General features: G+C 40.9%; 2 protein-coding genes across 3 annotated transcripts; both read left to right on the top strand.

Annotated features, from left to right (window-relative positions):
- The first annotated feature begins 5,828 nt into the window (after positions 1 to 5,828).
- Positions 5,829 to 88,992, top strand: ppp1r16b (protein phosphatase 1, regulatory subunit 16B). Of its 2 annotated transcripts, none has more exons than XM_072381813.1 (11): positions 5,829 to 5,964; positions 38,037 to 38,454; positions 60,270 to 60,340; positions 69,562 to 69,707; positions 72,197 to 72,300; positions 77,613 to 77,737; positions 83,471 to 83,596; positions 83,686 to 83,761; positions 84,064 to 84,193; positions 84,350 to 84,497; positions 84,996 to 88,992. In XM_072381813.1, exons 2-11 carry the CDS (start codon positions 38,187 to 38,189, stop codon positions 85,467 to 85,469), a joined length of 1,668 nt encoding a protein of 555 aa, XP_072237914.1. In that variant the 5' UTR covers positions 5,829 to 5,964; positions 38,037 to 38,186; the 3' UTR covers positions 85,470 to 88,992. The 2 variants fall into 2 exon arrangements, with proteins under 2 accessions (XP_072237914.1, XP_072237915.1); XM_072381814.1 differs by having other exon boundaries at positions 84,350 to 84,488.
- Positions 88,993 to 94,176: 5,184 nt separating this feature from the next.
- fam210b (family with sequence similarity 210 member B) lies at positions 94,177 to 107,291 on the top strand. Its single transcript, XM_072381811.1, has 3 exons — positions 94,177 to 94,872; positions 101,684 to 101,874; positions 106,398 to 107,291. Exons 1-3 carry the CDS (start codon positions 94,366 to 94,368, stop codon positions 106,612 to 106,614), a joined length of 915 nt encoding a protein of 304 aa, XP_072237912.1. The 5' UTR covers positions 94,177 to 94,365; the 3' UTR covers positions 106,615 to 107,291.
- The last annotated feature ends 15,244 nt before the right edge of the window (positions 107,292 to 122,535 follow it).

Here is a 122,535-nt window from a genome sequence, read left to right on the forward strand (position 1 = left end):
TTTTGCTGGAGTTTTCTCATCTTAACTCCAGCAAAAGGATAAGGGTCCTGTTGTCTATCAATATTCTCCCGAGAGGCTCTTTGTGGTTGTTGGGTTTAGCCTTGCAGTTGTGGAGCTGTTAGTGACTCAGTTTGAGTTTTTCAGGTGGACATATCGGAAGAGTAGTCTTGTTTTTTTTTTTTTGTCAAGTTGAATAGAATGATATATAGAAATCGTAAGATACAAGGCCAATGTGTGTATGTGTTTTTTTTTTTTACTAATTAGCCCTGTTTCAGAATATCATTATTATTCTAATATGAGTGGGATCACAAATGATTTCATACTGTAAAACATGACTGGAGGGTAAATGAAAACACTTAAACTGACTCACTTCTGAAATAAACTTGCAGAATAAATGAGGAAAACATTGTGGACATTTGAACTTAGTTTCTCAGAACTGCTTTTTCAGGAATCTATGCACTTGCAGACACGTAGAGTACTGAAAACTGTTGGGAATTAGCTGAAGGCAACAATGGACCAAGTCAATTGTTCATTTTTCTGTAGGGTGATCAGTCCGAACATCAGACGTGTATCTGTTTTCAGACACTCCTTTTCTTGCAATGACTCAAGACATGTTTCTTTTTGGTAAAAGTAACAACAATACAACTGAGAAACTCCTCTGTTACAAGTGCTTTCAAAGTCTTGCATAAGTTAATGCCCAAAAGACAAACAACACTGTGTTTTTCAAAAGCTATGCCTTTTTGACTAAGAAATTAAGTCTTGTAATTAGTCCTGTGAAATGAATATTTTCTTTTTTCACCATTGTCCAATTTGTCAGAAAGAGTTCAACAAGGTTCAATATTGGGTCCTGCTTTGCTTACAATTCATATTGAAATTTCTGTTGATAAATCTTTGCTTTTTTCTTTGTTGTTTGTGTATTTTCTGTTCTTTCCCCCCAGGATTTATTCTGTTTAAGTCTACTTTTTACATGAACAAAGATTAAATCAATGTTTTCTTATGATTTAGATAAAAATTGAAAGATTGATTTAATTTGACTTTATTCTATTTTACGTTGTATTATTTCACTCATTTATTGAACACTTTATTGTTTGATTTCTAACTCTATATAGGTGTTTTAGAGATTGTTGATTACATGAATATTGGTTCAGCTTGTACAGCACGTTGGTCTGCTGTGGTTGTTTTAAATGTGGTACAGAAATAAAATCTGGCTTGACTTGACTTGAATGAATTGGAAATCTGGTGAAGGTGCATTGTATAGCAGCCCAGTGCAGAAATACTGATATACCCACAAGTATTTCAAAGTGAGGAGAAAACCTAAATAAGTTACACTCAATCAATACTCTCTACTGTAAAAGTGAGCTTTTATAATGCTGATTCAAGCAGAAAACACATCATCGGCTGTTAATGTGAAGAAAAGCATAAACTTGAAAAACTACATCCACTTCATAACTCAAGTGTTCTCAGTATGGTTCCAAATATGGCTCTGACAACCCTGATTGTTCACTCAGTGCTGTTAACCACAGAGGGCAGCTCATTACAAGCTGCACAGGCCTTCTAAAAAGAGCAATGAATGAATACTTCATCGACATAGAAATAAATGGTCTAAAAAAATGACTGTTATGCAATTGATCACAAAGCAGTGGTTGATAATAAGAGCACGGTCCACCCTTGTTGGTGTGTTAATGCTTTAATGGTTTCCACATGGCAGCTACCTGGCACCGATCCATTCTCTTCAGAACGGAGCAAGATGATGGAGAGAAAGACGTAAAGGACAGAGTGGATCAATGTAGGGCAAAAAGACCAGAAAGACATGCTCCGTGCTGATTTACAGAGTAGTTTTTCATAGTGCCACACACAGAAAGGTTATCTCTACTGAAATGCTCCTTCTGGCAGAGCTCTGCGGCGGTGTGAGTTCTTGTTTCATTAGTCACAACAGTGTCTCTCTTTGTCCGTCTGCATATTGAATCCATAAAAATTGATGATGGAAAGCTTCTGACTTGAGAACTCACTCTCCAACCTCGTGGTTAACGATCGGATTAATCATTTGCCAGCACATGAACTGCAGCGGGATCTCAATGCTCTCTTCAGCAAGGTTTAAAGAATAGATCCATATTTTCTACACACTTATTTTCTTTTGGAGACTGAAAAACACTGATGCAGCTTTTGTGTTCACAGATCATAAAGCTGGAGTCAGGAAATGGTTAGCCAAGCACAGTATAATGACTGAAAACACTGAAAAACAACCAGCCTGGTTCTGCCAATAGGTTCTGTCTGTAAGTAATGTAAAAAGCTCACAAAACACCATATGTTTTGTTTTTTTTTCTTTTCCTATATGTCATGTGTAAAACTTTGCATTTTGTTGCTCTAAATGGGGTTGTGGGCCAAACTTTTAACTGGTAGGCCTTTGGGTGGTGGGAGGATTCAAATAAATCAATGAAAGCCATATTTCAGTTCAAGATTGTCTATGTTTATGCATTTAGCCGACGATTTTATCCAAAGTGACTTATAAATGAAGATATAACGTCTTGATAATGTGTAGACATTCAGGGTCTATGACGAGTATATGCAAACTTCAGACTGGTACTGTATGCCTTTATATTTGAAAGTGATGACAGTGACGTCAGTCTTATCATTTCATTCTGGGCAAATAAAGTGAATAAGAGCATTTGCCCCTTAGTCCTCATCCCATGCTGTTACTTGTGGGATTTGTTTTATGGCAACATTAACAAAACAGCCAATTCTCTCTGCTCCTGGGGAGAAGTGGGACAAGTGCAAATTCATGAAATATGTAAGAAGTCTTAAACCCGAGTGCCATTTCCAGCTGCCATGGGACAAGGCGGATTGGGGTTAAGAGGAGAAAACAGTCATGTTAGTTCATCAACTATTCCCGCTGACCCAGATTCTTTGCTCACGGTGAGCAACCTTCAAACTTATATTCTCCCATTTTTGACTTTCTTTTTTTTCTTTCTAGTTGTTTGCCTGATAATACGACAAGTTATTATATTTACAGAGTTGCCCATTCCTTACTAATTTTACAGATTTGTCAATTTAACTTTACTATCTACCTTTGTGTATCCTCAGCCTAGTGAAACGCATCATTGTATTAGTAGAAAAAGTAATCATCTGGATATTAGTTTTCAGTACAAGATGTATTTGCTGTTGCAGACTAATACATTTATAAATCATCTGTTTATGTAATTTCATGGTTTTATCATATATCATCCATCCATTTTCTATACCCGCTTAATCCGTCGGTGGGGCGCAGGGGGCTGGAGCCCAGGAGTCACTGGGTGAGAGGAGGGGAACCCTGGACAGGTTGCCAGTCCATCACAGGGCCACACAGAGACAAATGAGACAAACAACCACACACACACACTCACTCCTAAGGACAATTTTAGAGACGCCAATTAACCTAACATGCATGTTTTTGGACGGTGGAAGAAGCTGGAGTACCTGGAGAGAACCCACGCATACATGGGGAGAACATGCAAACTCCACACAGAAAGGCCCCAGCTGGGAGTTGAACCTGGAACTTCTCACTGTGAATTATCATTATATCGAAATTCCATAATCCTTTACACATTCCTTTTTTGAATCTTCACCAGTACCCATATTCTATTTTCAACTGCATGCTGGCCTTTAATCCCAGCATGCGGTGCCCTCCTGCACACACTGTAGAAGTACAATTGAATCAGAATTGCTTCTATTCTTCCTTAATAAGATCTTATTTTACTCAGAAGTTAATAACACAAGACTGACTTCATGCAGCAGGAGGGTGGCTGATTGAAGTCAGACCAGAAGAAGAAAGGAGAAAGGGAGTAAAGACTTAAAAGGGAGAGAAAGTTTAAAACAAAGAGACAAAAGAAAACTGAGTGAAAAAGATAACAGAAATAGGAAAGCGAAAGAAAAAAAATGAGCGAGGAATCCTGAGCACTGAATTAATATTTCATTGTTTTAACATCTGCTCCATGGTCTGTTGTTTGCTTCTCACACTTCATGAGCATTGAGGCAAGTGGAAATACTGCTAGCTGACAAATTGATGATAATGTTTTGAAAAATGTGTCCTCATCGTCGGTGGTTTGCATATGATAAAGGTTCCAAAGCCACAACACAAGATCTTTAGTTACTGAATACATTTAGTTTTAATGTGAACAAATATGATTGGTTAGGGCTTAAAGAATGTTTTGAAAATCATTAAAGGAGGACATTTCCAAACTAAATAAAGACAATGATAAAATGCATGAGCGAATATAAAGATAAACAGACAGCTCATACACATACTGCAGACTTTAATGTGCAGAGTGAAATGTGATTAATTGTCAAAATGAGCAGAATTTAAACAGAAGGCATGTAGATAAAATGGAGGAAATTTAGGAGAAAAAAGTAATAGTAAAAGTAATTTCTCCCTGAGAAAAAATAGCAAATATAAACGTGTTTCTTGTGCCAAAAGATGATGTACATTTCCTTATGTGGGACAGCTCAGGCTGAAATGTGGGACACTCATCAGGAGCCTCTGCTGAGAGGCCTAAAAAAGCATTAATTCATACAACAGAAACTCAGACGTGTAACACACATGGCCAAATTTATTTAGAATAAAATTACAGGAGTGTCAAGTATTCAGAGGGTTCACAGCTTCATTATTTCATATGTAACCGGTACCAAATCTCTGAGTTGTGTTTAAGGCTTGAAAGGATGGAGACCACACCATTGCTCTCTCGAAGGTCTTTATTTTCCTCAACCTTTCTTCTCCTTTCCTCTCCTCACGTTCCTTTCCTCACCGAACAGCACAAAAAAGAGGGAAAGTTTAGGTGTCTTTTATAGTGCATGTTGCGCCCCCATAAATGTACAGAAACAGAAAAGAAAAGAAAGGTTCCACCTGAGTAGTCTTATAAATGTAAGGTTAAAAACATAATAATTTTGTGGAATTATAAACAAGCCAAATGAACCCTTGTTACACATAGTATTGTTGAAAGCTATCTTATTGTAATCAAGTCATGTCTAACTCATGAACTTTTAAAGAATTCGCTCTGGGTGTCATAATATGCGTCCAGAATTGGTGTAATGACTCAATGTGTGCGGTCGAACACACAATGTGTGGCTCAAAGACTCAGAACACTTTGGCAGTTAACGATAACGTGCATGCAGAGTCAGTCAGAAATTGCTGTTGGAATGACAAACTTATCTCAACTGTTCAGCTGAAGTGTGGTACATATGAACAGTGTTTGAACAGTCCCTCCCTGCTGATTCAGCCCGCACAAAAGCAATAAGCAAGGCAGGGCTTTTGCTCACACTGGTCAAACGTTAACGGTTCAGTCATGGACTTGGATTGGAAGGGTTGGCTCTCCAGTCGCTATTCAAAAACGTTCACGTTCCATGTCGTAATTCACATGTGGCAAAGAGAGGAAGCTCAGCCCTGCATCACTGTGTCCTTAAACACATCAAGCCAGTGTTGTGGGAGTGATGATTGCACTGTTGCTCAGGAGGAGGAGATCTGCAATGCCAGTTTGATGCATGTAGGCACACATGAAGTGGGGTGGTTTCACCTGTGTTACTACCTCACGAGTTGGCTCAGGGGCGTATCAGTTGTGAATGGACTTTGACTCCTTCTGTACTTTCACAAACAATGAACGATTTCACTGCTCTATGAAATAGGAACGCAAAAATTTGAAAAATCACCAGTGTGGGGGGGCCTCTGATGCCACCCGCCCCCCCTCTTTGTGCAGCCCTGCCATCCTCTGTAGCTGCACGCGCGCCTCAGTCTCCTCCTCCCTCTCGGCCCCGCCCTCAAGGAGTGACTTGGAGTGAGGAGACAGAGGGACTCTGCAGACTCACACAGACACGCGCACGCTGATACACACACCGAGCTTCGTGTCTCCACTAACGGGACAAGTTTAAACCTTTTGGATAAGCCCGTCCTGTTCGCTTTTCTTTTGCCTCCATGTGAACCCCTCGACCCGGACTGTGGTGAGTGCAGAAATTTTAGACATGTTGCCAGTTTTCGGGGGTTGAGCTCTGGACCGGTTGTAACTAGGAGAAGAAACAGGATCTTTTTTTCCCCCTCAGTAGAGGAAAAGCGGCAGCGGGCAGCCTGGAGAAGAGGCATGTCCGGCTTGTTGGAGCAGTTTAGGCTAGCTTACTTTATCGCCTTTTTGAGGGTCAGCAAACGGTTCACCAACCTGTGATTAAACCAGAGAGAAACGTCGTTTCCGCTGCTGGCGCCTGTAAATACAGCGACACGGGTCGAGCTGAGCAGAGCGGCTTTCACATCTCCTTGATGTTGCCATTACGCCAATATAATGTAACACATGGCTTCACCTACAACCACTACGGCGTTTCTCTGATACTTTGAAATGTGCACTACTGGCACAATTTTACGTTGTTTTCAATGCGCAGAGCTGGAGGGGAGTTATTGGTTTCTTTTTAAGTTGGCGACCGTTCTTCAAAGCTGACTATTTGGGTTTTGTCAACCTGCATCTTTAAGGGAGGAGCGGTGTCTCGTAAACTTCTGAATGGAAATGGCAGCGTTCAGTTTCTGCCTCAATACAGTAACTCTTTACAGGGGGTAACGTGGGATTGTTTCAAGTTTGTCTCATTTTTGCATCCGTATTGTTGGTTCCTCTCTGGAAACGCTTGTTTTTTTTATTCAATATTTAGTCTACAAAAAGTTGGAGAAATATGAAAAACAATGCCCCGGAGTTACCAAATACTGAACCCAACAAAAGAATTGGAAGTTTCAAGCGACACATGTTCACGCATCTTATGACGAAAGGTTTAAATGTGTAAATCAACTACATGTCTGTTGTACCATTAAAACATTTATTCATTTTTAAGGGGAAGGTGCGTTCAAAACTTTGACTAGTACTTTATGTGACATGCAGTTGTGTCATGACACGCTAAAACCCAGCTCTAGATGTTTAAATATGTGCCAAACAAGTTAAGTTTCCTTAGAAAACAAGACTCTAACTTATCGTTCTGAGACATGAGTGGTTTCCTTCTAGATCAATCAAGACAGAGCCAGAGATGTCAATATATCAGGTGTAGTTCAGGGCTCAGTCTGATGCCCCCTGCTGTGGGATTCCCCTGCAGAGGATGAGGATCTCTGTTGGTCCACTTTATACAACAGACACTTATTGGGATCTTTTGAAGTAACTAGGCCTTGCATGTCAGAGTTCTTCTTGAAAGAACCCACTCCTAAGTTGGTGCTCATTGTTCCCAGCCTTTGGAACAGCAGATCGCGCCGGATTGGACGTTGCAGCGAGTGCTTTGTTTTCATTTTGTCTTGTTCTGCTTGTCCCAGTTGTTTGTGACCTGTGGCATGCTGTGCATGAGGAAAACAAGCACAGCTGCAGGGAAGAGAGTGCGAAAAGGTCCATCTCTACGGGCATCTGCACACACGAGAATGTCCAGTTATTGCAGATGTTACAAAAAGCATCAAATAGAGCTTAAAAGTAGAGCAGATAAGTTTCCACTGTATGGTTAAGTTTCTGTATGGATTGTGAGCTCCCTGTAGGACTTCAGTGCAGCGGCGGTGTGATTTTCTTAGTTGTGACGCCTAGTGTTTAATATGACAACTGCATCAAGTCCCATGTGCTTCAAGTGTCAATGTGAAAATTGTTATTTTGCTGTGTCGACGTCACAATTCACTCACGGTATGACCAATGTGGTGAGCATAATCGCATTTTTAAACATCTAAAGCAAGGAAAAGAGACCAAAGTTGGCCAAGGATCGTCTATGTTGAGCTGAGGATTGTTGGATCAGAGTCTTTTGCATGGACAAGTCAAACTTTGATATTTTTGGTTGAAATTGTTGTGTTTATATTCATCAGATAGAGGAAAGTGATAATTTTGCGGTGCTTTGATTAAAGTCAAGTTGTTGATCTTTACAAATTCTAAGGCTTACTCAGCCAACACGGATAGCACACCTCTAGGCTGTGGAAAAAGTTCTTGAAGACAGGGAAGGGTGGTGTGCTATCAGTCTGGTCGTGTCTCCTGACCTCGACCCCCTCAAACCTTTGGCACGAGCCTGACAGAAGGGTTCAAACCGTGCACTTGAGATGTGCACAGCTGCTCTGGGAATGCTTACATTGTGTGCAGAGCTGTGACAAAAGCCATGTTGCTGAATCAGAGATCCCCGACCATGTCGGTGAATTAATTTTTTTACTGGCCATTATCTGACAAAAACAGGTGTAACTGAAACGATGTGGGCTGAAAGGAGAGAATTATGAGAAGGTAACACTCGATTTACGCATTTACTTTGAACTCTTACAAAACAGACTACACTGTAAATTAAAATGTTTATGCCACAGATTGAACATAAGGGAGGATTCTGTTATGATTTTAGGATGTTATGATTTAGACAGAAATAATGACTCGTACACGGAAATATGCTGCTATCCCAATGCAATGTCCCACGTTCACACTCCAGTATGCTCAGACATCCGTGGCTGTGTTGATCTCACTTCGTGGCACGTGTCGAATCCCTGCCTGGCTGTGATGGCCCTTTAAATGTTTGATGTGTGGCGTCGTCCGGGGGGCTCCTCTCCTGCTGTTCCTCTCAGCATCTGCACAGACCGTTGGCTCATGTCTTAGAGACACCACCGTCTGACTTTATGCTAGCTTGTCTGCTATGCACACAGTCAGGAGTGTGTGCACCAGTGATGGCGTGCGCTGGTGCATGCAAACATACGCATACCTGAAAATAACCTGCAGGTTTGCATCACAAACACAAGACCGTTATGATGTATGATTACATAAAGGCCCTTTCTGCTATCATTATGCACCTTGTGTTGGATGTTTGGGTTTGTACGGCGGCTTGTTTTTGAGTTGACTTGTGATGTAATATATGGAGCTCTTAATGCAAAGAAGACAAAGCCATCCTTCAGTCTAAACCCCGAGACTGTCAACACACCTTCAGCAATATGAGACGGTGTAGAATGCTGAAAATATTCACTGTAGTCCCCATCAAATATTTAAAGAACAGGGGTCGGACTGTCTGAAACCCTTCATGTTGTTTTCATCCATCAGCTGTTGCTCTCAGGTAACGACAGCTGTTGTCTCTTTAAATGCTCACAGAGCAGGATGGAAAATCAAAGTGGTAGGAAGTGGAAAGTTTATCATCATCGTCTGCTGAGTGGGGAAATATGTTGCCGATTATCTGCTTGAGAAATGATCAGATGTCTGAATTAATTTCTTTTTTTCTTTGTCTAATGTGATGATGCATTCACTGTGTTTTATGATCGGTCAGACAGAACAAGCAATTTGATTGCAACGGTCGATGAGTAGACAAATCAGTAGATTAAATTGATGAAAATGCTCTCAATATTTGCTTAACCACTTAAACGAAGCAGCCACATCATTAAAACAACTGACAAGTGAGGCGCTCATCTCGTCCTCAGTGTGCTGCTGGTAACATCTTTGTGGCTTTGACACCAACCTAAATAATTTGCACACCTGTTTCGCACCTCTGTATGCACGGCACATCTCCAACAGAGCAAAATTCCTTTGAAGAACGCAACAAAAGGTCTGAAGAGTCTTCACCAGGCCTCCAAACTGTCCAAATACCCACCGGTCCCGTTACCAGACTCTCCAGAACTCCCTCGGATGTTTTTGTTCATATTTTATTTTTCAGTCAGTGCTTTTTTTTCAGCGTATAGAAACATTTTCACCTTGAAGACAGTTTTATGGAGTCTTTTGTAGTTTGAGGGCTGGTGGCTACATTCACAACTGAATGCCTGCTTGTGTAAGAAAACTGATACTGTGCTGATGGTGGATTTCTCCCCCTCAAGTGATTTTTAAGCTCTGAGGCAATATTTCCAACATGCTGTTAAGATGCTTATTTGGTGACATTAACTGTAACAAATGTTGTGTTATTATTTCAGACATTGCAAAAAGTAACACTGAAAGACTTCTCTCACAGGAACTCTTTCTCACTGCGACTGGCAGATGCTTTGGTATTTGGAGGGATAAACCGTTAGGCTTCATACAGTGTTTTGGAATAGCAAAATTAGATTCCTCCGAGTGTCAGAGTGAGCCGTTTCTGATCTCCGAGGAGCCCCACTGCTCTCCTTCACCACTCCCTGTTCACTGATGAGCTACCTCCATAATATATTCTCCATGGTTTTGCACCCTAACTGATGTGTAATTACTCCAACACAGTGATTTGGCTTTTGCTCATAAAATATTGAAAGAGCAGTCGCCTTGCAGCCACACTGAAAAACGCCAGCCTTACTTTATGCATGCATAAACATTTACGCTTTAAACATGACTTGGGAGTCGAACTGGTCATTAAAACAAGTCGGCACAAACACGCTGCCATGAAGTAAATGTCCTTCTGCCCATCTGCTCCTTCCTATGAATTGTAAAAGTCTATTTGTTGACCTCCTGCTGATTAAGATGTCTTCTGTGAGCTGTGCCTGAAACCAATATGTTTGCTTACTATTGAAAAGAGATTATACCAGATCAGTGGTACCAGGCACTGCTTGCTAATCTGTGGTCTTAGTACTGAGACAGACAAATCTCAGGACAGCAATCAAGCTTACTAAGTGGCCCTCGAAGTCCACATTATGGCTGTTCCTGAAACATACTGAGTTGGTTCTTACCTTAATGTTGATTTGTGGCTTTGAGGTGGAGTTCCTTTGATTCGTGGCTGACTCAAAGTCAGAGATTGAATATTTCTCTTAAACATGGTTTTACACACATTTTTTTATAACAATTATTCAGAATAAATCCATTTCTTATCGAATTCTTGTGTATATTTTAGAGCTAAAATAATTTGATGACCATCTTGAGTATTTAGTTCATAAAATTTTATATGATAATGAAAAATGTTGATTTAATTTAATTTTCAAATATCTTGTTTTGTCTAACAGTCCAAAATACAAAGATGCATAGTTTAATCTCACAAGAAAGGTAATTATTGAAAAAAAGAAGAGAAAAAGTGCGACCAGAACATTTTTACTAGGTTTAAAAAAATAATAATAAAAACACATAAAACCCTTTGTTTGATGTTGATTGATGGTAGTAGCTCATCAGTTTGTTCTGTAAAAACAGTGTAATGTGTAATAATGATGCCACTCTACACAGATTATAGTATTCTTCAGATTGCCTCTCAAGCGGTGGGTAAATTATTAAGCGATCTGTGGCCATTTGGTTGATCCCTCCTGCTTGTGGACACTATAATAGCTGAACTCCCAGTGTGGCCGCTCACTGAGAGGATTAAATCACAAATATCAGCTTTTTGGCAAAGAAGCGCTTTAGCTTCTTTAGCACCATGCAATTCCAGCCAATCTGTCCTGCATGTTCAGATTTGTCTGTAAGGCTCTTAATAAGCACATGGCCACTGTCTAGTTTAAAGGTTTCACAGTTAAACCAGGTCATTATAGGAAATTACACCAAATAATTTGCACTGTTTCATGGCGATATCGTGTGACCAGTCGCTAAAGACGCCATCTAAAAAGTAAATAACAACAGAAGGTGGGGTTAGGGTTGGCTCATCTTGAAATTGAATGCAAATAGTTGGGATGTAGGCAACAAAAGGCTGGAAAAGTAAGTGGTACTAATGAGAAGCAGGGGGAGGAGCATGTTACAACTAATCAGGTTTATTGGCATCAGGTCAGTAGCATGACAGAGTATGGGGAGAAAAAAAAGCACCGTAGAAAGGCAGAGTCTCTCAGAATTAATGATGGGCAGAGATTTGGCAATCTGAAAAAAACTGCTTCCACAAAATGTGGCGCAATAATGTTCCAACACGAATAATGTTCCACAACATGAAAGTGTGATGGCTCTGAGTATTCCATCGTCTGCAATACATGATAAAAACAGGCATGATTCTGTCGTGGAAACCACTGCATGGGCTCAGGGACGCTTCCAGAAGTAAATGTTTGTGAACACAGTTTATGATGCTGTACACAAATGCAGCTTAAAGCTCAATCATAAAAAGGAGATGTCGCATGTGAACATGATCCAGAAATGCCGCCGTCTTCTAAAAAGCTAATTTGAAATAACCGAGGCAAAGTGGGGAAACTGCTGTGTGGTTGGATGAATCAGAATCTTAAATAATTTTCAGAAATCACGGATGCGGCGTCTTCCAGACTAAAGAGGAGAGGGACCGCCTGACTCTTTGATGGTTTGTGGTGGTGAAAAGTATATTAAGGCTTTAATATGCTCCTTTTCCAGATGTCTCTTTCATAGAAGGCCTGGCATATTTCAGCAAGACAATGTTAAACCATGCACTGCATCTGTTACAACATCATGGCTTTGTAGAAGAAGAGTGAGCTTGACTGGCCTGCCTGCAGTCCAGAGCGTTCACCAACTGAAAATATTGTTGATTATTGTTGTACTAAAGTTGTAGTAAAACGTCTCTCTTTGTTTGTTGTTCATGCCATTCTGTCTGTTTGCATTTAACACAGCGACCCACCCTCAGTGGAACTCGGGTTTCAGTTAAGTGCCATCAGTGTGATAAATTTGTTTCGAAAACAGACATTTTAAGGGTTGATATCGGCAAACTGTTTCTTAGAGGACTAATGCGTCTGCTTTTTGAAATGATGTTAAAATTCATCTCAACAAGACGTCTCATCCACCTCTGCAGGCAGTGACGGATCCCTCACAAGCTGGAAATGCTCACTACATGCTCTTATTTTGTAAGGAGGAGTACATAAACTTAGCTTAGACTTTCTTTTTTATTATTGTTCTTACCAGGCTAATTCTGGGGCCCTTTGTAACACTTATGTAATTTAAGACGAGTGAAAACACGATACAATCACAACTTGTGTTAACATGGTATTTGAGCTGTAGAATAGACAGTGATGTTCCTTCTCTTCACCGCAGATACTCTTACATGGGAGCCATTACTCTTCCTGCAGCAATGTCACCCATGCAGCGAGTCTCTAAAGAGGCTATAAATGTGCCTCTAGTGACAGTCAAAGCTACACCAAGCTCTCTGACTGTTCGTCTGGAAAGAGGAGAGTCTGACAGTCGTTTTAATGGGTATTTTTCTCTGACTTCCAGCTCTACATCTCTGTTCAGGTCACATAGAGATGTATTCAGTTAATGTTCGCTGACCTTCAGTCTTGTACGCTGTAAAGCCACAAGGCCTCTTCCACTTCTGTTTCATTATTTTAAGTAATTAATTATATTTAAGTCAAGTATTTTAGTCATTCTTTTAAAGATACAACCTCAACAGCTTTACAATCAAACTGTCTTTCTTAGTTTAAATAAAGGGAACATTGCGACTTGAGTGGGCTTCGGCAGACTGATGTTTGTGCAGTCATCATTAAAGCAGAGTGAGACGTATCTCTATAGGATTTCATGCATAGTGAGTGCTCTTGAGTGCATCTTTGTGTGACCTGGGGATGAATTTGTAGCTGGTTGTTTGTTTCTATGTCAGGCATCTGTTGCAGAAACGGAGCCACCAGTCGGAGTCAGTGAAGCAAGTCAGTGAACAGGAAGTGAGCTCATAGAGGTTGTGGCTTGCACCCTTTGTTCAGGAAGGCGTTTGACTGTGAGGGGTGATTGTAAAGGTTTTTTTCCTCACATTGTGTAAAGCACAGTGTGCCTCTCAGGTCCAGTTTGACTGTAGCACACGGGTTCCTGTGTGCACGTGAACTTTGTGGATCTCTAGTATATTATCGATTTTCCTCTGTTGTTCATGTAAAGCATTGCTTTCCAGTTGGTGCTCGTATAGTAAATAGTAATTTGATCGTGTACATGAAGCCCCAGAAAGTACTCTATGCAGAGTCTAGAGTCAGCATAGAGTCATGGTCTTATTCTGCTCTCCTGATGAGAAAAATGCTCCTTGTACGTGATGAACACAGCTGTTGAACTTCAAAGGCAAAATTCAGCCAACACTGAAAGTGATGTTGAATCTGTGTGAGTGTGAGAGCTTTGTTGTTTGAGATGGGCTCTTTAATGTCTGGTTTTGCCTCTGAGTCCGTGCTCTGCACTGATTGGTCGAGAACTGACCACATGCTCTGGTGCCTGGCTGTGCCAAGCCTGCAGTTGCAGGGGATGTGTGTGTGTGTGTGTGTCCACACTAGCATTTTTGTGGCTTGAGAAGCTTGTTCTCTATCGACCTAACTGTACGTACAAGCATTGAGGCTTCTGCAAATGTTGTGTTTTGCCCCATTTCTGAGCATGACCTACTGCTCTAAACCACTAGTGTATCGCTTACTTGTGTTTTATTTTCTTTCATAACTGTTGCTCCTTCGCTCTTACATCTTAAGTGCAGCATCCTTTTAAAGTGTTTACAGTTGTATCTCTTTAAATATTGATGGGTGAACATATTCATCTTGATGCTTCCTTTTTACTAAATCTCAAGGGAGACCAAGTGTTTTAAAGCGATTTGATGTCTAGACATGAACGTGTTGAGACTCACACGTGGGCTTCCTGGTTTACAACAGTCGCAGCAGTCGTTTATACAGGCAGCAGTCTGGGCAGATGTGCCACAGGTACAGTGATGTGGTCATTTCTCCACAGCTGTTGTTCACATTCTGTATTTTTTTTTTTTTTAGTCCAGGTACTTTTTTTTTATTCTGTCCTGTTGGGAGTTTAAAAAAAAAAAAAAAAAAAAAAAACTTTAATTATGTCAGCAGCTTGAAATGAAAGATGTCACCGTTGAACTTCTGTTGTGGCTCCTTTGAAAGGGTCGCAACACTGCAAAACATTTCTTCTCCAGTAACTAAAACTTTCAGTGTTTGCGAATGTGAATGGGTCCAAGTGGAGATTCGTGTTGAAAAATCCCAAACATTTTCCATCATCGACACGACAAATTCAGAGCACCGTGCATGCTTTCCAGAGGTATGTGTTCTCTGAAGGCTCCCTCTCTTGTGGCGTGGATTGATTTTCAAGCAGGAGGAGTAGAGAACCAGCAACAAATTTGGACAGAAAAAGGGAGGATGTGTTATTAGATGACTATCCCTGATGTCGTCCGTAAAATAAAAAAAGCTGCCATTTGTGGGAGATTGGACTGCTGCTTTGAACAAACAAAACACTGCAGTGCACTGCTCCTTCGCTCCTGGAATTCACGTGGATTTAACTTTGACTTTGGGCCACCCAGCAAAACAATAACTGCGGTCGGACTTGGACAGTCAACGATACTCATTTACTTTTATTGATATTCAAAAAAAAAAAAATCGAATTGGGTACAAATTTGCAGCCACACAACCCCGTCCTCATATCTCAGTCGGCACAACTTCACAGGGTTGCTGCAGATTGACAGTCACACTCTTTACCAGCAGCTGTTGATTTTAAAGCACAGAGATGCTGTTTCAGCGTAAAAGTAAGTAGGAAATCATATATCTTCTGAAACACCAGGAAGGAGTGATATTCTGTGATTGTGCGTGAGGGGAGAAGGGTTGATTCCCCGTCTTATTGTCGGCTGGAGACAATTCTGTTCTGTGAGCAGCATTTTCAAAACAAATGAGCATTCACACCTGTGACAGGACAGTCCTGAATTAATGAGGATAAGATGTGGGATGAGCAGCTGAAGATCTCCTCCCTCTGACATAAAAGCATCATGCAGTTTGTGAGGTAAAAAAGAAACGGTGTGTGTTGCTAACGCTGCGGCCAACAGTTGTGGGGATGACTGACTCACGTTCACGGGTCAACTACATGAACAGATGCACCAATGAACTGCTGTAGGCCTGTCTATAAAGAGAGGAATCAAGGGCTCTCTCTCAGATTCACGACATCCTTCCAGATTGGAAAGGAAAAGCTGCCATTTGCCACATACAAATCACATTTAATTCTGTGTAATGCAAAAACCAAAGCTGAACTTGAGTGAATATCTGACCCTCAAAAACGACACAATATGTGTGGAGCTCACTCAAAGTGACTGTGATGTATTAACCGGTTAACTGAAGTCAAAACGGAACACTTATTCCGTTTTAACGTCATTACTGATGAATATTTGGTAATGAACAGTTTAGCCTACAGAGATGCCAAACTGCTGTTTTATTTTAAAGGAAGGGGTTGATGTTTATGGGGTTTATTTACTTATTTGGCCTCTTTGACATATTTATATATATCAGTAATGCAGACAAGATGGAAAAATATGTATATAAGTATTTGTAAGTGGTTCTTCATTTTTATTCTTGGATTTGTCATTTTCCCCTAAATGGTATTAAATTTGTTATTGAGTATGAAGTATATCCTTCCTAAGAAACACTTGTAGTTAAAGTTCAGTGTGTGGCTTGTTGCACTTAGTGGTTTGCTACTCTGAGGTCATTTCTGCCTCTTTGTTATCTCATTATCAGTCTCCGCCATGACTGTGTGCAGGAATTACCGTTACTATTTGTTAACAACATTCAAACTCAGCTGCTTGTGTCGGATTCAACCAGCAGGGGAGAGAGACAGTGCACAGCCCCAGCTGTGGCTGAAATGAAGACCGCAGGATGATGATGATGGGATGTGTCCCAAGTTGATTTTTCAGTAGTTTTATTAAAACCTGTTGGTTTTAGTCCTCATCACACTTCTACTTGTCTACTGTTCTATCAAAAATAAAGAGATAAAGAAACAAAGAATGCCAAGATGACAACTTACTGAAATATCTATCGCATGTCTTTATGTCTATAAACAGTCCAAGTCATGGATAAACACTAATAAACAATTTTCTAATCACCAACTGACAACCGTAAGCATGGCTTGCAGAGGGATTGATATATAATTTCTACTCTTATTGTGACGTCACTGTGGGAAAAAAAACACATCAAACCAACTTTAATGTACAGTTTAAACGGCTATATCATTTTAATCTATTTATAACATTTTTAACTTGAACGATATAATAATGATAGTAAATGTGAGACTTGTTTGCATGTCAGTGTTGATTTTTGGCTGGTATTTCTCATTTCTAAGTCACTCGGCTCAGATCACATTGTGCGTCTCTAACTCAAACCTCATTGTTAGCTCTTATAACTCGTATTCATAGCTCCTTTGGAAAAACAGATAAAAAACATTGGGTAGTTCTGGTCAGATGCGGTTGTTGTTGTGGACTCCTTCATGGTAACGCCACTCCCTGATGACATTTGGCTCCCTCAACACGACACCACACATCCCAAATATATAGTCACATCCTCAGGATGAGCAGGTGCAAGTGTGATCAACAGACATCCCAACCTGGAACCTGTAGGACCTGAAGGATTACCTGCCAACACTGTGGTCGCCAGAGCCGCTTTGGTGGTGCAGAAGGGACCAACTCAGTATTTTTCAGCAAGTGATCCAGAAAGCAGAAGGAGTAATTCATCAACCCGGTCATGTTCTTTCTAAGGATTTTTCAGTTATGCCCTCAGGGCGGCTATATTATGTCCCAACATGGAGAATTTATTGATATGCAAACTTCATTCCTCCTGCTGTCAGATATTATACATTCAGCTTGTTTAGCAGCCTGCCTCAAACATCCCATTGGCCTGCGTACTGCTATTGATAACTTGTTCTTATTGATGTTCTTTGTCATTTTGTGCTATCTATTCTTCCCTCTATATGAATAGTATCTGCATCTGAATTCTAACGCTGAGGCTGATTGGTGTGAGCTGTCTGCATAACATTTTGTGGGACCCCTCATTTCTCTGAATCTTTACAGTGGAGTTATAAGGTGCGTTGTCAGCATAATCCTCTGAAGCGCGATAAACAAATCAATGAGAGATACGACGGGCTGAAATAAAACAGGATTATCCTTTAACAAAAACCCCAAGTGACACAAACGCTTACTCGGCTTGCGCTCAGTTAGGAGAATCAAACTGCCCAGCAGCAGGAACAGATTGTGGAAATCAACATTACTCTCATCAGTTTTGTTTGCCCCTGCTTTTCTGAGACAAATGCAGAGAAATCTCTGCTTTTCAGAGAAGTGACATAAAACAATGTGCAGCTCCTGCTCGTGCTCTGCTGTTGCCTGCAGTTACTGGGATGGCGCACCCATCTTTGCTTAGTGGCGGATTAGAAGTGACACTTACTGCATGCTGGCAGTGTTTAAGCCTTGTTTACTGTGACTGGGTCTTAGCCGGGGACTCCAACTATCATTAGGCAGCGAAATGACTCAATGCTGGGAAAGATCTCTAAACAGACCGAGTAAGAAGAGATGAAAGAGGGATAAAGAGCTGTAGGAACAATTCAGAGGGAAAGGAGAGCCATGAAAAGAGAGGATTTCTCCTGAATTTCCCTGGAGCGACTGGAACTAACTGCAGCGGGAAACTTCTGGGCCGGGGTGTGCTATGGTCAAACCCTTTTATAAATAAACAGACAGATAGGTCTAACATAAACACAGATTGCTCATGATGGTGTGGAGCAGATTGACAAATAACCCCACCCAGGACCGGGACAGGAGAGCAGGCGCTACACATGGGCCTGTGCTGCTGAGCCACTGCAGGTGAAGTTTTCCCGGCTTGATATCGTCTTCCCATAAACAACCATTCTAAACAGATGTCACATTAAGTGGAGGAAAAGGATCTGTCATGACTTCTCAGAAAAAGTTCAAATCTCAACTTGAGGGTCTCTGGATCTGTTTTTGAAAGCTGTAAACCTGTTGGTTTTCATGCCCCCTCAGACATGCGTGCTGTTCTGCTGATGTAACGGAAAGCAAGAGGCTCATGTGGGCAGATGAAATGAAAGCTCTCCTTTTTTTTTTTTTTTTAAACAAAGACTAAAAGAAGCCATTGCAAATAAAGGTGATAAATGAATGGAACCTACGGACTAACAGAAATCAGAGGGGAAAGGGAAATGAACAATTTTCTGAACATAAGGCACGAGTTTTTGCTGCAGCTTGAACTGCTGCTGAGAGGGTTGTGTTAGACTCCTTAAGAGTGAGTCTCATAGACTTTAAAACAGAAATGCAGACAGCTGGCTCTAGATCAGAAGACGGAAGCCTCTTACAGGGAAAAATGATCGGTTAAAAGTGCTCTCGACAGCTTGTTTGTGGTTAAAAACGGATCCCTGTTGTGTTTTTAGCCGCTTCTGTGTCTCTGTTGAACAGGTAAAGCAGTGTTTGTACAAGGAACGACAATTTGTCTGTTCCAAGCTGCAAATAATGTACAGTATGTTCCAGATGCACTTAGGAGATCTGGTGACACCAAACATTGAAGAGACTTTTTTGTTTAGTGCACTGTGATATTTACAGTCATTTATGAGTTATAGCATTGTCACTTTCTTTTAGGTACCTTTTAGACTCGGTCAAATCTCCATCTTGAAGCGTGTTACATTTTGAAAATAATTTAAATGTAATCTTGTGTTGCAGTCTTTCCATAATCTGAAGCTTGTCTCCTTTTGTCGCTGTTATAACTAGAATATTTTTGAAGTAGGCCGCCTGTGCTTTGATGAGCAGCTTTTCCATTCGCATAAGCTTGTACTAAACCATTAAAGAAATAACCCGGGCTTTGATTGCTGCAGCTTTGCGTGGCTGCCTGCAGATCACATCGGGATTTTTGCACAGCGTGTTGAGGCACGCTGTTAACTTTGGTCGTACTTGTGGCACATTGTCTTGCAGCTCTTTGTAGTGCTTGCTTCCATCCTTGACCACCGTATTTGCATCTCAGATAAACCAAAGATAAATCGGTTTACTGTGAGAACGTGAAAAATGTCACACTCTGGATCTGCTAGTAATGCACAACAGCAAGTGTTTCTTACCGGATGAGCTGCCAGGGTTCCCCCAAATATACATTATGTAGTTTATTGTCTTTTTTTAAAATTCATCCCACTAGAAACATTCCGTCTCACCATAAAGAGGCAGATGGGCCGTGAAACAAAGACATAAGATAATACGACTTGTTGTTTTGGTGCCAGTTCACTGCACTTCTGGATCCCCGTCTGAATGAAGTGGTGGCGTTTGCACTTATTGTCACGATAAATCTGTTAAACCCTCTGAGGAGAGTGATGTTGGAATGTCTTTTCTTGTATGGCGTCTCCTGTTGCCAGGGTGAGATCTGAGTAGGATTATTTTTCTGTGAAACTCCATAAACATTAAAGAAGGATGCTGCCAACGAAAAGTAAGATGGTCCTCCAACACGTTTTTTGGTTTAGTTGTATGTAAGATCTTATAAAACAATGGATGTGTATTTACCTGGACTGTAAAAGTTAAAGACTGTAGAAGCTGTTGCCTGTAAAGGTAACTGTAAGAATGACTTTTTCTTTTACTCAAATAACTGCCGGTAGGTTAAATAATTTTGTACTGGAGTTGTGTGGAAAACGTCCCCGACTCGCAGTATAACTTTGGTATTCTAGAAGTTGCAACATGTTTGACAAACTCACTGATATTTAAAATAGAAAGGAAAAAAACTCTGATTTCCATTCCTTTTCTGATGGAGCTGAAAGGCTCGGTGACCTTCCTCTGTATCTTTTTTTCTTCTGGGCGGTTTGATTTGAGATTAAGTTGCGCTCAGCTTGTCTGAATATGGGACCGAAGGCCGTGTAATGGCAGGACCCGGCTGTGTCAGGAAGGACGAGGTACAACTGCGATTTAGGTTAACAAAAATCAAACCGTGCATGGCCCTCGGACCCTCAGTGCTGCAGAGATTAAAATATTGGTTTCTCACATGTTGGTCAGTAGGCCATGTGAGATCGGCCCTGCCAAGATTGCTGGCTGAGTATTTGCAGGCATGTGGTAAACAGCTTATGTGAGCTAATGTATTTTGAGTTATTATGCTTTAGTTGAGCTCATTGCTTCATTTTTTAACCTAGTTTAATGATCAAATAGCTGAAGAGCACAAAAACTAAAACCCACATAAACGTTTGACACTTCATTTGGCTCAGTTTTAAATGCAGCTGGTCAGTGGAGGGATGCTTTAGCACCGCAACACCTTGCTTTTCTTGATCTGCAGTGTGCTGTCTACTTCTGCCCTGGTTCATTACGACAAGGGAGACAATGACCCAGAATCAAGTTGACCTGAGTGCTTTAAATCAAGGCTCCACCAGAGGAAATAAATTCTCGCCCCACCAGGGTGCCCAGCGCCAACTAGGACAAGTAATCCAGACAGAATAAAAATGTCCTTTTAGAGGACGCTGAGGGACATACGGATGAAGGAGTTAAGACGGGATAGGTTAAGAATGGAAGAAAGGAAGAGATGTGGTTCGAAAGAGTAGTTTTAAGTTATCAAACGGGGCAACGATCCCGTAGAAAATGCAATAAAGGAAGCTGTTTTCATAAAGATTCTTCTTCGCTTCTCTTTAAGATTCTGCGTTGGAACCAAAAGCTTCAAAACAAAAGGGCAGATTACAGTTCAGCTTTCCGCTGACTTATCCACAAGCGAGAAGGAACCAGCAGACTCAAATTGCTTTCAGTTTTAGGCCATATTTTATGTGATTTTATTGAAGTCATTGGAATACAGATAGATTTTACTACATTTGGATGAGGGGTGTAACTATTCTGAGACCTGTTGCCATTGAGAATATTCATCCTCTGTGTTGTGATTTCACCGCCTCTCTGTTCCCTGCCTCCTGCCAACCTTAGGAAAGGAGTTTTGTAAAGTGTAAGGATGATTGTAAAATAAGATGGGGGTCGCCTCACCACATTAAACTGTTTAGTGTCTGTTTAGCCATTTTGGTGAAGTGATGCTGTTGAGTGTAAACATAGCTTGAGAAATAGCTTCTGTAACATGCACATGTAATGATCTGCTACCCAGCCATGTGTTGAAAGCTGTGATGATTAAATATCATCCTGATTACGAGCGAGCTGGAGAACATCAAAGTAATGTCTTTAGTTTTTTCTTTCATGCAGGATTATACCCGCAGTCTGAAATGTGCAGAAGAAGAGTCCGATTTACTTCTAGTTTTCTGTGCCGACACGAGGTTTTATCAATATTGTCATTTAACAGCTGATGAGAAAGTGAAGGGATAAAAAGCTACGCATATTTATGGTAAAATATGTTTATATTCGCCGCCAAATGGCCATTTATACCATTACTAACAGTGGAAACTATCCAAATGCTGCCCAGACTTGCTAATAAAATTTGCTGTGAATGCGTGTTTGACGTCAGGGGCCTGGATTTACACAGATTGATTTTATCAGTGGAGCGTAGAGTTGCTACGTCGGAACCAAGGCTTTCTTTTGGGCTTCTTCAAAGTTTAAGATTGTCTGTGAGTGGGCCTCTGTGTCTGGGCACTCATTTTTGAAACCTCACTGGGACCTTTTCTGGTACAGCCACCTTTCTGTCAGAACCACTAGTTATCATGGGAACCAAAACCCAGCCCTAGTGTGATAAAATGCAAAATCTTATGTCTTATTCCAGCCTGTCAAGAGTCTGTGACTCACTGAAGCCTGCTCAGTTTTCTGTTGATCTGTTTGCATACAGCGGTGCCTGCTACTCTTATTTTTCTTCCCTCTCCTTGACTCTCTCCTGCCACTGCATCACACGGTTTTCTTCTACTTTCTGTTTTCACTTGGGAGAACATGTTTGTTGCTGCTGAGGGAGACTAAACAGACGTCTACAACATGTAACAACATGAATCACAGAGATGTGTGGATGTTGTTTACTGTTACATCAACTTCTTTTACAGAGAACTAACTAACTAACTAACTAACTAACTAACTAACTAACTAACTAACTAACTAACTAACTAACTAACTAACTAACTAACTAACTAACTAACTAACTAACTAACTAACTAACTAACTAACTAACTAACTAACTAACTAACTAACTAACTAACTACCTCCCGTTATGTGGAATCAGCATAATAATCATGTACTGTTCTCGTTCGCAGCACATGAGAAGCTGTTTGCCAATCATTTCTGATAAAATGTGCAGTTATCGTGGCAGAATGTTCTGTGGTAATGGCTTTCCGCTCGTCTCTTCTTAGAACCATCCTGCCTGTTTTTGTCAGTAATTCCGTGGCTTTGGTTTTGGTCTTGTTGTAGAGTTTCAGGATCACTTTGTCAGTGCGACATCTTGGAGGTGGGGCGTTGAATTTTGGCTCCAAAATGTGAAACGTAGCGAAAAAAACCCAGTTTTTTGGTGAACGAAAACGGACGCAGATCTTTGGTAATAAAAACTGCCGCAGATTTTGCACTTTTGCTGCTTTCACATTGCTTGCTTGATGGTTCATTGGTTGATGGCAACCGCAGACAGGTTTTTTCTTCTTCCTGTAGGTAGAAAGATACAATATGGTTTTTAATGTTTATTGCTCACAAATTCTTTTAGTTAAACCTCATAGAATCCACAGTGCCTCATACATTAGCTTTATTTATAGAGAGTTCCTATTGGGTTTCTTGGTCAGCCATCTTGTGCACGTTAGGTTGTCTGGGCACTATACTTCCACTTTTCCTCTTTTTGCATCTCCTTATCAGCAAACATTTTGGTCTTCCATCTTCCACGTCTCTGTGCATCGTTCCCATAAAGGAATAGCATTAAATTGACAGAAGAGAACTGCATAGAGAACCTTTCAGCAGTAATTAAAGTTAAGTGCAGGGTGAAGGTACAGTGTCTACCGTTGTGTTTAAGGTGTGATATTTTGTGCATGTGTGCTCCCGGCTCTCCAAACACAGACCTGCTTTGTGTCGGTTTGATTTCAGTGACTTCAGTTTGACACGACCCGGGGTCGTGTTGCAGCTAATGAACGCAGATGTCAGAGAGGTCACATGTCAAAGCTGAGTGTAACAGTGAGAACCAAACGCTTCCTGTTTTAATGGCCATGTACCGTGTCGTTAGCTGTTTGTGGACCGTTTCTTGAACGCTGGCTGAGGCCTCAGAATAATTGAGTGTGTGATAATGAGGTCCTTGTGTGTAAAGCTGAAGTTTCGGAAGAACGTTGTCACATAAGTTCAAGAGAGTATCACGGTCTTATCATTAAAGAATAATGACTGGTTTTCTATTGTTTTCCATTATTGTTATTTAATAAGATCTACTTAATGAGTTAAATGGATGACAACAACAGGGCTAAGAAAATGCTCGAACCATGTGCAGCTTCAAACGCTTCATCCTATTTTATTGATTAATGGTTCTTGTATAGAGCTTTTTAACCAGAAGATTTCTGGTTTAGATCTCAGGTGGGACATTGCTGTGGAAAGTTTGTGTGTTCTCTTTGTGCATGTGTAGGTTTCAGGGTCCTCCTTTACCCCCACAGTCCAAAAACATACATGTTTGCCTTGTGATTGACTGTCTACCTTTCCAGGGTGTACCCTGCCTCATGCCTGATGGCAGCTGGGATGGGTTCCAGCCCTATTGTGACCCTGAACTGGGCGAACGGGATGGATCCATCCGGTTGGAGGATGACTGAATGGCGCCGCCCTAGAGGCAGGCAGCCTGCTGTGGTTGCTCTGGACACACTGTGTCTTTCTTTGGATCTTCTTGAGATTTTCAACTGAGCTTCTACTGAAACACAGATTTCTTAAACATGCTTCTGTGCTGGTTTGGATGCTGCGCTGCTGGGAGACTTCTGCCGGTAACTGGCATGTTTTTCATGTGGTTTGATACATAACCATGGCAACAGTAAAGTTGTTAACCTGTTGGAGCAGCTAACTGAGCTTTCCAAAGCCCAAATAATGCCTGGAATAAGACCTCAAATCAAGATTAGTTGAAGACGAGACGTCTAGGATGCAGAGCAGGAACATTATGGTGAAAAAGGTGAAAGAGGGTTAGCATCACAGGAAGTGTGAGATCACAGGCTTATAAGATGGAGAAGCATGGACCCCAGATGAGGACACAGCAGGGATATCCGGAAGGCATTTTTATTTTTTTCATCAAGATATGGCTGCAGGAACAACTCTTCCACTTCTCTACTCAGCTTTAACACTATTTGGGTAGATAAAGACTAAGGCTAACAGAGCTGCAACAGCGAAGGAGGAAGGTTATAGTGCTGAACAACAGACAATATAATCCTGGACATGTGAATGAGAAGGAGAATCTGCACTCCACGTGTTGAACTTTTGGCTGTGAGTTCCAGTCCATGTTGTTTACTGAGAGGGTTCACCTGTGTTACCTATGCTGCATGTGCACTCATCGGCTAAGTTGTTGCCAAGCTACAAAAACACTCCAACCCACTGATGGCGACCTCTGAAGATTTCTACTACACCTTCCTGTTTGCTAAACATCAACTTTCTACATGGTTGTCATCTGACTTATACCTGCTAAATACCTGCTAAAAACGGCTATTGAGAAAACCCAGTTTCACTTGAGAAATAATTACTTAATCTGTCTAATAAACATCTACGGCTCAATGCAATCATCCACAATGAAAGACAATGACGAATCAAAACAATCAGTTTGTCTGTAAGGCGCCACAGCTCGATGTTTGGCCGACTTCATCGGTTGACTGAATTACTCAGAATTGGTTTAAATGTTCAGTATGTACTGTATTGATATTTACTGACAGAAGATTGAGGGGAAAAAAAAGAGGCTGTGAAAGATGATGGAGTATGAAATCGTAATAGTGCTATTCAGACACAGTGTTTGATATAAGTTTATAAAATGTAAATATGCTCTAAGGGAAAAGTCTTTAAAGTAGGGACACTCAAGGCTCTTCATGTCGGGGTCTTACAGCCCTGCAGCCAGTCATGAAGAACGCTGTCTATGAGGACCTCATCTACAAGTCTGCATAAGGATCTGGATTGAACATTTCCTGGTCTATCTCTACTGTTCTGTGTATAATCTCTGGCTTGTCCAGGGAAATGATGGATTATTGTTGAGGTTTTCGGTATGTTTGGATTTATCTTTAAATGAATCTCCAACAAACAGAGCCCTCTCGTTTCCTCCTCACGCTTATCTTCATGTCTGAGACATTACTGAAATAAGATAACTAAGAATAAAATGACAAAAACACAATGATGCTCTTATTTAAAGCCCACAGCTGAAACATGATCATCTGCTGGTGAACATGCAGATCATGTAGATTGTTTTCTCCCACAGGTCCCTCACTACGTGAGCTAAACACTCATTTTTCTTTGAACTGTAAGATGCAATCACAGTTACTGCTAACCGACGAAGAATGCTAACAGTAGCTGCACAGTCTCAGTGTTGTAAGCCCTGCTGTTAAAACCAGAGAAGACATTGCTCTCTCTTTATGGTTCAACTAAATATTGAAATGACAACAAGTCATTTAATTTTATTCCAAGAGGCTACCCTTCTCATTTTTAACATGTGATTGCATAGAGCTTAAATGTCCTCATGAAATGGTCCCATCGCTCTGTTCTAAAAGTGGTGTAAAAAGTTTTTATAGATTGAGGGAGAGCTGGAAACAGCTGCACACTTTTCAATCCGCTATTACGCTATCAAGGCCTCGGAGATATTCTGTAACAGATTCCCTGTTTTTTCCCTGTAATTATTGGTGGAATTGTCTCCCTTGCTTCAAGCTCCTGAAGCAAAGTCTGTTCATTGATTTGGGAGTGATAGAGGGTTACTGCAGGAAGTGAAAAGCCTGCGTCTGAGCAGTCAGGGATGCTGTGCGACAGATGTAAGTCCTACTGTCTTGCTGAATGTTTTTTTTTTTCTTTTTTCATTGACTTTTTAATCAGCTTGGCTCGCCTGTGGTATTAGTAGGTGATTAAATCACTTAACGCGACCTGCAGACATTAGTGCTGACATGGGACGGGGGTTTAGGGGGTTCAGGGGGTCGTGGGGGGTGATGTGAGGGGGTCAGAGTGGAGGGCCACAGCTCCTTGTCCAATCCAAGCACAGACCCAGTGCACACGCACTTTGTAATGACACGGACGAGCTTGTATAACGCTCATGAATACGCGCACATGTAGATGAAGCGCAGACAGACTCATGCTCTGTCAGACACACTGGGCCATTGTGTGCAACATTGGGGGCTTCTGTTTCTCCATGTGGAGCGTCCTGACACAGCACACGCCTCCTCACTGCGAAATGTCAGCCGACGTTACTGCTACTGACATTATCTGCGATGTGCTGCTGGTCTGTATGTGTGTGAGCTTTGTCTTGTTTAGTGTGATTGATTTGTTGATTTTCAAACTGAGCATCTTTGAGTATTGGATTGTTGCTTTGACAAAACAAGACATTTTAACTCCTAATCCTCCTCTAAAAGCAACATATGTTTGCTAATTTTAGAGAAGGATCCGAATTGATTGATCAATAAAATCATTGTCTGACTGAGGAAAAAACATGAGTTTGTGCAGGGACCTGTCAATAATTTCCTCATCATATTTTTTTAATTGGAAAAACAGTTTTTCTTGACCCACAACTGGTTACAAAAGCTAACTCTGTCTTAGTTATCTAAATTGAGTAAATCTATCGATCTGTTAATCACTTGTAGTGGATCGTTTTGGCAGGAAGTCATTTCATGCTGTAGTTGATTTATTCTGTCCTTACTGAGTTTATTCATAGAAAGTTACAAAGCACAGACGAGTTTAAGTGAGAATTTATTGGTAGTAAACGCAGTGAAAACAGTCTATTTTAAAAATGGCTTCAGCTGGAGCAAAGTGGACTCCAGCAGTTGGCAGCATGATGGCTGAAAGCCATTTCACCATGTTTGGTTTGAACTCTGAACGCTGCTTCCTCACCAGTCCCTGCAGTTCTCAGAGAGCTACCAGGCCTGTTTTTGGCACATGTATCTAGAATATATTCTTTCAGGTTTGGATCATTTCGATGCACAATAGCAAAAGGTCTTAAATCCAACTGGAAACCAATGCAACGATCTGTGGGAGTGTGTGGTTTTTGTCAGCATGTGATCCAGTGATCATCCTGGGAAAAAAAACACGGACACCAACCAGACCACCTAAAACTTTGTGAGCCACATTTTGAAAAGGAAACAGTGTTCTGTATTTTCTGCCTCATCTAAGGCAAAATAAGCAACAAGTGAGCCTCAACACAGATGTTAAGCATATGCAGCGGTGTAAGCACATGACCTCAATGTTCCTTCTATTTTCTTGCCCTTTGATATCTTGATATTGCCAGCTGGCCTTTGTGGACACAGTCCAATGCGCAACATAGAAGTTGTTATTTTTAGCTGAATTTATAAACCCTGTTTGCAGCTACATTATTGCACATTGTCACATTTTTTGATGGCCGACATTACAAATAACATTTACAAGCACTGAAAGTTGGGAACAGCGGCATTTATAAACCAGACTGATGATAGTCTGGTTTATAAATGGTGATGTTTGCAGGGAAAATGTGACAAAAACTGTATTCGTTGGACTCCCAGCACTGAGAAATTCAGAGCACGGCACAGAGAATTTCAAACCGTGTTTTGGAAACAATGTTTAAAATGACATAATGACATAATGAGTGGCTTTCCTGGCTGTGAAAAATCAAACCGGTTCTTATAAAGGTCTAAAACTGTCTGAACTGACTCCATCACCAGCTCTGCACCAGAAGCTGGTCAAAAAAAAAGGTGCATGTAGGATTTAGACCTTTACAGTACGATAACTGCGTCTAACACGTCATATTTCCTGGTATGCAGTGTGAGGCAGTTATTGTTGTTTTCTTAGTTTCCATTAAAGAGTGAAAAAAGGTTGTTTGAAGAAATCTTTTAGTGTGAAACATGTTGATTGACAGAGGAGAAGAACGTTTCTATCTGTGCTTTCAGCGCCTCATTTTAATGTAACAACTCATGATAAGTGAAGTCTTAAAGGGCATTTTTAACAGCCCAAACCTCAACAACAGTCCAAAAATACACATTTTTTTTCCCTGCTTGTACCAGGCAGAGACTGCTAATGTCATCAGCTCGGCTCCTTGTGCAGCAGGACACTCATGGACATAAAACGGCCACGTGCACCCTGTGATGCTCAGACTTCTTTTTGGTGAGCTGCTGATTGACGGGGGTCACAGCCATGGTGTCCGGAGTCTTCTTATTTTGGCTGCAGCTTGCTTTGGCTGTTCGAGAGCAGCTGTTGAACTTTCCTCTTTACTGCAATCAGGAGTTAAAACGGGTAAAGGAATCATTATAAAAAGTGTCTGTATAACTCAATAAAGAGGCATTTATAATAACATTGGACATTCATGATGAGTGACTGAATGTAAAAGTCATGGTCTTCATTTGAGGTATTATGACTTGAGTGTTTTGAATATGGAGACACATGCTTTGTATGACTAAACATGGTGTGTTTCCACTCAGAAAAGTTGACCTCTGCCCTGTTGTCAGCCTTGGATTGTACTCTGAAACTGACTCTGGTTTATAGTCCACTCGCATCGTTTTGCCATGTCTTTTGTCTCTTAAAAAAAAAAAAAAAAGAGCCAAACGAAGTCCTCGTCTTCTTAAAAAGCCTCACTTAGGTGTTAGGAGGCTGGTGAGTTTTCCACCGGAGTCTTTGACTTCTGCTTCAACATCAAAAAGATTGAAATGCAATTTTAGAGAAATGAACAGATAAGACCACTTATTCTGTAGTGCCTCCATTCTTGGGGGATTAACTTTGTGTTTAATTGTTCAACTCTTCATGAACTCTTCTCACAATGACTACACTGGGTATATTTGAGTGGGGGAGGGATTTTCTTACAATTATAGGAAGCACTGCCTTTTAATTACAGATAAAATATTCACTTGGCCCCAGCCTGGGTCATCTGTGGAGTGAAAGTTTATGTTCTCATAGTTGCTGTTTTCTGAGGATTGCTGTAGTAACGCTGTAGATATTTTATCATCTTCTGACATTTTTTTTAATGTGGACTAGATTCATTCAGTTAATGCTACAGAAAACCGTGCAGCCGCTCACTCGAGCGCGAGTCGTTTCAATCGCCGGCACAAAAAACGGCGTTGGTCGTGTCGCTGTGTCGTCTGAGGTGTGCGCAGCAGATAATTACAGCTTTCTTGTTTTGGCAACATATTTTAGATGAGTGGTTAGTTTCCATTCTCATTCCATTGTTTAACCAGTTGAAGCCTTTTTTTCAGAGGGCAGAGTAAGTCAGAAACGTTCAGTGGGCTTTATGTAATACAGCTCTGATGAGTGTTGAAGTAAACACCTTGAAAAAAAGATTAATTCAAGCTGGAATCAGCCATCTCATGACCTGGACCCCCTAAAAGAAGAGAGAGATCAGCGGGACCATCCTGGTTATGCAAAGGAAACAAAATAAATAAAAAGTAACATGAAGGCGCTGTTTCCTGCTTTAATCCAGTGCAGCGATGGTGGTCTCTATGACTACAAAGGAAAAAGTAATTACCAAATGTAAATACGCTGAAGGACATTGCAGCAAAGAATGTCTTTGGATATTAACATGTGCCCCTCTGCTCTCTTGGCTCCGCTCCATTGGCCTAAACAAGCTCCGCCCACAGCTCTCATCAGCTGCGACAGAGTGCTCTTTAAATGCTAAAAACACCACAGAGGACCATCGTTTGTAAGTGTTACAGAAGGTGCTGCAGTGGTACATTTGAATGTATTGTACAGTTAATTGAGTTCAAAGATCAGGGGGAGCCTTCCTCTTACGTTCTACTCCACCACTTTACCAGCAAATGGAGTTTTTTTCTTTTCATTTGTTGTGGTTTTTCATTAATAACATTTTCCGAACTGTTCTACGACTTAAGCTGTGTGTACACTTAAAGCCAGAAATACATTCCTTTCAGTAGATTTAAGCCTTGCTCTTTCATAAATCAACACCGGCAAGTTTTAAGAGTGTACACAGATCAGATTTCCACTCCCACCTTTCGTCATGATTGGTTGCGGGCACTCCACCACTTATTCATTTGCATATAAATACATCATTTACTCCACAACTTGAGAGATAAAACAACAGCAAAGAAGCACAATTCGACTTGATATGCAGTGAAAGTAGAGAAAAGGAGTTGATGGTTTATTTGGTGGCATCAGTTCTGAAACCACGAACAAAACTTTTAAAAAAAAGTAACAGCAGAGATCAGCTCTGTAAGTTTAAAGAAAAAAGAAAATGGCTGGATTATAAACGAGAGCCAGGCATGCATCAGAGGACAGAAAAGCAGGATCAAAGCAACGGCAGACCCAGTTTCTCGCTTAAGCTTAACAATAAACAGCCTAAAGCGGTGCATTGGCCAACTATCATTTTCTGCCGGCAGAGAGAAAGGACTCATTCTCATTTTAAAGTCTTATTACCCAACGTTTTCAACAACGCCAGATCAGCAATTCTTGTGCCTGATTGTTTGCATGTCTGCCAAAATATACGGCACTCACTCAAGTGAATAAGAATAAGTTATAGAAACTAATGATAAAAAAGAAAATCAGAACTCCTAATCTGATGTGTTCAACTGTTTTGTTTTATGTTAATTTCTGTTGCCTTTCCCCCTTTTTTTCCCCACCTCACCATCGGGCTTTATTTGCTCCAGCTGGGTACACATGGCCTTGATAATGCATGAGATTCGTTCTTTTTGCATCTGGCCCCTTGGATGGCCTCTTATGGCTGATGGTATCGTTCAGCCCACATATCATCCGGGCTCCGCTGATGACTCTCTTCAGCTCCTTTGTTGTTGGCAAGTGAATCTCAAGTAGAAATCTTTGTCAAAGTCAAATCGAATAGCTGCGTGTTTATCTGTCTTTGCTGCCGAAAAACACGATTGATGGATGATCCGGCGCTGAGGCACTCAGTGCGGACAAAATTCCAGCAGGACATTTGATATCGATAAGCGGTTTAGCTGTGGTGAGCTTTTTGCTCTACAGGGGTTTGATACACTGCCATTCTCTATAGGTCTCTAATACATTGCCCTCTCTGTCAAATCACCTTCGTAATGATGATGGAAAGTCCAGAATGACCTCAATCCAGCTGGTTTGTGAGGATATTTGATTAACAGCCACAGCGCTGCTGCATGCACACTAAATGGTGACGCTGTGAGTTTAAGGCCTTTGCCGGAATGATTTGTTTCCAAACTAGGATAATAGTTTGTCCGTTTCCCAAACGAAACATGCTTTTATGTCCAGCTGTTAAGCTTATGCTTGTCTTCATAAAAGTGGAAACTCCTGAACATGAGAGTTATAAATGTCAGGGAGATGAAAATGGATCAGCATGACGTAAACGTTCAGTGACGGGGCCTCTGTAAGCTGTCCTGTTTTCTCCAGTTTTGTCTTCCGATCAGCCCAGTGAGATACTGTAAACAGCTCCAAGTATGCAAGAACAGTTTACCTTGGAAAATGTGGCCTATTTGTCTGTGGCATATTACGTGTTTAAGGCCGTGTCTTTGCCTCGCATAAGACGCTTTTCTAAATGTTTTGGTGCTGCAGCACTCATTACGGGTTGACACTAGAAGGTAAAACTGAGGGGCCTCTTGGGAAAGACGTGATGTCTGTTGTCTTTCTCTGAGGTCCGCACCACTTATATATTATTCAGAAGTGTTTGGCTGTGTTTGCATTCTTGTGATCTTGTCAAAACAGAGCCGAGGTTTGTGTAGGCAGCCGCCACTTTCTGAAACCTGAATAAACTCAAAGGCAAAACCCGAATTAAAAAAAAATCCCCTCGTTATTGTTTGTCTGTTTTTGGAGATTGCTTTGGGCCTGAGTGGTTTTCTTACAGCAACAGTTTGACCTGCTTTTTAAAAAAAAAAAAAAAAAAAATCTGCATAAAATGTAGCTTTTGCCCTTTATGTAAGAATGTTGAACTCAGTGCAGAGTGCAGTGCAACAGTCATATCTGCAGCCAGGGAGCTGATTGAGGTCAATCTGTGATTTGCCGCCTTGGCCCTGGGTGTCCCCGCTGTGGTACTGCTGCAGGGCTTACAGTCACCTACCACTCCCGGTGTTTTACATAGCATCGAAAAGCTTGTCTTTGCCTCTTGCCAGGACATCAGATCAAGTACAAGTATTTGCATTTTCTTCTTGTTAGAACTGGCTTTGTTCTTGGACATTATGCACTCATATTCTGTATTTCATCTATGTTCCTATTTTGTACTTGTCCACTCTGCTCATAGTATGCAGTGTATGTCCTTGAATGGTGCAAGATTTTAAGACTTTAAGCATAACTAGACTAAATAACTGGGTCAGATGAAGCTTCTGTGTCTTGTCGGATAGACTGGTACATTAGATACACGCCTAAAACAACACTCACACACACACACACACACATGCTGTTTATCACATCCAAAGAACATGGTGTGGATGGTGGTTGGCCTGTTCCTGTCACTAACAACTGGCCAATTTTACTCGGTCAAGTACAACCTCTGTAAGATAAATGTGAAGAAGATAAATATGAAATATGTCCAGATATCGGGGCTCGGGCTGATGGATTTCCTGTGAGAGCTCTGTCACTCTGAGTCCAGCGCTGCCATACTTTACCTGTGACCTAGTGATAAATGCTTTGTTTGATTTAAGATTTCTCCAGCTTGTTCTTGGGCTTCCAACGAAAGAACCGGGCTAACATTCTTTTTCAGCCCCACTTAAGAGCTAATGGGCAAAACCGTCTCCTCTGATCCTTTGGATGATTTGTTCTTTATTATCTTCCGCAGTGTGAAAGGCTGTGCTGATGTAATTTTACTCTTCACCTGTTTTTAATCTCACGGAGATGAATTGTGTGCATCGGCCTCCCTTTTAGAGAGGCGTTGGTCGAATCATCAGGTGGAGATTTGTTTGTACTTCCTGTTTTAATGCCCATGGAATAAATGGTGATAAAGTTTTGGATGTGATGAAACTGCTGTGTCCTTCAGGCGCTGATTTCCTATAAAGAGATGGATGTTGCTCAGCAACATGTTGCTTCTCAACCTTTTAACTTGTGCGCTCTCATGCTCAGTCTGTGGGAAGGTTTTAGTGAAAAATCTGCAGTTTTCTTCGAAAAATTAATTGTGGTTTGAGCAACATTGTCCACGCTTGTGTTTTACGTGCGTGGGCAATAATCAGGTAGTGAATCGGGATAGTTAAATGAAGAGGGGGTGCAGAGACACTAAAGAGGGCTTTGTGCATGATTACACTCTCAGTCTAGAACTGGGAAATATTGAAGTTAAAATAATGTAAGCAACATTTTTTTGGCAAATATTTGAACCTTTTGGATGAAAAATTACATTATTACATGAAAGCAATTACAGATTAGCAAAATAGTCACTGAAAGAAACAGAAACGTGCATCTTTACTGGCTAAGAGCCTGCAGGGTGACTGCTGGTGCAGTGCTTTACAAGTTCTACAACTTGAGAATATAAGACTTCTTTCCAGAGACTTTAAAGTTATTAAGTACACAGCAATAAAAGTTCAGAGCGCCTTTCAGGAATTTGACAGCTTGACGGTGAGATTTTAGTTGAAAACTTCTGTGTTTACATTTCTTTGCAGCAGAAATCAGCTCCCCGATGGTTAGCTTGACATGTTATCCTCATTGTTAGTGGAAACTTATCTTATCTTGTCTGTTCATGGTTTTTAAACCTTTATGGGGGTCCAGTCTTTGCACTGCATCATGGACAGTCCCTGATTGATTCAGATTGTGCCTGTTTAAAACCTTTGTTGCTTTTTTTTTTTGTCTCTGGCTTTACTGTCACTAGTGTGTGTGTGTGTGTGTGTGTGTGTGTGTGTGTGTGCGTGTGCGTGTGTGTCTCTGTGAATTAAGTGCATGTGAGTAATGCCATTACCCCTGTTCTGATTCCACTGATTTGATCAGCAGTAGCTCCTGGGTTTCATATGCCCAGCACTAATGCCGTTGACCATCAAAGGCAGCCAAAGAAAACACTGGACGTTCCTTGTTTGTCACACATCCTGTCTGAAGTTAATTCACTTTGGCTGCTGCACTCACGTTTCACTGACGGAGGCGCACGCAGCGACTGGGCTGGCTCCTTTGTGGTGCTTCAGTGGAAACTTTAACCATGTAAGATGAAAACAAACTAATCGGATCGTGATCGAGACTTTTAGAGATGCAGCCGTCTGAGGTTACATCAGTGCATTTGTCTGCATTTTCCTGGTTCTGCTCCCCCTTTAAGGCTCTTGTTTATTTGCTCATTTCCTTGGGTTGTTTATTAATTTGCCTTCATGAATGTGAGAGTTCACCTCAGAGTGTGTCATCTTAATCACACAATGTCCCTTTGATTGGTGGAAACCACATTTTCTCGAGCAGCTGATTTTGCTGGACACATTATAGTGAAAATCAAAAAGTTTTGCCATATAGTTTGAATTAAAATGTATGTTTCTATTCTGAGGAGCATTTATTATCTCATTAGTTCCGTCTGTAAAAGCAGAGAAGGGTGGCTGAGCTTTTTGGCAGCAGTTCAGCTGGAGGCAGCTCTAATTTCACTGACAAATGAGACAGTTAAAACTTTACTACTAAGAAAATGTTAGTTATGTCCAGTTGTTAAGCATATTACAAGGAAAATAATTGAGTTTGCAATCCATTTACATTCAAAATAAGACACAACAAGTGAACTCGGGCACAGGTGCTGTCTGTGACATTGTTTTTTACTCTTGTTTTTTTTTTTTAAAACCTTGTTTATGTACTCTGCGCATTATCCAAATAGCCTTTTTCTTTCGCTCACTATGTTGCATTTCCTGTTTTAGCCCTAATGGTGCATCAAGATGAGCTCAAATGTGTGTTGAATGGATGTGTCTCTGTGAGGAGGAGCAGCGTGGCAGGAACACGTGAAGTGAAGTAACTGTATTCATGAGTGTCGTCACTGTCACACCCTTCTGGGACGGCTGTGGCTCAGAGGGAAGATTTGACATTTGCTGGTTCTGGTGGTTCAATCTACGGATCCCACTTACCACATCTTTAAGTTTCCTCGGGCAAGAAACGAACCCTCTGTTGCCTCCGACGCTTAAATTGGTGTGTTATTGAGACAAAAGCGCTGTGTAGCCAAAACACTGTATGAACTAAGAATGAAAGTGTGAATGTGGCACATAGTGTAAAAGTGCTTTGAGTGGTCAAAAAGCTGCATTATGTCCCCTGATTAACAAGGTTGCAACACTGCGATCACAAAATCCAACTGAGACAACTGAGAAAATGAAACGCAGGCTGGAGCCTATCCCAGCTGTCATTGGACGAGAGGCGGGCTGCATCCTGGACAGGCTGCCAGTCCATCACAGAAAGACCAACTCCTCACTCCAAGGGACAATTTAGAGTTTACTTTCCAAAACACCTGTGGGGGAGTTTACAGATGTTTGGTTGTGCCAAATGAAATGAAGTAATATAACAAAACAAAGGCCTAACTCAAAGGCTGATCTGAAAATCAAACAGAGGACAACTTACTTATGTAAAAAAAAAGAAAAAGAGTTTTCAAAACTTCACTCTGTGCCACCAAGCGTTACCCTAATGTGTCTAGATTAAGTGTTAAGGTTACCCCAAACTTACCTCTCCACAACCTCCCACCTTTCTTTGCTACAATCCCAGGAGCAGAGAAGGAGAGGACGGCAGCTCGCCAGGTGTGCTCTTCTTATACTCCCATTGATTGATTGACTATAAGGATGGGGTTTGCGTGTTCTTTGATCTTTTAGTTATGGAAACATGAAGTTTGTGAAGTGATTTGTCCATTGGGGACGAGCATAGCGATCAGCCTGCTAACAATGAATACAAGAGAAAGAGAAAATGTGTTCTCATAACCTTATACATCAAACAGAAATGAAAGCACTAGATAGTTGTAAAATGTTATGCCTACCTTCTTCTTCTTCTTCTTCTTTTTTTTTTTTTTTGTTTCCACCGGAAAAATAATTCCTGTCACAGCAAAAACTGACTGGTGCAAACCCACAAATGAAACCGACACAGATGTCGGCACGTCTGCATCCGCCGCCCGTCTACCTTGAAAGACTTTTGGTGGGGGAAAAAAAAAATAAAAATAGAAATTTTCTATGACAGCTTAAGTTTGAAATTCCATCAGAATAATTTCAGTTCCTGCTGCTAATCTTCTTGTGATTGACCCCTGAGTCGTGATCCAGTCTTTGCAAATCATATGCTGCATTAAAGACATTCAAAGCAGTGAGTGCGTTGTCTCCATCTCAGCTAGTCATTTGCAAACAGGGTTTTGTTGTGAAGGATGTATCACATCTGTGCACTGGAAACTTCAGCATCAAAAGGCTTCACTGCGTCGTGCGCTGGAGGCGCCTTTTGTGTTGCTTTTTTTGGCTGAAAGTCGAGAATAAAACAGATTGACATGCTGGGCTGGTAAACCGATGACTGAAAGTGTGCTGTAGGAAGTGAATATATGTCAGGTTTCCTTTCTGTTTTTCCAGCATTTAGGTGAGAGGTGCAAATGAGCTGTACAGTAGCATGAGGCTGATGGCAGACAGGCGAAGGAAGCACACTTTCGGTGATCTTTATTTTATCCGATGATGTTGCGGGACAGCATGGTTTCATTCGTGAGCAGCTGCAGACATTAGGAAATGAGTTTCCTCTTTTTGTGAAATAGTAAGTCCATTCAGCTCCTCTCAAACATGCAACCTTTGTTTTTAAAGTTACGTTGAGTCATTTGATTTAGTGTCTGTGGATGAGTCATGGCTGGACCTCCAATTGTATTAAAAGTGCAATTCAAAGGAAGTGATTTAAGCTCAGGTTTGTCTGTGCTATATTTGTGATATTACGTTATATGTACTGTTTCAGCTGTATTTCAGATGTTTGTGGTCCTTTGCACACAATAATCTGCACATTTAGTCAGCATCCCTTAAGCTACTTTCAGTTGAAAATGTTCCTGTTTACAGCCAGAGAAGACACTTAAACGTTGCATTGACTTGAAAAATCCCCTCTTCAACTCACTTTATCAGTTTCTCATTATGCAGCAACATTAAGGAAGCGGTTAACCTTGATGGAGGATGGTAGACAACGATCTATAGCAGCTCACAAAGTAAATAGGAAATTGAGAGCACAATCCATGATCAGTCATGCAGTTAGAACAGAAAGAGCTACTTTTTCCGTGGAGGCTCTTTTGTCCCCGTTCCTGAAATTTCAGCATCATTCAGAAAATGGAAGAGAACTGAGCTCTTCTGAGATAAGATGTTGTTTTTATTTTTGTCTCAGCCTAATGTTTTTTTATTTGAAATCGCAACAGACTCACGAGTCAGACAGCTAAAACCGACTTGCTCAGCTCTTGAACTTGGCTCTGTCTGAGCAGACCAGCAAAATGCAACTCTGCACTTTCCTGATGTGCATCAAACCAATGCTCAGTTTAAAATGTCAGCGCTTCCCGGGAGTGTACAGCCCCTACAGCCTTTACTAGAACTTTTAAATTCTCTCATGTATTTACTGACATATTTGTCAAAAGTTCCATCTGGTAAAAGTTTGTGGCTGATTTTTGTAAGAACAGAGCGTCTCATCTCCTCTTACAGGCGGATTTCGGCTGCTGAAAGGATGATGATGAGGATAACGGGAGGAGGCCACGGCGGAAGGTGCAGCCCTCGCTAGAATCACACATTCCCCACTAATTCACCCCGCTGCCATCTCCCACAACTGCTGTTCACCCCCACCCCCGTGGCACCATGGCCAACCACCTGGAGCTGATCCAAGAGCTGCAGCAGCTGGACAAGGTGCCCAGTCTGGAGAGGCTGCGGGCGGCACAGAAGCGCCGAACCCAGCAGCTGAAGAGATGGGCCGTGTACGAGAAGGAGATGCAGACCAGGAAGCGAAAGGCAGACAGGAGGGGACGAAATGCCAACAACCTCCAGCAATCAGAGAAAAAGAGGCACGTGTCATTTGCTGCCAGCGTGGCGCTGCTGGAGGCATCGTCCAGGAACGATCCCGATGAAGGTACGAGAACACAAGCACACGACACTCAAGACAAACAAAACAGCAACAACACAAAAACCACAGTTTGGGAATTATTCTTAAAGCAGCACATTGAGAATGTGTTCTAACGTTTTGGTCATAAGCTCAGTTATAGCTGACACTAAGCTGTGAAGCCAGATATGAATAATTACACTCATTTCAGTCTCACCTCACTTCTTCTGCCAGATATCAAAACGCGAAGGTCAGGGAAATGATTAGCCTGGCCGGCCCACTTAAACCGCCCATGGAAGCCACTCCATTCGAACTGCATTTGTTCTGCTACTAGACCGTTTTATCATTGGGAAATAATGAAGTTGTCACACTGAGATGAAACTCTGCCAGTCTTTTAATTAAAATTTCTACGCATGGTGCCTCCCCGCCTCCTGTTTTCAGATAATAATTGTTTTCCTCCGGTGCAGGCGGTCCCATGACGCCGTGGCAGAATGTCTGTGATGCGGGGATGATAACATGCCGCTATCTCTCAGATTTAGCTTCTAATTTAACGTCATTTTAACCTAAAATTGGATTGAACTCTTTTTTTTATCACAACAAAAACAGCCCATGGCAGTGCTATTATGCACCTTTACCCAGATGGGACAACCACCACAAGGCCGCTGTATTTTCAGGAGGAATTCATTAACCACATATGTTCACATTGAAGGTTGGTTTAGAAAGGAAACCTTTATCGTCAAATGACTACACAAACCAACAGACGTGGTTCTGTGCAGCATCATCACAGAGGTGTGTGCTGAGCTGGGGCCAGAGAGCACTTGCTCATCCCGGCTTGTTTGGCAGACACAAGCTTACAAGCAGAAACGACAAGGCAGTGAACTGTATCCGCTGCCAAAAAAGATGGATGAAAATGGCTCATTATTCTGTGGGATCAGTGGATCTTGTGGATCTTGGCCAGTAAAAAGGCAGTCCACGGTCATGTGGGTCTCAAAGGCTGCAAAGTCTTGTCTCAAAATGCAAAATTCTAGTCCCGTGTTCCAAGACTTTATCTTCTGTAATTACACAGAGATCATGATTATAGGCATTTAAGGGCCCTTATGCACCAAACTGACAACTCTTTCCCAGATGGGTGTAAAATTTGCAGTTGAACACACTGTAAATGACCATCTAGACCTGCACAAGGGGACACAACTCTCCTGTTCAGAAAGGGACAGTGGTCTGTTCACAGTGCCAAACAAGGAAAACCTGGAGTCTGCAACGATGATTAAAGAACTTCTTTGCAGGACGGTGTTGGCCGTGCCCGCACCGTAGGTTTGGGAAGAGGCTGAGATGAAAAATAAGTAGGATCTGCCCTGATTGGGTGAAATCGTGGATTCTTCAGCTATACTGAGCAGACGGTCAAAATCATTTCTCCCACCAACAGTTCAGACACAAACTCAACATGCTGAGGAGACGGTGGTTGCCGTGGGTTTGTTTACAAGGGAGTAGCAAGCGGTGAGAAGCCGGGAGGAGAGTCGAGGCGGGCGCTGTGTAGCGGAAACTAGTACGATAGTGTAGTAATCCACGGTAGTACCGTCGTGTAGAATTTCTAGTACAGTAGGAACCGTAATGATTTGGCACCGCGGGTATCGTGCAACTCTAATACCGGTACTATTATGGGTTCTCCTTATCGATGCAGGTATGTAGAGCGTCCGCTGCATGGCATCTCGAGGTGTGAATCACATGTTGTTTAGAGAGATTTCTCTGCTGGTGTTTCCACATTTCTTTTGAATGATGTTAGAACTGATGCCTTTCTTTGTGAAATGTCACCACGTTTTGGACTTCTTCTTCTTCTCTTGTGTGATGTTGTTGATCTGCAGTCAACAGTTCTGATGATTTAGAAAAGTTCTCTTTTCCTTACTGGGATGGGAGTTGAAAATGACTCTCATATTGTCAGAAACACACCAACTTAAAAACCGGCTCACATCTTCTACAAGTCTATATCAAAACAAAATGAACCTTTGAATGAACAAGTATTTGCAAACGATACATTTATTATTAGAGAATTTAAGAAGTTATTTCTATCGCTGACGGCAGTTTACCCCCAGTTGATGTGAAAGCACCAAAAAGTGTTGGTGAGCAAAAACACGTTTGTAAAATGTTGTTGAGTCCTGGCGAGAGTGCCCAAAGGCAGCTTTTGTGTTCTGCTGCACAGTTTTGAGAAGAAAGATATAAGCCGTCCTTGGGAAAAATATTTCTTCCTTTGCACATTTAAATGTGCAGCCCAGTGTCTCGTTGACAACACCGGACACATTAGGAGCACATTTCTTTTCTTTGTATGGAGCACATCTGATGTGCAGGAGCTTTGTCACTCTCCCATAGTGCCGCCAGTGTCTGAGTGAAGAAGCGTGTGCTATCTCTGCTGTTTAATGAGGGTGACCATGAAAGAGGAAGGGAGATAAAAAGAAAAAAGGAGACAGGATGTAGTGTTGCCCACACTGCTCCAGCGGCAGCTGGCTTGCTCGGGAGCCTGATAATCTGCTCTCATTCCCCCAGGTCCCCAAATGCTCCATCAGGCATCGTGGCTCCACATGCTGTGCTGCTCCAGCACACTGCACATGAACTCTTGGCTTTTTTTTTTTTGTTTTTTTTTGGAAACGTTACATGACAGTATCGTGAATTCTCTCATTCAGGCTTTTCAGCTCGGTGAAAAAGAGAAAAAATTAAATTCAGTGGACCGTGAGTTTGAGTGTTTTTGACAAACAGAACATAAAGAAATCGGAGCTGGTTGTTTGACAGAAGTTGCGTCTCTGATAGGCCTAAAAGCGTCACTTTGAAAGCGCAATGAAGCAGTTTAGAGGCTGAAAAAAAAAAAAAAAGGATCCACCCGGCACCTCTTCTCATGAAGACAAGGGGAGGATGACAGAACTAACAGCAACAACAACAACAGAGAGAGTTGACTGTACCAGGGCCATAAGATGTGAAGCTGGACTGACTCCCATTTAATCTCTGATTTGTGGGAGTTGCTTCCTGTGATTCTTTGATTGCTCTCGGTTTGTTTGGATTGGTGATGTGTGTGAGAGCTTGCAGACAGAAATGTGGAATTACTGTTATGGATGCTTTATAGATGGAGCATTGGTTGTTTATTGTTCACTTTGTGAGCTGCACTGTGTTTAAACCCGTATAGAGTTGTACTGAAAGTGGGATCTGTGTACATTTAATGCTTTCACACATACGCATACATACATATGTGTATATATACATGCGTGTGTGTGTTAATTCCTCTCTGAACTACATTGTTCCTGTCACAACTTCCTTTCTGAGAAGACTTACACATAAGTCCATGTTTGTGTGTGATGGGAAGAGAGAAATTAGAAACATGGACATCACTTAAACATTCGTATTTCCATGTTTATGTACATTTCCAAAACAGGCGAGAAGCTGTGTAAATTGTAAAAATGAACAGACCAATACCTTCAAACCTTCAGAGAGACACTGCCTTTCTAAGATGCTCTTTTCACACCATCCATATTACTGACCTGTTGCAGATTAACCTAATTAATTTCAACGTGTTCCGCCTGCTGTTTGTCTGATTTTGATGAGTAGAATATTGGTTCATGCGATTTGCAAATCATTGCACTCAGGTTTTATACATACATCACAACCTTTTTTTTTCACTGGGGTTAAAAAACTTTCTTTCTGTTTGTTCCTGCAGCTGCAGAAAAATACACCTGTATGTTAGCACACTAGCCAGAAAAGCACCGAGGCTCGGGTATAGATAGGAGATATGAATGCAGTGAATAATACAGGAGAGAAGCCTGTGTGGGAAGAGATATGTCCATCGTCTGAGGCTTTCTTTTCCCTCCAGGTGCCACTACCCTGAACCCTCTGCCCCCTCACAGTGATGAGGGTTGATAGCTGTGAAATTGCTGTGAACACCTTGGTGTGTATCTGTTTGGCTATCTGACCATCAAGTCTGATGGGATTTCTCCTCTGCACGGAGCCACTGTCCTGCAGAGGAGCAGCCAGAGGGGACAGGAGGGTTTTTACTGTCACATAGAGCTCATTAAACCTTAAAAAAAACCATAAAACTGAGACGCACAATTTCAAAAAGCAAAAAAGAGCAAACTTCAGTAAACAGACTTGCTTGGTATTAATGGCTGCGATGACATCATCAGGGGAAATGGATGCAGTTCTTTTTTCCTTGTGGTGAATAGCTGACTTTTGGTGGGAGCTAAAAGTAACACGAGCACTTTGAAAGTGTCCATTAGCAAGTTGAAATTGGACTCTTAAAAGTTTCTGTGTGAATCACCAGGGCCGATTTATGGTAAAAACATCAATTGTACACGTGCGTGCTGCCTAACCACGTCTGAGCACAAAAATGTTTGCAGTCGCTCCCTAATGCCGCACTTAAAGGTAGAGTGAGAAGCACACAGTCAAAGAGCGGGATGCAGTAAGAAAGAGGTCTAAATTTAGAATTAGAGAGCTTGAGTGTTCGAACGCAGCTTACCTTTCCAAACTTCATGCCATAATAATTTTTCTGTAAAAGCTGCTGAAATTGTTGGATACAGCTCATCTCTGGAGCTAGCTGTAAGATCGATCAATCGATTGGAAATAAGAATTGATAATAAAATTGATTTAAAAAAAATCGTACTAACTATGAAAAATGACTTTGTCTCAGCATTATTTATATAGAACTTACCTACTTTTTAAAGTGTATCTGAAAAACAACCAATCTCAGCAAAGAAGGAGTCACATTTCCAAAGATAGATGCTGAACAGTATCCTGGAAAAGGGGAATGATGCTTCTCTGATTGGACACAGTCGTTGTTCTCAGTTGTTTTTCTTATGTTTCCTGTATAAATGAATGGCAGCAGTGGCAGAACAGTGGATTTTGCCTCTCGTTGAACCCAGTCTTTCTTTAGCAGCTCCGTCTGCTTTCCACCCTTGATCTCTATTTATTCACCCAGTCACATGGCAACACCCAGTGCACTAATTACCATTTATCCCCCACTGAAAATCATAACTTATAACCTGCAGTTTGAGAAGCCACCCCTAAAATCCACATTCCATTTTTAGACATGTGCCCTTTCTTTTTGGCTTTTCCTTTTCACCATATCATCACCATAAAAACAGGGAGCCTGCAGTGAGTCTAGATTCCCGTTTTGAAAAATACTCACCGTGGTGTACAACACCTCTCAGAGGAAGAATTCGCATATGGTTTTATCTATTTTTCTTTCTAGTTATTTGTCTGCAAATTAGGTCTCAGAGGAGCTTTTGTCTTCTTCTGCCGGCATAAGAATGGTAAGGCTTTCTCCTCAGAGGCCTTAGATAAGCTTAGCTGCTCCCAGGCATATGGCAGCAAGACAGTGGCATTAAAAAAACTCGTAAGAGTGAAAGGAAGAAATTAAATACTTTCAGAAATAATAAGACTTAGCAGGGAGACACTGACCTTTCACTCATGTCCACTTTGTCTCTCTCTCATACTACTCAGTTCATTCTCACAGCAGCCCTGTGATTCACATATAAACATGGCATTTGTGGTTAACCTTTACTTCTCATTTCAAATACCAGTCGGAAGATAAATGAACTCCACTCATTGAGTTGATAAGAAATTAAATCGAAAAGCTGAGACATTTGAAATGACCTTGAAGGTTCTTTACAGTCAGTGACCTTTTCTCTATGAGAGACAAGTCTTTTCTGAAGGTTTCAGTAGATGATGTCCATGCTGTTGGGCAAATGCAGGCCAGAGCTATCGACTAACTTGTAGACCGCGCTTCGAGGAGCTGAGCCAGAAATCTAGGGAAGCTGTGTAGGGGCCTCCGGCCGTGGAGTGTTGGCCTGAAATCTGCCCAAAATATACTCCATCATGGTGAATGTCCCCCAGCCTGCTCTTAAAGAGTCCCAGAGAGTAGGACTGTGCGCAGCTTCTGTGCAGCGCACAACAGAAATCTGTATTTACATCCCAGTGGAAGGTTTGCATATAGACTCCAATGACCATCCGGACAGTCAAACGTGTGTAGTTAAAAGCACCGGAATTGGACGTCAGAGTTGTTTGAATGCAGATGTTTTTAAGTAGATGGATGCAAACGTGTGACGTGATAATCTAACCACATCGCCTAAATGAATTCAACTCAGATGTCATAACAGACATCCTGTAGCCCTGTAACTGAAAACATCTGTACGCAAAGCTTCACTGCTAACACGAAAACATAGGGAAAGGAAATCCTTCTGCGAAGCTTTGGTTAAAATGTGTTGCGTTAAACATGTTTAATTCGCTGGTTTAAGGCAACTCTCGTAACGTTCTTAAGCGGCTTTAGAAATCATCAGCCAGATAATGAAGTGAAGCATAAAAAAATAATCTCCAAACCAGCCAGAACTGCTCAGCTCTGATGGAGAATCTGACTTTATTCATCAGATAGTATCATTAGCATGTTTTTTTTTCTTTCCATCATGATGAAAGCGTAATGTGCGGAGGACAGGAAAGGGCATTACTCACACATCACCCAATGAAAAAAATAAAAACTGCGCTGTGCCGAGATGATGGAGGCCGCACTGTGACATCAGTGTTGATAACGTTTGAGCGAGACAAAAGAGAACCGCTGAACTTCAGACGCGTTTCACTCTCAGACGTAAAAGGACGGACCTCTGAACCAGATTCATCAGTTGGTTAAAAAGCTGCCGGAAGCTTGTTAGCAGTCCCCTGCTTTCAAACGCTGCAGGTTCTAGGTCTGATACGAAGGGCAGGGACTTAACAAGTGATGCGGAGCCGCATTTCAGGCACGCAGAATCCTCTGAAAACTGCTGTTTCATTTGTTTTGGAATGGAGCTGCAACCCTTGTTCTCATAAGCACACATCTGTACACACCAATACATCATCAAAATTCTTGCAGTATGCTAAGCTTGTTAAGAGAACTAACTACCGATCCGTGCGATGAGGCTGTTTACCCACATGTCCGGATAAGCTGATGTGACCTCTTGACGGCTGCATCGTAAACTAGCAAGTGTGTGTTGTGGGCTGTGTGTTGTAACACGGTTACAGACTGAGAGCGGGAGCAGCATGTGTGTGTAATTCTGTCGTGTTTTAGAAGCTTGACTCTACATACTTCCTTGTACAGAATAAAATGGATAATTCTGTGTAGTTTCTTCTGCTGAACTCACTGAAGGAGTCGTTGACTGCAGCGTGTTAAAGGTGAACACCGTCTGGTTTTGCTGGACGGGCAGAAAAAGCCATGAGATGGTCTGTCATATTGTACATGTAAGGTGTTTTTTTTCCCCTCCATATATATTTTATGGACGGAAAATTAAATCCACGGACCAAACAGATGGCCGGTTGCTTGATGTTGTAATTTATATGGATGAGTGGGATTATTTTTACTATCTGTTCTTTTTTTTTTCCTGGTCACAATTTTAAGCTGCTTCACTTAAAGCCACATCAAGACTCCTTCACAGCTGTCTCCTTCCTCTTCATTGCAATCCCGTTAATGATTTATTTTTTGCGACATTCCGAACGCCTGATTACTTAAGTAGGGTTTTGCTCTTAACTTACTGGAGCAGGGCTGCAACAATGACACACAACCCCGAGTGGGTGGCATGTATCTATCGAATGCTCCTGTGATTAGGAGGGCTAATCTTACTCTCCTGGCATAAGTGGAGATGAGAAGCTGTCGGCTCTCTCATTATGTCCTCTTGTAGATTGCAAGATTCTTTTCTTTGTTTTGCTCCGTCTTCTTTCTCCTGTCAGACTTGGAGTCTCAGTCAGATTTGAGGTCAACAAAACTCTTTCTCTTCACTTTGTTGATCTCTCTCGCAGCTGTTCTTTCTCTAAATTGAGATTCCTCTTTAGGCTGATCAGACTCGCCTCCTCCAGGCGTTGCTCCTCTGATTGGCACATGCCGCCCCCCCGCTGGGCTCGTCTGTGGAGAGATAGACTCATCCTGGTCACGTGACATCATTTGGGCTGAGAGCTTTTTTTTCTGCAGGGACAAAAAATATCAGAGATATTAAAGTATAAGCGAGGAGATTGACTGAACTAATATATATCACTGTGTGGAGAGTAAATGATTGGCGGCAGAGGCTGGCGGAATCAATATGAAGAGCAGGATGTGCCGGAGCGAGGAATTATCAGAATGGTGTCATATTTGAACACGTGACTGTGTAACTGTCTCAGAGCAACAAAGAGTCATTTGTTTAACTTGAGCACATCACCAACTGTGTTTCCTTCATTCTGCCCTTTACTTTCACTCAGGCTTACCCATGAGCCTCTTTTCAAACCAAGTCAAGTCATTTTTGCATTTTAATTGTTGTTCTTTGCTGGTTCAGGTTCTTATTTAGTGACCTGTTCTGTACTAGTTGTGCTGACTGGCTCTTTGAGATCTCCCTCTCCTCCTCTCTTTCACATTAATTCGTACTCCTGGGAGAGCCGCGACTCTTAAGTTAACTCCTATTTCCATGGTAACTGAGGCAGACAGCGAGAGATCCAGGCAGCCATGGGCCAGTGCTACTCAGCTGGAGAGGCAGATATTGTGCATCATCGCTACCGCTGGTGCACGGGATAGTATGTTGGCAACTGTTGGATGTGGTTGTGGTAGATGAGTAGTTTAAGAAAAGCTGTCCAAGATGGTGCGTGATTCAAAGTTTAGTCGAGTGGCGGTCAGAGTCATCGGTGTCCCTGAATATTGAAGATAAAAATGCATAAAAAGGGGCTTTATTGTTTCCAGGTTGTTGTTTTTTTTCCACAATAATGTAGATAAAAGGCTGAGAGCATCATAAATGCTGTTAGAGACACAATCCCAAGACAAGTAGCTCGAGTCAGAGCTGGAGCAGTATGGAATAGCTTCAGGTTGTACCAGAAAGAAACCTAGAAGAGAAGGCTAATGTTTGCAGAAACGTTCACCTGACCTGAACTTTCCAATAAATCTGAACAGACCTGTAGGATTTTCAGCCAAATTCTTAAACTCTTCAGGTTCAAATCATTTTAACATCTGCATTTTGTTTTTATTTGCTTTTTACATGGTGTCCCAAGTGTGTGTTACAGGATAGAATCAGTTTGTCTGATCTGGAAGACATAGAATTAAACTATTTTAATCTATAGAGAAATCCTTATGGAAAACTGACATCAAGAAGCGTAAGAAGAAACAAATGTTTGCATGAGAATCAAGAACATTGGAAGTGAGCTGCAGATAAATCTATCAGCAGGACTGCATCCTATCAGTCAGTATGATTGAAGCCCACCCGGCTGCATGCTGGTCTGCCGAAGGCATGTCAGTGTGAGTCGGGGTTGATCCCCCGCTGCCAATCCCCTGAGTGCTTGTTCAGCTCCCCGCTGCTCCCCCACTCTTTCTAAAGAGCCTCATAACATCTCTCATAATCTCTCCACCTGCCACGGCGAATGACCAGTCCTTCACCTTAAATCCCACCAAAGGATTCAGGATTTACCCAACAAGGATTAGATCTCAACAACCAAAAAGAGGCAGCCACAACATTTAAACTGATTGTGTTAACCCCCCCCCCCCCGAAGAGCAGCGGGTAGTCTTTGAATTATTTTGAAACTCCAGTATTTCTTGTAGACTGTGAGGATGTTATTGAGTGAAGTCTGAAACAATATAACATTCACAGAGGGATTTGAAAGAGCTCACGAGTCAGAGAGCAGATTGGATACAAAAATAGCAGTAATGACAAAACCATACTGCCTGCCGTCGTTATCGGGTATTCCTGAAGCCACAAATCTAAATGGGGGCAGTGAAGTGGAGCTGAGCTGCGATGAGCAAATGGCAACCACTGCAGCTGGTTTCAGCCTGAGGAGCTGTCAATCAAAGCAAACAGCAAAGGCCAAAACATACCTCTGTTTAATTCTGAAATACGCTCAATGGAACTATAATTTCCATTCATGTATAATTTAGATTTAGTTTATTTGAACATTATGTGAACTAAAGTATAATTCTGAGTTTCTTGAGGACACCGCTGAGATAAACAGAAATGAAGTTGGAGGTGGTTCAGGGTCACCTGGAGTATACTTAACTATAAGCTTTTATTAAAAACAAAAGGTTTAAGTCTAATCTTAAAGGCAGAGAGGGTGTCTGCTTCAGGAACCACAAGAGAGGATAACCGAGGGTTCTGTGTCCCATTCTAATTATTAGAAGTCTGAGAATAAAGTGCTCTGTTGGGAGATTACTGAACTATGAGATCTTTAAGACAAGATGGAGTTTGTTCAATACGAGCTTTATATATGAGAAGAATTTTCAAACTGTATTCAGGATTTGGGAATTTGAGAGGCACTGAAGGGAAGTCAAAATTAGTCCGATCTTGAAGCAACAAATTCACGGACTAGTTTTATGCCCGTGTTTCTGCATTTGGCAGACACTTTTATCCAAGCGACTTACAGTCATATCCCAGGTAGGCAGGTAGCGTAAGGGGTCTCTCCTAAGGACCCCTGCTGGAGGTAGCACCTCTGATGCACTGAGAAGTGTGTTTGTCTTAACTGATGACATTCAGCCAAAAGCATTAGCCACTAATGGAAAAGCGGAATGTCATGTTGTTTGTGTTTCATTGAACTGTCAAAGACGGGCATGTTTGGTTGTTAAAAAAATCTTGATGAGCAAGCAGGCGAGATGTTGCATTTTTACTTTGTTGTTGCTATGCACTTTGTTTCTCTCCATCTGGGTTTCCCTTTCTTTGATTATCAAAAGTGAAGCTGCAGTAGCCAAACAACATAGAAAATTGTCATTATGTGCCGGCCATCAGCTGGCCTGATTTTCAAAGGTCAACATCTGCCATAGAAGTCCAAATCATAACCCTTGACCCAGAGAACACATATTGGAGCCTTTTGCACAGTTTGGTTTGCATAACCGTTGGCTCCCCTGTAGTGCCATCTGTCTACATCTGTTAAGGCTGCGTAACATACAATTAAAGTCCCTTAACGGCTCATCATGTGGAGGATAATTATAACACAAACTAATTATATCAATGATCTTCTCTGCTAACGTCCTACTAAAACCAATGTCATTTAGCTCCGACTCCTGTACATGCAGAGCGGCCTACTTTCTGCACAGTAATGCAGAAAAAGGCTACATCGCCTCGTTAGCATTTGGCATGTAACTATGCTTTTTTGGGTGGGGAAACTGCTACATTAACGCAGTTCAGGGCTATTTGGCTGTTCTGTGAATAAATTGTCTAATTTCTAGGAACTGATGTGCACTGATTACCGTGTGCACTGCATCAGCCATTTTCTGTTTGCTGTAAATTAGAAAATAATTTAAATTGACTTGCTGCAAAAACAATTATGGCAGAAACGACCACTGGCAATGCCTCTATCAATTATCTCAGTGTTAAGAGCTGAATCATAATTATCCAAGGCGGCCTCCAGATTCTACCGTGTATATCTGAAATATTCTCTCATGTCGCACCTTTTTAATCTGGTCTCGGCTCACCATTCACACAGACACTCATACAGTGCTAATCCCTTATTTTGGTTACTTTATAAATATAAAATATAATATTTATATAAATATAATATATTTATAAAATATAAAATGTTACTATTGTTAACTAAATCAGCAAGAAATGTGTCTTTTCTAATGCTAGACATTACTTTAGAATACCTACTGCATTAGTATGTTCATCTGACAGTTATCGACTTTGTGTGTCTGTCATTTGATTAAAGGGTTAACATAAGATCTGAAAACAAACTATAAAGCTATATAAACACAGTCCTAAAAAGTCTCACTTTAGTTTTAGTAGTTTTTTTCACACTCGCTGTCACAAAATGAATTTTCGTTCTTTTTTCAGCTGTCCTCCAGCATCATCTCGCACTGAGGTAGCATTGGTCGGCTGCGTAATCGATGGCTTTAAAGTCTAAGCTCTGTGGTGGTCAGTCCCACTTTGTGTGAAAAGGATGTTTTTATGGTCCACGAACCACTCTTTGACAGTTTGAACCTGATGAATTAAACGAATGAAGATAAATTAATGATGGAAAAATCTGGTCATTCAGCATATTCAGCGAGTCGGCTTATATTATTTTTGTGCTCCTAACTATGCTGAAAGTAGATCTGACCAACTGAAGCAACCCCAAATCACTTTCTTCAATCATTTTTTCTCCCTTTTTTTTGGTAAGGCATTGTAAGTTGATTTATATGACATCTTCCATGACCAATAACTCAGATCCTCAAGTGAAAAAAAGAAAAGATCAAATGATACAATGACTGTGCTTGTGGCTGCTTTTTTAAGATGACCTCAGACTTTTAGGTTTAGCTTCCAAAGACGAGAAGATACAACCTCTGAACTACTGTCTTCTGGAGCGAGGGGCCCTCAGATTCCTGCTGGTGATGAAGATAAAACACGATGGAATAAACCTTTGGATAATCAACTGTAACTCAGTTAGGGACAGAGTGGGATGAAGATCAGCAACAGATCTGAGTGATTTACGTGGGAGGAAAAGGAATGACCCAAACAATTTACATTCTGGACAAGACTCAAAGCCTTGTTCGAACAGACGTCAAGATGTTAAAAAGGATATGAGCAAAGAGTACAGAGCAGAGGAAACTGCAGGCTTTGGTGTGATTGGATGTGTGTTCATCTTTAAGCTGTGTAGGTGACATCTCTCGCAATAAATTGGGATGATAGATTTAAAAAAAAACAAAAACCTTTTTTAAAGTCGTGCTACATAAACGCTTCTCAATCAGTGTCAGTCGATCCATTATTGTAGCACAACAAAAAGTTTCCTCTTCCATAAAGGAGCGAGACATTTGTGACAGAGAATCAATTTTCCACTTGGACTCTCCTGGACCTGAACACACACACACACACACACACACACACACACACAACCCCCCCTCTCATATCAGTCTTTATCCGATCCTCAATTCACCAGCGACTCTCTCTTATCAGAGATCAATGATTGTGATATATATATATCATATATATATGTGATATATATATATGACCCTCCAGGGTATCCTTATGAGTCAGCATGCTGACCAGACCAGATTGAGCTTTTCCTGTTAGTTGGCTGCACCTTTGCTTGTTTGTAATATGCTGATGTCAGATCTTCCTCGTCTGTTCATACAAACTGAGTCAATAATATGCTGAGAATACCAACATGTGGGACATATAATCACACAACCAAAGAGACCTGGCCCCAGCGTAAAGAGCGACGGTGCATTACAAACACGCTCTCTACAGTTGAAATAATCCGAATCAGTAATTCAAATGATCAGGTGTCTGTGGTTGTAAGACGGCTTGCACACCATGTTCAGACGTGTGTTGTCATCTCAAACGTCTACTCAGTCAAATAAGAAAAAAGAAGATTCCAGATTTTTGAATGAAAACAATCTTTCTTCTGATTTATCATCATGGTGTAGCTGACTCAAGGTCACCTCATGTCTGGTGGATCCGTCACTGCTGTGGGAACTGGAAGGCTGAAAGCAGCGCAGTCAACATCTATATCGCTGTAAAAGTGCTTTGTGTTTACCATGTTCAGACTCTTACTTTAGCCTTTCAGCGTGCTAATTGCCCTTTAACATTGTGTACACAGAAGTGCGTCATTAGTTTAATGGGTGTGTAGTCATAAACTAAAGCACTGAACAAACGTCACCATACAATTTAACCTGAGGGCGACCTGAAAGGTCTGAACGTAATGGCTGTCCATCTAACTGTTTAGTGGCGGCACTATAGATAAAGTCAGTGGATTAACAACTCATTGGGGACAGATACATTCTCATAGCTAGCCATGTAAGAGGAAGAGCCATCTCGGTGTAATAAAGATTTGTCAGTCTGTATCAAGGTGGTGGACTGACTGAGTGACCAACACCAACACACATCTTCTTAAAAGCTGTCTTCTTCTCTGCTCTGCACATTTAATGACTCTGACTGTTAAAGTCAGCGAGGACTGGAAACACTTTAAAATCAAGCATTTCTATTATATCTATTTTCCTCATTTTTGAGTCCATTAGTATCTTCTAGAAGTCACCGTTACACTTGGAAAGTCTCCTCAAAAGGCCACTTTTAGGGACTTTTTATTTAGGCTTTTTTTTGTTCCCCACAGTGAAGAGGATTTATGGTTTTAATAAGAGAAGACTTTAGAGGACTTGTGTTAGTATTCATGACCCTTGTTCCACTTTGGAGCCCACATTGCTGTTTGTTAATTACGTTTTATCAATAATCAGCTTTCAGGAAAGTTATGACCTATATAACTCCTGTGGGTTTTGTGTCCATCTCCAGCACATAGCTGCTCCCGCTCCCGCTCCCGCTCACACACACACACACACACACACACACACACACACACACACACACACACACACACACACACACACACACACACACACACACACACACACACACACACACACACACACACACACAGAGAATTGTCAAGGCGCTGTAAGATAACAGGAAGGAAGGGTGGGTTTCTCTTCCTGGGCTGTTATTTGTTGATGTATCTTTTATCTTTTTGGAAGCATCTCGTCCAGCTCCATCCTCCTCCCTCAGCGGGAATTTGCGGGACCTGCCCAGGAAGGCATGCATAACATTTCTGCCGAGTCGCGCTACAGGATTGTGGTTCGGTAGATAATAACCATGGCGATCCTTGCATGTAATAGATTGCATTTTAAAGATTTTCTTGTGTTTGTGTGCTTGCTCAGTCCCATCGGGTGTTGGAACAGACAGATAGGAATCACATTCACGGTTTGTGTTGCCAACTCTGTTTTACTTTTCCCAATTTTTTCTCTGGATTGCTCAGTACGAAGGATACAAGTATGAAATCTGTACGTTTTATTGGCCGTGGTCCCGGTGCAGTTTGTATTGCAGTATATACTGTCTAAAATTCCCTTTTTACTTCATCAAAAGATGCCGATATACAAGTAAAGGTTTATGACTTTTTAGATGCTGTTGGTCATCATCTGAGTCCTGATAATCAAAGGTGGAAACATATATTTTTTTATCTAGAGGAACCTTTTCAGAGCATTGATTCATCACATATTCTTGAATTTTCACACTTGCGCTTTAAAATGTGGGCAGTATATTATTGTAGGCCAGTCGGTATGTGGTATACCACTTAATATTATGATGATGATACATTTCTTTATTGAAATAAGGGAAAAATTGCCAGTCAAGCATGAAAATGAAGTCTTTTTTTCCCCACCACTGCCGTCTACTTTAAATAGCAGCTAATATTTGGTTGGTGTTTAGCATTCACCCCATGCTGTCCATCCTATTTGGTTTCATGCTGCTCACCACAGTGCAGCCATTGGAAATTATTTTCCAGTGTTTTTAAGTAGTCTCCACTAATCACGAGTTATCAGACTAAATTAGAAACCAAACATTTTCCAAACCTCTCTGGATTCTTTGGCTGCTAACTGTACCAAACCATCAAAATCTTGTGAAATTTGTAATGGAATTAGCTGCCTGTGTTAGCTGTGTAGTTCTGGTCTAACTCATTTCTGCTCACGTATGCGCTTCACGCCGCCAAACGTGCCGCTCACACGTGCTTTCCCTGTTAACGGTGCTTGTTGTTGTTCAGTGTTGATTGTTACATCTCTTTTAAAGCTCGCCAAGACTGCCAATTGTAATTATAGCTGTGAAGTCCCAATTATGAAGTGTTGCCATTATTTTATTAGTCCTCTGTGTAATCTAATGTGTCCAGAAAGTTTAATGGAATTATGCTAATTAGTTTATACAGCGGTTATAACAAGTTTGTTTGTAATGTGAATGTGTCAGTGAGGGACTGTGCAGTGTATGTTTTCTAAAGCGTTTCCATGGCGATGTTAATGACGGATCCTGGGTTTGACGGAGGAGTTCAGTCAGCCCAGCACACACATCTTGTTTTTGTGCAGTGTTCTGCATGTTGGCCTTCGTGTCACACATGCTATGTTGTGACACATAACACACACCTAAACATTATGTCAAACCAAGCACCCCTCATTTCCCCCCGTGGGATCAGCAGCCCCCCTCAGTGGCACAAACCACTCATAAGCAGCTCAGGGATCACGTCCTCCAGACTCCTCAGATGCTTCAGAATTGACGCTGGTCTATGCAAGTTTCTTCATGTTTTTGTTCTCTGTATCAGAACCTGATGTCAATGCATAAAAATATACAAAATTAGGATTTCATTCACACTTTGTGAGCCGATAAATTAGGCAGGGAGACCAACCATTTTTTTTTAACTTCATACATGCAATGATAGAGATGAATGTAAGCATTTCTGAATTTTAAGCTAGCAAAGAGCTGCATAAAAAGTGTGATTAGCATTTTTTTCTTTGGCTGTTTGCTCTCATCTTTAGTATCAGATACATAACGCACCCCATCCGGGATGCATTTAATCTTAACCACTGCGACAGTGATCCCTCTCTCACAGAGAAAGCAGTACGGCTCTGATGCCGAATTGCTTTCTCTGTGACAGAACCCATTGGTTCATATGGGCATACGAACCAATCACCCATATATATTCTAAAAATGAATTCCCCCCGAGGAGCCGGCCGGCAGAAGTAACTGCCGCCGACAAACACCAACAGACAACTGTCACCCTCTGATTGCTTTTCCAGAATTAAAGGGTGGGGAAGCAGAGGTGTTTATATATCACTGAGTGTTGGCTGGATGCTCACGCTGAGGAAAATCTGCACAGAAACGCAGGTGAATGGGACACGAAGTGCAAACTGATAACCTGCCTGTAATCACTTATTCACAATTACTCACACTTGCATGCAAACCTGTCTGAGCTGCTGTGTATGAATCAATGTGTAATGGAGATGAATAGCAGGGAAAGTGAGCAGTAACAGGCAGCTGTTTATCTTGGGCTGGTGTGCCTTTATTTATTTTCTCAAACCCACCACACATGTTTTCAGTTTGATTTCTGGGGAAATTACAGCATTTTAAACCTGGTTAAGTGATGGATTTTTCTTCTTCATAGCTTTTCAGACTAGAACTGAAGACTTTTTGGTCCTTTTCATAGTTGATTAATTGAATCACGGAACTTGTAAGGTGGTGTCATTTCATCCAGATCTGAAACCTTTCTGGCATGACCTTTCACTCATTCGTTAAAGTGTGTTGAAATCATCACTTCATCACCTGGTGCTGGTTCCTGACTGTTCTGGACACATTGTGCAGCTCTTTGTCATCGTTGTTAAAGTCATTTTTCAAATGTTAACAAAGCTCCCAGCTTCTTTAGAACTGTAAATGTTTCATTTTCTATTCTCAGTGTTGACTGACAGGGACCGCAATGTGTGGCCTCACTTAGCTAAATTTCATGAAAACGTAAATCAACACAATTTTGTTGTGTAAAAAGGTGTCAAAGTGATTTGCCAACTAAAAATGCAGCTTTTTTTAAAACTCAACCTGTTATAGTTAACATTAACTCAAATTAGAACAAATATTTGCTGTCAGCGCCTCTAATGTGTACTGCGTGTTTCCAAGTAATCCCACTAACAGCATCGGTCCATTAGCAGCCACAGCTGAGTCATTGTATACCAGGAGTCAGACTCCTGGGTCCAAACCAATCTCCAACACCGGATGAGGGAAAACAATACAGGAACAAACAGCAGAATGCCACAGGGCTGAGCTCAAGTGTCCTTCGCTACAGCAGAGACAAGCTGGTCCAAGATTGAACACAAATTTTGTGTCGGGCTTGTTCAACACTTATGATGTGGTGCATTATTGCATATTTCTCAGAATTGATCAGATTTAGATATGAAATCATTACTGAACATATTTCCATCGCTGCAGGTTAGTGACCCACCAACACTTTGTTCAAATGTTACCACATTTCCTTTAGAATTATTTTGCTGCTTTGAATCAGTTGTGAGTCTGTAAACTCATAGAGGATGGAGTTGATTTGTGGGATGACTGGTAGGTTATCAATGTGTGTATTCATACTGAGGTATTTGGAGCCTGTGACACTGTGTGTGTGTTGTTCTCAGGCTGGAGGTTGCTGCAGCTGTGGTGCTGGCTGACATGCGGGCAGCTGTGATAAATCATACTACAGATGAAAAAGTGGATTCTTCTTTGCAGCACAGCCTCACGGCGCTTGATGTACCCTCATTGATTTATTTAATGAAAATATGCAAAATACAAACGGATGTCATGTGCAGTATGAGTCAGAAAATTGGATCTAAAATAATTAGCCTACTCAAAGTGGCTTCGTTAAAGCAGAAGACTTGGTTTGTACCGTTCCAAGTTTCTGTCTCACTCTGCTATCTTTGCAGTAAAATGTTTTCAGCGTGTTTGCTCGACTGTGGCAGAACTCTGTGTGAGAGGAGAGAAAAAGATAAATGTCAAGTTTAACGGTTGAACAAAGAATTGTTTCATGCCCTCGTGGAACGTTCCTGTGACGGGTTTGAATTCATCACATCCAAGCCGGGACTCGTGGAAGCAGTAAATAATAAATGCACTCATAGGGTCTTTTACCTCAGAGATTTACAAATGCTTTAATAATGCCGATGATGGAACTGCCGTCTGCGGTTGGGATTCTTGCCCAAGGGCAGATCAAGATGTGGCCAGGAGCAGAGGCGGATTGAACCAGCCAATACTTGCCAATTATTGGGAACCTGAGCTACCGCCAGGGTAAATTATATTATAAAAAAAGAAAAATGGAAGATAATCTGCTACAATGAATAAAGTTGCAACAGGAGGTTGGGTAGATAAGAGGCTCTTTATGTTCACCTCATTTATTAAGATGAAATAATCTCTGTGATTGGATCTAATATGGATCCCAAATGCATTTCTAACTGGATTGTTGCTTCATTTCTGGGATTTTCCTTTTACAAATAAAAGTTTGTCTGGCTTTAGCTTTTGTCCTTATCTAATCGTTTTCCATGTTCAGGCTTTGACTGCCTAAAAGCATCGATTCGCCGTTTAATTTGTCACTTTGCGAGCTCGATGATTAAGTTGTTTAGCAGCCTAACTGTGTCGTGAATTAAGAAGTGATTATGCAACAATAATTCAGATCAAACTTTCAGCAGTGGCTCTGAATATAACCACAAAGCACATCAAGAGCTCTGTATAGATTATGTATCTGATACATGCTTTTTCATTTTGATTTCAAGAAAATGAATATTTAAGGGTTTCTTATTAACTGATTGTGCATGAAGCATTCTCCTATATAAGGTCCATCCAAAAGGAAGCTTTAAACTGTTTTAAACTGTACATTTAAATGCTTTGAATAAGTGCTTTAAATGCACTTATAGGGGCAGCTTAACACAACTCCTCTAAACCTAATGACAGTAAAATCATTGAGGTGATGTTAGTATTGTCCCCTACGTCCCCTGAGAGTTGTTGTGTACAAAGCAGGCTGTTCACTGTTCATGCACAGCGCAGCACTGCAGAGACGGTGTCTGATATCTGTCTGACATGGTCACACGTACAACCCTGAGTGTGTCTCTCTGTGCTGCAGTGGACTTTTCTCCTTACATCTGACATGAGACTTTTTCTTCATGAGCTCTTTAAAGATATATTTCACGCCACATGCTCTCCTGTGAGAATTACACTTGCTCTTCAGTGGACTTGTGTGAGATTTCTGCCAAAAAATATCTGGTGCAGCTCTTCCCCGAGAGCCTGCGCCACCATCTGCTGCTGACATTATCATACAAATTGGACTTGACTTTTTTGAGATGGTCAAAAGGTGCAACGAGTGCCGGTAAACGGGCATATACTGTACTTTAGATGGATGCAGAACTATCTAATCTGCAGTCATGAGAAAGCACAAAGACAGAAGCTGAGAGAATGTTAGCACATTCACCTGGGTTGTCTTCAGTTATTTTACAATCAGGAGGAGCAGGTTTTTTCTCTCAGGCAACACACAGGCTGCCTTGTTCTTATTAGCTGATAAGAAGACTTCAGGAGCTGTCTTATCTCTGCTTGTTTTTATTTCCACTGATGAAAATTCCCATGAAAACCGTTGAGTTTTAACCTAAACCCAGTGATCATGCCATAAGGCACAAAGTGCTGGCTGAGAATACAGACAATCTAAAGATTTACATGAGCAAATAAAGCAAATAAGCAATACACTTATCTGACTGAATCCCTCTCATTTCTGGTGATTTTTAGTGACATATAACTATAGCAGCAAACTTCATATTTTTTTATGTAATTTCAAAGCAAAATTACATTGTAAATATGTGAGATCTTTTGCTTTGTTTCATATACATTATTTAACTTGATTCTCTGAAATCTATGTTAAAAATGCACTTAAATTTCACTTAACCATGATCTTAAGATGGTTTCAGTTACTGTAATCACAACTAATCAATATAAAACCCTTCTTTGAAAGATCCAAGAATAATAAAATGCATTTTTAAAAGAATCAAATGAACTTAAGCTGCCCGTTTTTTAACAGGTGACAACGACATGAATCCTCCCACAGAAAAATGTCTGCGACGCTCTTAAAGCACAGTTTTCCTTGCTTTGCAACAACACGAGAACGACCACGGCTAGTTATTTCTGATTTGACACACTTTTCAAAGAGGGCAGCAGCACTTCGTATTTAGTTCTTAAAGATGTTTCCCTGCTCATCCCTGAGGCCTTTTCAGCTCTGATTAGTGGGGATTTCCTGGGACTCCTGAGCCGATATTCCCACCCTGAGAGTCACTGAGGTCAGTTGTGGCACCGATCCACTCAAACATCCCTCGGGCCACCGTGTGAAAGGTTTTAGTCACATGAATCAAGGGCACGCTTGGTTAGACCACCCGGGGAAAGACGTTGACGGGTTGCTCTGAAAGGCCTGTCGACATCTCTGTTTAAAGATGGCTTAGCGTAAGATGCTTCTTTCAAACCTCACATTATTGGTGTTCCTGGGTGTTTAGACGCAGGTCGACTGACGACCCTAACGATCTACGGGATGGCCGAGAGACTCAATGAGACCCCCCCCCCCTTAAATTATTGTTAGTCCAACCAAAACCAGACTGACACTGAGATGAAGCGTAATTATCTTTTTTCTTCATCGGAGGAACTAATCAGACAAGGTTTTTCTGCTTAATCCTATTCAATTTACTAAAATTTTTCCACTGTATGTAAAAAAAAAACCCGATAGTCTCTTTATCATGTATTTTGCTAATGCATCTGTGATAGTGTGCACATTTCTCACTAATGTGTTAAAGACATAGAGACAGATGTGATAATTATCGTTACAGATCTCTCATCTCTCTGTCAGCGTTCTGTGTCATAACATGATTTATCCACTCACTCCATTCAGTTTATTTGTTTTGGTCTCTCGGCTCTGCCAGAAACGCAGGATGAGAGTGACACGAACAGGAGCCTGACGTGTCAACTCCACTTCCTGCTCATGCCCACAGGTTTAGCAGTCGGGCAGCTGTCCTGTATGCAGACCGATAGAACTGATTCGGGGAATAAGGGTCCAGGTGGGAGGGTTTATCTTTTCAGTCTGACAGACAAACAAACTGTAATCCTCAGCATCATTACATCATCCTCCATCCCCAGCCCTCTCTACCCCCCCTCATCAATCCCTCATCTGTTCATCCATATTTCCAAGGTCAGTTAGGTAACATCCTGGCAGGGCTGATAATTTGAGAGATTGGAGTCCCTCAGAGACGGGCCTCGATAATGTGCTGTGATTAATGGATTGCAAATTGATTAGTGACATTGTCAGGTAACTAAAGGTTAAGTTGAGGCACATCAGCAAGTCGTGTGAGTAATTACAAGACGAGAGATTTATGGGGTCTTATTATTTCATCCCACATTTATTGTTTTGTTTGGGGCAGCCACAACTTCTCTCTCTTTATATATAGCAAGTGAGGACAGTTAACACTTATCTTTCTATTGCTGGCAACAAAATGGACTTGTTAGTGCGAGTGAAGTGAGACAAACCCGCCAAAGCAGAATTCCGTTTTTATTTATGCTTCTTTGTCCCCTTTTTCCCATCAGTGCGTTACCTGCTGAGGAACAATGTGAGTCCAGACCTCTGCAACGAAGACGGTCTCACCGCTCTGCATCAGGTAAGGTTATTAGTCTCAGAGTCTCTCTTTTGACTTTCAGTAGCTTCAGTCAAAGATGTGTCAATTACAGCCTCTATTTCCCTTTAAAACTGGTACTGTGATGGAAAATTGATGTCCGCATCCCGTCTTAAATGGTCACAAGAAGAATGTATAATCACACGGTTTGCAGTTTGAGCTTCTTTTTTTGGTCATGCTCTGATGTTTCCTTGAGGAATACAGTGAACCATAAAATTGCTTTAAATGACCAGAGGGAAACTGAAAAGGGCCTCGAGTTAAAGCACTGTTCACGTTTTTTTTCTGCTAATCAAACTTTTTAGGGTTTCTTAGTAATAGAAAGAAGACAATGGACAGTAAAGAAGAAGTTTTTTTTTATTTAATTGAACTGTACTGAAGACATTAATTTGTTTTCAGCTGTTTCAAATGGGAAAACATCACTTTATTCGCCTTTTAAGTCTAACTTTACCATCACTATCTCTGCCTTTGTTGAAACACAGTTGCAAAAAGCTAGTGTCAAGGTTTCTGACATTGAAAAATGGCTTTGAATTAGTTCAGCATTGGATCAAGTTAGTCCGTGTTGATGCAGGACCTCAAAACATATTTCCACTTTCTAACTCTATAACCAGAGCTCTTTTCACCCGAAAACTGCTTTAAGGGTGTAAACGGTGCATCGATACGCATCTAATTTGGTCACAAACTAGATTTGTCTTTCCTTGTTCACATTTTCCTTTCATGAATCATGGTTTTTAATGGTGAAGAAATGAGTTCAGTATTGGGGGAAATTAGTCTATTTTTATATAGGAAATTGATGGAGGATATCAGACCAATCTCACTTGCTAATTAGAAAAATTACAATTAGAAAAAGTGACATTATAATCAGAGCTGGGTATAGCCACTCATTTTTCAGTCATCATAGAGTTTGCCCACCTCTTAACCTCTCCTTATGTCCATCACATTCACTAATGTGCTGCAAGTAAATATTTATTTTCCTTGAAAGACACGCAGATGTCCCGTCTGTCTCTTCCTCTCGTCGGCTAGTGATAGTTACTTTAGTTGAATGGATTGGTCAGGTTAGTGTTGAGCGAGAGGAGATTTCTGGATCAATTAGATATGACTGAGAATTCACTGTGTTACTCTCTATGTCATTGGGTGTTTATTCTTTGACTGGCTGCTTAAAAAGAAGAATATTGAGACTATACCCGGCTCACCAGGCACCATTACACCAAAGCTTCCATCTCTTTTCACCTGAAACTGCTTTGGATCATTGCACGTTTCATTTGGTCACAAATCAACAAATATTTGAAAAGAAAGTCTGTCCTTTGCTCACATTTAGTTTTTTTGCGACCTCTACCTAGGAAAGAAGTTCCTGTCTGTGACACGACTGTCTGTCCCAGCTATCACTCAGACCCTGAGCTCAATAAGATGGCGGTCAGCCCTTCTTTCTCCTCTCTTAACATTTGGGTCTCTTCCTCTCTGCCCTCTCACCTTCCATCTTTCCACTCTGCCACAGTTTACACAGCCATCTCCATTTCCCTCTTGGCTTTTCAAAGCCTAATACTCAGGCTCCTGCTGGGCGGCAGCAGTATGATCAGGGGAAGAGAAAATTGAAGTCCATCAGTCACCACCCGTGCGGCTGGGGTTTTAAACACTTTGCCGACAGATCAAAATGACCTTTCAGCTTTGAATGTGTGTGTACTAGATTATTTTCTGTTTGGATGGTCAGCCGGCACGGCGTGTTGAAGAGGGGAACCTTTTCACATTCACTGTTGTTTCAGGCGTACATCTGTGACTTCAGAGGACTCGTATTCACTAAAACCTTGTTTTCGGTTCCCCATAAAGAGAACATGTCTCTACAGTTTACCTACCCATGTAAACAATTGGAGGGTCCCCACAATATGAGTAAACACCTGACCACACAAACGCCTGTCACAGCAGAAGGTGATATAAATGAAGAAAGACGGTGGTGGTGTTTCTCGAAATGAGATGTCATATCTGTCCAGGCCTGGTATCACCTCTCTGATATAGGACACTAATCAACAGATGGCTTGCAGAGTCCCTGTATGATCTACAACACACACATGAAAAAAAAATTTTTTTTTTTGAGTCACTGCTATGTATGATTGCTTGGGTTGTGATGATATGATGGCTGTCGAAGCAATAGGTCTAATAATGAATTCTTTCGAAGCCCACCTGAAATGCCCTGATTAGTGGGGCACTCTATTTACACACCAAGCTGGAAAGGGTCTTCACTCATTCACGCATCCATCTTTCCGGTCCCTGTCACAGAAAAACATCCCCAACAGCACAATGTTGCTGCCAACGTATTTGACTGCAGGGATGGTATTAATAAAATGACGCTTAAGGCCTGGAATATAGTCAGAGGAGTGTCCTCTGCTCGCTGTACCATGAAGTATGAAGACGGTTCTTCATTACAAAGGAACTCTGGGTCTCAGTCTTAAGGTACTTTTGGACCAGACAGTTCTAAGGGCTCTCAGAGGGTTTTGGGGACCAGGGAGCTTCCTGAATAAAAAGCCTACTGTACATTTAAGGGCTCTTTCTCTTGTTTCAGACTGAAACACTGGAGTGACGAAACAGCCAGTTGGTTGGTGATAGAAGAGTATATAGACTTCACTGTCTTCTGTTCATCTGCGTTATGTTTACTTTTTTAGATGCTAACGTTGTGAGCGCTTCCTTATATGAGCCACTTTTTAACCGCCACCGTACATTTACATAATCTGGACCGTGCAGCTGCTTTACACGTGGTTGTTTTCATGCTAGATAGCTCCAACTCTAAACTATGAGCTAAAAAAAACGCTCCGTGGAAGCAGCTCTAAGATCTGCTGTCAAAAACAAGAGGGGCCCCGCTTCCTGTAGTTATGAGAACTGTGAAGATGTTGCTGTGGGCTGAATGGTACCTATAGACCATTTTTGGGTACCGTCCTCACAAAGGCCCTTTGTCCCGGATCACCAGCTGGCCTGGCGCTCGTATGACATCAACCTTTGTGTGGTTGCATACTTTCTTCATGTTCAAATGGTGGCTTTTGCTTGGCTTTTTAGCGGAAATGTTTGTGTAAGAACATTTGAAAACAAAAAAACCCCCAGAAACCTGATTTTGTGCTGTCATTGTGTAGGATTCTATGAGTAGAAGTTAGGGTGAAAAAAAAACAATCGAAGAGTATGGTGGAAACATATGTGGACGAAGACAAATGTTCATAGCAGTGCAACATCAGATCCAGTCGACACCGGCTATAAATTCAAGTAGGAGCCCATTTTTTATTTTTTTTAATATATCGAATGTTTTGGTTTTACACTTTCCTCGAGCGGTTTCATATTTTGGCGTGGTGATATCTTGGTTTGGCTGAGCGGGCACTATGACCCTGAGCATCTACTAAAACATCTACTTCAGTGATTTTAACTGAACTGAGATTTTTATTCTGAGGTGACGGATATTCACTCTTTTGGGATCATGTGCAGGATTTGATCGCGTCGAGCTGTGAAGATGTGAGTCTGCATTGCTGTGTAGTTACAGTGTTCATTAGTCATTCATATTATGTTGACGCCCAGTCAGACAGAAAAAGAGAAGAAACAACATGCAACAGGGGTTTAAATGTGCTCCACGTTCAGTACATTTAGCTTTTTAGCCTTTAGGTCCAAGTCTTGACGGATGACTTCAGATGCAGCTCCCACCTCTCTTGATGATTTGCATTAGTTTGTTCAGCTCTGCTAAAATTTAGAGCCCATTTAAGCTCTCATCTCCAGCAGTCTCAGCTGCACTTTTATCCACTCGGCCCTGCTCTTTCTCACTTAACCCCTCAGTATTTCATTTTTAGAGCCATTTTTGTCGCCAATAGCCCTCTTGGCAGTGGCCTAGATCAAATTTCAGTCATTCAAAATTGGAAATGTCAGCCTTATTTCCTCATCACTCTGCTCCTCAGCCCAATCCACAGTCCTCTCAGCCCACTGACGGCTCCCGGCAAGACTGTTGCTGTTGTTCTGCAGCCACACAAGGATAATCTTGGCCTTTGTTTGAGCTACACTCCCATCCTTGTGTAAATACTTTTCATGAATGGCACATTATTTTCTTGCTTCATTGTTTTTAGTTTATTGACTATTTGCCTTGTGGGGGCAAATATGTTTTATTTCTCCTCCTGCAGAAAAGCTAAGAGATAAGCCGAGCATTTAGCCTGCAGGTGGGCTGAAGTATGTGGGTTTATTCAGGAGACGATTAGTCCAGTTTTGATGACATCTGTCATGTAACTGCTTCAAGCTGAAGCCTTAAAAGGTAACTTTATCTTTTAAGAGTTGTGTTTTTGTTGGCTGTACAAGGCTTTTTAGGCTGAATTATAACTTGAAGCTTTTCAATCACTACATATTGAGACTGAAACTAAAAACTACCAGTTTGTTACCATACACGCACACACAGATGTTAGATTATGGAAACGTGTGACTCATGCTTCTATGTCTTCTGCTCTGAATCCGTTTTCTTGTCTACCATTAACACCGGAAGTTGTTGACATTTATGAAACACCACTTCTGCTTCTGGCTGCTTTGTACAGACGCCATAAAGACAGTTGGTGCCTTCCTGCTCAGTCTGTTTATCGTTGGCAGGAAACGTCCTCCTTTAAACCGTGTCACACTATGCAGACACTATACACGCAAATGTTTAGCCAAGATTTATGTTTCTGAGTAGAAGATGCACTGATCTCCAAAAGCCACGAAGTTTAGGATTAAACATCCTTGTCAAAATATTTGGTAAAATATTTGGCATTATTTTTGTGTGAGCTCTAGAAAAAAAACCATTGTTTGTTCACAGGCGTTGCTGGGAAAGGCCAGTTGATTCAGATTGTAAAGCTTTTTTTTAAAACTTGCTTAAACAATCTGCAGACATGGGCTCCTCTGAGACTGAGACACAAAAGAAAACTGTATCCATAGTTAATGATGTAATTAAGAAAGGGCACGCGGAGGTCAAGTTCAAATCTGGAAAACCAATAATGGTTCCCAAAAGAATGACTCATAAGATTACTAAAAAGAAGGCAGACCTTCAGGAAGAATTCAGGAAGATTTTGCCACGCAGTAATACCTGCACAAATATGACCACCACTGAAAAGTCTTCTAAGCAAAAGCTTTTCTGCATTCTCACTGTAAATCTCTGTGACCGATGTTAGAGTAAACACCATCTTGAATAGATCACAGAATCCATAATAGACTACCTTGAGAGAGATGAGCTGAATGCGTTAGCGTAGGCTGTACAGTCACAAACTTTGAGCTCAATAAAAATCTGTGCATCTGGGCTTCAAAGACGAAGTGCATATAGGAAAGTCTCTGAATCTCAGAACTGAATGCTTTTTGCAGTGAGAATGAGCCACAAACAAGGACCGGAGTGCGTTGCTCTCTTTCTGTGTCACTTCACACTCAGTCTAATTCAGTCAGAGGAAACCTATGGCTTTTAGTGACTCAGTAAAACAGCACCTTTAGGTTTGGTTAACAACAGCAGAAAAGCAGAGCAAGGTGAAGCTACCGAAAAACAAATAAAGAAGACCCTCAATGCACTGATGTGCACTGAAGTTTTTCCTGCCTCCTTTAACGTGGTTTAGTTCCTTACTCGGCCTACAAAGCTCTGACGGTCACGTTACTGCACCTCCAGGGGAGAATCGGCTGTCAGTTAGCAGCAACAACTAACTTATTTCAGTGGCGTTTCAGTAAGGTGTAAGAAACAAGGCTTTGAGTTTTCAGCTGTGTGCCCCTTATACCGGTGCATTAAAGCTGTCTGCAGATCAGATGCAGCATGTGAGCAGCAGCTTTATTTTCAGTAGTTTCTAATGCACATGAACAACGTTTCAGAATGACAGCCGTGCACGTTTACACGTTGGTTCTGGTGTCTCTTTATATTTAAAAAATATTTTTTAGATATTTTTTAGACCAAAACCTGGTTATTTCCAAAAACCCTTCATTTACATCTCGGCTAAAGAGCCACTCTCAGGATGTGTTCTTCAGCCAGTCGTGTTTTCGGACAGATGATTAGATTAGATATATTAAACTGAGCTGCACAGTGGTGTGGTGACGCCTCACAGCGAGAGGGTTGCAGGTTCAACTCCCAGCTGGGTCCTTTCTGTGTGGAGTTTGCATGTTCTCCAGTGTATGCGTGGGTTCTCTCCGGGTACTCCGGCTTCGGTTAATTGGTGTCTCTAAAATTGTCCCTAAGTGTGAGCGTGTGGTTGTTTGTCCAAGAAAAGTATACTATACACTACAGAATTAAAGTAAAAAGGAGCAAAAACACACAAAAACAGACAGAAATATCTATAACCTACACAATAAACAAGAAAACAATCAACCTGCAAACAGGCAATGTGCAAAAAACATACCGAGGATAAAGGAAGTGGCACGATATACAAAGCATTGTAATGTAAAGTGACCATAATATAAGTAAAATTGCAATGTAAAGTGACCATGTTATAAATACTATGGTAAGGTACGTAAGTGGAAATATAAGTATTGAAATATTAGAAAAATAAATACAGAATAGATAAAGATAAAAATACAGCCATGCTTTCCTCTTATCTGTCTGCGATTTTCGTTTTCTCTCTGATGTTGTGTATGAATTCATGGAGTCCTTCACCACACGCCGCCTTATCTGAGTGGCCTTGTAAGTCAAAGCTACAAAACTGCAAGGAATGCAAACGACTGCGACTCTGCTGATGTCAGTGCAGTTTGATGGTCTTTTTAACCATTGTCTTGTCAGATTGGAATTTTTGGATGGCAGAGTCAGAGATGGAGAAAAGGTGATGAAGGACAGAGGTGGAGATTGTGTTTTAAAGCCAGAAGAATGGAGTCCTCAGAGTAGAGGCTGACGCTGTGAGGCAACAGATCATATCAAAACTGCACTTTGTGTGAGTTGGACACATTAGACACTGATGCTGAAAGCAAACTGTCCCAAACGCACGCATTGACGGTGCATTTTGTGTTGTGTTGAAAACCGTGATAACAGATGTAAAATCACTGGAGAGCAGGGACTCACGATAATAGATCTTACAGGATGCTGAGAAATACAGTTACTGTCTGCCTCTGCCTTGCTTATCTAGTTGGTTTCTATTCATCTTTGTGCCACTGTTTGCATTATTGTCTGCCCTCATCTCACACAAAGATTGAATTTGAACTCTTCTTCCATACAATACCATGAAAAAGGAAAATAAAACACCCTCCTCACTCTGAAGGGAGTCCAGGCTTGTATGAGAATGTTCCAACGTGTAAGGAAAGAGCCACCTGTTTTTAGGATTACTCACCTGGATTACGTCAGCTTCTGTTTGCGGGTTACAGTTCCGTCATAAGCCGGGTTTAATTGCAGTTTTTGGATGTGACAGGGAAACAAAGCATAAGGAATGAAAAAGAAAGGGGAAAAAAAAATCTGATAATCTCATTTCACCTTGCAAAGATGAAAATGACGTGACCTCTGGTCTGAGGTGAGAAACTCCTATCCGACTGGTATTGTTCCAGATATGATATAGATATTCCAAATATTCCCAGAGATAAAAGTCATTCCCGAAGAAGAGTATTCTCCATTTTCCTCCATGTTCCTAACCTGTGGTGAGGACAACTACTTCTTGGACTGAATTGCAACCAAAAGCACTGTAGCCTATACAGCCACCTCTGGCGACGCTACGCAGCCTGGTTTATTCACTTAAAACTGGTCAAATGTCTGATACTTTTGTTTTTTTGTAGCCTTTTAAAAGATCACTTCATATTTGCTTCCAACAACATATTAAATAAGGAACAACTTCGTTGTTAAACCAGAGCTTTTCTGCTTGGAGCCTTCCTCCGGGTCATCTGGGACTTGGAGCAGAAAATCCTCACATTTCTTATGTGCTATATGCTTTTGGAAACAAATAAGTAGAGGTATGTTATATAAACAATGCTATAATCACATAAAAGTCGAATACTTTGATAAGTCAGGGTGGTAATCGGAGGTGCAATCAAGTTCCGCCCGCCTCCTCTTCTTCCTGGAAGCAGAATAAGCAGTTTACAAACAGGGTGCATTTATATTTCCTGTTATCTGTGTTTTGTTTCTATTTACTGACAATATTTTTTTTCATTTCCCACTCATTGTTTCACTTTCTGGCTTCATAATAGGCTCATCAGAGTGTTCTCAGAAGAGGAAGAGACGTTCAGCTCTGAGATTGTATAAATCCCCTGAGAGGAGAGAGAGAGAAGATGCTCTCTGGTAGAAACACGGTGGCATTTCTGGATTTTATTGTTCTTTGGATTGGTTTAGACTAGAGTAATGTGGGGCTTTAAAGAAAGATGTCATGAACCAGATTTAAACATACAGCCTTAACAGCTGGGATGATAACAGAGGCTCTTCTGAGAAAACAAAGCTTTGCTCTGAATCCTTCAGTGTTCTGATTACATCTGAACAGTGACAGTAATCCCATCCTTCCTCTCTGCACTTTGCGGTCTCTTGCTCTGTTGTTTTTCCTCTCCATCTCAGTTTTTGTTTAGTTGCATGGCAGTGCCATTATCACTCTGACTGGCTCTGATGAAGAAAGTGCTGCAGCAGCCAGATCCGAGGATGGTGTTCATGGAAAATTCTCTTCTCTATCTCTCCACCCTATAATCACACCCATTTTAACGAGGAAAATACTTTCTCCTCTCTCAGCCTTTGTCCCTCTCTCTGTGGATGGGTGTGAGTTATGGGTGCATTTCCAGCTTTGTCTCAGATCCAGGAAGCGGCCCACACAATGGCTGATGTGTCAGAAAGACTGGGTCCAAATTGGCTTAATGCGTTCTCAGCTTTGCAGCCTACAATATGCTGTTAAAAGACTTCTGAAGAGATACATTGCGACTACTCTGTGGATTTCTTGTTAGTCTGTGCTGTCGGGGACAAATTAGTTTCTTTCCATTCCTTTGGTGCACTGATTAAGGTGATGAAGCTACAGAATCAGTGTAGCACAGCTGAGTACTCACAGAATGAATTATACGAAGAGCTCTTTTCCAGCCAGCATGTCTTCTCTCCAAACAGAAGAGAAACCATTTCAGTTTGGCACATTAAGTGATGACTGAATTAAAAATGGTGGCTTATAACAGATGTTTCTTCATTCATCTTACTGTCGCCTTCTTCCTACACACCCTCTCAGTTTTCACCCTTCTGCTGTTCTTTCCATTATTAGAATTATTCATCCAAGACGAAGCGGGTCTAATCTTATCCTCCTTTCCCTTCTGTCTCCACACAGTGTTGCATAGACAACTATGAAGAGATGGTGAAGATCCTGCTGGACCGAGGAGCCAGCGTTAACGCTCAGGACAATGAACTATGGACGCCGCTGCACGCTGCAGCTACCTGCGGACACGCAGGACTCGTCAAGATTCTGATTGCGCAGTAAGTCACACACACATGCTACGCCTGGCGTCCCTGCAGTGTGGTCCTTATTCTGATAAAAAAAAACAAAAAAAAAAAACAGCTTCCACCAATTTCCAAATATGTTGTCATGACAACGGAGAACTACCTCACATCGTCCTTGAACTTTACTGTTCACATTGAAATCGGTTCATCTGAGAAAAATGTCTTTGATAATCACAGAAATGTTAAACTGGGTGATGGCAAACTTAGAGATTACGCTGAGATCTCAGATTTTTAATCATTTTAGATTTGCGTCGTTCTTTAATGTTTTTTAATGTTAATTGTTTCTTCTTCTCGTAATTATTAAAAACAAGCTTTGCTTTTATTGTAAGGATAAAATAAATGAAAGCTGTTTTTTTTTCCCTCAAGGATTAATAAATGTAATAAAAAAACTAAAAAAATGTGCTTGTTTAAAACAAACAAACCCTGAAGACTTCCAGCAGGCTTTCTACAAACTTCATGTCCAACTTCAAGGGATGTATTTTCCCCCCATTGTTCAGATTTAATGTGGATGATAAACAGATTTCTCACGGTGACACATTGCACCTTTAAAACGGACTACATAACAGAAATCAAAGTGTCTCCTCTTTGGAAAAAGGGTCTGTTTTTATAACACTTTTGTTAACATAGATTGATTATGCCAGATTGGATTTTTTTTGCCATTTGTTAACAGAATTATGACTAAACTTCACATTTTGTCAGATGAAAAGTTTTTCTTGATTAACTGATGAGACTTGGAATCAACACATTCAAACAAAAGTTATATGCATTTGTAAAGAGTTCCTACCTTGAGAAGGTGCCTCAGGTCTTAATGGGTTTCAAGTGAATTTCTAAAACTGAAATTCACATTCACAAAAACACAGGAGAGTTTCGGTTTGGTCTGAACCATCTCCACAGTTACCGTTCACACGTGCACTTCACAGTGGGAACCTCTGTGCTGGAGATGTGCTCCTGCAACGGAAAACGTTAGGGAGGTGCATCTGGGTAGAGCACAGAGGAGGCCGAACAACGCACAGGTCAGCACAAAAAGAGTAAGAAGCAGCAACTATTACAAGCACACACACTCACTCTCAATAAAAAGTCTGGAAGATTAATTTCTACATTTCCAGCTGGCTGGAAAACTATGAAATAAACCTGGAGCAAATGTTGCGGACGTATGCGTTCTTACATCCCGCTTCCTCCAGAACATCTGTGGAAAATTTCCGGGATGATGTCAGAAAATGACTGTGGGGTTGAAATGATGGTAATAACACTAATAGCCAAAAACAGGCTAAAAGTGCAGCAAAAAACGAGCGATGGCGCTGCCTCTCCATTTAGATATGAGTGCACGGATGAAAATGAACCAGCAACAAAGATGAGGCGCACCGGGGTCTGTTTGATTTATCTCAACAGGTGATTGATTGCTTCATGTTTATTGATCAGAGCAACATGAACTTTGAATTATCACAAATGAGAACTCACAAAGCTTAAACTAAATTAGTTTATCAACACATTCTGCATCAACTTAAAGTTAAAAGTGTGATCCTGGTCAGCCGAACTTGTGTGATTGATGATGGCCAAAAGCAGGTGGAGGGGTGGGTGGGGTTAAGCACCTTAATCTGAAAATGAAAGGCATATTGCTGTCGGGATGACAAATATTCAAATGCAACAGTCTGACATAGACAGCAATTTGAAGGAACTTAAAATTGTTTTGTAATTGAGTTCTGGGCAACAGAAATGAGGATTTTCTGTTCCAAAAACAACAGCAGATGAAACCTGGAGTTGCAAAAATGGACGATAATATACCTAGCAGTTAAGGAAATTGCTGTTCCTCGTTAATAACAAGAGTAGGGAAAAAAAAACATACAACATTGGATGACAAATAAAACACAAAAACAATGACTGGAAAATGGCTGGAAGGCACAGTGGGAATGCTTCTGTCCTCCACTTATTCAGTGATGTGTCAGAAGTAAATCTGAAATAAATTTGTTTATCTTCCATCTTTATGATGCAAATATTTTTCTAACAATTCTGTAACACTGACCCAGGCTCCAGCTATGACACAACAGCAAATATGTACGATAATTATGAGTCACGCATTGTAACATTTTCAATCAGGATTTAATTACACGGGTTTTATTCCGTTTTAATTGCATCCTAATGAAGATATAATCTTAAAGCACATATACACACTAAACGGTGATGAAGACAAATGGACATAAGTATGCGTCTGCACACGTTGTTTCTAGCTTTTAACACAGATAACTGAATCATAGCTTGTGCTAACACAAACTACATGGCTGCCATCGGTTGATTTGCAGGACTTGTGAAACCAAAGGGGTTTTTTTTTCAGTCATTTTGACATTTGGAGTACATTTATCACATATGAAGCCATGCATAATGCATTGTATTAATATGTATTATTAAATGTATTAACCTTTGAAAATGAATATTACATATTTGTTTAATTATTCATCTGCTTGTCGCAGCGGTGCAGATCTGCTGGCAGTCAACTCTGACGGGAACATGCCCTACGACCTGTGTGAGGACGACCCAACACTGGACATCATTGAGACGGCCATGGCCAACAGAGGTAGAGTATTAACGTTTAAAGAGATGACTGCAGACACTGGGCTCAGTGGATAGAGAATATTTTTGTGCTTTCCTGAGTAAGTTTGGGACACTTTTGGTTTCACAATGTCTGCGGATGGTTAAACCGAATAAGTGAGATAATATTACTTCTCCGTGCACAGTGATATTGTTTTTTAAGAGTTGTGATGAACTAAACAAATCCAAAAAACAACTGCATGTGACTCGCTGTCGATGAAGCTGATTGACAGTGTGATGACGGTTGCAGATTTGTCATCTAAACACTTACCTTTCCTCTCTTACTGAAGTAAACAAAAGCAGCCTTTAATTTCAGGCCAACAGCTTTCCATTTTGCTTGCTGAAATGAAAATGTACCCGTTTAGAATTCCTCATCCCTAAATAGTCGAATAAGCTATTGTTTTTCCTATAGATTGGATTAAAACACAGTCATTCGGTAGCTTCATTTAGAAAACCTGAATCCTGTCAAACAAGAACCACTGATGTATCCTGTGGTGTCTGGCACCAGGGCAACTCTTCTGTTACTGTGTGTGTTGCAGGATGTCGTTTCAGGAGATTGTCATGCTGCGTCCCATAGATGCTCAAATCTCTTGGGAGTTTAGAGGCCAGATCACCGTCATGGGCTCTTTCTGCGTTTATTTTAGGCTTTGCTGAGCAGTTTATTCGAGTGGTGAGGCGTGTTGTCCTGCCGTTGGGGAGTTTTCTTCCATCAGAGAGTGCCATAGTGGTAAACTTGTCCGTGCAGTCTGCACCAGTGTTTATAGGGGTGGGACTGGTCAAAAATCCACATTAGAACTCGAAACCGAAGCTTTCCAACAAACAGTGGTTTTGTAAAAAGATGATAAAACCAAGTAAAGTAATGTCACATGTCAGTGATTTGATCTTTGTTGCAGGTGGGTGTCGAGCTGCTGTTGTTAGTTCAAGTATAATGTACATGTCCAAAGAAGTACAAGTATGTACCAGTACAAGGAAAACGGTAATTGTTAGAGAATATAGAGCTGTTAATGTTGAGGCAGGGGAGAGCTTAACTTGTAATTCCACTTAATAATGTAATAAGTCAACAACATGCTTCTTTGCACAAATTTGCTGTTCTTCATCAGACAGTTTGCTTATTAAAAGTACATTATTATTTACAGTGTACTTTTTAATCGGTTAATGATTAATTACCCATCACAACCTCTCAGTCATTACATTGTTTTACAACAGTTCCATTACAAGCTCCAGTGTGACTGAGCAGGAAACATTCGGCATCCCATTTAAGTTTGCAGCTCGGAGCTGTTGGCACTCGTCCTGCACAGCCCGCCACAGGAGCAGGTTGCTGAAGAAGACTGCAGCAGCGTTGTGACCTCAGACAGCACTTACGTCCCTCTCTGACACTCTGGGGAGCTCTGAGATATTCACAGTTCATTCCTTCCACCTACAGGACGCAGGTTAGAATACTGTGTATTCGTGCTGCACCACAGTGAGCATCCTCAGTCGACTCAGTTTTGCACGTCAGCGACAAAGGAGGGGAAGTCCGTGCTGTGTTTGAAATCTGAGAGCAGGGGTGACAGTTGTATTTAGCTTGAAATACAAACTGCTGAACATGAGGGTTTGTTGAGGATTTATGTAAATGATAACTTCTGCAGTCTGGCATGTGTACACACAGCTAGCTACAAAAGCTACAAAATCTGTCTGCCTGGGATTTTCAGTCTTTTAGAGCAGCAGTGGTGTTCCTTGGTTCCTAAAATTGATTGCTTGGTTAAAATAGCAAAGTTTTTGAGAGAATAACTGAGTTTTAGGTTCTGGATATTTGTTGGATTTACTCCTGACCAGGAGCAGTTACCAAGTGAAGAGAGACTTAAGGAAGTTACTGCCTTCTCATGCATGTGTTTTATTAGTGTAATGCTCTAGTTTCTGTAAACAGGGAGTAACGTAGCTTCGTATTCACAGTACAAACAGGGTGTGAGAGAATTTCTACCATTTTTAATCCCGTGTTGCACATTTAAGGCCTATCTGGCACTGAGTTATTCAGACTGTTCCGTCTCTACCGCTGCTGTAGAGGGACCATAAACACAGACATAAATCCAGATTAGCTATCAAAGCGTACTTATTTATTTTTTTACTTTTAAGTGTGTAAATCTGTAGATTGCTGTGAATTGAGCCTGCGTGCATGCTTATGTAGGTACCCTTCAGTATCCCAATAAATCCCAAGTGCCTTGGTGGGTTGCTTTATGATAAACAGCTGATGACTGACTGTGTGGAGTCAGGGTGGTGCTGGAGCATCATTAGTGTTGAGTCGCATTTCCCTGGATAAGAAAAGGTCAAATAAGCCCTGATATGATAACCACTCTACTGTAAACAAGTGCAGAGTTGTTTCCTGGATGTGAGCCAGTATTTGAAATGCATACAGAGCGGGGGCCTGGAGAGGGAAAACACACACTTGAAAATGAGGTTCTCGGCTTACAATAGGATCACTGGAGCTGCAGAATGCAGATAGCGGTACAGTAGGTGAGAAGAATGATTATTAAGCTGATCAAAGGGAGCACAGCGCTGCTAATTGCTCTGGTAATGTTCTCAGCACTGTAGTGGGGGATAAGACTTCTCTCTCCAGAGATGCTGCAGGGACGGCAACACAAGCAGACTGCCTCTAACACACCGAGACACACACACACAGAGCACTTAATATGCAGCATCAACTGATCTGACTCTCCCTTGATCCTCCCCTGTAGAGCCCAGTTCATCTGCCATAAGCTGCAGTGATAAAGAGACCTGTCTACCTGGAAGTGAAGCCAAACCTCTAACTGCACAGCTGGCACAGATAATGCAGTTTTTCCTGCACAGTCAAATTTTACCGGCATTGATGAGTGACGACAAACTCCAGTTAGCCCCCCCTCCCTCACATTCACGACAATGTTTTGAATTGCCCAATCTGAATTGTTATTTGAAAGGACAAAGATTCATGCAACAAACTATACAAACTACTTTAAGATGTCACTACCAAAGCAGAAGCAGCCATAATAGATCTTTACTTTGTGATGAAAAAACAAAAAAAGCTTAAATAGTATTTTCTTGCCTTTTCTTATGGAACACATGCTTCTTGAATTGCTTTCTGCTGTGCATGACTTTCATCATAAGAGATCATTATAATCACCAGGACTGCAGACTGTTGATGGACATGAACATCATGTTGGTGATGTCTGAAGGAATTTCTCATTTCGAGGTGCAACTTGATGCTAAATTTCACTAATCATTTAAAACATACGTTTAGCATGTTGTTAGTTGTCCATCTGTTCGTTGCAGCGATGCACGTGGGATTTTTCTCAATTCTTCAGTTAGCTGAAGGTATAGAAGACTTGGACTGCTGTTCAGACATGGTTTCGTTGGGCTCACTTTGAACTCTTGGAAGCAACATTATCTCATTTGTCTGTGTGCAGACCTTTGCGACCAATCAGTTTAAAACTGGTGTAAGCTTGCAGAGTGAAGCACAACATACGCTTAATTACAGAGTTCCACCCTTTAATGGTTAAAGTTAAAGTTTTCGACTGTTGGAAAAGCAAAACTCGGACATTTAGAGCCTAAAAGGCTTCAAATAATCACCAGATCAAACAGCAATGAAAATACTAAAAATTTCTCTTATAGCTGGTGAAAACAAAAGCAAGTGTGATCAGAGATGATTTGAGAGGAGGAAGTGCTAAACGACAATAATTCTCACCATCTTAAACCTTAAAAACTGACGTCCACGATGCTCAGGTGTTTCGTGCACTTCATGAAGTTGAACTTTTAGCCACAACTTTGCAGTCACCACTAGTGTCGGTGAACTAGTGTTTAAAATATCAGCGTAGCAGCAACAGTTGAAGCGTAGCTCAGACCCAAAAGAAAAACCAAAACATTATCCATATCAGACATGGAGTTTGATAAGACAGTCCTAGTTTATTAAGAATGATACACTAGTGTTGTTCCACAGACTGTGTTCGCTTCATCAGTCCCAGGAATAAGAAAGGCTCCTGTGTGCTGACTCGTGACATTTGTTTGACAAGGACCGTTTTAGTCTATTTCATGATTTAGAATTTTAGAATCTTATTTTCAAGCTGTGGCCATCAGTGCAGAGTCGCAGAAACAAGCAGGTAACGTTTGTGGCGTCAGTACCAGGAAGACCGTCGCCTTCTGTCAGGCGCAGCAGTAAAACACACACAAAAGGGGGGAAGAAAAAAACAGTAGGAAGACGGTTGATAAAAGGTCATGATTCTTCTACTCTTTAACACCCTCTGGCCCTGATTGGAAATTCATTTCACCCTTCAGTGCAATCACTAACAAGAGTGTGATCCTGAAACAGAGGTTTGACTTAAAATGTTGGGCTGGATGCTGGGGGACTGGATGCAGGATAGATTTATTTGTTTGTGCCTTGAGAAAGGTTGCAGGGTTGAAATAGTGTCAGTAAAATATGCACAGTCAGGTGATACCTGTCCGCTTCCACTGTTTATTTCAGGTAAGAGTGGCCGTTTCAGGGGATTATATTCCATGCATGTGTTAAGTTAGGAGTGCCCGTGGATGCTGAATCTCTGGGCAAATTTAGCCTTAAAAGAAATAAATGACATGTTCCATTTTTGTGATGAGACGCAATCTTTGTTTACTTTAACAGCAGCTGATGTACTTTGAAGACCTGAAGGCATGCAAACACACAAGCATTTCCAACGTCACATTGTGAAAATAGAAGGGGCTTAGTTGTGACTGACAGGCCATTTTCACTGTTGTTGAATGGAGTTTCTGTTCAGTGTAATGTGGCGGCCACTGTATTGAATCTTACCTGGCAGCAGGATGATGGATTAAAGGAGGAATTTAGAGCTTGTGTGACACTCGGAGCTCAAACTGGGCCAAGCTGAAATGAAAGTAAAATCACTTCAACACCCAGACAAAAAAACATCCCTGTTATACAATCAACACCAGATAGAAAGGATGTACTATATTCTGTTCGAGTTACAAAGTTCGGATTTCCAAAAAAGATGTGTGTGACCTGTGTGAAGGTAAATAGACGTCCAATAATCAGAACATTCTGAATTTTAGATTTCGAGTTTTCCCTCCTTGTAGCCTGTTTCGTTCAGTTCAGCCACATTTTTTTCAGCAACATCATAAACCGCTGCTAATAGAAAACTTCCAGAGTAATTTAAAAAATGTGTCGCTGTCAGTCAGAGGCATTGTGCTGTGTCCCCAGCTTCATCAAACCCAAATATCAGAGCTCTCCAGTTATACACCAAGGCTGTTGGGAAAGAAGGACTTTCTCCTGGTTGATTAATATGGTTCTGCTCTCATGTTGAACAGGCATCACCCAGGAGATGATCAACGAGACACGAGCGTCCACAGAGAGGAGGATGCTGGGAGACATTCAGGAGCTGCTGAGACAAGGAGAGGAAGTCAACCAGCAGGACTCTCAGGGTGCCACGCTGGTAAGAAGCTGCTCATATTCAAAACTCACAGGCTAAATGTCTTCCACTTCAAGCTTCTTCTTCATTTCAGTTTTTTTTTTTTTTTTTTAAAGAAAAGAAATGGAGCCAATATTAAGACCCAAGTTCTGTTTAATGAAAATGTGAATACATAAAAAGATGAAATGATACATATTCATATACACTCCACTATTACATTGTGCATCACTCTTGCCAAATGAGGAGCTGATCAGTGTTACACATAAGCACAGAGCACTTAATGTGCCGTTAAAGTTTGTACAAGAAGAGCTATGTCTTAGCTTTTAGTGGTTTCTTTTAGAGTCGTTAGGGCTCGACCGTGATAAGAATATACACTGCCTGACCGAAAAACAAGTCGCCACCTGGATTTAACTAAGCAAATAGGTAAGAGCCTCCTACTGGACAATTACTTTATCTTTCAGCTGGCAACAACTTATTTAACCCCAACTGATGCAATGAGTAGCTTCTCATTTCTTAAACAATCAGTGGGTTTACATGATGAGATTAACCCGATTATAGCTATAGTTGGGTTATGCTCCTTATCTGAGCAAGGGTAACTATCCTTTGTTACATGGCGGTGAATGAATCGAATCTCTGGCACAAAGCATGCAATACCACAGTAGATAAGTGGCGCTGTACCCATTTCAACTATCACTAATAGAGCCACTTCCGGTTGACATCTTCACCACCAACAACAGCAAAACTAAGGCATTCGAGAAAGATGGCGAACGAAGAGCAAGATGAAGCTACGTCCCTCTACATTTGTGATGAGCTGGTTATGGCACAAACGCCATGCACAACGGCGCATTCTCCATCGCGATGTTTGTTTGTTTGTTTCTGACGGTGGCGACAACAACAGTAATATCGTCTCCTTCGACTTTCGGGTGACGATCACGGGAAAAAATCTCGAGCATGCACAGAACGGGGTCTTAATTCGATCGCAAGGAACACGATCCGATTTCTTGTCGGATTAAGCTTGTTACATGAGCTGAATAACTCAGTTTTATTGTAATTCAGCCATTAATCCAATCCGATGACACTCATGTAACCGCACTGAATGATGTCGTCAGACACATCCTGTGGTCGTGGAAAAGATGTTAGAGAAGGGTCCAATCATTGGCATGCATCAAGCAGAGAAAACATCAAAGGAGATTGCAGAAACTACAAACATTGGGTTAAGAACTGTCCAACACATTATTAAAAACTGGAAGGATAGTGGGGAACCATCATCTTCGAGGGAGAAATGCGGTCGGAAAAAAATCCAGTGAAAGTAAGAGCATTTCAACATGCACAATGCGAAGGGAACTCAGGGGATTGGGACTGAACAGCTGTGTGGCCCTAAGAAAATCACTAATCAGTGAGGCTAATCGGAAAAAAAGGCTTCAATTTGCTAGGGAGCATAAAGATTGGACTCTGGAGCAATGGAAGAAAGTCATGTGGTCTGATGAGGCCAGATTTACTCTGTTCCAGAGTGATGGGCACATCGGGGTAAGAAGAGAGGGAGATGAAATTCAGAGTGCCTACTTTACAAGCCTGTGGGGGCAGTGCTGTGATCTGGGGTTGCTGCAGTTGGTCAGGTCTAGGTTCAGCAACATTTTGTGCCCAAAGAATGAGGTCAGCTGACTACCTGAATATACTGAAAGACCAGATTATTCCGTCAATGGATTTTTTCTTCCCTGATATATATATATATATATATATATATTTAGGGCAGTTTTCCAATAAAGCTTCTGCTGTTGCTCTTTAATTTAATTCAGATTTGTAAAAGGGTGAAGTTTAGTTTGTGCCATTTGGATCATCGACACACACACGCACACACACACGCACACACACACGCACACACAGACAGACACACAGACAGTCATATACCGCCATACGGACTTACACCAAGAAGCTAAACATATGTAAATATTCATTATGGATTCACCCTTTTAAAGATTATGTTTTCAGCAGCAGTTTGTCATGTGGCTATAAAACCTTGTGAGCTAATCAAGCATTAGAGACTCATTGCAATCTTCTTAAAAGTTCAAATGACCTATATGATTAAAACTGCTGTGGTGATATACAACTCATCTGGCCATGAAAGCAGAATATACCAGCAGTCATATTTTCTGCAAACACTAGATTTCAGCTGGCCTGTAGCGGTAATGGGAGATGGTAATAACAACATTTCAAATCTTTTACACAGTTAGTCAACATTACAGAATCACCTTTCCATTGACCAACAGAGTTTATTGAATTTTGTCACTTTCAGTGTTGATTTAAGTAATTAAATTTGGGTATTAATCATGGGGTGCACTAAATAAACTGGTCCCTATACTTGTTTTGTTGTTTAGCAGTTCAGTGATGTGATGCATTTGGAAGTCAAGCAGGGCATGCAAACACACACACACACACACACACACACACACACACACACACACATCATTTTCTGAGAAGGCTGTATAATGTCAGAGACCTTAATGAAGTTTTTATTATATATCAGGGATTTAGTTACACTGGGGAAACGGTGACGGATCACTGATGGAAACAGCTCCAGGATGGTTGCGTCCCAAAATAACCCTGTTAAGCTTTAAAGTCTTACTACAGATCGTCGGATTGAGCTGCTTGTCCCTTTGCTTTATGCGTTCTGTTAATCTTCATTCGAGCATGATGAAGCAAACTGGAGCATGCCTTATTAAAATCATTGGCATAGAAGAGAGGAAAAGACCTGGAACTGGTAGGAAGTTATGTAAGATTTAGCTTTTGTTTGCTTTTAGTACGATACATTTTGTGTCCTTGTTTTGATGAGCAGGAGTAAGGGTTTTCATGTCTTGTGGCTTCAGGTAGTTTGAATTAGGTAGAATCAAATGCAAACAGAAGGAATAGAGGAAGTATGAAAGTGCAGACTGCAAAAAGAGATCTATATAAGCATGTAAGGAAGCGAATAATGACCAAATAAAGTAACCGATAATAAAGTTCCAAACCTGAGACTGTTATCTCTGTTATTAACTCCCGTTTTTTAATTCTGTTTTGAAACATTTTACATGATAAATGATGAAATGCTTTATAGCGCCTGGCAGAATAAACAGGAAATGCTGCCTGAAACAATGAAACACCTTTCGAAAGAGAACTGAGATGATTATGTATTCAGCTGTTGAAGTTGAGCTATTTAACCATAATCTGAGAAACTGAGGGAAAATGGAGAGAGCATCTGTCCCAGCATGCATGCACAGACAGAGTAAACCAGGACAGGTCACTGGTGGTGCTGGTGGAGGAAATTGGGGTGCTCAACAACATGCTGTGATTATGAAACTCTTGGCATTTGTTACACTGGGACTGTTGCTCCTCCACTTTGGTTCAGACTCAAAAGTACATCCACTCCCTGACCTAAGGTAACAAATTTATCTTCAAATGCTGCCGAGCATGATTTTTAGATGAGAAAGCAAACATTTCTGGAATAAAACACCTTTTCAACTACAAAAAGATCATTACAGGGTCTGACTTTACAATCATAGTTCTGTTGGATAACATAGTCTTACCTGTTTGATGTCTTTTTACATCGGATTAAATCTATCAAATTTGAATGTAATGAATGATGGGATCCCAGCAGAATTTAAGCTTTATTGTACATTAAAGAAAATCCAGGCCAGGTAAATATAATTAATAAAATGAATGCGCTGCATTCAGTGTTAACTTATTGACGTCCTCCATTCCCCTCCATTATCCATACATGGTCTTAAGTCAGAGTGAACGTATTCAGAGTTGATCAAACTAAATCTGATCAGCTGTTCTGGGCCTGAAAGGTTGGGGTTAGACTAAGAGTTAAACCACATTTCTGCAGAGGATCTTAGTCTCCTCTCTTGGCTGGTGCAGAGATCAGCCCCCTATAACCTGGCTGACCTTAACATTCCTCACATGCTTCTCTTAGCATTTTCCATTATATGGTCTTGATCAACTCAACGTGTGTCCCCCCCCCCCCTCCATAGTAGGTACCACCCGGTACCAGGTGCTCCCTCAGCTTAGGTTCCAAGTGAGCTGAGCTGACACAAAACACTAAATTGTCAACAGCCAGACACTGAGAAAGAATCCTAACCTATGGGTGTACCAGCGCCTCTGCAGCTGGGCTGAAATCTTGCACACGCGACACGTTTCCTCGTTCTCTGAGGAAAGAATACGTTTGGATCTGTGAGCATGGATTGCAAAACTAAATCATTAAAAATGAGACATGGATTTCCCATCTGTGCACACCGTTAGAATATACCCAACTCTCTGAATTAAGAATCCAGGAGCACAATTAATAAAGAAAGACTACAGATTTACATGTTTTTGGTTTTTTTTCCTGTGAGCTGTGTGGCTCACACTCTGAAAACATGTCAAACACTTTTGTACACAGAGCCTCTGGCAAACTCAAACAGGGCTGTGACCACTCTATATACAAACACACACACACACAGAGGTTTAGTGCCTTTGTCACTGCAGCCTCACACGGCACTGCGATGATATACACCTGATCCTGCCCAAGTCGTGATGCCGCAGTGAAAAATGAAGCAGAGTTGAGTCGAGCAGTAATGTTATTAAAAAAAAAAAAAAACGGCAGAAGACACAGTGACTGTCATAGCTCAGGTAAATATTAAGTAAATACAGTGTTAGGGATGTGTGTCCCTCTCTTATAAAGGGCTTTGGTTCTTATCCAGATAATTGTGGTATGATATGATTAAAAGATTCTACATTTTTAACCAGAACGACTCTGATTTGATGCATTGTGATAAAGTTAGTAATATTTCTTTAATGTACATATTCAATTTCGATTTCTAAATGGGAATCAAGTCATTTTTAGAATATTCTTATAATTGTAATGGGTGTGTTAATGGTTCGGAGAGGTTTTCTCTGCAGTAAAATCACATTCAGTTTTAATGCTAGAATCAGGCTATCGACTGGTTGCAAGCACTTTTTATTCAATTTAGGGTCCAGGTACTGACATAGTCGTGTCTTTAATATTACATTTTTTTATTATTCCTATAGGTTCTTTACTTTGAAATCTAGTGAGGTCTACCTGCTGTGTGTGAACTCATTTGTATCACATTAAATAGAACAAATGGAGCACTGAGAGTTGTACCTCTTTGATTTTTACACTGATCACAAATGTTCATGTGAAAATATTCTGGATTCTGTGTAGAAAATAAACAGATAAATAAATAGACTTTCTCACATCTTTGGAAACTTCAGGATCCATTTGAACTTTAAAAGAAATAGCTGTGCCAATGAACAATTTGTGGCTGTGTGATATGAATTTTTACTGAGAGGCCTGTAGGCATATCACCAAGTAGCTGGGACTAGAATTAATATCCTGGTATTACAGATATGATAAAAGAGTGTGCACTAATCCACCCTTCACAGCTCTAGAAATGTTCCCTGATAGAGCGGGCCGTATCAAGGCAGCAGGATCCGTTCTCAGCTGTGTCTGCTGCTCGAGCAGAGCTCAGCACATCATCAATCTGAACGGACAGCAGAGCCTTTTTGCATTATGAATTTAACATGACAAATTTAAAGGTTCTACGTGACACAAACGCATCCAACTTACAAATAACTGAATATCCAAGTCATGGGATTTTTGTAGGCTTAGTGCACATTCAGTGCATCAAGACAAAAGCCAAGAGAATTGCTTCTTCAAATGAACAGAAAATCCTGTTTACTGGAAAATTAAACTGAATCAGCATTCCTCCTTTTTCTGTACAGCTTCACATCGCAGCAGCAAATGGCTACGTGCAGGCTGCAGAGCTGCTGCTGGAGGGGGGGGCTCGCATGGACCTGAGAGACTCCGATGGATGGCAGCCACTCCATGCAGCAGCATGCTGGGGTCAGGTAAGGTAAACACAACAGGAAACATGACACAGATAAGCGCACACGTGGTTTTCTCTAACCATCGGCGTAATTTGCTGCCGTTGTTTCAGATGCAGGTGGCGGAGCTGCTGGTGTCACACGGAGCCAATCTCAATGCCAAGACCTTCCTAGACGAGACTCCCATCGGTATAGTTATAGCTCGGCGTTATCTTATCAAAATAGTTGGTGGGGTGGGGGTTAAGAAAGCAAATCATCTCAATAGAGTCTCCTTTCCTGCTCATTTATTCTATGTTTTATTTTTTATTTCCCAGCATGACCTGGTTCGGAGTTTTCAAAGTGTAAAACTGAACCAGTTTTTGCTCCATTTAACTTAATCATTGATGCTGATAAAAATCTAAAAGCTGATCTTAGAGTGAGGGGAAGCACTGTTGGCAGTTTTGATGAGAAGAAGCTGACATACAATGTCCTCCATTTATGTTTGTTTTAAGATCTGTGCGAGGATGAAGAGTTCAGAGCCATCCTCCTGGACCTGAAACACAAACACGACACGATCATGAAATCACAGCTCAAACACAAGACCTCACTGTGCAGGCGGACGTCCAGTGCAGGCAGCCGTGGGTAAGTGCTGACACCTGCTGGTCGCATCCCGGCTACTACATAAGTGCTACTATGTAACTAAATATACTCAGCTTGAATAATAGCATATATGTGACTGATCACTACAGTGCAGCTTTTTCCTGTTTAATCTCACTGGAAACTTACTTGTGTTCACAGAAAAGTGGTGCGGAGAGCCAGTCTGTCGGACAGACACAACTTGTGTCGTAAAGAGTACGAGACTGAAGCCATCGTATGGAGGGGAGGAAGAGAGGGGCAAGAGGAGAAAGAGAAGGAGTCTGATTATGAGAATATTCAGGTGGTTAATGTAAGAGTTGTGATTCTCATCCGTCACTTTTGTCGCCTTTTTGTAGGAGTAGAAGTTGTCAAATGACTTGATAAAATGGGTTTAAAGTGCATGAAAGCTAATCTGTCCCACTCACCTTCAATGTCAGGTTGGGTGTTGTTGTGTCAGAGTTTAAGAATCAACACTTTCTCCAACATGTGGTGCACAGGAGGAAACCAACAGTGGAAAAAAGCTGCAGTAAAGTCTTAGCCCAAATGTGCTTACTGCAGCAAACTGAGGCACATTATCTGCTGGTTATTTAAAAACTCTGAAAAGTGTTAGAAGTTTGACCTGTAATTACCTTCTGTTCAAGCAGGTGGTTCAAGATGTTCCCTCTTTAATTTTCTTTCTTAAATCCACTTTTACTACTACTACCACTTTATAGCCAGATCCAAAATATCTGCACAAAGTTCGTTCTTTGATCCCCCTGCAAGGCTTTTCTTACAAATAGATAAAGTAATCTGTGTTGGTGTCCTGCAGGTCAAGCCAGTCGTAGCTGTGGAGCTGCCAGACAAGTCCAAGCTGCCCACCATCCTCAAAGATGGCAGCAGCAAACAAAATGGTCTCATCATCACGACCACATCCATGCCACCTCAGCCGCCTTCCAATGGCAGCACGCCATCAGTAAATAAGGGTGGGGTCGTCACCACTCAGCCTGCCCAGGAGGAGGCTTTGCCAAGGGAGCGCCCTCAGACTTTGTCAGAGCTGAAGAAACAGAGGGCTGCTGCCAAGCTGTTGAATCACCCCTTGTTCAACGGTCACCTTGGTAACGGCTCCACAGACTCCTTCACTGATGCCAAAACCAACTCAGAGGATCCTCGGATGCCGCTGGTCTCCTCCAATGGCAACGCAGTTTACTACACTCCTGCCAGCGGCGATCCACCCCTCCTGAAGCTGAAGCAGCCTGTAGAGGAGGAGCAGCCAAAGGCGCGGGCCTGCTGCTGTGTGTCATAGCGTGGGGTCATGTGACTGTCTACGGAACAGGACAGAATGTGCTGTATAAGGAAGCAGAGGAAGGAAGGAAATGGGGAGTATTCCTGTATTTAACATCCCATTCCTCCCCCACTTTAAACTTCGTCCGGAGAAGTTGGGAGGCCTGAACACTTCTCCTTGTACCTCCGTGTCGCATGGCTCATGCTTCATTTGGAGACCCTTTCCCACACACGAGCACAGTTAAAGTGGAGCAGAGATGAGGGAAGAAGCTGCGAGATGTGCGTTTGGTTTCTGCCAACATCACTTGGATCGAGTTTCTTTCCTTACAAGGTCAAAGGACAAGCCATTCCTGTGACCCGGCTGTCCCCGTGCACCTTTGTAAGATTCAAAGACGCAAATTATTCAAAGGTTTTTACCTTCTTAGGGGTCAAAAGACTTCCGGCAAGGAAAGAGAGAACATTACATGGTATTGCATGTTTTGCCCTCAAACTGAGATGGAAAAAAAAAAAAATCCCACAAACATATTGTTTATCGGGTCATTAAACAACATTTCCACCAGGACAAACGAAAGACTTTCTGACATTCTCAAATGAGCAGGAAGTCTCGTTACAATATTTAAATGCAGCGTGTTGTCTCCCAACACAGGAGGAAGAAACTAGATGTAACCAGAAGACAACTCTGTTGGAGTCTTTTTGTTTGAGAGCTCCCTGCAAATCTAAAGGGAAGGGATGCCAGCAAACAGTGTTAAACTATTGAAGAAGTATACTTCTACTGTGGATAGGAGAGATGCCAGGAAAGAGTAAAGTACTGCACTTGTGTTTCAGATACAATATTCACTATATTCTGTCAGCTACACATCACCTCACCGTCCTCTCATATCATACCTAAACTGACAGGTCATGCTTTGTCTTTTGTATAATCCACTTTGTGCTCACTCGTATAAGTAATTTAAGCAAACATGGTTAAAGAAAAAAAGAAGAAGAAATTGCTGTACATTTTGTTATTTATCAAATTAATATGTAAAAAAAACCCATTCTGGTTGCTAAAGTTGAGTGTATTTATTATTTGGATGCTGTGTAGAGAGTGAATGCAGTATGAGATGAGATGGAGGAGGAAAAAAAAAATATCAAATGATGAAGTGAAGTAAGGGTTATTGTTGTTGAATACAAGCCATCCTCCTGGGGTGGGTTCATTTGTGTGTCACTACAAATAACAGTGTTATTTGTTTTTGTTTTTCCTGGTGGCCATTGTGTGGCTCTAGCTTCTCCCAGTCACTGTATCTGTCTTATTAATGGAAACTGTAAATGTTATGTAATGAATTACTGTAAGTGTGCTAAAAGTTTTCAGAAGATGCTAACTTAATGCCTATTGCCTGTTTTAAAAACTTTAATCCTGCAATGAATGGAGGATGTAGCAAGCCCGTAGTGTCCAACCATATCAGATGCATCATGGCTCTGGCATAGAATACACACCCGTCAGTCCAAAAACAGTAAACTCAAAGGGATAGTTGAACAATTATGGAACACTTGTCGAGTTACCTTTAGAAAATGAATAGCTTGCACGCTAAGCATGTAGCCGGAGTCAGCAGCTGCTTAGCTTAGCACAGCCCAACTCAAGGCTACCAACAGGGAGAAATGGCTGGCATGGCTCGGTCCAAAGCGAACAAAAACAGATCAAAAAGCATAGATGAAAATACTAACATTAATAATGTTTCTGTTCCTTCAACGCTAATGCTGCAGAAAGCCAGAATTTTTAAATGCAGCCCTCCTCCTTCTCCCTGTCCTAAGCCCCTCCCACCAGACAAACATATCTGTATGTACATTCTTCATACTAGCTAAGAAAAGAGCCTGAAACTTGCCTCTACAAGAAGAAAGTCCTCTGTTTAACACTTTCATCCACCGCTAGCAGGCCAAAAAGTTTTTTTTTGAGTGCCACAAATAATGCCAGATATGAATAATTTTTCCATTCAGGATGCCAATCCAAAATGCTCTTTAAAGTAATGCCCGTACCTTTGCTGTCAGAATACTTTTTAATTACTGCGGCGTATGGAATCCAGGTTAGCCAACTGTGAGCATGGCGACAACTTTAAAAAAAGAAAAGCCAAAGTGCACAGAACGGACAATCAAAGATTTTTTACATGAGCGTCAGTCCTTGGTCATTTCTTCCTGCTGCGCCACTCTTCCTTCTCCTTGTGTATTTTTACTTATCCACAGAGACATTAATACTGGTTCAAAAAACAGCAGAAATCCAAGTTGGATCCAGAGTCTTTAAAAGACACTTGTCTGGCCTGTGATAATGCCACGGCTAGTTCCAGTACTGACAACTTCTCAACTCGTCTTGAATATACTAAGCAAAGAAAAGTCTGCAGACAGGAATAAACTGCCGTTTGCCTTGTGCTTCATCTAAGCACTGCAAATATAACACACACATCTATTCGGATTTCTTAGATCACTCACTTGAATTACAATGCAAAGGAGACATTCTTTTTTTCCCAGTGATGTCAAAGAAATAAGCCTTAGATTGCACATGTGATCTTTCTTTCCCTTTCTTTCCAGTTGCTATGCTAAGCTAAGACAACCAGCTGCTGACTGTAGCTGAATAATGAACAAACCCAAACCGCACACCCAAGAAAACAGGTGAATTTCCAAAATTGTTGGACTATTCCTTTAATCCAACAGCTCCCTCTGATCTTGTGAGTGCCAAAGAGTCTTCCAGGAGATAAAACGAAGGATTGGAAAGTTCAGGGGAAGGCTGTCTTTAGCCTTTGAAGAGATTGGAATGCTTCTGATAGCCCGTCCGATTACCCATAATGCCACTGTGTCACACTTTATCCCATAACATCAACTGTACAGTGTTAAATATTTGTACAGAATAGTTTGTAAATATGTTTGTATTAGTATTCCCTTATTTGGTCTTACAATTTCCATTTACATGTGTGTTGTTACTGTCGAGGAACATATAGGAAAATACATTTAATCGTACTGATTAATCGTACTGAAGTCCAAGATATGTTGAGTATTTCAAGGCATCCTCCCTGCTGGTCTGAGACCAGTGACAGTTTTTCAGCAAAAGACTTTTTTTGTTTTGTTTTTTTTAACCTAAATTTCACAAAGTGAAAATTGATTCATGGAGATTGGCTCTTTAGCTACATTTAATAAATCTCAGGTGAGGATTTTACCCTCTCCTGTTTTTATTCACTTGCATATATTTAGGGCCATTTTCTGGAAGCATTAGTCAGCAGAAATCTACAGCCGTTTGATCCGCTGCAAACTTAACGTCAGAGTTTCAGCTTCTTATTAAACAAAATTCTTCCAGACCCAACCGGTGGTGCTGAAACACACCCTGGTTAATATGAGTCAGAAAGGGACAGTCGCCTGTTAAAACGACATACTGAACACAGATCAGTGCTTACGTTTGAATGCAAGCCTCATTGTCTAAAGGGATACAATTATAAAGAAGAAAAACTACTGATTTTGTAATTACTGGAATATATTGATGGTCGCATTAACATATTTTGAATAAATTGTATATTTTGAGAATTTAACATGTGTCTGAATTGGTAGCTGTTGCTGGTCAGTTACGGTGGATTTCCCTAAAGTTTGAACTGAGATTAAGTGCTACTGCTAAGAAGTACCTCCACGTTTCATTCATTATTTACTTTGAATATGATGTTTTCATGCCGACAGTTAATTTCACCCCTCAACATCTGTTTTCTTTGCCCTACAGCTCCCTTCTGTTGTGTGACAGGCACAGATTGTGCTGCCATCATTCATCACGCAGCTGTCAGGGGTCTTAGCCCGGCTTCGGCAGTTCTCTTCAGTGATTTTCTTCTTTTTGTTATTTCATTTTTGAGTATCTTCTCTTTCAGCCGGGGTAAATGTTTCTATGGGACACACAGCACACAGGAGTGCTGCCTCCGCAGCCCAACTCATGAATACGGGTAAAGGGAAGATTGGAAAACAAGCACTGGTATACTTAATGTGTCTCACTTTATTTCGAGTCTTTGTGTTATTGCTGTTGGTTTTACGGGAGTTCACAGATGTTCATCTGAAAAACTTTTCACAATCTGCTGGATATTACAAGCTCCTTAAGCACCACCGATCCAGTACATTAGGTCAGAGAAAAACAAAGTGCTATAAACACAAAACTATTTGTCAAATATCTACATTAGCTTAAAGTCCTTGATTTGCCTTGAGCAAACATGCAGAGAAATCACCCTTTCATCTGAAGTTCCCTCTGTGTCGTGGGTGCCCCAGGGGCATATTGACAGAAGAGAATGGTGCTGCAAACACATGATCTGCACTGTGTAAACCTCCTATGTGCTCCCTAACTCTGCTATTGTGCCTCAGCTTTACTGAGCACAGACCAGCTGGCTCCGGTCCCAGTCCTTCAGACCTCTTCATTGAAGGGCAAAGTGGATCGGATCCAGAAAGAGCATCCAGACACATACGGCCCTCTTCTTATACAAATGGAGAGATGGAACTGAGAGGCAGTTGCAGTGGGGTGCTCGAGGAAGGGAAATGAATCAACGGCAGGAGGTGATGAAATACTGACAACATCAGCAATGACGATTAAAGAAAAAATGGGCATAAGAATAAAGGACCTGCACCGGGAGGAGGCCACAGATACAGACGGGGTTACTAGAGGACGAATGGATGGAGGGATGGCTCGGTGGGTCAGAGCACCTGCTTTCCTTAGGATCTGTTGTACCTAAAGCATCTCTGTCTTAATTAATGTGAATTTAGGTTGACTTGACCTGACATCTGCTTGTGTTCTGACTGCAGTGTCTCTTTTATCAGCAGATGAACAAACATCTGAGGTCGATTAACTGACACTTTGTCTGTTGGGCTGGAATTATGGCAGATGTTATTCAAACATTAATTGTATTTTTTCCACTTTAAGCCTCGAGGCTAAGCTCTGCGTACAACATTGTCAGCCGGTCAAATGCAACTGAAATATCTCCAAACATCTTTGTGAATGGAAAACGATGTTCCTCTCATGGATGGCATCTAGTCATGGAGGAGATTTCCTGCACACCACCGAAAATAGAGAAGTAACCTCAGCGAGCCACCAGCTGTCAGTCAGCACACACACACACACACACACACACACACACACACACACACGCACACACACAAGCAGCCCTTCATGGTTCAACAACTTGAACTTTGACCCCTTTGCACCGAATGCACTATATGTGTGCTTTTCCCTTTAAAGCCTGATGAAGCATGGGTGTTTAAAGTAAAGAAGGAAATGCTCTCACCCCCCACCACTGAGGTTTGTTTGAATTAACATGAATGTCTGGTTTCCAAAGTGTCAACAGAGCAGCAACACTTCCTTCTTTTAACCATAAACAATCATCTGCCACAACATTAAAACCACTGGCAGGTAGAATTAAAAACGTCTTGTTACAATGCCTATGTTCTGCTGTGACAACCCCCTTTCTGGCATTCACATGGATGTTACTTTGACACTTATAACCTGGGGGAATAGTTTTGCAGACCCCTCCTCATGTGGCCTCGGCGTTCCCAAGCAGGACAGCAGTGGGCCTCACGAAAACTGCCTAATAAGGGCTGAACGAACAAGACAAAGAGTCTGAGGTGTTCACTCGGCCTCTAAACTCCCAGACACCAGTCTGATGGGATCTGTTTGAGGACAGGTCAATCCATAAGTACCTCATCCTGCAACCTACAGGGCTAAAAAATATATTGCTAAGGTCCTGGTGCTGGTACCAGACAATCAAGAATGCCCTCAAGAGTTTCATTGTCCACACCCTGAGTTTTACAGAAATCACAAGATTCACAAAGAAAGAAAGTGGAAGTTGCAGCAACTTTCCCAGCAGGAGCATGGCTGATTTGTTACTCTATGAAGCAATAAACAGTAACTGACTGTTTAGATGGGACAAAAGGGAAACAACCGGAGCATGACCTGGATCTAATGCAGTTAAACATTTACAACTACAGTCTCTGCTACACTCCGTAACAACTGCAGTCAGATATAACATTAACACCCCAGTTTCCTACATTAGTAGCTGGACCTTTCAGATAAAGAAAAGGAACAACATTTCATAATCAAATCTGTAAGGCTCAGGTAAGTGATGCAACAAGGTGAGAGTAGAGGATGTGCTCATGTTTTCTGCTTCTTTTAAGAGCTGTAGTTGTGCTATTTTGGACAACCTGCAGGTGACTGATGAGGTACTATTAAACTGGAGGCTTGAGAGTTTGTGAATCACTGAATGACAGCAGGGATCTAATCTGGGTGGTATAGGTGCTTTGAAAGAGAATCTGCTGAGCCCTGTGGGTTCATTTTAGACAGAGTGAAAACCTTGGTCTGGATTACATAATCTCCCTTTGTTTGGTCTCCAAACACTACTCAACATTAAACAATTACTAGACACTATTAAACGGTTCAAATGTTTTATCATTTTGAGGCTTTAGATTTTGAGGAAGGTCCACTTTAAAGTGATCAAGCAACTGCAGTTCAGCTTCAGCCCTACTTGAATCCTGGATAAAGTTTCCCTGTTCACACCTGGTTCCAACATGCATCCTGGATGATCCGATCACCCCCCAAAAAATGTTTCTTCTGTGTCTTTCCACAGATCAGACAACAAATCCACGATAGCCTAAACATGACAAGTTTTTCAACAACAAGGGGTTACTCAGGACTTTCCGGTTGTGATCCATTCAGCGAGGACTTACGATAGCACCGAGGGTGAACAGGGCTCAAATGTGAGCTTAAACAGTTGCAGCAGTGGCACAAAGTGGCCATGACATCTGGGAAACTTTTACAGGCTTATTTATTCTAATTTGAAACCTACGTGTTCGAAAGTCATCCACCCTGAATAGCACAAAACGCCTTTACATCCACCGAGACTTGAGCGGGAATTCCCTTCTCTGCTTTCTTGCATGTGGTGCTTCACTGTGTTCGGTGTCTGGAAATATTTTCTGGTATTTCTGTGGGCGAGGCGGAAACGGTACATCACTTGTCCTCAGATAGATCAGAATCATATTCTGACATTTACATTCACTGCATACTTATTGCTTCAGATTATTGCTTCACTTACACTTCATTTATGTTTCACTCTTTCAAAATGTGGAGGGTTAGTAGCAGTTAAAATCAGCCCACATGTTGATTTTGTGACTTTGCTGACACACAGAGGCTGTGCTGACTGTGGGCTTCCCGCTAACATCTCACCCTTTTTTTTTTTCTTTTTTTTTATCTCTACTCCTAATCGCTTTCTTTTTCTGCCTCCAAAGCAGTGAGTTTTTTTTTCCCTTCAAAATGTGAAAATGTCACAAGAGAGCAGATCACAATCGTCACATGACTAAAGAAGGCAAATGCTGACATGCACCAGCATTCTCTGATATAAATATTTCAGGAAGTGTGTGTCACTGAAACACATAAAAGCAGCTGTTGGCCTGATGTTCTGTGTGCTGTGACACCACTTCCTTCGGCGGCGGCTTTGTTGATTTTTCTGGCCGTTTCTGCATAGGCATGCAAATTTACATGAAAAACAAAGGTGGTGGAGACTAAAAGTGCAAAGTAGAGAATTATCTGTGGTTTTCTCCTAAAGTCTTCCTCAAAATGTGTAACCAACATGTTCACAGTTACATTTCTGGTCATCTCATCAGTCTGTTGGTCTGCAGCCTTATCTCCCTCCAACATGACATCTAAAAACGCAGTGATAGGAGTCATTGTTGGCAGTTGTTAGGGATGGGCGATCTGACAACACATACTGTGTGGGGATAGCACTTGTGCAGTCATGTAATATCCTAAAACCAATAAGCCATAATGTGTACTTAAGTATAACAAAACCAACAGAAATGATTACAATACACCTGTTTTTGCCTCCCAGTGCTGGCGCCCGGTGCCTTTTTAGAAGTGAATCTTATCTATTGTTAACTTTTAAGGTTCCTCATGGCCTCTTCTCTTATTTATCTGACCTTTTAGTACCAAATTAGCGTGTATAAAGTCAGAAATCCTCATAGGATCTTTATTTGTTATCAAGGCAGGCAATTCACTCCACAGTTTCGGGGTTTTGACTTCAAATGCTGTGAGAAACATCAGGTCAGTAGTCAGATGCCTCTAAGATCTCTTCTAAACACATTTGTTTTATTGGAGAGCCTTTCCTAATTTTATTTGACGCTTGAATGTATTTTACTGGTTGACTGGAACATTTCCACTCTACTTCAGGGCATTTTATTACATGGCATTGTTTTGTTCCGTTGCTTGTTCTCTGTTGCTTGTTTCAATCACTTTTGTAACATAGATTTAGAACAGTGCCATATAGATTATTAGTATTATTTTTCTTTTATGTTTTTGGATTTAATTGCTGTGCCCCTTATATTCTGGCCATCCTGTAAACCATGACATTAACAATAAACTAAATCAGAGACACATTTTCAGCTAAATGAACAAAACGTGGATATTAGGATTTTTGTCATATTAGAATGTATGGCAGTGATGCTTTGCACTGGTCCAATAAAGACGCCACTTGGGTGATAATCTTTGAAAACAACAGCAGATCTAACTTTCATCACGCTTATCACACGAGAGAGTCAACCTGTAGCTGTGAGCACTTTAAACTCAGCTGCGTGGCTTTAAGACACACGTCCTGGGCTCAGTTTTATATTTCCAATAGAAGTTCAGTGATATAACTCAATAACATGAATCAGCACGGTTATACCTTTAAGTACCCCCTCCCTCCACTCCAGCCTTTTACTATCTGCGATTGCGCGTCAGCTCTCATTGGCTGTTGGTGATAATCGGTCAACAAGAGAGCCGGGGGACACGGGAGGGCAAAGGACAGCATGTTTCCAACCACTTACATCCATAATTCGTAACTCGACACGATTCACTGGCTTTATTTGCGTTTTTTTCTGCAGACACTAAGCTCGCTTGAGGAGCCGTATCGACGATGCTTTTGTGCCGCTCGGGGAAGCTGTCAGCAGCGGCTCTGGATCAGGCTTTCAAGTCTCGGGGCTCGTTTCTGGTGCGAGTCAAAGCAAAGGGACTGAGGGACGTCACCCTGACAGCAGGAGCGGGCCACACGTTTCAGCGGCACCGGTTCTTCTGTGCGTCCGTCGGTGGAGTCGGTCTAAACCGAGCGCACCTGGGAAAACAAAAGCCAGACTCCGTGCAGAGCTGGGACGCGTCGTCTGGTTTTGTAACTTCACAGTGGGGACACTTGGACCGGGTGGCCACTGTAGCTGTGAATCTGACCAAAAGCGCGCAACGTCAAGGCGGTGATTTTGATAACATCAGGCGCCATAACAGCAGAGACGCGCCGGATGTTGTTTTGTTTACAGGTAACTGGGGGGTTTCTAGTGAACGCTGCTTCACCACCACCATCATGCAGACCAGAGCTTCATCCACAAAAGCTACCACGAAGAAGAGTGAGGCGCAGGCGGACAGCGACAAAGCGGTAAAAATTATCTGTTAACTCAAGTGTTTGTATAACCTCTGTGACCTCCCAATGTGAGCGCACGGATCCGAGTCTGTGCCCGCAAAGCGGCCGCCTGGTGACGGGATTCAAACTTTACCATAAATATGCAGAGAGCAGCTCTCCTGTGACATGACTCTTTTCGGCGTGTTACACAACTGTGCGTGACGCTCGCAGCTACGTGCTCTGTCAGCTGGTGCTGCGAACACAGCAGTCCGCGTGCAATCAGTCTGTCTTCTTTACCGTTTAAACACGCTGACTCACGCACATCAGTGCCAACACTGGGATGGAAACTGCAGTTGCCTCATAGGAAGTCATAGTAGTAGTGAGTCATTGTGGCATAATTCACCAACAGCTGAATAAGAAGCGAGTTAAGTTTGCACGTTGGCACGTGGCTTTCAGTGGCGTATCAACACAAGCGATACAAGGCACAACAAACATTTCTGTACAGAATGTTCCTCAGCTGTGTGAGAGCTCCGAGGTGGTACATATTCATCATCTTTAAAGATTACTAATGAGGAATAAAGAATGTTTAACGTCTCGGCTGAAATCTGATCAGTGAAGCGGTTATTGATCAATGAGAACATTGATGGTTCTCAAAGCTGACACAGATGTAATTATGAACTGATGGACAGACTGAAAGAGGTTTAACAAGAAGTTAGCAAGTCTATTCTTTTTTTTTTGCTTTGGACTAAACAACTAATTGAACAATGAGTCAAGGGATGAAACTTTGTGGGAAATAAGTTCCTTCCAGTCCCAGCATCTGAGGCAGATTTGAGAATTATTGGTTATTGAAATTACAAACCAAATGCAAAGATTTACAGTAACCTTTTTAAAGAATGACCTCCGTTTGATTGGAATTGATCCAGGTACATTAAAAAATGTCAGTTTGATTTAGTTTGCCTTAGATTTCTTTACTGACTTTGACAGCACTGCATCTGCTATTTGTGGTGATACAGCACTTAGCGTTTTCAAACCATGCCAACAGCAACAGAGTCTAGGTTTTAGACTGATGAGACCAGCTGATGTTGCCTGAGAAGCAGAACGAATCTGCAGCACAGAAATGCCACATATACTAAAGGAATGGCTCTGAGCAGTGGTGGAAATTGTCCCCACTGCTCCACCACGAGTAAAAGACTTGCATTCAAAAACATCTCTTACTCACAGAATAGGTACGACTTCAGCTTTCAGTTTATCAAGAAATAAATATCAAAATCACAGAATCTGGTTACATGTGGGTTTCACAGATGGGAAAGATAGGGGGAAAAAAAAAAGGATCATTTGAAAAGTAGTGCGTAACTAATGCTGTCACACTAATGTAATACAAAGTAAAATATTTGCCCTTAAAATGTTGTTGAGTGGAAGTGCAAGGTTGCACAATATGGAAATACTTTCTTTCCTCCAGTTACTGAGTCTCAAATTTGAATCAAGTACAGGACTTGAGCAAATGTTGCATTGCACCACCTGATCTGCGATATGGCCAAGAAAATGAGTATTTTCTTTAAGCTGTGAAGACGGGCCTCTCTTAAAGGACTTATTAGTTGTTTAGTTCATGAAGAGTTAATCTTCAGCTCACAACTTGTCAGACTTTGAAATCATTACTAATCTCATTATTGTTAATAAATCTTATTATTATAGAATCCCCACTCTTTGCCCCTGAGCAGCTGATGAGATAAACTTCCATACTGCGGATTTTAGCAGTCGGGCAGACTGGACTCAGGTGGAGGTAGTAAAAGTCATGCAGAACCAAAACAATCTTTTATTTCACTAACTTACCTGGAGCCTAAATGACCCACAATGCAACTCTGCTACCAACATGTTTGGTCAGTTGCTAGTGTACCTTGAAGCTGCAAGCCTTAAGCAGAAATGTGGATATTTCCATACCTCTGGAGCCCAACGTAAGTGGTAATTTATCAATATTTAATGAACTCCCTTCGGAGCCACAAAGTTCACGTATTTGTCAGCAGTTTCCTCCAGAGTGCTGCTGCAGGTCCGTCTCACTGAGTCGTTGTTCCACGACACTCAGCAGTCAATGTCTTGACTTGGAGGGAGTGACCACTTCACCATTTCCCTCCTACTCTGTGTATGTCTGTGTGCATGTGAGTGTGTCTTTGTCTCCATGTGCGTGCCACTGTGACTTTGCATGTGTTTTCATGCCTCTGAAAAGCTGTTATCAGACACAGCAGTCTCACTGTTCCCCTCCTATACACCCTCCCTGGCACAGCTCCCTATAGCTGCTCATTCACATGACCCTCCCATGGTGCTGCCGCCTTTACTTTTAGCTTGGCCTGTCCTGCCCCTGAAAAGCAAAAGCCTGCTCTCTCACCCACTTTGGACTCTTCCATTGTCCATTGATGGCAGCCCAGTGAATCCGTCTCCGAGGCTGTGGATTCATCCCGGAAGCTTGGGCCAAAACGTTGCAAGACAAATTGTAGCCAAGAGAAAAGATCAGCTTGTTTCTTTTTTAGTGTATTTCTCCTCTTGATTAATGGTCAAACTCAGTCCCCCGTTGTGGGGACTGTCAGTGCAGCCAATAAGGCATAGAAGACTTGAATTAAGTTTATTGTACCCAAAACAAATGTTGCTTATGGCAGCTTTCCAGAATCTTTCACCACACCAAGTTTTAAGCAAAACTCTTTTACAGTGGTAAAAAAAAAAAAAAACATATCTGGCTTTTATGTGCAAGAGTCCTGCCTCTCTGCAGAGGGTGGAATTTACTGATCGCCATCAAACTTGCAAAATTATCACAGAAAGTCATGCTCATCAGAAATCCTGGTCCAATTCAACCTGCAAATGTCAGTGTAATGGCATCCTTTCATGTTGGTGTGTCTTCCAGGCTTGTCCCTCAGGAGGTGGTGGTAATTACTGTACACCAAGTCTGTGGATATTGGTGGAGGGTTAACGTGCCTCTAAGGATTTAGTATGAAACTTCCATGATTAAAGAACTGTTTAAACTTAATCGTTTGTTGTAAACATGGTATCAATAGATGCCGTCACCTTTAAAAGGTGTATAATAAGGTCGTCACTGGGGGTTTGGAAACTCAACGAATTTTGGATACTACTTGGGTTTCACTATCAATAGATCAAGGAACAACATGGAAACTACTCTTCAGACATATCAGTGCCATCTAAATCACATAAAACTGGTCACACCATCATGTGACCAAGGTTTACAATCAGAGACATCTCTAAGAGAATAAAAACGGCTAAATCCACACCTGCACTTGTGTGTAAAAACTACAACACAACATTCTTACAATCAAATAACTATTATGGAGAAATGAGTGCTCTTGATCTAAATTTGTTTGCAAATCTGCATCAGATAATTTGTTGCAGAATGTTTACGGACAATATCTACTGTTAATATATTTAACTATTATTCAAAGCTGTTAGCACAGACTATCTGCATATTCAGAGGAAGGCACTCAGATGTGGTTGACATGTTGGGGCCACAGGAAGTAAGCTTCTGTGCACTTTGAGAGCGGTTTCAGTCAGTGGGCACAAGGTCAATATTTTTGCCTAAAAATAGGCCAGAGGTATTTCCTGTTTTCTCAGCAGAAGATCATGTTTCCTCGTGGCAGAGGAGACATTTGAATAAGGTGGTACTTTTAACCCTGTAAGACCCAGATTTAGAAAAAAATTAGCAAAACATTTTTGACCTCTCAGATATGGTTTTAGGAGGTCTCTGATGTAGAAATGAAAGAGTTTTCAGATTTAAAAAAAAAATATATTTTTTTTTAAGGAAATGTTGTAAATTTGCACCGTTGGGCACAGTTGGGAGCAGAACTTGTGTGTTTTTACTCACTTTGTCTGAACAGATATACAGAACATTTACGTGTTCATTAGCAGGGTCGATTGCTTTCTTAGCCCCATAACAGAATATATTACGAGTAACAATCACACAACAATCATAGTTTTATGACTAAGCATTTATTTATAAAAATAGTGGAAAAAAATGTATTTACAAAACTTTTTCCTCCATCACGTTCAATGTGGTTTTAATGAAGTCCGTGTTCACTAGCAGTGACAGTCCCTGAAACACTCATTTTCATCTGTTAAGCACAGGTGAACATTGCACTTGCTACACAGTGTGTTTGTCTATCCATTATTGCAGTGTCTGCAGTGTCTTCTCTTCGTCTTTTCTGGGAAACGTGCAATCATGTCTTTGTGTACATCCAGTGGGGGGTGGTCTGTTGAAGATTGTCTCTTCTGAGGACCCAAAGGGCTCCCTGAGGTCACCATCTGTGTGAATGTGTTCATCTTCCCTGAACGCATCAAAGTCCCAGAGCATGCCAGAGATCCCAGTTCTCACCTACTGTTTGAACCCCCATGGGTGTAGCTTGCCACGCATATATTGCTTGATTGTACTGAATCTCCCCTTGAAAGGAATCATCATTTGATCCACCTGGAGGCATTTCTCCGTGAATTCAGCCATGCTCTGAGTTTGTTCTTCTTTTCCATCTCTGACACAGTGAAGTTGTTTACAAAGTCTAATGAAGTCAACAGAGATTGGAATCTGTTACGGGACATCACATCAGCACTTACAGGTCCACATTCAAGACCATTTGCACCTGTCCCTGAACAATGCAACAATGCTAAACTAAGTAAAAATTTAACAGAAAAGCCCATTTATTTTTCAATTTGTGATCATGTGAGAAGTGCAGTGTCCTTATGTAATGTGTAAGCAGCTCAGGCTGTTTTGACTACCACTCTGGCCCAAGGCTGGAGAATTACAACACAGACGTAACAAGCTCTAAATAAAATTTGATGAATGTTTTCCAGAATAACTAAATATGTACACGTTCTACACATTGTAATAAAGACAGAAAAATATTTAAGGAATTTTACTTACTTTAATTCTGACAAATCCAATAATGCAAAAAAAGGAGATGAGCTCAACAGGAAATTTGCAGGTAGAGTGAGTGCTGGATCTGCTTCACAGATGATTGTCTTCTGTAAGCTTCATCCATCTCCACAAAAGAACTCTGGATTTCATTCATAGTGACCACTGGCTTGTTGGTTACCGGTCAGTCAAAGGCCCTTTATTTTAGATTAGATTTTTCTTTGTCAGTTCATGCTTTCCTCCTTTGGATCTGCACGCTCTTATAGGAATGTTTTGTGTCATTTTGTGTTTTCTAATGTGCAAAACAAGCCAATTGCCCAACACTTCATTCAAAAGACGAGTGGGAGCAAAGAATATTAAAACCTTTACAATAATGAGCAATAAAGTTGTTGCACTGAAGATGGGAGAAGACTACGGTCGTAAAAAAATTGTTAGTTTTTCAAAGTACCAAGATAATCTATGGCTGCTGTTTGTTTAACTGCACAAAGCTCTTAAACCTTTGACTTCTTATACAAGAAAAGCCATTAGCTCGGACACAGTCTCATATCAGTATAGAGATCATCGAAGTCACAGTCCACCTGAAATTTGACTGAAAATTTGCAATATATAGACTAATTCTCTAATTTGTGTTAAATCCAATATAAGTCGAATATAAAAGATTTGTCTGCAAATACAAAGACATTTATAGCATATTCTGAGTCACCAGCTGAATACACAGTTCCCATGGTAACATGGCACACAGCCTGCGGTTTGTATTATTGTAACTGCAAAGTTGCTTTGAGAACCATTGAGAGTTTTAAATTCAGCTCTGAGTTCAGGCCAGAAGAGTTGATCTTCAGCTCATGTTACCAACCATTTATTAGACTGATTGCTTAAAAGATGTCACTGTTTCATTAAAGTTGGCTATTTAAAATTAATCATTTTATCAATGTCTAAATTTGTTGACAAGCTTTAAAAATTATTGATTTTCTGTTAGTCCTTAGACTGATGCAAAGTAAAAATCACCATGTCAAACGCTTTCAGTTTGGTGATGATGTCAGGCGTCAGCATAGATTCAAAACTTCTGCTGGTAACACTTAAAAGGCGTTTTGTCTGGTGCATCATCTGGAAAAGGCACTCGTTGGTCCTGAGCAAGTTGCGTGTTCAACCTGTGTTACCGTGGTGATTTAGCCAGGTTAAAAGAGAGCCACCTTCGTGACGTTGAGCTCACACTGATTGAAGTTAAACAGAGAAAAGTTCAGGTACAAGTGTCATAAGCAGCCTGAATACTTCATGTACAGTAAATGGTTTGCAGCTCAAACGTAGACCATGAATATTCATGCTTGTTTAACGCTTCAGAACCCGTTGGACCTGTTATGTTGCTTTAAACACGACTACACCTGTAACATGGAACCCTCCAGGCTTTCGTCAGTCGAAGGATTTTGTTTACGTGCAGTGAAGCGACAGGCAAATCTTCTGTTGCAGTGTTTTTGATCCGGTCGTGCGGAGTTGGTTCACTAATCTGCCTCACACAGAGGTGGTGCCTGTTCATCTTACAGAGTGAAGTGACCGGAGGTCACAAACTGAGTAATCTGTGTGCTTGTGCACTTATGAGAGGCTCTTTGTGTGTGAGTAGAAGACAGTGACTGACATCTTTTATGAGCATGTGAATGGGTGAGTGATAATGGGAATTACTTAAAACACACATCAGCAGCAGTCTGTTTAATCAGCTGACTCGGCTGGCTCATGAATAGGAGGAAAGTCATAAAAGTTGGGTACACAATCACAGCACACTATTTTTTTTTCCCTGTGTAGCGAATCTACGCGAATCTACGTCCAACTTGTACAATCAGTACAAAAAAGGAAAATTAAACTTTGCATCATGTTTTAGTTGGATTCCTGTTGCATCAGTGACCCATGCAGAATTCCTTCTCCCATTTCACTTGTCTTATTTTGTTCTTCCTTGTCTAGGATGTTCAGGAGGCCACTACAACCTCGACCACTGAGAAAGGCCCGGGGGACTTGCCAGAGCCAGAAGGAGGAAAACCCAACAAGACCCAGCAGCTAAAGAAAGTTTTTAAAGAGTATGGAGCAGTGGGAGTTTCCTTTCACGTCGGGATCTCTCTTATGTCTCTGGGAATGTTCTACCTCCTTATATCCAGGTAATGTACACTTCCTCAAAGTATCTGATATGACCATACTTTATTTGTTTATTAGAGCACAGATTGTGGATTGATAAAGTTGGCTTAAAAAATGAAATATTAACCCTTCTCTTTTAAATTCAGCTTTTTTTGCGACTGTAAGTATCTCACACTGAAGAAAATCTGCTGTTGGAAACTTTCTGTAACATATAAACGTACTGTATGTCTTACAGCCAGACAAATCTCAGCAGTGTTGTGCCATTCCTGAGGAATGGTTATCATCATCTCTGCTACTGGCTTGTTTGCATTTCTTTTAAAGTAGTGGTTACTGACCTTTTTTTTTTTTCCCTTCCATGAAGTTAACCAATTTGTATCTATAAAAAGCTGCTTCACCCTCTCAGCTGCCAAGCCCCCACGTGCAAAACTTTCCACTCCTTTCCAGAGCAACTAATCACATTTTATCTTTCATAAAAAAAAAAAAAACGGCCAACCCAAGCTTGTGACGGCCTGCTGCCAGCTTTAGTTTATGTCGTTACGAAAAGTGCTGAAGTCTCCAGCAGGTACATAGTGCTCCAGTTGCCTTTTCTTTGAAAATCTAAAGCCTTTTTGTATTTGTTCTCATGGAATTTTTTCTTTGACAGTGAATCTGCTCAATGTTGTGAGAGCACAGCTTCACAGCTAAGGTATTCCACATATTCAATGCTAGAAATATTGAGCTGCAACATGCAATATCCTTTGATATCTAGCCTACGCATTAGTATCTGTAAAACTAGACCATATTTTCATCCTAGATTACTGAAAATAAGCACATAAATCAGTGCACAGTAGGTGCCATCAAACTGTTTAACTGCAGAGGAAATTGCTATGCCTCCATGCTTGCCATTTTTTCAACTCTTTACTCCAATTTGTACTCAAAATACATTTTTGTGCCTTTGTCACTGCACAGTCCAACACTTGGTCTTGAAAAACAGTAACAAGCAGATTGTGAAAGGGGAGGCGAAGGCGATGTGAAACTCATGGCTTATATCTGCAGGGCATCTGACGTCATCTCGTTCCATTTTGTTTTGTTCTGTTCGGCTGTCCAAACTAGGGCTGCATCTTACAGTCATCTTCATTAACCAATTTGACATCAGTATTTGTTTCTCAGTACATTTAGTCTATAATGTCTTCAAATTGCTCGTTTTGTAAATTGTTATTTAACCACAAAATGTCCTTGAAAAGAAAATGTAACATAGCTGCAGATCATTAACGTCATAATTGCAGCTTTAGTCTAAATTTTCTCTTTTAAATCTACCAGTTCTTATTTTTTTGCAAAAAGGATTGACCCTTAAACATAATGGTACACATTGATCACATATAGTTGAATGCAATATTCTCTGAAATACTGGAAATCAGGAGAAGTAAAAACAGATGAATCAGGCTGAAAGGAGGAGGAAATGGCAAAACGCAAAGACCACTCCAGAAGTTCTCTCACTGATTGTTATGAAGCCATATAAGAGCACCTGAGTGTAGAAACATTTCCTTTAAACCTGACGGCATGCATTAGAAATTACAGAACCGTGAAGAGTTTGCCATGCGTGTTGAGGAATCCAAAATGTTTTGCGCAACAAATGCTACCTGTTTTGTGAGAAAGAGCGAAGTCCAGGACGCAAAATACTTCCTCTTAGTCACATTAGCTCCAGACTCCTGAATAAATCAAACAAATTTTCTCAAGTTTTGTTGGCAGTTTTGTTGCAAGATGGGCAGAATTCAAAGTCCCCGATATCTCCTGCAACTTGCGACCAACTGTTGATAATGATAGACTGAAAAGCCAAAGCAGCACAGCACTCCCCTGCTTTTGGCAAGAGTTTAAGCCCAAACCGTTTCAGGCCCATATCGGTCTGTGTGGCCATACACCAAAAAGACTTGGCAGACATTTGACAGCTTGGAGATTTCCGTATATAGCTGATCATGACCCTTGAACTGAAAACTGATCGTGTTGCCAGCAGTCACTAAGCATTATCACTGTGTGGCCGCAGAGCCGAGACATGTGGCCTGCTAATTCAGCACCGTGTGCCCGGCAAACAGTTGTCAGGGTGTAGATGGATCCTTGCATTTAGCCGACTTAAGTTTGCAGAGTGCTATCAGGCTGCTAATGTGCGAGAAAGACTGTACTGAGTGAAAGGCCTCAAGTACTTATGTTAGCACATTCCTTACATTCCTTTCCTCTGAATGGCTCAGATGTTAGTGCCAACACTGAACAAAACAAATGCCCATCTCACAGTCAGCAAAACATGTAGCCTCAGAGTTTCAGTGAGTGAGTTTCAGTTTCAGGCTGATGTCAGGCTGACATCATTAGCTCAGACTGGAATGTGAAAAATAAACTCATAATTCTTTGTTTAGCACAGCTCCCCCTGGTGGAGACAAATGTGAACTACAACTCAAATCATATCAAATCAAATTTTATTTATATGGCACATTTCATTCTTTAAAAGCAACACAAAGTGCCTCACAGAGGCTAAAACCAACAATGATATACAACATACCAACCAACCCACCCACCCCCATAAATACCCAGAGAGACACAGACAAACAGACACACACATGCACGCACACATAAACACACAAGCTCAGACCCACTGCACTTATCAGACAGAGACATGGCCGGGCACCCAGACATAAGGCATGGAAAAAACCACCTTGGGGGGCCGACCACACAGAGAGAGCTCCTGGCCCACGAACACAGTGACCCGGGCAGACAAGAGGCCCCACACCAAGGTGCAGAGTCCTCCAGCCACCCGGGCCAGAGCAGTCCACAGAACAGCACCCCCGTCAGAGGGCCAAAAAGCAGCTCCCAGTGTGGTAGGACCCCATGAGGAAACACTGGAGCTAAAAACTGAAAGACTAAAACAGTAAAATAGATAAAAAGCTTTTCAGCTCATATCGTTAAAATGTCTAACTAAAACATGGAGTTAAAACATATAATTAAAATAATATAGAACAAAAATTAAATATGATAAAAAGTTTGATTAAAAGGAATAAAGAAAATCAATAAAATCAAATAAAAGCTTGATTAAAAAGGTGAGTCTTGTGCCTCTTTTTAAAAACATCAACAGTCTCTGGGGCTCTGAGGTTCTCCAGCAGGCTGTTCCACAGTCAGGGGCCATAAAAACTAAAAGCCGCCTCCCCGTGTGTTTTAGATCGAACACATAGTATGGTTAAAAGGCCAGTGCCTGAAGACCTCAGGGTCCACCTGGGCAGCAGTTCATGGGGTGATGTTCTTATGATTGATTTTTGTGCATCTACAAACTTTCACAGTGTTTGTAAAATACTTCTTTGCGTGTGTTTGAAATAGGATTTATCATGTTTTTAAAAAAAATGATTAATTTTCTAAACTTGCTCACATTTTGATTTACTTGTTTTATTTGAAGACCAGAGGGATGCACTGCAAAGCAAGTTCAACACAGCCAGGCTTTGTTTTGGTTCACTCGCTCTACAAAACCTAAATCAAAACCTGAATTATACATTTTCTGTCTTACTTAACAATCTGATCTTTCTTAGACGTAAATTATGCATTTTCGGTTATGTTACAATGTCAGACATCAACTTTCAGCTTGCTGACATTTAATCCCTGTTTCAGTCCGATTTTGCCGTTTGTGGTATCATCAACATAGGAAACACTGAAAGCCCGTCTCTTCTTTTAGATGATTTAACCTGAAACTCCAGGCATAAACTGATAAGGAGCAGGTTATGAGTTGAGCCCGAGGTATCGTGGTGATCTAGCAAGGTGAAGAGAGCCATCTTCTTGACAATGAAAACTCTTTTAGCTCAACACAGCTCACTGAGCGCTTAATCTTGCAGTATACTCCTCATCGGCCTGTACTATGTTGCCGGTTCCAGGTTATATTCTGATTGTATGACTCTACTAACCCCAACAATCAAGATCTCACTGACAGGAACAAGCTCAGCAGTGTCACAAAGCTGGTAATCAGCTTGGTCATTAGAACCGGTTTTTCAGACTCGGAAGCGCCGACCAATCCCGATCGTGAATCTGAAGCTGCATATTTGTTAAAAAAAAAAAAAAAAAGATTAAGTTAAACTAATTCAATTTTTATTATTTAGAGCAGGCTTAGAGCAACTCAGCTGAAATCATTAAAAAAAAAAACCTTCAAGGTGAATTTGTAAGTTAATAAGCTGATCAATATCACCGTTACATCATTTAAATGGATTTAATTTCAAATTTTCTTTGAATTAAATAAAGAACAAACAGAAAAATCATTCAAACCAAATTAATTCAGACTTTAAAATGTTAAATGAAAGGATTTTAGATGTCATTACATTTGAATCAGTATTTAAGAATATTTGTAAGATGGATGTGGGTATAGACGTTGATCAACATATGTCCAAGTATGTGCATATTCTGTAAAAGAGAACAATATGAAAATAAAGAAAAGACCGTTTCCAGTCTTTGGGAGCAAAAGTGTGAAGATGAGACGATTTAAGTGATGAGCTAATATGGAAATGATGTCCACCTCTAATTGGCTTTGTGTCTCTTTGCTCCCCAGTGGGATCGACATGGCGGCCATGCTGTGCAAACTGGGCTTCAGCGAGGCGGTGGTTCAGTCTAAAATGGCAGCAGGAACCAGCACGTTCGTCCTGGCCTACGCCATCCACAAGCTCTTCGCTCCCGTTCGCATCAGCATCACTCTGGTGTCAGTGCCTCTCATCGTGCGCTACTTCAGAAAGACTGGACTCTTTAAACCGCCCACGCCTGCGCCCTGAGGACTCGTCTCCACTCTCCCGCCGACTCAAAGCAACAGAAACACTGAATGGTCATAATTAAAATGCCTGTATAGATCCTTTCTCATTTGCATTCTGCTCAGTTCATGTCGTCTGTTTTCTTTGTATTTGTGAATTCAGATTGAATGTTTCCGACATCAGTTTCAGAACATTTAAACTGTGTTACTGTGGGATTAAAGTCCGAGGTCCTTGGCTCAACAAACACAAATGTGTTTAAGGTCACGTCTTAAAAGGCAGAATAAGGGTAAATATTTATTTACAGTCTCAGTCCTGAGATTTTCATTGGCAGGTTCGTTTCCTAATACTGTGAGGGTCCCAGGAGGATAAGCATAAAAAAGCTGATCTTTCCAGCACCTTTCCCTGAAAGCTGACTCGGCCATGTTCTGGTGTTATGCGAGTCAGCAGAATACTACACTTTTCTCCCCCATCTCTCACCTCTCCACTGTTCTCCACACCTCTTCTCTTAATTTTCAACTTTGCAACTGCGTGTTGGTTTCTGGGTGAAGTTGAGTTTCACAGTTTCACTGCGAACTTTGGATCAAGAACCTTTGATTTTATTTCTTGAATTTTCTAAATTGGAACTGCTTGATATTTTATTGTTGGTGTAAAATACCCACACCCTTATATAATAACTAAATTAATTTTTTTTGCCCACATTTTTTTTTTTTAACTCAGACCTGTGTTTAAATTGATAAATACATCAGATGAATGTGAATAAGATGAGTTCAGAAATAAACCCTACAGTCTTCTTTATAGGTCATTGTTTTACAACCTATTTTAGTTCACTTTAGCAGCTCTCACTGATGTCTTGAGCCTTAACAGGCTGATAAATCACTGTTGCCTAGCTGCCTTGCATTGAACAACAGGTGTAGATTTGTTATGGTCTCCAACTACTCCTGAGGAGACGCTAAAGAAAACAAACTCGAAATGAATGTTAATGTTGCTCCTCGTATGCTGGAATGAAACATCAGTTTCATGGTTTTGGTGCTCTCCAGACACAAAGGTGTAAGTACAAGTAAGACAGTTATAGCCATGACTTTTTATAAACTCGAAGCACTCTGGACCTTTGGTTCAAATAACACTCAAGAAACTAAAAGCTTCTACAACACCAATGCACACAAATAGCAATGAGGCCACAGCAGACGTGATGAAGCATGCTGCAATAATGCAAAAATATCACTGTTGCACCTTCCTGCAGATTTGTCAGCCAAACAGGTTTAAAGCCAGAAACTGGCAGTTTACCTTAAAGTGAGCAGAACTATTTAATGGAGTTTTCGTGACTGAGCGCATTTTGGACAGGATTGGTTTCACTTTGCAAAACAAACAAACTAATAACTAAATAAAAAATATATGTAAAATCTAAAGTATAAATTAACTGCATGCCTGTTGTTGCATGGCTGGATATTCTCAGTGCTGCAGAAGATCTTCCACAACTAGTTTAATTTCATTCGAAGTTGACACTTTTTACAGTTTTCCATGCAAAACACAAGTTGCTTTAATCCTTTTACATTTTGTAAATGAAAAAAAGGAAATAACTTTTTTTTGTTTTATTTTATTTTTTAAGTGTTTTCAACTTTCCAAACAACAAAATCAATTGGTAATCCTCCATATGGAAGACTTGAAATGATAATGGTTTCCTGTTATTTATGAAAGAGGCTGCAGTTCCCGTTCTTGAACACACTGGGGAGCTCCTGGACAACAAATACTGTTCTTTTTGTCCTTCAGTTCTCCGATACAGGGCAATCACATACAGCTCTCCTCTCTCAGAGGATTACATGTCTTTGTACTCCTAATACCTTTAACTTTAATATAGCAGCATCACTCATGCATTTCACAGATATATAACAGTGAAATGTGTAGCCGTGATGTTGTGTAAAGGGGTTGATAAAATGATTGAGCCATTTTTTGATGATCCTATCAGAATAATACTCAAATACAGCACCGTCCTGTATGTTTGTTCGAGCCATTACACACCGACAACCTTTACTCTTCATAAAGAAAATACTCCTATTTGTATGTTATCGCCACAGATTTGGTGCCATCTTCTCTGTCCTCCCTCTCTGCTTCCTTGAGGGTTTGATGGGTGAACCAGCTCAGGAAGCAAGTATCAGCTGGTGTGGTGTCCTTGAAGAGCTGCAGTTTATTGAATGGTTGCTGCCTTGCACAAGACCTAATATCTACCGTTAGTGTGTGTGTGTGTGTGTTTGGTGTGTGTGCATGCGTGCACACATATCTTGGCTCAGTAAATAATTCAGCTCTGAGGGTTGCATATAAGAGTACATGGTGGTCTGTGTCAGATATCAGCTCTGCTTTTTCAGGAATAGGAGCTTTGGCAGCACTCTGACACAAACTTCTACGGGCTGCTCTCAGACATTTACACACACACATGCACACACAAGGAGGAAGAAGGAGAAGCTGAAGCCTCATTAGCCATGATGAGGACAGGGAGCTGCCACTGCCTCTCCATCCCCTGCATGTCCCCCATGGCTAGGAACAAATTGGTGACAGCGCTCCCAGCCACACTGTTGGGCTACCTGCAATGTACTGAGCTCTGTCAGGCTCCTCTCCCACCTCACTGCTGTGCATTTGAGTGTTAAGCGTGTGTGTTTGCCAGGAAAGCAGCACACACATGGGAGGAATGGGTGCTGAAAGATCAGCTCCTTGGCTACACTCCATCACCCTTTGCTCGGCCCAAAAACCACATCCTGATGCGAGTGAACACTTCATCTGTGCTTGGCCTTTTCAAGGGTTCAAATCCCTGCCTCAGCTCCTGACTTGTGCACCTTTTATTAAAGTCAGAAACAACGCGAGTGTCACCACTGTCACGGCAGCACACAGAGTGAATCCATTAAAGTTGTAAACTCATACTCAGGCTGCATTTCTGACAAGCGTTGGAGACATGTCTGTGTATTGCAGCTGCAAAGTGCTGATGCATGCAGTGATATATAAACATATGGCAAAGTGCCTATCTTTTACCTCTCTCATACACACACACACACACTTTTTAAACACACGCACACTTACTTCTTGACAAGCTGCCTTTCCCCCCCCCTTGCACCTTTTATTTAATTTCTTCATTCTTAATTCATATCTTACCATCCCCTCTCCATCATTTTCTGCACCAGCTCATTATCTCTCCTTATTACCTTTCCTCTACTGCCTCCCCATCTTCTGACCTGTTCAGTAAACTTGTTAGCCCTTCAGAGTGTCTGTGTCTAGACGCAGAGGCACATATTCAGTCAGCCTCACAGGTTCAAAGACATCCTCTGAATTTCTTTACAGAGGCATAAAGTTTCAAGAGGCACGCTGCACACACACTGCACACACATTATTTCCTCTCTTGCCTGCTCAGTAGTTTCTCATCCTTAAAACCTTTTCCCCCTCATATTTTGTGGCCACTCCTCTTTTTCTCCCCCACATATGCTCCCTTTCTTTGCTTCGCTACCTTTTTTTTTTTTTTTTTCTTCCGTCTTCCCGTCTCTGAGTTAAGTTTAGCAGATGCACCTGATGGCAGCACAATCCTGGAGCACCTGTCAGCTGTCTGCCTTCATCACGGCTTCTCCTCGCTGCCATAGAGGCCACAGGGAAGTAAACCTGGAGACAGTCGCTACTATCAACAGCTGCATCTTATTATTTTAAACAACAGCACCAGTCAGTTTCCACAAGACGTGTGTGTGTGCATATATATTTAAAAATTATACATTCTTTTGAGTCTGTGTGTCATGCCTACTCTCTTTGCTCTGATGGATTTGAACGCTCAGCTGTTAAATGTTAGCAATTATAATCGAGCAGAGAGAGAAGCAGAGAGTTTATCTAGCCTATGACAGAGAAGAGGAGGGGGTGATGGCGGCAGCACGCGTAAGTTGTCAAAGTGTTTTTGTCAGATGTGAATTATGTTGTAGACTTCAACTGAAACTCACTGTCACTTGTCAAACAGGCAGCTGGGTCAGTCAGTCTGAGCTTTGGTAATGCCTCACTTCAGAACAGCAGATGAAGAATACCGGGCCATGTGATGATGCTCTGATTCTCCTTCCTTTCTCAGGCCTTGAACTTTTTTTTCTCCCTTCAGTCAAACTGTGGCCTCCGATTTCTGAATTTGCATTGGACTGTCAATAAAACCTTTTTTTTAAAAAAAGTGTATACTGTCAACATACTGGGGATGAAAATATTGATTTGGCTTTAAGGGCTACTTGGATTTGTTTCTCAACAAATATTCTAGTGAATTGTACTAAAAAAAGTACAGTCAGTGTTAGATGCTTGATTGAATGCAGATTTGAAGTATGTTTTCATCCAGAATAAGCACAGTTCTGATATCCCTCAAACATTTAACACAACATGTAAATAGAAGGCTAATAAAAGAAAATGTTACTAATCACAAAATGATGAAGTTTACCAATAGAAGAGATTGTTATTCAGATAAAGTATTCATATGACCCTGTGCTATATCGTTTATACAACTACAAACATTGTACAGTGACACATGCTGTTGTTCAGATTCAACAGTTTAATTGTTGATTTTAGCATTTCAACAAGCACAGTTTTCTACAGCAGTGGAAAGTCTAAGCTGCAGCACATCTCTTTCCCCCTTAAATAACTGATTATCAATCATGACTACAAACGTATACAGAAAACCTTCCTAAAAAAAAAAAAAAAAAAAAATTTGTTTGCATTTTATTTAGAATTGGAACAGCGACGGACTGGCAACCCATCCAGGATGTACCTCGCCTCGTGCCCAGTGGCAGCTGGGATAGGTTCCAGCCCCCACCCAACCCCCATCCCCAGCCTTGAATTGCATTAAGCAGATAGAGAACATGAATTGATGGACGGACAAATAGTATAGGTTTTCCTTCAAGCCTTCAACCCAGCTGGTAGATGATGTGAGCACTTGATTAAAAAAAATCTAAATCACTGATGTGGATGTCAAAGCAACAGTTGTTTTTGTGATGTGTTGCATCTCAAAAGTGTAAAATTGTAGATACAACTCTGCAAGTTCTAATGAAAGTATGTCTAACTAAACTGTAGATTCACTGTTTGTAGATCAAAGGAATGAAACTGGAAAGCATAATAGTACTGAATCAGGGCGTAACATCTGATAAACCAGATAAACAATCAATCAGCTACGGCATTAAAGGTCCAATGTGTATTATGTAGTGACACCTAGTGGTATAAAATACAAACTGCAACCACCTGCATGAATCTAAAGCTAGCTTTTTGGTTTTACCTTAGAAACCTGAGGAGAGGGGGAAGGAGAACCTGTGACATCTTTGGATATAAAATGCTCTTTCAATGAAGACGACGACAATTCTTATTGCATGCCATTCCCCACAAATCAACACAGTGATGAAAATTCAATAGATCATCATCATCTAAACGTTACACACATTACACAGGTGACACAGGTGAAGAGAGAAACACAGCAAATCTCATTCTCATGATGCTCCCACCTAAACATTGTTTTCAGGCCATTTACACCCAGCAAAAAAAGCATCAGGAAAGCCTTGATGAAGACGACAAAGAAGTCAAGGCATTGATCCAACTACAAAACTCCCCTGATCCCAGTCTGATCAAGCAATTGTGGAACAGTATGTGTTGGAATCTGCACAATCCAAAAAAAACGCTGCAAAGTCCTGGAGCCAAACACCACAGGAGGTAACAAGCCCGAACATGCCACGGCTGTTTTGTTTGTACAAGTGGGACCTACAGAATATGTAAGACTGAAAATGCATACTAAAAATATGCATAGTATATATGTTTTTTCTGTTTTGTGACCAACTATGAGGTTTATCTTCAAACATACAATGTTTGTGAAAAAAGGGTGAAAAGTTATCTGATCAGGCATCAAGTTTATAATGTCTTGCTGAAGAACTCTGTCAAAAGATAACACTTCATCACAATAATAATGAAAGGCAATACATTAATAACTTACTGATGTGCTATAAAATCCCATCTCATCATTTAGAGAAGCACCTGGTCTGCCATCTAAAACAATTTTTCAGCATCACGGGGCCAAGATGATCGGTTATAATTATCGCTTAAGCTCTGGGAAAAGAATGAGCCAAAACTACAGAAAGTACAGACACAGAGTGGTAAACCATTACTGAGCCGCCATTACCAATCGAAGTCTGTTTGTCTCAACACACTTCATGACGAATGCATCTCATAAATCCTCCCTAAACGATTCCTCCTTGAATGATTCCCACAGCTCAGGCTGTCTGCTCAGTGGAGGGCGCTCATGGATCAAACCATTAGCAGGAAACCAAGCTGGGGTGACGAGCAGAGGGCAACAAGCTCAGGCCCCAAATCATCACCCCGCCCCAACCCAACACTCACTACAAACCCAATGGAAGGCAAACAGACACACAATTTCTTTCAATTAGCCCAAACTGGCCAGCCCAATAAATTTTAGTTTGTTCTTTAAGACATAAGGGCCCTGTTGCATGTCTCGCTGAAAATGAAGACTAATGGTGTATTGTGAGGCTGCTGAGTGCTTGATTTCTTGCCACTATACTACTGCCACTCGCTGCTCTATATCCCCCCCGCCCCATCTTCCCTCCTTTCTTCAGCTAAGTGGAATCACTGCTGACCAGGCACAGCACAAATGTTAAATACATTTATTCAGGACTTGGATTCATTTTCTGGTTTTAAACATTGTTCCTGAGTAGCAAGGCAGAACCATTCATCTCGGCCTGACAACATCTGTGAACACACCCATCATTCAGTCTCAGTGTTGGGTAGAGGGATGCTCCAGAGTGGTGAATTATTTCTGAAATATACAGTTATATCTGTAACTACTGAAGAGCTAATTTTATCTGGGGTGGGACATCATCAGGATGTAATCACACCTGGGCACCTGCATCACAAACTCACCTCTGTACATAGTGTGTGTATTCAACCAGGTTAGCTACAGGGTGCCCAGCCAGTGAATTATGTTTGACTGATCAGTTCATTATCTAAGTATCAATTCATGTATTTACTGCCACAGAGGCAGGCATATTCGAGTTTTTCCAGGTTTAATCATGTGTGTTATAGGTTGACCGTCTTCCCTGCCTTGCTGAGCATCCGTTTAGATGCTGTACTTGCAGACACAATTGGTTTGATTTGTTCGAGTCACTCTCTTATGCCACATCTCTCTTTTGGCAAAGAGACACCAAAGCTCTATGGCTTCTAATTTCAAAGTTGTGTATCCCAGAGAGTGCTCAAGACCTCTCTGCTGGCTGCCTGTTCCTTCATTTATGTACATCTTGACTGATTCTGGTGGCTCGTGTTGTGCACTGCAAGTACATTACAGTAACAGTGTCTTTAATTTGACAGCATGCATCATGTAGGATGTCTGTAAAGAAATAAGCAGAATCAGAATGCAAGGGACAAGGTTTATACGCAGTCTACCGGCAGTCTGATAAGTGTTGACCAGTAATGGAATGTTTTAATGGGCCATGGTTGCTTCAGGTCAACAGTAGTGAGGAGAGCAAAAGAGGAAGAATGCATTGGCCCACATTGAATATTGAAACTTGGTTTTCCTGCCCAATGATGATTTAGCTTTTATTACTTTCACAGACCCAGTTCAAGGTAGAATTATCCAGCCGTTCCATCTTTATCTCCACACTGTTTCTAATCATGCTGTTTTCACTGTACCTCGAAACTGGAAAGTCCAGACTCTAGCTTTTTTTTGCTTTAAAATTAACAAATTCTAAACAGAAATTATAGTCAACTGAGGAAAGAAAGGTGATAATAAGGCTCCATCAGTACTTTGTCTTGTATTTTATATCTCAGGGAGGGAAAACAATTTCTCGTTGACATTTTCTTTCACTTTTTTTTCAGTCAGAAGTTAGAAATTACAGTTTCCCCATCTGTTATGGAATCAGTTGTGCAAAAGCAGCTCTACCATTATGAAAACAAAACAAAAAATTATTGACATTTGTAAAACCCAGCTCATAAAAGCAACAGTTTCTAATGTTACCATCTGAAAACTCAGCTTTATTGCGGAAAAATTATGATATGAATTTGGCTCATCTTTTACCCATTGGAAGGCCATTACACTACTTTGTTGTTTTTTTTTTTTTTATCTACAGGGTGGTATTTTAACAACCTGGGCCAGTTCAACTAGATAGTGCCTAAAAGAGGAATCAGTCCAAACTATTTGTTTCCAAACTGGAGACTGGGAATATTTGGGTGTAAAATTGCTTGTGAAGTTTTTTTTCTTTCCTTTTCCTAGCAGTTTGATGTGTGTGAGCTCTTAGGCAAGGTGCTGTATGAAATTTCATACAGTATAATGAGCTTCAAGGGTTACTGAGAGTAATTTGTGTCAAAATTTACATTTGTGTGTTAGCACAAAGCTTTGCGAGCTATCTAAAATGAGCCACACTCCAAGTTGAGTGTATCACTCCACCACCTAAAAGCGGCTGCTATGAACAGAGGTGTAAAGACGAGGTTAAAAAGGGTGCTTTTGTACATTCTCTCTGAGGCATTTTGATAAAAGCATGTCACAGACATTCCAATAAGGCCACATGTAACTTTTTCAACTTCTGAAAAAAGGGCATATCATGCCCCATACAATCAATAATTCACAGTTTCTCTGAAAATTCAAATGTAGAGAAGCAAAAGTTACTAGAAATCCTATAATTCAAGCAGAATACAAGAGTATGGCCACCTGAGAATTTGATTAAACAATTTTGGTGAAAATCAAACGCTATTAAATTAAAATACCTGTCTATGTCACTTTTCTTTTCAAAAGATTAGGCACAATGCAGATAACAAAAGACACATTTAAGGTATATTTGCCCCCAAACACTAATGTATGGCAGATCCTCAGGCCATCACTTCATGATGAGAGAAATAACAAAGTTGCTTTATCACAAAAGGAAATATCAAACACAAGTAAACAGCGGGCAACAAGACATTGATTTTACAATTCAGGATTCAATCAAAGAGAATTATGGGCGACAATACTGTGGTGATTTGCCTGTGCTGCTCGTTAAACTTAACGTCCATAGTGTACGTGTTCCCCCCGGCAAAGTAGGAAAAGGATTTACAGGACGGGTTAAACACAGTTCAGTACTGAGAAGGGTGAAGTAACAGGACTAATAAAGGTGGTTGAGCTTGAAGAGGGAAACACAAAGAAGATTGGAATGACAGAAAATGAGAGGGAAAGGAAGTACAACAGGCAGAAAGGGGGAAGGAAACAGAGAGGATGCACATGACTTTAGGGAAAGAGAAGGAAAGAAACGCCAGTAGCCTGAACAGACACTATGCATCAAAGAGTAGCGTTTATTGAAAAAAAATTATGTGTGCTTTGAGGCCATGAAAATGAGAGCCCTACATTCAAACACATCAATACAACACTGCAGCTGCCAGTATATAATTATATACTTTTCCTTAGTCTTTTCCTCATGGTTCACAATCAGATCTTGTGACTCCCTGTAGGCTTTAATGCCAGTCGCAAATGGTGCAACTGCCAGACAGACAAACATGCAATCAGTCAGAGTGGGGAAAAAAATATACAGCCTCTCACACCTCCAATCACAAAGGCTCTTTTAATAAGCCCGAGAAAAGAGCAAGTAATCCTTTGTAATGATTTCATTAAATGCCCTCATCACACCTGGAGATAATTCCATTATGATTGTGGCAATAAAATTAGGTTTTCATCAAGACCTGAAGACAGAAGGAGGAAAAGCCATTATTCCTCACACATTCAGTGATGACATTGCCTGTAATACTATGATATTAGGCCATTTGGCAGAATTTATGACGTTCGAGTCCATCTGTAATGCTGGTGAAGTTTTCCCACTGACAAAAGCCCAGACATTTATGTAGAATCTGCAGAGGGAACTTCTTCTGGTGGCATTAGAAGTAACACAAAATAAATAAACTTCTGCATTTGTTTGTTCTTGTATCGTATATAGTATTTTGAGTAAGTGAAGCTTGACAAAAGAAGTAGAGAAAAAGTAGGAACATCCTCTTTTTATTTAGTCTCCTCAGCCTCTCCACCTCTTTCACCTTCATTAGTGTGTTTTTGCTTTGCTTTAATACACCCAAAGCAGGTGTTAAATGCATGCTGAGACTGAAACTGCAAACAAATTTGAAAGGTCTGAAAACATTGATGATATTCTTCTCTTTTTCTCTTGCAGTTTTATATGTTCACATTTAACCTTGTAGGTTTATTATGCCCAAGCTGTTGGTAAACAGTTACTTTTGTGCATATTTAAAAAGGGACACAGAGCAACTTGTAAATTTTTAACTGAATAATATTTAGTAACTTTAAGTTGCATTTTGGTTTTGAATCTTTAGCTGCTAGATACTCTATGTTTATCTTCTAGTTGCTAGCTTTAGTTGTCAACATCTTATTACAAGCTTGTCAATCTGATTATGTTGCCATATTGTCTGGCGTCATTATTCCCTCTGATATATGCTGAATGGTGGCATATATCAGTTTTTCTGTTTAGAAGTTATTTTCATTGTTGCACTGATCAAATAGATATGGCAACAGAAAAGCCTTCAAACCAATTTGAGTTATCTTGACTTTAAAGCCTCACTTAAGACGTTTGAGTTGCAAACCTCATTAAAGTAGCACAGTCAAGTAAAACACATACACTGTATTTATATCTACATTAATATCCCTCTAAATAATCAGTGGAAAATGTTGCTTGTAGCTACCTAAATCTGACAGGAACAGTTTGATCCTGCAGTTCTCTCTGCAAGTTTTGAAGAGGAACAGGGACATGGAGCCATTGTACAGCTCCATTACCACCCATAAAAAGGTGCGACTCTTTCATTTGTCCACTTGAGCAGCAAGTAGTACTTTAAAAAATCCATGGTTGTAACTTGTGAAATGGTACGTATACATACAGTATAGATGTTTCACATTAGGAGGAATTTGCATGAGATTACAGGAAGTGTCACGAATGAATATCAAAAAGTGGAGCTGTGACCTTGTCGAGTTTAGCAATCATCCAACCATGTATTTTGTAACATAGTAGAAAAGTAGGGAATTATGAGAGGGAGCTAAGCTGAAAAATACAATGACTGTTGAAAACATTGTGTAGAATGAGTCTAAGGCTAGCAATCTGTTGCACACACCCCAAGTTTGTGCCTCCTGCAGGATAGTTGCAAATTTCCAAGAAGGAAATGTTAGGAAAAACAACATCATTGAACATACACCACTCATTTTAACCTGAGATGGTTGCAGCTATTTAAAGCTCAGCAACCGGGTCAGTCAGCGGTTTGCATACAATCAATTCAGTATCTATTTTTGTCTAAGATAGCTTAGAGATGAGTTTGTGTGACAGAACATTAACATAATCAGTTTAAATAGACTGTATACAGATATCTGCCATTAAACTAACACTTTTCACATTATGGGTGTGTATAGTTTTAACCAAATGTGTCCAGCCAGTGATGGGCAGTGTTGTGTGGGGTGTATGTGCTTTTAGGGAATTATTGTTCAGGTAGCCTCAAGTATATCAACATCTTAATCCTCTCTGAAGTATGACACATTCAACAGTGTGCTGAGCCTTCCATTTCCAGTAACGACATTGACATGACTCCCCAATCTTTGCATCTAACTTTGTAGTATTAGTGACCTTTTTGAATGGGTTGGTCAAGTTTAGACATAAGGTTTAGTGCAATACTTTTGTATTGTTGTTTACATCCAAATGTTAAGTAGCAGAAGTTAGGGGAAACAATACCGACCCATTATAACTAAATTTGGTAGAGAACTCTTACATATTACTCTTCAGAACACAGATCATCTGTTGATGGACAGGATACTTGCAGAATTGGAATGAAACCATTTGCAGATTTATTTGTAAAATAAACCTAAACAAAACCAGGTCTCACCTAAAACAATGATGGACAAAGATAAAAAAAAAAAGAAAAAGAGCAGAGGGGGTAGGGGGAAGAGGATTAAAAGGATACAGAAGAGACTTGGAGCACCACCATTGTTCTGTCTGCAGGCAGCGTGGGGGTACAGTACAGGCGTTTCTATAGAACTCATATTTGTTACAAGACTTCGGACACAGCAAAGAAAATGTGACAAAGGAGAAATGGTGTGGATACCACGTGCTGTCTGGAGGAATGGGAGTCTCTGTGTTTTTTGGCATTCAAGTCACAGCCCCTTTGAAAAATGCATCAAAGCAATTGCAGAACTCATGGGACCCGGTTTGGGCACACAAAGTCGTGACCATCATCCAAACCTCAGTGGTGAGGATGGAAGAGAGTTACTGTGTATAGCAGTGGGGTTTAAAATGCACTACTTTCCTACTTAATGACAACAACTAGCACCCAACCATGCCTTAAAAACACAAGAGAAGTGTGTGTGTACATGTGCGTGCAACAGTGCACTGAAACAATTTGTCAGCAGTGGTGGCTGACATTTTTCATGCCATCTTGAAACAGATTGTGTTGTTTTCATGCCTATATTCACACATGGCTATTAGCTGAAATGCCTTATGCTTTATTAACAACTCTCCTACACCTTCTGCACGGATAAATTACAAATAAAGATGGTCACAGTCTAACTCTTGCTTTCTTACGTGTGTACTGATTATTAGAAATTGAAATGAGATCCCTTGGATGGATAATTCTCCACAGATGTCGTACTCTTAACTCATCCTCCACTTTGTTTAATTCTTGGCCAAGACTTTTCTAAAAAGAAAAAAAGTTAATCATATTATTCATATGTCTGCATTTTCATTTTGATGACAGACTCGTCCCACCCTTGCGTGGATGATATTGTAAAGATAATCTTCCACTATTCTGAGGCAGATTTTCAAAATGCTCTTTGCTGAAGAAGTTGTCACTTCATTCACTCTTAAAAGTACCACGGAAGCTATTCTGTTGGAAGTAAGTTAATTTATACACTAAGAGGGCCTCTGATCTAAGTGTTTAAGGCTTTTATTCTTTAGTAATGCTTGTGTGATTTTGTCAGTGTGCTTTGTATTATAAAGCCAAAGTTGGAGAGGAGGATTAATCCCAGAAGCATTCACGGTGCCTTCTCAGTTCAACACTGTTTGTACTCATAAAGTCAGTCCCACCTTTGTGCCTTCACTTTCAGGTCTATGCATTCCCTGTTGTGCTCTTCGCCAGCTTCACACAATAATAAGTTTGAACTCATCTAGCTAAAATAATTTATTCTACCAAGCAAGTTTGACAAATGACCCTCAATCTGATTTTCAACAAGTCGTGAAGAAGACTAGTTTGCCAAGATTGGGATATTCAACAACTGAAACCTGGAAACATGTGACCATATCAAAAGAACCGGAATCAATTTTTTACGTAACTGACTTGAAAGCCAATTAAAGCATTTCTGTAATAAAGTAAAATTCTGTTACATTATTTGTGCTGCATTTTTAAGGTTTTGTGGTCAGACAGAGTGACTGTTTGCTCCAACTGCTGTTAATTTATTCAAAGCCAAAATTTATTACTCTGTTTAGGGAAAGATTTGTTTTAAAATGTAACTTGAAAAACGTTTTACAAAAACTGTCATGAACTGCTCAGCATTTTTACCTTCTCTACATCTATAACGACATAAATTTCTGTATCCAGCGCAGGTGTAATCGAGCTCAAGGTTACCGACTTCATAGTAAAACAAAACATGAAGAGATGAAACTGGTTCAATCCAAATTGTCCCATCAACTTCTATAATTTTGTTAGTATATATGCATGTACAATATATACCACTGTGTTTTGTCTTAAACTATAGAATTACGAGATCTTCACAGCTTAAGCTTGTCTATTAATACTGAAACTATTTGCATGTACAACAACCGTCACACCTCATGTGATAAGTAAAAGAAAATACACCTTGAGAACATATCTTCATACAGATTCCGCTCTTTTGAGGTTCACATGCAACGTCGACTAACCGCAGCACAAAAAATCTTAATGAAACATTTCCACATTTTATTTGGTAACTGCAGATGGTAGGTCCTGGTTATTCTTTTTTTTTTTTTTAACCAATTATAGGAGTGTTTTGACAAAAAGGAAGTTGCAAATTAAGTAACATTGGTATTACATATTCAGTGTAAATTCCACACACAATGTTAGTAGGTCTCATGTTTTTAAAGTACAGGTATGTATACATTGGGATTATTAATTCAAAATAAACAGTTAAAGTTAATATCATGAGCCTCAGTAACAGGCTGAGAAATTGGTTACATCTATTATTTGGAAGCAATCCTGGTGGGGTCTCATGTTGGGGTCAGTTTATTTGTACATGGGTGCAGACCGAGTTTGGAAAGGGCCCCTATACTCCTCGAATTGTGTAACATATGTATGTCATGACTTCCCTTTGCTCTCCACAGAATGAAAGATAAACTTGTTGAAAATTTATAGAGCTTCTGAGTCTGTGTGCGTGTCGGGTCATGAGGTGGATTTCAGAAATACCGCAAGTTGCACAACCTCACTGTGGTAGTCAGGTTTGTATTTTTCCAGATGTGTAAGTTTGTGTACAAGAGGAGACAAACAATAATGTATTTTTTTTATGTATTCCAACAATCACTGCAGGGTGTAAAATGAATAAATAGGCAAATATAATTAAAGTATCTAACTTTTGTAAATGATCAAATAAAAATCTCATCACATCCAGAAGCATTTCAAAGTCAAGTCAATCACATCAGAATTCAAGAAACCATTAAAAAAAAAAAAAAAAAAAAAATCACAATAGGTACACACATATGTGCAATAATTCATGTACATATAAAAATATGGTAATGTTTTATATTAAGATTATTGTTGTAAGTATTAGTTAATAGGCTTAGAGACCGTTGTAAGAATTTTCAAGATGCTCATCAAATCATGTATCTGTTACATAACACATTTGTGTGACATATACGTCTGAGTTTAACCAAATTATTTCATCTTTTTTTTTTCCATTATTATCATTTTAGCTATATATTTAAGCCAACTCTGCCCCTTACTGCCATATGTACTTAATCCAATACAGTAGCCTATCCCAGCTGCCGTTGGGCAAGAAGTGGGGTAAACTCTGGTGTAAACAGGTCGCCGATCCATCACCCAGAGATAAACTAGACAAATATGCCCCTACCTGTAATACTAAAATGCATTGGCCCCAAAAAACCCCTGTATCATCTAGCTGTGTTGTGAAATCTACTTCTGTCATCATTGAAATGCATTTTCCCTGGTTACCAAAATATTCTAAAAAAGTTGAACTACCCACTTAGATTTCCTGGGAATGAAGCCAAAATGAGGAATTGGATAGATTTTTAAAATCGAAAGTGAAATGCGACACCGCATATTTTTATGGGCTAAGCATTTAGAGAGTCAGAGTTTTGCTCAGTGAACTGAAGGATCAGGTTGACAAGCCTCTAACATAGTTACTAGGGGACTATAGGGCTTGTATTAAGAGGGTTTTCACATTGTAGACAAGTTAAAACGTTAGAATAGACAATGGTAGGCCACTCGTACATTTTTCCATAGCCTTTTAGCATCAGCATAGGTCTGACAAAGATTTTGATTGTCAACTAAACCTTAGTCAACTATTAGGGATTAGCCTTTAGCTGTAGATTTGTAAGCGTGGCAAGCATTTGTTTACGAATATAAGAGCCTCCTCCATGTACAATTCATAACTATACCCTCCATTGGCTAAGGTAAAGTCTGTTTGTTATGGGGAACGCTAGGGAAATGTTGCAATCTCTTTTTTAAGAGAAATCTAAACACTAACAGAAATACAGGGTGGGGTCAGTCCTCAAGACCTGAGACAGGGCCCACCACGTTGTATCAATTCCTACAAAGAAAATCTCATTAAAGCCACCCTTTCACTTTTCTTCATCGCTTGTAGGAAACAGATTTGATTCCATTTCTCCTTTTAAACACTCCGTCTACAATCTGTTAGGGAGAACAATGGAGGAGAATTATGAGGGAATGGGAGGGAGAGCGTATTGACTTTTT

Source organism: Leuresthes tenuis, unplaced genomic scaffold (assembly GCF_036924035.1).
Source record: "Leuresthes tenuis unplaced genomic scaffold, fLeuTen1.0.hap1 SCAF_3, whole genome shotgun sequence".
Classification (NCBI taxonomy): domain Eukaryota; kingdom Metazoa; phylum Chordata; class Actinopteri; order Atheriniformes; family Atherinopsidae; genus Leuresthes; species Leuresthes tenuis.

Coding starts and splice junctions, on each gene's coding strand:
- ppp1r16b (XM_072381813.1), top strand. CDS start 38,187: ATGGCCAACCACCTGGAGCTGATCCAAGAGCTGCAGCAGCTGGACAAG. Junction 83,762..84,063: donor CCTAGACGAGACTCCCATCG/GTATAGTTATAG, acceptor GTTTGTTTTAAG/ATCTGTGCGAGGATGAAGAG. Junction 84,498..84,995: donor AGAATATTCAGGTGGTTAAT/GTAAGAGTTGTG, acceptor GGTGTCCTGCAG/GTCAAGCCAGTCGTAGCTGT.
- fam210b (XM_072381811.1), top strand. CDS start 94,366: ATGCTTTTGTGCCGCTCGGGGAAGCTGTCAGCAGCGGCTCTGGATCAG. Junction 94,873..101,683: donor AGGCGGACAGCGACAAAGCG/GTAAAAATTATC, acceptor TTCCTTGTCTAG/GATGTTCAGGAGGCCACTAC. Junction 101,875..106,397: donor TTCTACCTCCTTATATCCAG/GTAATGTACACT, acceptor TTTGCTCCCCAG/TGGGATCGACATGGCGGCCA.